At 38.4% G+C, this 144,179-nt stretch overlaps 3 protein-coding genes across 5 annotated transcripts; 1 reads left to right on the forward strand and 2 right to left on the reverse strand.

The window, feature by feature from the left end:
- The first annotated feature begins 22,397 nt into the window (after nt 1-22,397).
- CHORDC1 (cysteine and histidine rich domain containing 1) lies at nt 22,398-39,461 on the forward strand. Its single transcript, XM_027744605.2, has 11 exons — nt 22,398-22,533; nt 26,892-26,941; nt 28,932-28,988; nt 29,464-29,624; nt 30,203-30,303; nt 31,255-31,313; nt 32,320-32,390; nt 32,618-32,723; nt 33,555-33,674; nt 34,324-34,386; nt 34,921-39,461. The coding sequence occupies exons 1-11, from the start codon at nt 22,470-22,472 to the stop codon at nt 35,062-35,064; spliced, it is 996 nt and encodes a 331-aa protein (XP_027600406.1). The 5' UTR covers nt 22,398-22,469; the 3' UTR covers nt 35,065-39,461.
- A 7,226-nt stretch (nt 39,462-46,687) lies between these two features.
- On the reverse strand, nt 46,688-77,468 carry LOC114000333 (N-acetylated-alpha-linked acidic dipeptidase 2-like). Its single transcript, XM_027744604.2, has 19 exons — nt 77,346-77,468; nt 75,685-75,796; nt 72,600-72,786; nt 71,113-71,214; nt 70,155-70,280; nt 69,292-69,478; nt 68,085-68,178; nt 67,748-67,846; nt 65,981-66,066; nt 65,259-65,378; nt 64,761-64,843; nt 61,998-62,061; nt 59,292-59,359; nt 56,111-56,202; nt 54,609-54,699; nt 53,721-53,985; nt 50,470-50,551; nt 49,492-49,584; nt 46,688-47,919 (listed from the first exon to the last, which is right to left on the reverse strand). The coding sequence occupies exons 1-19, from the start codon at nt 77,431-77,433 to the stop codon at nt 47,730-47,732; spliced, it is 2,229 nt and encodes a 742-aa protein (XP_027600405.2). The 5' UTR covers nt 77,434-77,468; the 3' UTR covers nt 46,688-47,729.
- Nucleotides 77,469-78,872: 1,404 nt separating this feature from the next.
- LOC114000332 (putative N-acetylated-alpha-linked acidic dipeptidase) lies at nt 78,873-109,459 on the reverse strand. 3 transcript variants are annotated; one of them, XM_027744603.2, is made up of 19 exons: nt 109,312-109,459; nt 107,792-107,900; nt 104,590-104,776; nt 103,707-103,808; nt 101,694-101,819; nt 99,605-99,791; nt 98,465-98,558; nt 96,422-96,520; nt 93,513-93,598; nt 92,403-92,522; nt 90,948-91,030; nt 90,615-90,678; nt 89,757-89,824; nt 87,692-87,783; nt 86,778-86,868; nt 86,188-86,452; nt 85,307-85,388; nt 83,890-83,982; nt 78,873-82,871 (listed from the first exon to the last, which is right to left on the reverse strand). In XM_027744603.2, the coding sequence occupies exons 1-19, from the start codon at nt 109,427-109,429 to the stop codon at nt 82,682-82,684; spliced, it is 2,256 nt and encodes a 751-aa protein (XP_027600404.2). In that variant the 5' UTR covers nt 109,430-109,459; the 3' UTR covers nt 78,873-82,681. The 3 variants fall into 3 exon arrangements, with proteins under 3 accessions (XP_027600404.2, XP_039234531.1, XP_039234532.1); XM_039378597.1 differs by lacking the exons at nt 107,792-107,900; nt 109,312-109,459 and adding an exon at nt 105,196-107,096; XM_039378598.1 differs by lacking the exons at nt 107,792-107,900; nt 109,312-109,459 and having other exon boundaries at nt 104,675-104,732.
- Between the last annotated feature and the right edge of the window lie 34,720 nt (nt 109,460-144,179).

Here is a 144,179-nt window from a genome sequence, read left to right on the forward strand (position 1 = left end):
ATACCTTGGGAAATTCACTCTGGAACAAGGATTCACTCTGCAAACCCTATTATTCAAAGTAAGGCCTGAAAACCCTCTTTTTTTTTTTTCTCTGTGTGATCTTAGTAAGGAGAACACGAAATGAGAAGACCAGAGGTAGCTGTTTTCCTGAGAGTTACTGCCACCAGCACTGAGCTGAACACACAGGGGAAGGTGGGAGTGCTACAGCCCAGCAGCACGTACCTGCTCCCTGAACTCTGGGCTATCACATTGTCTGCATACAAGCCAGGATAGCTCCTTTGCATCTATTAGAGTTGCCGCAGGTCAGACCTATTCAAGGGCCTTAGCTTCCAACATGACCAACTCTCCTGGGCATCAAACTACTCTCCAAAAGAAACTAAATGAAAACAGCATGTCCCTGTTGGAGAAAAGATAGTTTCCATGACTTATTCTCACTGTCAGTAGAAAGTTAAAAGTGGCTAGTGTTAGTACATAAGTAGACTACCAGGGAGCTGTGCAATAAAGCAACTCGGACCTATTTACCAAGCAGGTTGGTTGATGTTAATGCCTGTGAGATCAGCGTGGAAACAGCCTTTGGGATATATAATGAACAATATTGTCAGAGCTGGAGTGCAAGGAACGCCAGATTGCACTGCTGACTGACAAAGAGAGAGACTAGCTTATCTACTATTAAGAAACAAATTTATAGTGTTATGAGGTTGCTATGTCTCTGTTTACCAGGAAATAATATATAGCTCATTTGTTGTGTAAACATTTCTTAGTCACTTGATCCTCCCCAAAAAAGCAGTTGGTGGTACTGCTATTGTATGGGAAGGCTTAGTTGCACAACAGTATTTGCTTGCTTTGGTACTGTGAAATGAAATGTTGAGCTAAACCACATTATGAGGAAAAGGAATAATAATTACTAACTAAACCATCAAATCGGTTTTCTAAAGTAAGGGAGTTTAATATTAAGGGGAAGAAACCTCCACCTCAGGGTTTTGTTACTGTTGATTGATTTTCAAGTGAAAAGGCACTCAGACCACTTTCAAACAACCTAATAGAGGTGCTGAACTTTGTCATCATAACTACTGAGGTGCCAAAGCTAAAAAAAAAATCATGTAGCATCCTAACAGGGGGTTAACCTATGTTATTGCCCATAACTTCCAGATCCACAGTGTCTTTGAGGCAAAGCACCCAATCCAAGACTTACCCTGCAACAGATCGCTTAGGCAACCTGGCAAGAGGCAAAGTACAACACCAAAACACTTTGTTAATATTTGGAGATAAGAAATTGTAATCACTACTGAGAAAATCCCTGTGAAAAGTGAAGTATGTGGTAAACACAGGCCCCGGCCCTTCCTACTGCCACCAAGTTGTAAGAGGTACAAAATCACTGATTTGAATGAATGAGAACCACATCCATGCATTGGAGTTAGAGTGCCTCCTTCTTCTATCACCTAATGCCTTTGTGTAAATCACTCTAGTGTCAATTCACATATGGAAATACCTTTTCTTTGGAGTGTCTACTTTCTTGAGCATTCAGAAGTCTTGACAATAACTTCAAACCATATCACATCTATCAGGAGTGAAAGTCTCCTCATTAACACTATGGAATAACTATCTTCAAGCACCCAAAAAAAATTCTTAAAAACCTCTTAAAGGGTGTGATAATAAGGTACTGGAAATATGTTGAGCAGGAGGTTGTAAACAGGTGACTTCTGAAACTTTGGAATCCTGGCAGCTAGTTTATAAGTATCTGTGCTAGCACGAGATGAATCACACCCTCACTATAGAAGGAGCCTGCAATTATTCATTCAGATTTGGTCTTCAAATTCATAGCTGCTTGAGTTAGGGCAAGGAAATTACCCCATTTCCAACCCTACCATTCAATTACTTCCATAGATTCAGGGTTTGGTGAAATGTTGCAGAGTAAGAGTTCCACTGCCATATTTTAAACGCCTGTTCATACTTTTAAACACTCATTTTAATGATGCTGGTAAAATCTGTTATTCTATGAATACAACCAGGAGAGCACCTTCAGTTATTTAAGTCATGCTGGCAGTATGTACGCAGCTTATATTGGCCTTTTGCAGAAAGAAGTCCCCCTTCTCCATTCCTGCATATTTTCCCAGCATTTCTGACAGGAAATCTGCAGCACAACAGCATCTAGGCATTTTCTATCTACATAATGGATTGTGACAACACAAGAATGCGATGAAGGAACAGATCCAGAGAGGTCCTGATAAAGCACCACCATGTGGATATTTATTCCGTTCTCTATCAATATTCACTGCAATCTAATTAGGAATGATAGGTGTTTGGAAGGGAAACTGTAATACAACTTCTACAAGAGATGTCTTGAAGTCAAGGAAGGTTTGTCTTTAGCATCAATTACATGTTCTGCTTGAGACTACTGGATATTTTCTGCCATATTCATTCTGGGGCAGTATCCATCACATATAAAATTCATATTTCATTAAGTATTGCACTATTCCAAATGTGCACTTCAGAGTTCTGATAATAGATGGGAGGTACTATAGGTTTAATAACATTGATTTGGCAAAGGTTATTTCAAAATTCAGGGCTTGATCTCACAACCAGTTGCTGTTGAGCCATTGGCTCTATTGCATCATGCACATACGGAGAGCGAGATCCGATCATCAGTGTGCAAAGTTTCAGCGTGGATTACAGTAGGATGGAGATCATTATGATAAGCAATATGAAAGCACAGCACTTATGACATGAGAGTATTGACATAAAGCAATAGAACCTGCAATCAGCATTCTCCAGTACAGCTACAACCACAGTTTTCAACTTTGTAATAATGCTGAACAGAGGCCTAAGTCAGCACAAAAAAAATTATCAATTTTAGTGCAAATTAGAACAACAGAGTCAACATGATGGAAAGCATTGTTGAGAATGTTAGATCAAGGGTTTCCTCCTTCCCAAATTTTGTTTCTCATTTTTTGTCAAGGCTTCTACTCAGCAAATGTGGCAAGTTCTTCTGTAAAGAGAGAGAAATGAAAAAATCTGGCAAACCTTCCTGACAAGGAAGTTAAACCATTTTCGTTTAGGTATAGTGTCTTTACATGACACTAGTTTGGAATGATGGGACATACAAGGAGCTGAGCCATAGCATATCCTCATCCTGTTACAGAAAGGCTGTAAGCCATCATCAAACCTATGTCATGCAATATTAGTAGCTCTTCCGACAAACTGAACTTCCCCCAGTAACTGACTAGTCCTTGCTAGGCTTCTCTCTCAAATACACTGTTCACACTGTCACCAGCATAGGTCATTGCACTTGAACACTGCTACTGCTGTCCATTGTCACTTCATATATGTTCATCCTGCAACAGAGTTCTGGGACTGAGCCTGCTTCCAGGAACTTTGTCTTATGAATAAGCTTAACTCTTACACATTTTCTTTCCATTTCAAATCGCACATGGTATAATTGCTCCTTTTGCTGTCAACTCCTATTTTGAAGGAGCACTTGTTTCTGATCCTTTCTCTTCTTTATCTGCTTTGAAAGAACCTATTATGAACAGAGGAAAGTCTCAAGGACTAATTGCAGTTCTGTGCAATGTTCTGATTCTTGTGTTGCTGTGCAACCAATTATTATTTAGCATCTGCAGTTTTAAGCCAGTAAATATTAACCACTGTGTCTGATCCTACACGTTTTTTCAAAGAATTCAAGTCTTTCCTGTAGGCAAGCTCTTCGAATATCACAAGAGCATAACTTGTTAAGGTCTTTTCTATAATTTAACATTAAAAAATAGAAAACAAAAAAAAGAAAGAATCAGGCTTAGTTTGTTAATATGTGCTACAGTCAGAAATTGAATGATGCTTCAGCACTTGCAGTGCAGCATTGGACAGTATACATTTGTAACCATCTTCACTGCATTGTGTTGAAATGTTTCCACTGAGCTTTTAATACACTGAGCTTTTAATAATAATTACTATTTCTTAACATCTGGATCAGATGTAACAGTAAATACACAGGTTGAAAAGTCCCTGAGGTTTGTGACTTTAAGGGAGCGGGAAAGGTGGCTTTCAGTAGAGGAATGAGACTTGAGTCATTCAGAGGGAATCCCATTCAGGACAAATAATTTACTTTTTCTTTTACCTTACTGAAACAGGGCTCAAAAAAACCCTGTTCAATATTTCAGTCCAATAATTTCAAAACCAGATGGAGCAGGATTCAAATACCTAAACTTAAGCATAGAGCACTATTTTGGATCCACTGTGATATTGAAACATCAGTACTGAGCTGTCAGCCATGTCATCAGGAAGTCCCACGCCACTCTGGCTGAATGTGAGTATTCCAGAGTGAGCACTTAAATTTAGTAGTCACATTTGCAATCCTTTGCCATAATGATTGAATATGAACTGCACAGAAATTACAGCTTATCCGCTCTGGTGACAGATAGGAATTGGTCATCTGGAAAAGCTGAAATCTGAGACTTTAAACTAGCAAGAGCAGCAGTAGATCAAAACTACAGTAGTCACCACTGAAAACCAAAATACTCAAGATACAGCAGCTACAACACAATTGCCACTGATAGTTGCAGTGGGTACTGATCTCTACCTGCTGAAGGAGCTAAACGGTTATCAATTCAGTAATCAGTAAGAAGCAAATCAAATACAAAATGCTGTCATGTGAAGAAGACATTTGATTGACTTCTAGCATGTGCCAGGTGAAAAACATGGATCAAATTCTCCCCTTGTATAAAAATGGATTTTTTCTCCACTCACTAAATGGAAATACATTTACTTAGATCCCAAAGGAAGTCACTCCCTCAATCCCACACATATGGAAAGGACACTTCAATTCAAATTCTTTATATTCCAGAAATATTTCCATCACTGATGTGATTCTTCTAGGGGCAGCAGGAAAATTTTATTTTGTTCACACTTGGTCACAATAATAGTTGTGGGGCCATTATTACACTACGTAGACATTTGGGGTGATATTTACTAAGTAAATGTAGATCTATATATTTGAACTACTCTCTATAGCCTTTCTTTATAATCAGAGAGGAAAAATAAACATTTTTAGTTGTTATTTTTCTTATGCTAGAGTAGGCATCTAAAATAGGCCAAAAAACCTGCACCTTCAAAGTGCCCATTTCTCTTCACCTGTAACATAGAACTTTGGGCAGCTCAGAAATAAATGTCAGCACTACAGATATTTAGTTAGATGAGATTAATTTGGTCCCAAGAATAAGAAGATATGCAGACGATGTTAACACTTCTTAATAGCAATTACCCATATTATAAGGTATACTCAGCTCTGGATTAAGCTTAATGTGCCTTTGTCCTCAAGTCCATAATTGTCCTGCTATTGCAACATTCCTTCTAATGGGAAGTAATACACCAGTGATGATAATACTGATACTTTAAATGATGACTTATGACAGGAGTTGGATATCAATTCTGTAATGCCCCTATTTTTCAGCATCATAGTTCATCATGAATGTCTACACTAAATATTAGAAGAACTTGTGTTGAGAATTGTAGTAGAGGTGCTTAAATTGGTATAAATAAAAATATACGTGTGGGAGCAATACAACGAATCATGCAGCAGAAGGAAGGCAAGAAGAATGATGCGTTGATGTCACTTTTAGATCAGGAGCTCATCAAGATTCCAGCACATCTCTATGTTTCTTCTCAGGATACCCAGACTGGGAAAGAAAAGACAGTGAGTAATTCCCAGTTTATATGGGGAACAAAAAAAGTATATCCAAAATCACCAACCTAAGTTTAACTCAGAAGACACAAAGAGAAACTGGCCTGTTTCTCTCGTCCTCTGTGCTATAGAATTATAGAATCATGAAGGTTGGAAAAGACCTCTAAGATCACTGAGTCCAACCATTAATCCAGCACTGCCAAGTCCACCACTAAACCACGTCTCCAATCACCACATCAACGCATTTTTTGAGCACTTCCAGAAACGGTGACTCTAGCACTTCCCTGGGCAGCCTGTTCCTATGCTTGACCACTCTTTCAGTGAAGAAATTTTTCCTAATATCGAATCTAAACCTCCCTTGTCACAATTCAGGCCATTTTCTCTTGTCCTATTGCTGGTTACCTGGAAGAGGAGAATAACACCACAGGGAATTTTGGTCTGCCTGCCTGAACATCAGCATCTTGGTGCTACAAGGGAAGACAGGCTATTTGAACATACACATTTTGGTATTGTATGCGCTTGTGGGAATGTGTGGATTACGGAATGCAATCAGCTCTGTTTTAAAATATAATCACCCTCCCCTTCCTAAAGTCTCCCACTGAGATCTATGCTGTAGCTACAATGCTGCGGCATTGTTTCTGACATCGTACTTCTCCGTCTTTGTCAAAAAACAGCTCCTTATTCGCCTAGATCCACTGTTTTCTTTCATGTCAGTAACTATATGAGGGCAGGAATTATTTGACAGTACTGTAACACTCAAGACTTCTTGAGTGTTACATCAGATTTTTGGAGGCATAGATAAGAAAATATTCCAGTCCTGTTTAACTTTGAATTTCAGACTAGCAGCATGACTAAACTCACAATTACATTATTTCACCTGGGTGCTACCCAAGAGAAAAATGGACAATGACAAAACCTATCCTAGAAAGCACTGAATTATGGGAGACAGGGTGTTTTACAACTGATTATGTCCCACAGCTTTGTGAATGAACAGGTTGAAATCTGGCACTTATTATAAGAAAGAAAAATTAATGCTTGGGTATATTACTTATTCAAAAGAAAAAGAGCCGAGCCTTTTGCTGGCATAAATTGCCACAGCTCTATTGATCTCAAACAAGAGCTTATTTGCATCAGATGAACATCCAAGCCATATTTTACAACATGCTCAATTTTGATTAATTGTTATTGCAGTCCTAAAAAGGATTTTTCATTCCCCAATTATTTTCTGCACTATACAAGAAAAGAAAACAAAAAGACCTGACACTGGATATACCAATAAATATTCTTTAGCCACAAGACAGTTAATAATTCTTTCCATAATTTAAAGAACATTAGACTTGATGTTCGCAGTTGACTTATCTTGAACAGTGAGCAACTACATCTCCTAAACTCATTCAGGTGGACTCAACAATGTTGTCTGCATTCAATTTTCTGTTGTTCCTTTCACTACTGTGTTAGGTTGTCAGGAATGCTTCCTGAACAGAAAACCCCAAATGGACACTCTAAATGTCTGAACAAAACTGGACACGGTTTTCCATATAACTGGTGTAGAGGTGGCTGTACAAGCCATCTGAAAAACCCTTACCTTCTTTGTTCAGAAGTACAGAAGTATTATTCATGCAGCAGCCTGGGTTTCCATTCTTCTGCCTTTAATTTACATATCATTACCACTCTTCCTTAGAAATAAAACCCTCCACATTATTCTGAGTACTGTGTTCCCATGTGATACATACCAGTTTTTTTCTTGATCTGCCAATGATTTTACAATTCATTCTCTTTCCTTCTGTATTAATATAGTAGTAACCTACTGGATGTTTGGGAAAGTCATGTCTGTAGGTCGTTAGTCTAGATGTGTGAGACAGGAAAAGGAAGGGGAAGGGAGAGAAAAAAGTAAGAAGGAAGTAAAAGAAAATTGAGAGGGAGAAGGGAGCAAGGGAGAGAGGAAAGAAAGGAAAATGGGCAGCTACCCTATGGCTAAAGGAATCAACATATCTGATAGTAGTGGGGAATTTTGTTGAGCAAATTGTAGGTCAAAGTACAAGTTAAGAGGTGTTTTCTTCAGTCAGATGTCCTCTATGGAAGCAGTTGTGCATAACAAGCATGTTTACATCTAAAATTTATTCTGTGATAAATCTGCCTTATTTGTGTATACTTAAGTTAGTTTTTTTCAGTGGCTTCATACTGAATACACTAACATCCTTAATCCCATTCAAACATGGTGTAATACACTTGAAATCCTCCTTCTTGATTTAAACCATGGCTAGGCTTCCATCAGTTAAAGCACATTTAAAATTATGTCATATGAGTGTGTTCTTGCTGTCTAGCATCAAGATCTCTTCTGAATTCATAGACCAAGCAGCCTTGGACTTAGATCTTCTGAAAAACATATCTATATAAAAAAAAACCAGTAGTTTTGGTAGTTCAGTAGTTTGGTAGAACAGTAGTTTGGTTCCTTGAGTAGGTAATCTGAACCTTTACTGAAAGGTGCTATAGAATTTGCTATAGGATTATAAAATGCTATACGATTTTAAAGTAGACTGGAAGATTCTTTATTAAGGAGTCTATACCATTTTACATTTTATGGCCATGACCCCTTTACAGTCATAAATCATGATTTGCTTCAGCAAGCTACTTATAAAATGTGCTGTGGCTCCACAATCAGACTCTATTGTCAATCACAAACATCTATAGATGTTTGTAAATTTGGTTCTGCCACCTTGAAAATATGACCAGCAAAATAGTCTATAGTGTGTATTATGGGAGCAATTGGTTGATCCCAACTGTTAAAGAAATGAAAATTTGTTCTTTCTTGAGGTTGTTCAAACCTAGCAACTATGGAAGAAAGATCAGTAAACAGATTTACTCCTGTGGGTTATTAGGAACCTCAGGAGGTCTCTAGTTCAACCTTCTGCAAAAGCAGGGCCAGGTCTGAGGTCACACCAAGTTGTATGGGGCTTTACCCAGTCCAAACCCGGAAACATCCAGACACAGAGGCTGCTCAACCTCTCTGTGCAGCCTGTGAATCTCTTGCTTCCACATATTCCCACTGTCCCTCATCCTCCAACCATGCATCATTTCCTTAGCTAAGGCTTTTCTTTCGGTTTGTGTGTTGTCATAGGTATGTCTTAATCCCTAAATTGGATTTATATTTGTGCACCTTGTAGAAAGTCCTGGTGATACTAATGAGATTATGCCCAAATGCAAAGACATCCATACCTGGGGCAGGACTGCAGACTCTGTAGACTTTGTAAGCAAAGGAGAAAAAGTATCAAGTTAAAAAAAAATATTTCAGAGAATTTCAACTTGCCATTTAAATAAACACATTTTCTGTAGATCTCACTTGCTGAGCAAAATCAAACCAACCAACCAAACAAAACCCAACCAACAAACCATTAAACCTCCCTTCCTTAGATATATATAATTTAACTAAACTGGGTATGTAAAAGAAACTGGAACAGTAGACAGACTTAAAACAGTTCAAGTCAAATCCTGAGGAGTTTTATATGATGCAGTAATGATCTACCCAGAATTATAAGAAATTTTCTACTCAGTATGTCAACTTTTCCCACATATTTAAAGGTAGAAATAGGCAAATAAATGAAGGCAAGATTGGAGACTGTGACACGAGAAATAGAGAAAACAGGACTCTAATATACTGTCAGATAAAAGGACCCTGAAGGGAGACGATAACACAGTTCAAATACCCTGAAGGAAGCAATATCAAGAAATGAAGAGAATTATTTGCAATATGCAGGAGAGCTAAACCAACTTGTGTTTAACAGGACCTGTAAATTAAAAAAAAAAACAAACCCAAACCTATTTCAGCAAGACAATATGAAACTTTTAGGAAAACACATGTATAACTGGGACTCCATCAGGGAGACTGCCACACTCTTCAAGTTTCTTAAGACCTTTGCTCCCTTGCTGGTCAGCCAGTTGGGCCCTGGCCCTGCAGTTGTCCCCTCTCTCAATGCAGTGCCCATCCACTACAGTCCCCTGCCACCCACGCTGATCACCTTGGTTGGCTGGAGCTCAGGTCAGCACAGTGCTCTTCTTTCCCTGGCAATGACAGGGTCAGTTAGTGCCCACCCAGGTCTCGCCTGTAACAGAAACACTTTGAAAGCATGAAGACTGTAAAGCATTTCCACATGAAGACTGGTCCAGAGACTCACCGTGATGGAACCCCATCGCACACTACCTGCTATGCTGCACTGGCCTTAGCAGGTAGCAGTGACCACCAGGAGTGGATCAGCAGACCAAAAGCCCTGTCATCAAAGGCTTTCATACGATCATCATCATAGGATGCCTGCCCCACACAATTTCAAGGGAGCTCTTTCAGATGACATATAGTCCTGTCTCCTGCATGCTCACTACAAAGTAAAATGGACCAGGTGTGCTCCTGGAGTACCTCTTCTATTCTGCTTTCATTTGAAATATTTTTATTTTAGGTACTCTCAGACCACTTTGAACCAAAGCAGAGAAAATGTGGATGGTGGGAGTTCACTTCAAAAGTGCACTCTTGATCCAAATTAAAATGCTACTGGAGATTAATCCAATCGCTCAGAGTTTCCAGACAATTGTCTTCTTAGTCCTCTTCAGCTGGGTCAGAAAAATCTGGGCTTTGTTCCCAGCATGAAGCTCTTCTGTTTCTGCATTTTTACTTTTGCATTCCTCACCCTCACACTTCCAGTTTCTCCAGGGAACATCATTTAGATCAATGATTTCAAAGTTTCTTACTTTGTAGAACCCTGATATATTTTTTTTTCATTGGAAATGGTAGTCCCTCTATATCACATTTAAATAATATGTTGCCTTTTTCTGATACCTTCTCCAAGACCAAGGACCCAAACGAAGCAGTCCAAATATCTCCAGAGATTCAGAGACCCCAGGAAGGCAACCATTGCTTTAGATTACACACAGAACAAAGGACCAGCCTACGACAGTAACACAGTACTTATGGTGCATGCCCTACTTCTGGAGAGGCAACGACTCTTCAAAAGCTCTACTGTTCCATTCCACTGCATCTCTCCCTTATGGTTCATGATTAAATCAGAGTAACCATACAAGGAAAAGAAAACTCCACATATGTTACAACTAGATGAAAAAAATGCCCTTTTGAGAACTCCGCATCACAGATCATCTTTGATTTTAAAGACATTTTATTAGTCCTGATGACTCCATGTAGGCCAGAATCTGTTGCAATAATATGGAAGATGACAGCATAACCAAAAAATAAAAGAAAATGAAGGCAGGCATTGTCTTCATTATTCTTTTATACTGCAATACCTTCTGCAGGATAAATCAAGTGGATTTTACAGGCTGTGTGTTACAGCACAGATTCATTTTTCATAGCTTTCATGCACATTTTTCTGCATTAAGCAAACAACTGCCAAATAAAGGCTAAACTGTGCTTTTGGAGTCAAGCCATCCCTCAAGCAGTTCTGCATGAATCACATTGTGTTTATTAGTAGTCTCAGACAAACAAGCAGTAGCCCTGACTAATGACAACAAACGTAATAAAATAGCTATGCCTCATTGCTTCTGGAAAAGAGGACAGAGGCAGCATAACCGCATTCCTGCTTGTTCTGATGTTACAAGTGATGTTTCCATCACTGCCAGACAGGACAGAAATCCTTTCCCAAATTATTTCTTAAGGAAGGAGGACCTGACCAAGAGCATGTAAATTAGGTATGACAGGTTACCTGGATTTAATTCCTTGCCTTGATAAAGACTTTCCACATGACTCAGACAAGTCATTCTTAATGTCTCTCTGTTCCCTAGCATTACGTATGAAAATAATTAGTTACTTCAGCGTGTATTAAGAGCACGTTCATTGCATACTACTAGAGACTATGGCAAGAAGAGTCAGATAGTCCATGATCTTTCTCATGAGGGATCAGTTTTGAGAGATGTTATATACAAGCACAATAATATTGTTATAATAAAAGATCCTGATTCATTATTGCAACTATCTTCCCAGGAATACATGGGAAAGATTATATCCCAGTAAAATTTCATAGTATTTTTCTCTAGAGGCCGAGAAATCACTGGAATTTTGAAATACAAGTGCCAGCATTCCGATCTCAAATCAAGACTGAACACAGAGGATTTAGAGCGGCAGCACCACCTGTCGGTGAATTCATCAACAGATTACCTAAAAAGCAAACAGAAAATTATCAAAGCAGACCATGAAATGAAATGCAAGACATAACCTGCAAACTATATCCTCCACTGTATCATCCTACTGCCAAGACCCAAGTGAAACTAGGGCATCCATATTATTAGCACCACAGAACTATTCCACACAAACCGTTCTTTTACTATAGACAATGTTTTCTTGAAGCAAGATTTCATATTTTTTACCCTTGGTAATTTTGCATCAGCAAAGGCTGCCTAATTTGTGCAGAAGACTCAGACTAAAATCAGGGTGGTTCTTCAAAATGAGTTTACACAGGAAAGAATGTTCCTGGAAGAGGCAAAGCCATCGTTAGTGGCAAACAGTTTATCAAGCTGTCAGCAATGTCAGTTCTGGCTGTGAAATCTGAAAGAGCAGCAAATGTAAGGTTAACAAGTGATTATTACTTCAGGAAGGATGGCATTCACATAACTGTGAAAACAGGGAAATCTCACAGTTCTTACTGATGAGATTGTTTTTCCAAGGTGAAATAGTAACACAAATTACCAGAAGATTGTAAGGAAAATACACATCTCATCACCTTAGGCTCAGAAACAGGCTGTAGCATGCAGATAAATATTTTGCTTGCTGCTATAGTTTTCTATGGGCATGTTAAGCAGGGATTATGGCACACTCTAATAAAGGCAAATGACATGAAAAGGAAACTGCCATCAACTGTAGATATCTGAGCAACAGTCTGGGGGAAAAGAAAACCAAACCAGACAATTTCGACAAATAAAATTAGGAAAATCTTTTGTCAATCTAGTATCACGTAATGTCACACTTTTTACATTAAGTGTGTCAGCCTTTCTAGACCAACAACCTATCCTCTGGCAGGTGCTGTTGTGCTCCAACCACGCAATGTAGTTTACATGTGCCCATTGCTCAGATGCATTTCTGCCACTACCTATTACCAGAGGACACTGTTCCTATTGAGGGCTTGCTCGATGGTGCTGAGACAATTTAAGGCAGACCTGGCGACCATATCACTTGTCGTCCAGCTGAGCATCCAATCATAAGACCTGTTCCAAAGCTTCTGTGGTCTGTAACTGACAGTATAAATTCAGTATGCAATGCACTTGCACCCACCAGGATCTGTTCTGCAATCACAAAAGTCTGAAGACAAGGATCTCCAGCTTTGCTTGCACAAAAAATAATTGATTTTTTTTTTTTGAGGCCTCTAATAACTAATTGCCTCCTCACATACTTTGTGAAATAATTCATTATTTTTATTACGGATTTAGGCTTAAACAGCTGGTCACAAGAATATTTGTATCCTGCTTTGGAGAATTCTGAGACCAGCCTGGTAGCTGAAATTACAAGTACCCTGGTTTTGCTGGTCCTACTTCTAATTACTCATAACTGACAACAAGATCAGTGTCAGCAGTTTCAGTGCTTAAGTTTCTCATACTGGTTACCTATGATCAATTGTAGAGTTTTCCTCCTTTTTAAAATTTCTCACTGACTGACACATGCATTTATTCACAGTTTAATAGACACAGGCTGTGGATTTCAATTCCATCAGTGTGACAGGATAAAGAGAAATACAAGCAGCGTGGAGGACAAGTGCCAGTTGGATCTCCTCATTCTTTACTTGGTCTCTCATTGCCAGCTATGGAAAATTTCAAAGTGGTCAACACATGGCACTTTACAGAATGTGATCTTTTCTGCTTTTTACTACAATAAGGTTTTCACTTCAGTTCTAGGAGAGTGACTCTCCAGAAGGTTTGTGCAATCCAGCCTCTTTGCAAATATGGCAGTGGTCATTGCTCTCCCGATGGAAGCATTACCTGCAAATAACTGCACTGACATTTTCTTCTTTGCCCTCTTCCTCTCCTGCCACAACCATATTAATGAGTCAGTAAGAGCAGGAAATAGAGACCAAGCTGTTTCAGATGACTAATAGAGTTCAGATAACCCAATTAATTTGGTGTCCAGCATAAGGCACCTTAAAAGAACCTAAATTTTTCAGCAAATAGTCATTCGACATTACATGAAGATAAAATAACATTCAATAATCTCAAAGGAGTTGTCAAGTACCAATTTAAAGTAAATTGGAAGATCTTTGGGTTTCATTAGGACTTCTCACAGGCTTGGAGATAAAGAAATCATATATTATTTCTAAAAGATTTGCTTGTGCTTATCTAGAATTACACTTTTGTACCCTCCACATTTGAAATTGCAGTCACTGTTCACGTCAGAACTGTGCTGAACTGAACTCCATATCTGCAAACCATTTTTTAATAATGTGGTCCTTTCCCCCCCCATTTTGCAACAAAACAGAAGGATAATGTATTTCTTTAACAGTACTGAAAAAATATCAGAGCACTCCACTAGGAGCACCTTTTCCTTCACCAGGTCTCTGATTTCATATAACTGTTTTGATTCCCCAAAATAAACATTTGTCTCCTTCTTTTCAGAAAAAACAGTTAAATACAGATAGAGAACTGATAAGCATTATGGCAATGATCTCTAAATACAATCTCAGAACATTTATTATTTATTACATAAATATTTTTATTTTCACTGAATAAGCCCACTTTGGGTTAACCCTCTCCTAGCTTCTGTCTCAACAGAAAACAGGGCTGTTGGCAAAACTACTACAAAGCTTTTCAAATGCCCAGGTGTTGTAATATAATTTACAATGTTACCTCTGGCATCTTTGCAACACCTACATAAAAGAAACCTTTCCTGTGAATATGCTTTCCCTGTGTACGTGCAAAATGGATGTCTGAACTTTTTGATTATCTCAATATTTTGGCATGTTTTTCACATAGTACATATACATTGGATCTTTAACATAGTTTGTATATCTGTATTTCTACATCTATATTATATATATATATCAATATTGATATTTATATCTACTCCTAATTTATATTTCCTGCCATCTTTTGGTGTGTTCTAAATGAGCTTATTCAGTATCTTCATCACTGTGATTGTTGTGGCTCCACTAGAAATTCCATACATACTGCCCTATACACCCAAACAATTTTATATTTATACTGTAAAGAACCAAAAATGGTGAGAGGATCACATATGAAATAATAGTATGTTGCCGTAATCTTGGGTAAATGCTTTTCTCTGTCAGAACTTCAATAAGAGCAGACTGAAAACTGCAGTCACTGTAAAAAGGTAATTTAAAAAAGACCGTCAGGTGCAAAATTGTAAGAGTGGCAGAGCTTGCTCTGTGCCTTTTCTCTTCTTTTTTTGCTTTCCTACGTAGCTCCAGCTCCAGTCTGCTTGCTTCTAAGTCAGGCAAGACTGATGCTCTCTTGAACTGCTGTTTCAGTTTACTGGTAGATAGATCAAGCACAGAATGCTTTATTTTCCAAGCTTATTTTATTGCAGTGACTCTTCCTAATATCATTCCAAAACCCTGCTCTCTCTGTTTCCAAACTATCTGCTAAGTTAAAAAAAAAAAAAAAAAAAAAAAAAAACAAAAACATCAAAACAAAAATCACAATCATAGTTACCATAGAAACTATCTCTAAGATACAGAACAATTTCTTAAAGAAGTCTGCAGAGGAGTACTGAATATCATGAGAGCTGTGACATAATGGTTAAGAAAAAAAGAAGGACAGACTGTGCTCCGGAGACTGAATTTCTCACAAGTTTCTCGCAGTGATAAAGAGTGTCTCTGCTGAAATAGGAATGGCTATGTGCACAGAGGGTCACACAAGTATCACAATTCCATCACAAAATAATAAAACAGAGTAATAAAACTTATCCCTTTTCATCTTCAAGTTGTTACACTTGTTAAAAGTATGACTGGGGTGCTGCATCAGTCCCAGCTGATGGATATCACGATATGCATTTGTGTTCATATCCGTGAAAGAATGACAGAGTTCCTCTGGATGGAAATAATGTGTTATCTGGGCTTCTCGTGGTACTGACATCTTCCAGTCTTGCGATACTATGAGAAAAATAAATCTCTTGTCATTTCAGCCCATAAATGACTTCCTTTGGCATTAAAAAGTCTGTAAAAAACATAATTACAATTGCAAAAAAAACAGAGACAAAACGCAAGTAACAGATCCCACATGCATTCCCAATGCATGACATCTCAGGCATAAGTGCAGACACTTTTCTACTCAAAGATGCTGCCAAATGAAAAAATGTCAATGCTATTTGTTCCTGCTACTAAAAAAAATATGTTTTCTGAACTGCATTTCCAAATCACTTTGTATTGAGAATGCCTTCTGGAACATAATTCAGAGCTGTTACAGGAGAATTCTGCTACCACCTTCTGGCTGACAGAAATTCTTAGCACTTATTCAACCAGCACACACAGAGTTCATAATGTGTTTGCTGTTTTTCAGTCTGCACTCTTCACATGTTACTGCTCCATTTTCTTTGGATTCTGTAATTCTTCTGAATTACACACAAAAAATTACACCTTCATTTTGTAAACCCTTCTGATAAAAAGAAAAAAATTGCAAAGGCTAAATCTTTAATTTTGTTTTTTTAAGGATTTGAAATTTATTGTTTTGCAATTAAGAAGATTTAAATTTATCATAATCAAAATTAAACTTTTTGACATAAAACTAAGTGGGCTTTTTCTACTTCATATTGCTCCCAAAAAAAGTGTTGTGATTCAATCCAATTTATTTAATTATAAACGAACAGAGAAATCCATTGTTTACATCATTATAACAATACTTCACAAAAGGTACAGTCTTGTATATCCTTTTGCACATATCTCCCGTTGCACACGTAATTTAGTCCCAGTAACTTCACAGCATCAGAAACAAATATGACAGTATGCTGGATGGCTGCTTTTACTTGAAAACAGTTGCTTGAAGAAAACTGAATGAAGAAAAGGGCATAACCGCATCATACTCTTGTTAGCCGTGTTATGACCTTTTCTACCGTTGCCACAATTTATTCTTAAAACTTCTATAGTTACCTAACAAAATCAGCACTTTCTTTTTTCGCTCTTAAGTAGCCAGACGACAGCTCCAGAAAAGCCCGAAGCTGTTAGATTCAAGTTTCAGAACCACTATGAAAACAAATGCGTATTTGTACATTTCAAATGCCCTTATTTTAAAAATATCTGAGAGACAGAAAAGCACCTTGAATAAATTTGGCAATACCGACCAAGTGAGAGTAATCACATGGGCAAAGTGTAGAGGAGGAAAGTAAAGGTCATCATTATTTCCCAGAAATAATAACTAGGCCACTTCTAATGTAAGCCCTTTCTGTTGCTGAAACAGGTGCTCAGAACTTCCCCTCACCATGCACAAAACCAGATTTAGTTGTGTTAGTCACCTCCAAGAGAAAAGAGGGAAAATAGACAAAAAGCTGGAGATAGAAGCTCAAACACTCCATGAAAACATCCACTAAGTTAAAGTGAACATGCTACTATACTGTAACTTTTAAGTATCTGATCTATATTTACAGATTCATAGAACCATTTAGGTTGGAAGGGACCTTAAAGATCACCTCATTCCAACTCCCCTGCCACAGGCAAGGATGCTATCCACTAGAGGTTGCTCAAACCCCCATCCAACCTGGACTTGAACACTTCCAGGAATGGGGCATCCACCCCTTCTCTGAGCAATCTGTTACAATGCCTCAGCACCCTCATAGTAAAGAATTTCTTCCTAATTTCTAATCTCAACCTGCCCTCTTTCAGTTTAAAGCCATTATTTCTTATCCTATCGCTACATGCCCTTGAGAAAAGTCCTTTTCCAGCTCTCTTGTAGCCTTTACATACTGGAAGGCTGCTCTAAGGTCTCCCTGGAACCTTCTCCTGGTTGAACAACCCCAGCTCCCTCAGCCTGTCTTCATAGGAGAGGTGTTCCAGCCCTCCGATTGTCTCCATGGCCTCCTCTGGACTTGCTCTAACAGGTCCATGTCTTTTCTGTGTTGGGGACCCCAGACCAGGGGGACACTGGACACAGTGCTCCAGGTGGGGTCTCATGAGAGCAGAGGGGCAGAATCACCTCCCTTGACCTGCTGGCCATGCTGCTTTGGATGCAGTCTGGGACATGGTTGGCCTTCTGGGCTGCAAGCGCACATTGACAGGTCATGTTGAGCTTCTCATCCATCAACACCCCCGAGTTCTTCTCCTCAGGACTGCTCTCAATCAATTCTTCATCCAGCCTGTACTTGTGCTTGGGATTGCCCTGATCCATGTGCAGGACCTTGCACTTGGTCTTGCTGAATTTCATGAGGTCCACACAGGTCCACCTCTCAAGGCTGTCAAGGTCCCTCTGGATGGCATATTTAGTTTTTGTTCTTCTCTAACTATTATTCCTGTAATCCCTCGACTTTGCTTGCAAATTGCTCTGGGTCGCAGCATTACTGTACTATATGCAGCCACATGAATTATCTGAGTGGTTTTTGTCATCTAAGGAGCTGTTTAAATTTTTTGAAATGTCTTAGATTTCATCATAGCATTTATGTTTAATTATTCACAGATTGTGTTGTATTTCAATCCTGTCTCAGCTGGAAGGATGAAAAAGGTCATAATAATACACGCATCACTGCAAGTTATGACAAAGTAGCACTCTACAGAATGGCTTACAGATTGCATGAAAGAGGTTTTACTCTCTGCAGCTAGGTCAAAGGCATAGAAGAATTTAAATGGGGAAGCATCAATGTATTATTTGGATTTAACCTGTATCTTATTGAGCTCAGTAACAAAATTTCCAGTCTCCTTAGCAGGATCTGAAAGCAGACTTTTGACAACTGCTTAAAAAATTTGTGACATTTTCTAGATATTGCAGGCACCTAGGTTACTTATAAAACTACACTTAAAAATTCTGCCTTAAATGAATTCCAACAATCATACAGTAAGCCTATACTAAAGCCTGATATCAAAGGAGGTGGTGAGCCTTAATGAAGCATCTACTCAAATTCAGGCTGTGCTTTAGCAGCAAGCACTCAGGTGGATTATTAGAAGCGGGTGCTGTTTAATCTCTCTTACCTCCTGGGAAAACCCAGCATTTAAAAAATGTTAGAACAGCAGTCACAGATGGGGAGAAAAGTGTTCTCTCTCAAAAAGCCAGTTGTTCTGCTGCTCCCTGAGATGGGACATTTTAAGATGTTCTGCCCATCAAATCTGAGCATATTCAGTTGAACAGGACAGTTTCTCGCAAACTCTGCAGGCTTTCAACTCTTAGCTTTACAGGGATTTACATTTGTATTTTAAACCTCTGCTAAGCCTCCTAAAGAAAGGATTTGCTTAATTATTTCACATTTTGATATTTCCAGATCTGAAACAGAGCGACCTGCCTTAACTCTCAATGAGTCCTCAGAATTCATTTAAATTTCAAGGACTCCCTGTCTATTCCAACGAAGTTGTGAAAGCCCAAAATACCCTTTACCTCTGACAAGAAGCCAAAACATTCTGGTGCAACAAGTGCCACCCACACAACAGCCCTAGCCTGGAGCTTGAGTTTTGAAAATCTTCTCCCCAGTCTCCATCAGATTTATTAAGAACTGGTTTAGTTTGGGGCTTTTTTTGCAACCCTGCATTTAGCAATTCTGCATGAACAGTGTCCTGATTTGCAGACAGATGAATGAAAAGCTCCTCACCAAACAAATTGGCAAACAAATCAGCAGATTCTGCATTTTGAGAAGTGAATTGAAACATGGGTTTTTTTGCAGTTTCCAGTTTTAGAGGGAAACTCTTCCATTTCAAATGCTTGGAGATATGCGTAAGTCCAGTTAACTCTGAGAGAGATGAGGTGACTTTTACTGGTTGAAATTCAGAGTGGCTTTGGGCAGAGGAAATCTTTGCACAGAATCCAGCTCCACGCAAAAAAAAAGAAAGAAAAAAAAAACAAACAAGAAAAGAAAAAGAGAATATAAATCCCTCTGCTATCAACCAGAAAATATATCCATCATGTCAGAACACATGCACATATAAAGTCCAGAGTAGCAGTACACTCTCCTGTATGTCCGTTCACTGTAGAACACTGCTTCCAAAATTGTTTGTGTAGAATCTCTGATGTGAGAAAAATAGAGCACATGTAAACAAAATAAAAGGTGTATGCTCACAAATCATTCACTATTTCTCAGATAAGATGTCTTAGAACACCTAATACAAGGTCCAGTTGCTAAAGACACCATAAGGGCTTCTCTAACACTCCGGAAGACTAACAACTGAAAATAAAGGACAAAACAAATGAAAAATTATCTAAGCATTTTTGATGTTTTAAGTTCTAGGGAACCAAAATTCAGTGATTAGACAATTATTCCTTATCACTCTGAATCTCAAATGAGAGGTTTCTGCAACACAATATACAGGAAAAAATGAGACAAGTCTATTATGCCCACAAGATGATTATCTAAATCTTATTTTAACAAGTTACTTTCCACATTTCCGAGACTGAGTTGAAAATCTCTTATGCCTTCCTATGAAGCACAGAAACTGCCGTTTTGAAGCTATGCAGACCTCTGCGAGGTGACTATTATGTACTGTCAATTTGTAGTGTTTTGTGCATATATGGGATTTCAAAAGAGTTGATTACAAACCACTATCTGCTTGTATACTGTTCTGAGAAAGAAAAAACTGATTTTATTTAACATTACACACAAAGACAACAGATACAGTCAGTAGCTTTCAGAGGTCTGATTATGTGTGTCTTAGATTAATAACAAACTGAGTTGTCAGATTAGTTTTAAATTTTCTTTAATCCAATATGCTGTAGAATTTTGAACTATGAAGCAAATACATTCTTGATAGATTTGAGTCTGAATGATCTAAAAGCATGTCTCCATATCAGTGAGACAGTAATTAGGTGTGGAATAGCACCACATCACAATTTTGGAAACTACCCGGATTTTTCTTCCCACAAGTCTTCTCTGAGTGTTTGAATCAAACTAAGGTCATAGGAATGCTACTGTTTAATCCAGTAAATACCATGCTGCTAAAATAATACTTTCTGAATTTTTCACAAATACTCTCAGAACAGAAATTAATGCTGCCTCTGCAGAAGCGTAATGTTTTTGCATTACACAAAGACAAAAAATGTTGGCTCCTTCTGAAACAGATGTAGGCTTGCTCAGTAGGGATGAAATGCAACCACAGTCAGAGAAACAGCACAAAACTTATTTTATGGATATAGATCACACTTTTATTCTCATGTGGTACTTTCACTTTTGGGGAACCAAAGAAAGTTCATGTTTTAAGAACAATTCCTGACCTTACGGTAATGGTGCACACACACCTACTTCAATTATGGAACATTTCATCAATCTTCTACTTATAATGTAAGGTATCTAACAAACAGAAATAACTTAAATGCTTTTTACATAGAAAGGGAAGCATTCTTACGTCTCCTCGTTCTTTCCAAACTCATATCACCACTTGTATTTATACACTAAAATGCTTCTGCTAACTAGCAAGAGAGGTGTGGGTTTTTTTTTTCTGCTTGAAACTAAGCAGTTTATCCTCCCAGTCTTACAACAGGTCTCAGTGGGAGCTGCAGATCAGAAGTGAACACTTGGTATTGGATGGCTCAAATGAATGTATATCTTTCTGTGAGACATAGATAAAGAAGCACATGGAGGGTATCACACAAAAACTTACAAGTTTCCAGAAGTCCATGGCTACATTGGAAGCAGTCTCCTGATCACCCTTTTTGCATCCTTAAACGCCGAATAGAAAAGCACTTTCTTGGAATCAATTCGCTCATTTTTTGAGCATGTGCTTCAGGATTTGTTGTATGTTGTATGAACAGCTACACAATTCTATTTTAAAAGCTGTGCAGTTGACATCTAATTAGGAGAAATCAATTTGTATTTGCATGTAGAAATGTAGCTAGCTACAATTATTCTATGCACAAGAGCATGTAGTGACAGGACAAGGGGGAAGGGCTTCAAACTGAAAGGTTTAGATTCCATATTAGGAAAAAAAAATTTACTGTAAGGGTGGTGAGGCAATGGAACAGGTTGTCCAGAGAAGCTGTGGATGTTCCATCCCTGGAAGTGTTTAAGGCCAGGCTGGATGGTGCTCTGAGCAACCCGGTCGAGTGGCAGGTGTCCCTCCCCATAGCAGGGCATTGGAACTGGATGATCTTTAAGCTCCCTTACAGCCCAAAGCATTCACTGTTTTTATAAACAACCTATTTTAATACTCCAGGTAAGCTGGCACACTATAGAGAATACATAAATTGGTCATCAGCACCCAGGAAGACCTAGGCTAACTTTCAGGGAACGAAGAGAACATAAAATAGTATTTTTCATAGTAGTTTCTGACTATTCTGTGCTTCTGTGTCAGAGGCAATCGTTCAATACACACACACACACAAGTACGTATTTTAAATCAATCTCACACGCATCATAGGCATTTAAGAAGTAAGCATTCGTCATTTCCTAAAGAAAAAGAAAAAGCCCGAGGCCGAGCACCCCCGCACCAACCCAGCCCAGCTCCGACCCCAAGCTCAGGCGCTCGGCCGGCGGGTCCGAGGGTTCCGGCAGCAGCGCCTGCGCAGCCGTGCCCGCCCGCCCCCTGCTTCCCCCGAAGCTTCGTGAAGATTCCGGAAGGCTCCGGCCGGCTCTTTCCTCCGAGGGAGCCGCCCCGCCCCCGGCGCTGCTCCTTCCTTCCTTCCTTCCGTCCGGCGCCCCACCGCGCTCCGCGTTCCCGAGCCGCGGGGCAGCGCTGCCGCCATGTCGCTGCTCTGCTACAACCGGGGCTGCGGGCAGCGCTTCGACCCGGAGAGCAACACGGAGGGTGAGAGCGGGGGGCGCGGGGCGCCTCCCTCGCTGACACTCGCTCAGCGCGGGGGTGCGAGGGGCGGCCTCTCGGAGGGGTCTGCGGGCGGGTCCGAGCGGTGCCCGCCGCGCTCGGTGTCCTGGCCGGCGGCGGGAGCGCCGTGGCGGTGCGGGGCTGTCACCGCACCCGCGGGGCAGGGCAGGGCAGGGCGAGCCGCGGCCGGCGGGGTGCGCGTCCCTCCTCCCCGCCCGCCTGGGCACGCTCGTGTTGTCATATGGGGCTTGCTGCCGCTTCAGGGGTCGGGGCTGGCCCGGCTCTGTACATCGCTGTCATATGGTCTAAAGGGAAAAGCTGGAGGGCCTGAGCAACAGAGACTTTTCTGCTGAGGACCTCTGTGGGTGTTGTATGCATAGCAGCCACCAGCGGCTTTTTTTTTTTTATTTATTATTATTATTATTTTTAATTCTAATGTGTGGACTTGCAACAGGTAATTAAATGTATCTTAATATGTATCTTAATGACACGTGTGCCTGCTTTGCCAAGTGCCCTGAGCGCCTGAGGTGCTTCCCTTGTGTATATTGGGAATGCAGTACCTGGTGAAACATCTTTAAAGCTCAGTCATTTGACGTTTCATAATTCCGCAGAGGCTGCAAAAGGGTGATCTGAGTTTTCAGTAGGCTTGCCCTAACCTGATTTGTAGAGTAACTCTGTTGACTGAATGCCCTCTTTGCATTAGTTTAATTTTTAGTGATCAACAGGATTAGAAGTAGACTAACGTGTTCTAGACTGTGCATTTTCCATGATTTAGAACCCTCAATAAAGTGTGTTTATTTTTCTGAGCTAAGTATTTCCAAAGAGTAGGGCAGCATACTGAGCAGGACTTGCTAATGTTAGTAACAACTAAAGCAGGCACAGTTATGGAATGCTTCCATTTAGTGATCTCTTCCACCACCATCCCTACACCCTTTACCCTAAAAGACAAAGCAGATAGGGGTATTTATAATAAAAAATTTTTTTGGGATTTCATCACATGTACTCGTTGTAAAAAGAACAGTTTTTTATGACGTATTCTTGTGTTTGTGATCAAGTGCTAACTGTGGTGCTTGGATTGGGGAAAACAGTTTCTTGAGATGAAGTTTGTTTTGATAAGTGACTAGAACAGTTACTGTGTCCTAGACTAAGCAATTCTAAAGGTAAACATAGTTATTCACAGATCACTTCAGAAAACCAAGCTTTATGTTTTCTGTAGCAGTAGAGTGATTATAACTTCTGTCATCCCTAAACTGCACCAAGGTCAACGGGATGATAGCTACTTAGACATCTAAATCCACATTTAACTGTGTAATGCAGTCAAGTTCAAATGTTTGGTTTTATTTCAGAACTGTGCTTGGCTTTACCTTTAAAGTTTTGTGGGGTTCAAAGTTAGTACATGTGTTAAACTAAAATACAGATCCCTTTAATGAGTTTTGCATTGACATGTTTAGGAAAAAAAATATATTATTAGGGAGTTTTCTTAAGTGAATAGGTAGAAACTGTGGGTCCAGAAGGCCCCAAAGGTGTTTTGGATCTTTCAGGGGGTTATGTCAATATTTGGCCTGTAGTACAGACATTCCCTTAGTGATGATTGATGTAAGAGGCCATTAATCTTCTCTTCAGAATCTGATGGCTGAAATAATACATTGATGTATTCTCTGTAGAAACTCTCATTGTTACCAAAAAGTGAGCAGGTGGCAACGGGCTGACATGAAGGACTGTATGCCTCTTAAAGAGAGGCAGAAAAAACAGCCAGAGGGAAAGGATTGAAGGTATGTTTGTGCAGTTGTGACTGAGCACATAATTATGAATTTGTCTGTGGTGTGCCTAGCAAGGTACAAATTTCATGTGTTTTAGGTACATTAACAGTATGGATTAACTAGTAGTAAAAGACTTGCACAGTATCTGACATAGAAGTTATGTTCTAACTGCAAAAGAGATAGTAGGTTTTTGATTTATTTTTTTTTAACCTATGAATGACCATATGAACATTTTTAATCTGTTTCAAGGGCAGATCATATTTTGTCATTAAAACAGTGGTATGAGGTAATACATGCACACTTTAGCATAGGTTTGAAAGCAATGCTACTTTATGACAGTTGAAGATGGTATGCAAAACCAGACTGAAATAGTGTATGTCACATGTGCTTGACTCGATTTCTTCACTGCAGTGTAACTTTTTTTGGTATAGGCTGTAATTTTGATTTTTCTTAGTGCAGTTTAATTTGGTCCATTGCCAGACCACAAGCACATGCTCTTTGCAAACTGTGTGTAGATAGATACATCATTTCATCCTCAAGAATTCAACAGGCTTTTATTGTAAATACCTCTTAAGTTTGGATGACCCATACAAATTTCTACTTTGACATTTAATAAAAGGACTAATAAAGTGCTTAAAGAAATAAGCAAGGATGTAGTGGTAAGATGATTGCAGTGCTTGCACAGTGGGATCAGTTTGGGTATGAAATAAGCATTAAAAAAGCCTCAAACAGGCAACAACAAAAACCTGAAAAACTGTGGTACTTGGGTGTCCAAAAATTATCTGAGGGTGAGAGAAAATGGCTTGCTTTGAAATAGTTTTGTTTTTCCTAGTTAAGGAAAGTTATTAATAACAGTGGAGAGCCAACTTGATTTTTTTTTTACTTTTTTTTCAGTGAAAAATGTAAAATAGAACATGCTTTTAACTTGTGTGGGTGACCATCGATGTATATCCTAATTTTCCAGTTTTCGCCACAGTCGGAGATGGGATCCTTCTATGAATGTAAACTTCACTCAGATAAGAGTTGTTGGACTCGCTGTGAGCGAAAATGAGTTGATGTTCTACTGTTATTCAATTACTGTATTGCTCCCTCTAGGACGGAGAATGGTCAGAATGCTTAGCGGAAAAATCCCAGTGCCTTTGTGTGAGGCATTGCAGAGCTCCTCGTCTTGGCATCTTCTGTTGTGGAGCATGCCTGGCCCTCATGAAATAGCAGCCAAGGGGGCTTTCATTTACTCCATGATGTACCTCCTGCAGAGCAGGCTCCAGGGAGCAAGGAAGAAGGATTGGCAGTGGTCATATGGACAGACACTTGTCTGCATCTGACTTGTGAGCTGAAGAAGAGCTGTCTCTGAGTTAATAGACCATAAAATGGTTTCAGTCTCTAAAACGGTTACAAGTGATTAACAGCAGCTCCATCATTGAAACCCACATGCTTGTGAGGAGTTGGAAATAGTCATTTAAGTCTTCTAAATCAGAAATAATCTTTGCTACAAACAGAGCTCATTTTTACTCTCATGATGTTTCTGATGACATACTGTCTTACTCTTGGAAAAGAATAGCACTCTTTATACAAAATAACCACATTTTTTTTAAATTTTCATGTGAGGTTAACCAGCATTAGCTTTTCACCCTGAAGCTGAAGGAATTGATAAAAGTTCATGGTACTTTATGGAGGCTTATCATAAAATTGTTTGTTTCACTTTTAATTTTAGCTGTTTCTAACAAATACAAAAAATTTTGGTTTAAGGGCTAGAAAACAGCTAGTGTTTCCGATTACTTTTAGAGTCAGGTCAATAAAATACTATGCGTGCAATAAATGTCAAAGAGAAGTTACATAATCAGAGCAATAATAGAAATACATAAGTAAAAAGGAACAGCTGTGTAATGTTGATAAACATCTATGAAGATCAACACTTTCATTAATGACGGTTGTGTTTCAGTGTAGTGTTTGTACAGAATCCATTAATAATTAATAGTATTGATGTGTCAAAATTGTGTACGTGGAAGGCTAGCCTTTGGGTTTAAGTCCTTAGGTGACCTAGGATACTAAAAACATTGAAAAAAGAACAAGCTAATCATCATGAATAAAATCATGAACTTAAGATTTGTGTTAAAAGAGAATTTTTGACAGAGTGCTTCTACATAGAAAGCTCTGATTGGGTGCAAGTAGATGTATTCGATGCTGTAAATCAGTATTTTCTGTCTGTTGGGTGGCCATAAGGTCACCTTTTTACTTCTGCTGAATTACCTGTAAAGACTGATTATTGGTGAAGGCCAGGGGTGGTCCACAGAAAGTTTTCTTGTTCCGTAGGGAACTAAAAGTTTGTCTTAGATACCTGCTTTCTAGTTGGTGATGTATAATACAGAAGAAACAAAGTCCTGATTATTTAGGTTTGCTTCATGCACTCAGGAAACTTGTTCTCTGGAGTCTGCATTTTCCTTAGTAATTACGTGCACTTGGGGAAGTTGGGCAGCTGATAGCATACACGAATTACAAGTGTGAAATTTTTGCTGGGTTTGTAATCAGATGAATAGAGATTCTTAGTATGCCTGAATATTAATAATAGTCTTTTTCTTGTAGATTCATGCACCTACCATCCAGGTGTGCCAGTCTTTCATGATGCTCTCAAAGTAAGTATGTAACTGTCCTTTTAAGTGTTACATTTATTTCTGTACGTCTAAAACAGTGTGCTGCTTTTCCTTTTTAACTCTGGGTCTTTCTGTGTTGAGAAACTGATGTTCAGCCTATCATGGTTGAGCAACCCCATGAAATTGGGAAAGCACACTTAAACCTGAAGAAGAAATTAAAAAGTCTACTCGTGGTCTAAATGTCATGCAAGTCTGTATGACATGTTTCCTGTTGATTAAGTTTAGGTCTCTTAACAGTTTAATTAGGTCCTCTGAATAGGTCTGTGGAGCCATTGAGAGGTGTCATACTCTCAGTTAATTAACCTGCTTGGAATTCAGACCAGCTGCTTGTGGTCTAATGTAGCTAAAGCTCTAATGTGTGCATGACATTTGTCTACCTTAAAAAACCGTCGTGTTCATTTAATCAGCCAGATGAGAATGTTGGTTGAGACTGGTTACCCATGCCTCTGATGCAGCTGTCTAGGATTCTTGGGCTACCTCTTCAATGCTGAAGGTACCTGTTACTGGTCTCCAGTGCTTAGGCCAGCTGGACAGCCCATATTTGGTTTTGTGCTAAACTGTTTTCCTACTTCAGGATCTACTGATTGCATCCAAAGTGAGACACAACTTCCAAAACAGTACTGGAAATCATTCTAAGAATTTAATTGTGTATAGTCAGAAATCTGGTGTCCAGAAGTGGATCCTGGCACTTTTTACTGTGTTAATACAGAGGTAGCCTAAGTGACCTTTCTTAGAACACTGAACTGCTGTTTAACTGAGCTTTGGAGCAAGGGTTTTCTTTTCTCGGTATTTAGGAACTGCTTCTGCTGGCAGTGCATCTCAGTCCACAATGTGATGTCTTTTGGCCTTGTGAAAGCTTCTGCATAGATGCTGGGCAGCGTGTTTTCTGCGAGCTATTGCTTATATTGCAGTACACGACTGCGGAATTGGCCACTGTGTGTCACTGGCAAATTGGGACAAATGCTTTGAGATTAAATATGATCCAATTACTTAGACTATGGCAATTTCTTTTTATAAAATTATAGTTGTGCTCATAGCACAGTACATAAATGTTCTACATAATTATAAAGACAGAAATTATACAGTTGCCTCAAAAGCTTATGTTTACTCCCTCTTTCTCTTACAGATGCACTGTTTATAAAACACTTTCCCCCTTCTCCTTATCCTATTTCTTGTCCTAATTAAAAATTTATCATAATTTCACGTGAGCATTTTTCCTCCTGCTATGAATTCTAGATAATCTAAGAGGGCAAGGTGAACCTTTTGTCTCCTCGACTGTGGAAATGGTTAATATTTTGAGGATATTTTAGAACCACCTACCTGAAACCCATCATGCCATACCACTTAAACTTTCAAAGTGGTGGTGCATTAGTCAAACTGCTGCCTTTAATAAGGTTCTTTGAGTTCTAAGATACATTATTCACAGTGGCAAGACAATTTTCTCTAAAATTGGATTTCTGGTTTATGTAATAAAAAGTGCTCTTGATTGATGTAGTTAGATGACAGTGCAATGCACATATCCAGCTTTGTTGGAAAATAAACAATTGAAAGATTTGACTAGGGCTCAAGGAAAGAAAAAAATCCCTGTCATTTTAGGAAGAGGGCCTTTACTTGTGCCACAGGTGAGCTTAGTCTCAGGTATAGTATTTCTTTGCTTACGTGTTACTTTATGAGATAAGTAACGTTTCTGTTTTCTGTTGTACAGGGTTAACACCTAACTTGTCATGGAAGTGTTGCCTCATGTTTACTGAACTTGATTAAGGCAACACAAGTGAACTAGAAGTTCCAGCTGTAACAGACTTTTCTGGCTTTTAAAAATGCAGATAATATTGTCCATTGAAGGGAAAAAAATAATCTCTGGTCGTGATGTGCCATATCTTGTAAAGTAATAAAATTAATATTTTTCTTTTTATAAGCTGTTATCAAGTATGGTAGTCATACTTGTTTTGTTTTTATTCCAAAATGTTTGTAGGGTTGGTCATGTTGTAAGAGAAGAACAACAGACTTTTCTGACTTCTTAAGCATTGTGGTATGTACTCATGATTATTTACAATTTGTATATGTGAAATGACAGTGATTAATATTAAATGGTACATGTGCTTACATGTTTTAAATTTGCTTACTTTTGTTAAAGCTGTCGTAGCTCTTACATGCACCATTTTTTTTTCATGTAATGCTGAAGTCGTCTCATTTTCAAGCTTTAGTGGTTATAATTATCTAAATAGGTTTTAATAGAACTACTTGCCAATAATGAAGGAGGGTCAATATTGTTGGCTGCTTTACTTGATTACAGAAAGTATGCATTTTTCTTTTAACTTATGTCCAAATGAGGATATTTTCAACTTTGACTCCAAGGGAAATCCCACAGCTAATGTTTGGAGTGGGCTAGAGGAGAAGATGGAGCTGAAGAAATAAGTCAAGAAAACTTGTTGCAGTTTTCATTAATTTTTAATTGTGCACACAAACTACACTACATCTGTATAATCATATACTTTCCACAATAGGGCTGTACAAAGGGTCTCCATAACAGTGAGAAACCTCCTGAACCTGTTAAACCAGAAGTCAAAACTACCTCTGAACGGAAGGAGCTATCTGAACTGAAACCCAGATTTCAAGAACACATAATTCAGGCACCAAAACCATTGGAAACAATTAAAAGGCCAAGGTACAGTGTATGAAACTAAGTTTTTCAAATTTGTGGTTAGTTGGGCAAGTTAAAGCTTGCTTGGTTATAGAGTGTTGCACATTTCGTGTAGTGTAAAAATCCCCAAATTAACCTTAAAAGAACTTGTGTGGTAGCAGTGATGATGTTATCTCAGACTTCAAAATGAGATAAAAGAATTCTGGTTATGACAAGGATCTCTCAGTGCTTATCTCCACAGGAATGAAAAATTGAAGTCTATAGCCTCATAGCTTAGAAAGTCATTGGTAGTTGTGTTTAGTGTTTTAAACAGTCATAAAAATAATTTTAGGGTGCTTGTATATAGATTCCTTAATATCTCTGATTTATTTCTATTATTGTAGAGTATTTAGGATTTCCTGATGAAAGCCAAGACTGCCTTCTAAATTTCTAGTCTGTTTTTCCATAAACAGTAAGGATTGGTATTTACAAATTATGTTTGTTTGTTGTTGTAAGGGAGGTATGAAAGGAAGAGCCGTGTAGCGAGATTAAAAGTTACTACTTTGTCTTTTTTAAATTCTTTTTTCATGAAGCTGACATAAATACATGGCCTTTTTTTTTAGCCCAGATGAACCAATGACAAATTTGCAGCTGAAAGTGTCAGCTTCCTTGAAGCAAGCTCTTGATAAACTGAAACTGTCATCAGAAAATGAAGGGAAAAAAGGTAAGGATAGAGGGAGGTTAAGGAGGTATATGATGCTAATTGTCACACAAATAAAGGAAATGCTGTTTTATGTTGTTTCTGAAGTGATAGTTTCATGTAATTATATTCTAGTTCTTAATAATGTGGAAAATAGCTTCCAGTCCAGGAAATGATGATCAAAATTTAAATATGAATGATGTGAGAGTTAGATGTCAGGAGCAGTATGTTGTCCTTAATGTTATTTAAACTGCGTGTTTTCTGAGATTTCCTGTTTAAAATAGACATACTGGGAACATCCATTTCTGAATAGATGACTGCCAGAGTTTCCAAAAAGTGAACTTCACTCCTACTATTGCAAACACAGTGTCATATAAAGTCTTTCATAAACTGGTGAAATTCGTCTGAAGACTAGTTGGTTCTCCCTTGTCTCTTTTTCCTCCTTTCTCTGCCCACAGTTTGTTTGGAATTTGGTTCCAGAACTACAATGCTGCTTAAGAAAAACTTTCTAATTTCAACCTACGTTAATGGTTATTTTATGCTCTTTTGTTCTTGTGCCAAACTAATATAGCTCTTTTTTCTCCATGGTATCCCAATTATTTCCTTGTGTGTATTTATAGACAGTAGTGGAAGACTTTTAGGTTCTTCATTTTACAAAACTGAACGAGATGAATGATTGTTTTCTTCCCCTGTGATTGTAATAATCCCCTTCATCATTTTTTTTTTTTGCCCCACTTAAAATGTGTAAAGGTATAGAACCTAGAATTATATGCATAGGTAATAGTGCTTTTGGAATGTTTGCATAACTTCTCTTTCTTTGTACCTCTCTGGCAGACTTCAGGGCCAGGCAGAAAATAGCTTGAGAGGGAGTTTTTTTCTGATATGCTCCTTGACTCATTTTAGTTCTTAATAAAAGCAAAGTGTTTAGTAGGTTATACGATTCAGTTGCTATTTTCTGTATTATTCTGTTTACAGAGGAAGATAGTGATGAAATCAAGATTGGGACGGCATGTAAAAATGCAGGCTGTTCAAAAGTAAGTGGTTCAATTCTACTCTTAAACCAAGCTGCTAAACTATAAAACAACCAGTTTTATTTTTTTGTGTTCTACGAGTTGATTTGGAAAAGGCACAAGGTCCATTGGGTTTAAAAAGTGAACATTGATAACACGCTTCAGTATGGACAAATGTGTGTTGTTTGCATTAAGCAATAATGTAAACAAAGGTAATATTTTTTAAGCCTGTCCCGAACTTTTAATTAGTAAACTTGCCAAATCCGTCGTACTAATGTGTTTCAACTTAAATATGATGTTAGTGAGAGGTAGCATACTGACAATGCTTGAGGGTCTGTGAGGATCTGTAGAAACATCTACAGATCTTATCAGTTAATGCTTCCTGCCAGAAGAATCAAAAAGTCAGTGTTTTAACACTTTAGCGCCACTATTAGTTGTTATATTACATAGTCATTTGAAGTGAAAGTTTTTTACACTTGACACCCTTTTGTTGTACAAAACGGGACAGTAGGGTTTAAATAGGTATTTCATTGATCACCTGACAGATCTTGGATTATCTACTGAAGATCTGGTGGGAGGAGAACTTACAGCAGTCTTTGGGTTAGGAAGAACTGATCTGATACTCACTGGCAAAATTGTATGTTGTTTATTTTACTTCATTTTGAGAATCCGTGTGTTTTATGAATGATAAATTTATTTACCAGTTAAGTTCTTGTTTGCTCTGAATATTCAGAGTATTTTTAACATGGGTATCTTTGAAGATCTAAAGTGACCTTTCTGAGCATAAATGGTGTCACCACTGATGTCAATGCAATTGCACTAATACAAAGTACAGCTTCCTAGCAGTGCCAGGGAACCTTCTGTGAATGAAAGTCAAATGGCTACTTTGAAAATGGCAATTAGATTTAGATTATTTACCAAAAAGCTTTGTAGTGCTTTGTTCAGTGTTTCTTTTGTATGTTGGTTTGGCTTTTTTCCTTTGGTCCAAATCCTGTAACAGTAACACACTTTAACTTACTTGTTTTACTAGACATACGAAGGACCACACAGCACAGAAGAAGTATGTATATACCATTCTGGTGTACCTATATTCCATGAAGGGTTAGTATTCAGTTAACTTCAGTTTTTTTAACTAGTTCATTATGTCTTCATGCTTTCTTTGTAGATGTTGCCTTGATTTATTTTATATTACCTGTTCAGTCAAAAATGGCCGTGCCTGAAGAGAGTATACTAAATTAACAGTAATATCGTGCAAAGGAAAGGTCTTAAGTATTCGTGGTAAATAATGTCCTAAATATTGTTTATTAATTACTTTGCAAACTCTCAAGGATGAAGTATTGGAGCTGTTGTAAAAGAAAAACTTCTGACTTCAATACATTTTTAGCTCAAGAAGGCTGTGCAAGAGGAGCACACATATGGACTAAAAAGGATGCGGTAAGAAGCACTGAGATTGCTCTCTGTAGCTGACTGTTCTGAATTTTGAATACTGAAACGTAGTGTGTAGCTTGCTTGAGTTATTACTGTAGTTGAGCTATTACAAATTACTACCTCTGAAATATTGTGGACAGCAGGATAACTGAGAAATGGAGTAGAAAGTAATCTGTGGGACAGGTATATTTGTAATAGCTACAACCTTTCTTTTTAGTGATGTGTAGTATTACTATTTCATGGTAAAAGTTTTTGGCAACCTCAGAAAAAAAGAGCAGTCTTTTCCATTCTGTTAATTAAGTAAGTCTGTAGTATTCTATATAGAATACATTCCATATGTATTATTTTTAAGATTGTTAAGATGTCTTTCCTCTCCCAGAGAGCATGAAGAGAGCAGCTGTGCATGTTGTGAGTAAAATAATTGTACTTTCAGTTCCATTCAGGGGTCGAGTTGTTGTTTAGGTAGGGATGGCAGGGCAGATAAGGTCAATGAGGTTCCATGGGTAAGGGGCATGGATGGAAGCGTCTCTTTCCATCTAATTTGGATTCTGTTTACACATCTGAAGATTTTTCTGGTCTTCATCTAATTAAGTGTCTTGATTTGGCTACTAGTATAACAAATACAGAGAGAGCATCTGTTTAGTTTGTAGGTATTTCACTGCAATGTTGGGAGCAAACTGAAGAATTACAAGATGAAAAATATTTCCATTCAAAGGTTAAAAAGATATATTTATTGGCTACTAAAAAAGTACTGGGCTTTTTTCCTGATTAATATTTTAAAAAATATTCCTGAATATAATGGTAAGTCTTTTTTTTCTCTACCTTTTTCTTATATAGGGTAAGAAAGTAGTTCCATGCAGGCATGATTGGCACCAGACTGGAGGAGAAGTGACTATTTCTGTGTATGCTAAAAACTCTGTTCCTGATCTGAGCTACGTAGAAGCAAATAGCACAATGGTGAGGATCTACCTTAAGATCAGCAACTTTAGGATAGGAAAATCTGCTCAGACTTTATTTTCAAGGCAGAGGTAGCACAAGAGTCTTTTTTGAGTAATGACTTTTTCTTGGCATTTTTGTTTGTTCAAGTATGTATAGCTTGCTTTTTTTTTCCCCTTCTATTTCGACATTTGCATTTTAATATGTGGCTTTTTAAAAGCTGCAATACAGTATGCCAAAAATGAAAAAACTCTTTAATTTTACTTCTGCAGTTAAAACCCAAACCTGATGAATTTGCATCACTGTATGTGTAAATAATTATGGATTAGTAGTTTAATTCTATTTGACTTAACGTAATTTAATATCATTCTTCATTGTATCCTGTTTCACAGCTAGTCATATTAAACAAGTGTTAAAATGCTTCTCTGATTTGTAAATCATGCACTGGGAGAAAATTATACAGCTACCAGTGGCCACTATTGACTATGTTAATGTATCAGAATCTTTTAAAATAAATACTTACTTCAGTTTCTGAGGGACAGTTCGATCACTTTGGTCATTGTGAGATCCAAGTCTTGACATGGTATATTTTGATTCAACATGCTTGAGTTGTCAAATGTTTTATTAACCTCATAAAATTTTCTAATTTTCTGTTGTTTTTCCTGTTAAGGTAAATATGCATATTGTATTCGAAGGAGAAAAGGAATTTCATCGCAGTGTGAAGTTATGGGGAGTAAGTATAGGAATAATTTATCTATTAAAAAAACAAACAATAAAGCACACACACACAAAAAAACAAAACAGAAAAAAAAAAAGACAAACCTTTAACAACTTCTCTATCAAAATGATTTGGCTTTCCTTATTACTCTGTTTATTGAAAGAAATTCAGTTGCATGTCATTCAGTAATTACATTTAAATCTGAACGTAATGCCCCAGGTGTGGCATCATAATCGATGCTGGCACAGAAGGTGACCTTCCGAGGTCCTTTCTGATTCCAACACCATTGCAGTCAGAAAACCTTTGACACTGTATAGTTGTGTGCTTACATGTATGTTAGCCAGTGTTAGATATGCAAGGGCAAGTGATTGTACCATTAACATTCCATAGCTTGGGATTGGGGAAGACCTGACTTTTCAAGATACCAGAGGGATCTCCATCTACCTAAGTGCTACTGAAATTTAGTGATGAGGTACTCCCTAACTTAATTCCCAGATATCAAGCAGTCTGTTTCTTAAATTGAAGAGTGAAATATATTTTCTGTTCTAGGTAATTGATGTAAAGAGGAGTTACGTGAACATGACAGCTACAAAGATTGAGCTCACTATGAGGAAAGCAGAGCCCCTGTTATGGGCAAGTCTTGAATTACCAGTATCTGACACACAACCAAAACAAGAGAGTTCGGATCAATAACGATTCCAAGAGACAAGTTATTTCCCATTATGAAGTGGTGACTTGCTACTGTAATCAAATATTTAACTTTTATATAGATTTTTTTTTTAAATGCTAGATCATATGTTCCCTTCTACAAAGAATTTTGACGCACAGTAAATAGGGGTGTAAACTTGAAGCGTAATAGCTATTTCTCCTCTTGCTCCCGTGAGTATATTTATGCTAGATGAAGTGTCTCCATGGGAATTTAGAGTAAAAGAGCTATTGCCCTTTGCTTGCAACCTTACCTACCATGCACTGACTCTCCCAGTAGATATCCCACTGACTATCCCAGTTCTCAGTTCACAGTGTGTGTGTTAGTTTTTCAGCTGATCGGTTTAGACTTGATGTACTCGGTAGCCCATGTTAACTTCAACACTGTTCATTCTGAAGCATACAGTAAGGCAGATACAAAAATCTGAGTTTGGATAGCATGCAGTTCTACATCTAGAATAAAAGGTTACAGAAACATAATATGAAATAACACTTATAGACTTGCGCTTTTGTCTTCTGAAACGAACATTTGTTTCAATGCCTGTTGGCTGTGGAGGGATGAAATAAATGATATTTGCTAAGGATTTCAGTACTTACTGACTTGCTGTCTTTGATGTATAAAAGCAGGAGATCAGGTTAAAATGAAAAAAAAAAGTTGGTCAGAAGGGATTTTTTTTTTTTTTTTTTTACTCCTTTGTTATTTGAAGGGTTAAATATAAAAGTGAATGGACAGTGAAATGGCTGGATAAATTAGCATTTCAGCTGTGAAGAGTACACAAACAGCAGACTATTGTAAAATTACCAAAGTGCTGTATATGTTTGACGATCTTTAGAATGTCTATTCTGTCCTATTCTACAGTTTTCAAAATCTCAAGACTTTCTTCAGAGTAGATGGGTATGTGTAGTTTGAAAAGCCAGGACACACTGTAGGTTTCTTGAGAAAATTATTTCCATATAGATAGATTTTAACTTTGAGTATGGTAATCTAAGAATTTCATTTATCTACAGGATATATCTTAGGAGAAACAACAAGCTTTAAAATGTCTGTCTCAAATTTTAATTGTACCTTTGAATTAAAATATTTTTTAAAAATATTATTTCCTTGAACAGACTGTAATTACAAATCAAGACCTTATTTTTGTTTTCAGTTCTTCATCAATAAAGATATGTGGCTGAAAACAGGATAGTTGTAAAGATGAGATTTTTATCCAAACAGCAACACACACAGTAATATTGCTTTCTCTTTCTGCTTGGAATATTTTCTTAATTTCAGCTTGCAGCTGAAATAAAAATAACGTTTTCCTATGTAAGTCATACCAAATGCAGATCATTATTTACTGTGCCAAATCTTATATATATATATATATATATATATAAACAAGCAGTCCTGTGGACTGTTAAAATGCATGGATGCTCATCTACCAGCCTTGGCAGATTTGGTATAATGCCAAGAGAAACACAGAACATAGTAAAGGCATTCTGAAGTGAAATATGGATTTCTAAGAATCTTGTTGTTTTGCAACGGGTACAATTTGACTTGAGCTCAGAGTTCTGTCTCTAACAATACTTGAAGTCCTACTTCATGATTAAAGTAGTAGGAAATACATTACCAAAGAAACCATCCCCAAACACCAAGAAAGTAACACCAGTGATGTATATATGAAATTTGTTTTGGTGCTTCTTTACCTTCATTTCAAGATACTTTTTCCTCATTTGCTTGAAGGGAGTGTGGTTACATACTCTCTTGGACCCCTATTAAAAATTCCAGCTCTAAGTTCTGCTGAATAGATTTTGTTAACTTTGATAATAGTTTTTTCCCCCCCTCTCTTTTTGTTTTCTTTTAATAAATTTTAAAATGTCAGGTACCATGAAGTGATAGGGTACAAGCTTACAAAAATGTGTGCCTGCCAAGTGTGATCCTCTGAAGATTAAACAGATATTCCCTGAGGTGTTCTGAACCAACAATTGAAGCACTTATTAGTATAATACTGAGAACAATCACTTGAGTGGATGAAAAATTCTAGTTAGCTGCAGCTACTAGCATGTCATATGTGTTTGTATGTGCAGAAGTCTGAACTTGGAAAACAAAATAAGTAGTGTTTAAATGCCAGGATAAAGTTCTTATTTAAGAAGCAAGTTCAAACGTGTCTATCCATATGGGTATATAAATAGCCTAAATATGTTGAAAAAATGTGGAAGACTTATTTTCACTTTATTTTCATCCTTACATGCAGTAGGTTTACATGTAGTTTTTAAAAAACTACAAGGGAAATGGAATTCCTTGGGAAAACAGAATTTCTGTTTTTAAATAAGTCATATTCTGCCCTAGTGTACTAAAACCTAAATGGAGAGAAATGTGGATGAATGGACTATCAGCTGTTAATACTGCAGGCTTTGGGACCCAGTAACTGTTACACCCTTTCAAACTACATTGTGCTGATAGATGAGTCACCTTGTCCATACGTAGGAGAAAGCTCCTGTAAACATGGTTCCTCAATTTTGCTTTTGCTTTTTATTCATTTCTTCTACTCTTCTCCTGTTGTTCGTACATTCAGCGCAAAACTCAAGATACTTCAAAAGTTTTATAATGACTTTTCCCATCAGTGGCAGTAAAACCACTTTTAAAATTTACCTGTTTAAAAAAGTAAGAAAACAAACAACCTGTAAAAACCGCAGCAGCTTTGATTGGGCAAGAAGGTATAGGTTTTACAATAATTACTTAGCTTTCTGTGGCCTGTGATGCTTTTCAGAATAAGAAGATAAACTTTCAGATGGTCTAGACTGCCATAAGTCTGTTTAACTGCAGTAATTCTTAGCAGTTTTTTAGAACCATATGTCTGCATCCATCATCAAGCTGCAAGAGCTGTTTTCACTGAATTTGGATGTTTTGAACAGTTGCTCAAAATAGGCTTGAACATACCAGTGGCTGATCTTGGTATTTCGTGCAATGACATCTTGACATGAATAGTGGTAGCTGACACTTAGATGGAATATTGTCTTGCCTGTAAATTTTATTAAAAAATGCGGAAAGAAGGTAAGGCCAGATGTGGTGTACTAAACCAGTCATGATACTTTCTTAAAAGCAAGATTTGCAAAGTAAGCAAAGTGATTTTTGATTGTAGGCTTTCACCTAATAATAATGAAACTAAATGGCAAACAAGTATGAACAGGAATACTTGGTGTTAAATTTATCCTTTTTTTACGTTTTCAGTTGTGCTGTATTTATCAGGTTGATTAACTTGATACAGTCTAGCTGTATTTTTATAATTAACAAGTCTTTGAAAGCTGTGTTTCAGTATGGGTTTACATGTTACACATTTACACAGCACGTTACATGTGTCAGAACTGACTGTCCAGGTGCATATAAAGCTTTACCTTCACAATCCCTTTTTAATATGAAAAATTGCATGGATGTACAAGTTTGTGACAGGAATCTTAATCATATCCCTCATGTATAAGCCCATTTTCCTACCTAAGATTACACATTTCCTACCTAACATTACATCCCAGGTAACAACTGATGGGATGAGAGGAAACGGCCTCAAGTTGCATCAGGGGAGGTTTAGATTAGATATTAGGAAAAACACTTTCCATGGAAAGGGTTGTCAAGCATTGGAACAGGCTGCCCAGGGAAGCAATGTAGTCACCATCCCTACAGCTGTTCAAAAAACATGTGGATATGGCATTTAAGGACGTGATTTTAGTGGTGAATATGGTGGTGGTGCTACCTTGGCAGTTGGTGATCTTAGAGGTTTTTCCAACCTTAACAATTCTATGATTCTGTGATCTTGTATCTGTAACAATATTTCTTGCAGGAACTGGAATTTATGTTTAATGTTAATATACTGTTAAGCCGTGGGCTGTTCAGCTACTCTGACTCTTAGGTCATACGTGGCACTGATATAACTTGACCAAAAAATCTTCAATTGGATAGTATTCTGGATCATGTACGTTATCAAGTCACCATTTCAGTAGTTTAGGAATTAGTTTTACTAGGAATTTTGCCTTGGAAAAAAAAAAATCTATGTATTCTACATAATGATGCATTTTTGGCTTGCATTCTTTAAACATGGCATGAGTACTGATTAAATACTGTACCTCTTAATCATTGATCTTTCCCAATTTGCTACTAAATTTTTTTATCTCTGTTCAGGAAGGAGATCCTTTTTAAAGTAATGAGTTATGTGTCTGGAACACTCTTTTAATGTGGTAATAATTTTACCATTATAAGTATCTTGAATTACGGTTGAAGGGAGGGAGATGGCTTTTTGCATGGCTGATTCTGCACATTAATAGAAATTATATGCAGAAATTAATATCATGTCTTCATGCTCTATTTTTTTTCTAAATGTATTCAATAAAATTCTTATTACATGCTGGTTGCATTTGGGGTGTTTTTCTGACTTCTTTTGTTATGGGAGAGAACTTCCCTTTGAATTTGCAATGTGGTTGTTGAAATAAAATGCAAGTGGGCATTTCCACATGTGAGTCTGTATAGGAGGGAAACTGCATGTCCAAGGGTTTTTCCCCACCCTGTAGTTTCTTTCTTTGCCTGTTGCTTTCTAAAGCAACAGCCCAGTCAGGAAACGTGAGTTTTGCAGAAATTTGAGTGTGGCTACTCGGGTAGGGGCCTGTCTCGTTCATGGTAATAGTTCAAGAATTTTGAGCTGTCATAAGCTTAGTGGAAGTGGAATAATTCCAAATACAATATTTGGGCTGTTTCTAACGTTGCTGAAGATATTCTCTCTTTGCTCTTTTTTTTTTTTCCTGGTTTCTTGGGAAAAGAAAGAAGATACATGTCAAAACCTCTGGCACTCCCACTATGTAGAGAAGTGTTGACTTCTTGAGGCCTGAAATTTTCTGTGGTAATAAATACTCAAGTTTTCTCAAAGTTTGGGTGGGTATTTTAAACAGAGTTAACCAAGGTGCTGTCACAGACATTGTAAGCTAATCCATGGTTATGGTGACAAATGAGTGTTCATCAAGCAAATTCAGTTTGTTTGAGATTGTGTTCAAAACGAAGGGTAGGTGTTGGGGAGGTAGCAGTAAGGAGGAGAGGTGGGCAGTGTGTGGTCCTTCTCTATTGACAGCACAGATTGCAAATCATGTTCCTAAAGTTACCATGTTTCTGTTAACTTCTCAACATTTCGTTTTCCTGACAGAATTACTGTACGTGCCCACTGTGTGTTTGTAGTTAGTCCTGTGAGCCCAAGAACGGTGGGGCTGTAGGAACAGGTAATCCTAATGTTTGTGAAATGGATCAGTCTGTTCAGCTTCACTGATCTACCTGTATGATGACTGATTCTGGCTATCCAGAAAGGGATCAGGTGTTTTTGCAGGCAGTGTGCTTGTGTATTAGAAGGAAGCATCGTCTTAAGATATTTTGGTTACCTACTGGAAACAAGTATTTCATAAATTAGTTCCTTCTTAAATTTTAATGGAAGCTGCATTGCAACAAAAACCATTCAAAGCTCTCTGGAGTCAGAGCTGTTGCCTTACAACCATCTATGAAATTTTTTTAGTACAGAAACTTTGTTCTCTGAAATGTGTTTTAAACTTAAGATAAATATTGATACTACAATATTACTGCTGAATGCCATGCTTGGAAGAAAACTAACCTAATGTGCTTCTGGCCTAATGTGCTTAACCTAATTTGTTCTTCCTTAACTGGAAATAAGGCTTGTGTTTAAGGAGCAGAGTTGATACTGTGTGCTTATCTGCCCCAAGGGACTTATTTCATTTTTTTCAAGGACATGCCTTGTAAGCAAGTTATATCATTGTATACATAAACATTAAACCAAATTTTAAATGTTCTGCCCATACTGAAAACGGTTAACATCTGGAATGTCTACTCATGAGCAAAACCTACAACAAAGAATCATTCTTTAAGAGTAGCTCTGTGAATTGGAAGCTTGTCAGTGCTTCTGTTACAAGTTTTACTTCAATGGATTTTATAAATTAAATGGACTGCTTGTGCTTTCCAAGAGCAGGTAACAACTGTGAAGAAAAGAAATCTGGTAAACTGACAGTTATTGAAATGTTGTTGAAAATAAGCTTTTAAGACAAGTGCTTTCACATGTTCATAGAAAAATGAAATAATTAATAGAAAATATGTCAAGATTAATACAAAGCAATAACTCCAATTGCAGAACTCCAGTGTTTCACAGTTTTCTCACATCTATTTGTAAGGGTTCACCTCCTTGTTGTGTGAGCAGAGTGGCATTGGTCAGCATTTTTTCTTTTGCTGTTATTTCTCCTCAGTGTTTCACTTTACAACACAGCCAATTAAAGTTGTTGCATTTGATATTGAACTAGTGTATAGATGCATGTTGCTTGGAAACTGTGGTGTGGTTGAGACTTGTGCAATGCAAAGTGGCCAAAAACTTCAACGTGGTTGAGTGGCAGTACCAAAATGCTGAGTGCATAATTCTTGAGCTAAAGCATGTGTAATTTTAATGAGCTTTTGCATTTCAGAGTTTTATTATATAATGCATATATATTTTACCTTAAACTGTCCCGTGGGGTACTTAAGTCAGCATAACTTTCCAGGTTATATTGCAACCTGCAGTGTTGTACATCCTCCTTTTCCGTTCATATACTGCAGGTGTTCTTCACTGAAATTTTAAGTATAGTTGTCTGCAAAATGAGCAGTAGCCATGAGAAAGCTGATGGATTTTGCCAGTGCTTCTTCATATTCTAGTAATTGTGTTTTAGTACAAAACTGAGTGTCATGCTGCCTGAAAGGCAGGTACCGAGTCTTGCATTTACACTTTGAATCCCATATGAATACCTAGTCCTTGGGCAAGTTACTTTTTATCAGACTGCAGACGACAAGAATATTTGAAAATCCAAACTCCAGACAGGCTGAATTAGGTGAGCAGGGGTGGTTTGAAAATGTAGAAAGAAAAGCTGGATCCATTTCATCCATTTCTCAGATTTGCCAGGACTAGACACCAAGTGTAAATATGACTATGGATAAGTAGCTTTCCTTAATGATTGTTCTTTCAAAAACTTGGGATTCCCCTCTGAGTAGTCCCTGAATACTGATCTCTGCTGACAGCTCAGTGAATACAGGATTCCCATGGCTGGTATCAGAGCACGAGTTTTGTTCCAGCTCTGCAGGGTCTGTCTCAGGAATGCCAGGCTTGCTCTGTCTGAACTTCTCTTCACCTGCCCAGAGCTTTGTTGTGGCTTGTTTGGCTGTTAAAAGTTTTCTCATGACCAGGTGGCTATTGCCTGACTTGTTTTACTTTTTTTCTCAATCTATAGCTGCATGGTGTACATAGATACTATAGATCCTATAACAAGCAGGTTTTCTGTGTAGAGCAACATATTTATGATTTTAGCGCCGTAAGGCAGATGAATACCAGTCTGATACAAGCGGGGCCTTGAAAACAGGCATGGGATGTGGTGTAGAGGACCAGAGACATGAGATGTTTAGAGAAGGGGCACATGATACTGGAGATCCTGAGAAGAAAAACAGCCCATAAATATTCTAACTGCTTTGTTACTGAACTACTTTGTCACTTTGTTCTTTTATTAATAATAGAGACTAATCATTCTTTGATCACTGTTAAGATTTCAAGCATACTAACAATGAACCTGGCTTTACTTATGAAGTGTGTTTCGTTCTGCCCATAAGATGACGTGCAGGATGCTTGTGTTTGATTCCTCTGCCGTGGCAGTGGGTGATGCTATCACTGCTGTCAATGCTCACACTCCTGCAACTGGAGGTGCCAGGATAATTTGGTATGTGTTGCAGGCTGACGGTAGCTTTAGTGCAGGTGTCTGGGCATGCAGGCTCAGGTGGAAAGAGTATGGAAACATGGCTTTGGAGACAGAGCTGAGGAAAGAAAAGCAGTGCTTTAGTAGGTGAGGGGGGAGGATGTTAGTTCCGGGAATGTCTGAAGGGATGAGTGATCTCAGAGAGAGCTAAATCCTCCAGTGCTCAGTGTTCGCAGCTGGCAATGTTTCCTCAGCCTGAAGTTCTGCTTCTTATGGGTTACATAAGAGTGTGGTGTCACAACAGTCACTGTGTCCAGCAGCTGTGACTTGGGTATCCTTCTAAAAATACAGCCAAGTTTGGAAGTAATGTGGATGGCAGCATCAGGAATACGTCAGCTGCACTCTCAGCAAACTAGCAAAGCACATCTGGGGAAGGTGCCATGTAAACATAGCAAGTCTGTTCTTATCCAATACTCTCCTGTGAAATGTTTTTCTATTATTACCTCTCCTGTTCTTTCCCTTAATAGCAGGTTGTAATGTGTTTGCAGTTTATTTGAACTAGGTTCAGCCCCTCCTCCATGAGGTGCCTAACAAAGCACTCTTCCTCCTCCTCCTCTTCCTCCTCCTTGATTCTTTGAGCTTCCCAAGCTGAAGAAGATGTTTAAAGGTGTAGGATCCATTCGGAGAAGCACTGTGTTGACAATGACAGGAGCTTCCTTGACTTCAGAGATTCTAACTGGCACAAGCTACTTTTAGTCTCAGTGGTGTAATGGGAACAATCTTTTACCTTAAAAAAGACTGCTTCCTGAATTCAGCTCCTACTGATTTCTCTAGGGGCACTTTCTGCGTAGCAGGTGTTGCTCAGTGAGGAATACAGCACTTTGGCTCAGAATAGTGTAGCAGAAACAAGAATTATGTATTTCATTTAATTAGTGTTGTCTTCTCTGCTCTGCCGTAGGGAAGTCCATGACATTCACCATCATTCAGCTTTTTTAATAGCACTCTTAACTGTACACTAAAATCTCATGAATGAAAATAGAGGAATTTAGAAGAAAAAAAAACAGGTCATGCTGAGTATATCCTATTCCTACCAGCTGCAGAGAGATCTCCAGCTCCGTTTGACACAGTGTCACCTGGAGATTCCAGCACCAAGTGTTATGGATTTCTTTCCAAAGGTAAACCAAAGGCATTTCAACCATAAGAGAATCTGAATTACTGGATCAAAGAAAGGTTTGGGTTGGAAGGGACCTTTAAAGGCCATCTAGTCCAACCCCACTGCCATTGGTAGGGACATCTTCAGCTAGATCAGATTCCTCAGAACCCTGTCCAACCTCACCCTGAATCTTTCTAGAGATGAGGCATCTACCATCAGTCTGGGCAACTTGTTCCAGTGTTTCTCCACCTGTGTGGTAAAAATACTCTTATTTACATCAAATCTAAATTGACCCTCCTCCAGTTTAAAACCATTACCTCCTTTACTATCACAACATGTCCTGCTGAAAAGTTTGTCTCCAAGATGAAATAAGCTTCCTGGCACTGTGCTTTTGAAACTGATTTTCTAAAGAGACGACTGACAACCCAAATACCCAAGTGATATTTGGTTCATCCAAGTTTAATTTTGCGAAATTGTTTTACAGCCTCAGTCACTTTGCAGGCTGAAGGGTCTGTTTCTCCCAACTGTAGGATCGACTGATTGCTTCACTCAGCAAGGCTGAGTGAACTGTGTAAATGGAATTAGGAAAGGACAGAGTAGGTGATTCAGTGTTATCCATTTTTAAGGAGAATCTAAAAAATCCCCTTCCCACACTTTGAAATTATGGGCAGGCAAAGCTACATGAATACAGCAGCCTTTGGGCTGAGGAACATCAGCAGTTGCTTTTTTGCTCATCTGTAGAACAGAAGATTCTGCTCACTGAGGAAGGAAAGGCAGTCGCAGTTCTGAGAAACTGATCCTTTTGATACTGAGAATATGGGATTTTCCTGGAAATCAATTAGTATAAGCCATTTTTTAGTGCTTTGGTTTCCTTATTTATGAGGGTTTGGATATCACTCTCCTTCAGTAGAACTTTGTAGACACTAATGGAAATAGATTTAAGCTGATTTGTATACTTAGGATGTAGCAGGTTGGGATGAATTGTACGTTCATACAGAGTTATCAGTTAAGTTGACAAGAGGAACAAAGCGATCGATGCCAGCTGTGCATTCAGCCTGTTGTGAACTGTAATTTATTCTTACAGCTTCCAACTGCACAGGGAAACAAGAGGAGATTATATATTCTTTTGCAGCAGCAAGGTAACGGTACAGAACTTCGAAGGCTAGCTGCCACTGAAAGAGTACGTTTACTGGTGAAACATTTGTTCACTAGTTTGTACTGTTAAAGGTATTTCCATAAATGAAGGAGGAGGCACACTTCGTCAGATATTTCCTTTTTGTGTGGAAATTCCTTGTTTGCCTTATCGTCTGATGATCCTACAGCAGCAAGCACTGACAGTTCCAAAATTGCTGCTGCTCATAAGGAAAAGGCACTAAAGGCTTTTTTCAACTATCTAGATATTCTAACCCTCTCTTGGGAGCACATTCTATTACTGCCCATTGCAGTTAAGGTAAAGTTATGATGGAGCAGGAAGAGTGCACGATTTGAAAAAAGGGGAAAAAAACCCCAGTGCAATTATTACTAGTCACCATTTGCAAGATATCACATCCTTAAGCAATAACTTCAGCTACAGATGTGGAGATGAACTTAGTAACTATGAGTATCCCCAGTTAGGTAGAAATAAAGAGAACAACAAAAATGTAGTCACTGTTCATAGAATCATAGAATAGTTTGGGTTGAAAGGGACTTTAAATATCATCTAGTTCCAACCCCACTGCCATAGGCAAGGACACCTAGACCAGGTTGCTGAAAGCCCCATCCAACCTGGCCTTGAACATTTCCAACTTCTCTGGGTATCCTGTTCCAATGACTCACTACACTCACAATAATTTCTTCTACTCTAAACCTACCCTGTTCCAGTTTGAAGCCATTCCTCCTTGTCCTATCACTACACGCCCCTGTAAACAGTCCCTCTCCAGCTTTCTTGTAGACTCTTTATATACTGTGTATATATACTGTATATACTGTAAGGCCGTAATAAGGTCTCTCGAGAGCCTTTCCTTCCCCAAGCTGAGCAACCCCAGCTCTCTCAGCCTTTTCTCACAGGAGAGGTGCTCCAGCCCTCTGATCATTTTTGTGGCCTCCCCTGTACTTGCTCCAAACAGGCCGGCATCCCTATTATCTTGGAGACCCCAGAGCTGAATGCAGTTCTCCAGGTGAGGCCTCACCAAAGTAGAGAAGAGGGGGAGAATCGTCTCCTTGTTCTGGTGTCCCCAGCATCTACTACTCATTCTCTTAGGTGTGTGCTGACAAGGTCACTTAAGCACTCTGTTTTTGAACAGAAGAGGTAAAGCATGGACTGTGGAAGTGTAATTTCCTCCTCATGTGCCTGAGGCTTGATTTGTGAAAAGCAGTTGAACAGTACATTATGAGAACAACATCCAAAGTACACAATCCCATGTCTTTTAGAGAGGCTTACTGGAAGTGATGCCAGTGAAAGCCTCTCTTCTTGATGGAATATATCCTGCAAAACAACTTCCCGAAGGACTGAAGTATAGTAATTTCTGGTTCCCTTGTTTGAATTCAAGGCATCTGACATGAGAACAACTCCTCTGTCCTGTTTCTCTAATTCTGTCCCTTTTAGTACCACATCTGTTCTATTCTCCATAAAACAAAAAGGATTTTATTCCCACAACCCGGTGCAATTTATGGTCGTGAGAAAAACTGTAGTATATTTTACATTAAAGAAGAAATTGGTTAGTGTCAGCTCCCACAAACTGGAATGTGATCAAATAAAATTGTAGCATTTTTATTAGTTGTAAAGCATGTAGATGAGAATTATATCAAAGGGCAAATGAAGCAAGAATCCTTTTTTTTTTTACAAATTTAACAGTTTTGTACAATTACCGTCCTCATGCATTTCAGTTTATCTTTGAATGTAGAATCTTTCTTCTAGTCTTATTTGAACACAGAATAATCTCAAACCCCGTGCCAATAGTGACAATTTCTTCCAGCTCTTTCAGCTGGACAAAGATATCTGCATGAAAAAGATCTCCTGGGAAAAAGTAGGAACAAAAGCTGCCATGGGTTTGGGACTAGTGAAAGTGCCAAAAAGAGCAGGGATGACAGTTTTTGGTTATCCCCCAAAATCTTTATTTTCCAGAGTGCAAATAAAGGAGGAAGATACATAGTGGCTTTCAGAGGGATGGGCATTTACGCCCCTAAGAACATGCTTTGGATTTCATCAGAGGGAAGGCCACTATTTTATTTTTTTCAGGAAAAGAGAGAGCAAAGCAGTGCAAGGAGCATTCACCAGTCTTGCACAATATATTCTAAAACACAGGAATGCCTTTAATGTCTTATATTATAAAAGTAATTATCAGAACAGGAAAGATACACAGGCTGAAAAGTGTTATATTTTTTCTCTCAAAATGTGTGCTGTTGATCACTGCTATGGACAAAAGTTACAGGTAGCTTGGCAAATAACTGGTTGTGTAATTATACTTCCAAAACAACAGGTTCTCAAAATTGGCACATCTTTCAGAAAACTCTAATTGGGAACTGATTGTTCCTGCTCCCCACCCTCCCCACTCTCCCCACATCCAAATTTGCTTCCATCTGGGGCTGCAGTTCTGTCAGTGTCAGAGATGCAGTAATTTCTAGCTCAGGAGTTTTTTGACACACAAAGCTCCTGCTTACCCTGCCAGCACATTTGCATGCATTTGGAAGGTTGGAAACTCAGATACGGCAGGCATTCAGAAGAGACTGGGTCACTGCAGTAGCCTGACTACTCTGCATGTCAGACTTTTATGTGTGGGTTTTCAAAGCCATCATGCTATGCTACTTCCTTCAGTGTTTCTGCTGCTGCCTGTACAGTGAAGGCTGCAATGGAAATTTGCCTCTTCACTTCTTCCCAGGCTTCACGTTGATCAGCTTTGATTTGAATATCAAACATGGCATCATAGATCCCTGGGAAGGATTCTCCTGCATACTTGTTGTGACTGCTTGGAGCAAAAATGACATGTCTGTGGGGAAAGAAGAAAAATATAAGTATACTTAATAAGACTGACTATTAATGGGAGGGGATGTTCATTGTAGGGAACATCTGTGAATCCCAGGAAGATCCGAGCTTACTAAATACACAGGAAAGCTAGCTGGACATATCTTTAAAAGGACAAGAGCCAGCCCCAAGGGCAACATCTATGTGAAAGGGCACAGATTTAGGTCAGGTAGCCTTCTTGGGAAGAAATGACGCATTTGTCTAATTAGAAACAAAACCATGTTACACTTTTTGAAAATGGGAGCTCAACAAACCTGTTGAACTAATTTGGCAGTCTGAAAAAGGGAATAAAACTAGTTATAGGCGTATCATAAGAAATGGAACAGAAACCTCAAAAATAACTAAGTAGCTGCATGATGGTCAGCAGATCTGGGAAAGGAATGTAAAAAGAGGGTAAAAAAACCCTATGGGTGAATTAGGAATCTTCAGAGATCAGAAGTGACCATATTGGATCAGAACTGCACAAAAAGTATTAATTTTATTTGTTCATGCAGGATTTTTTTCCTAAATAATGGATAGCTGCGTATCTTCTCTTAGATTGGTTTGATTTTAAAAACGAAATATCAAAGCACATTTGCAGCATGTGAAGGTGTCCTCCCAAATCAAAATAAACATTAAAACTATAAAAATAAAGGCAAGAAATTAAAAAAGTAAAAAAAAAAAAATCCAGACAGCTCTAAATGGTACCTAACACCCAACAAGAACTGTAGAAAGCAGCAATTTGATTCTTCCCAAAGTGTGAATGACAGTTTATCCTAGGAGGATAGAAGTGTGATTCTCAGTTCTACCTGCCTGAGGGACTTCTGGCTTGACATGAAAGACATCAATCAGTGAGTCAGATATATCCTGTCATTAGGAAAAGGGGGATACTGAGAGCAAAGTGAGGTAGTCACACACCTGACACTGGAAGCTGGCTTCTTGTCAGGTATTACTAATAAAAGCACTGAGTTTCTAGAAAGAATATAGTAGTTAATGATTTAAGCTATTCCACCTATAGAAGCAGCTAAACCTGGGACAGAAGGGACTCTGCAGCACAGCTCATGGGCCTTTATCCATCCTGTGCTGAAAGGTCCCTCCCTCTTCAAGCTCTCTCTTCTCTACTTCTCTCTTCAACTGACCCTCACTACTCATCTGTTCTCACCCTTATCTCCCTTTTACTCTACCCTCATTTCTCCTTTTTTTTGATTCTCCACTCAATCCTCATTTTGTGCAGGTTCAAAAGAGCAAGCGGTAACAGCAGTAGTACTTCACACCTGCTAGTAGAAGTCACAGAGTATGATGGTGGTGTGGTTTCACCACAGCTAATAAAAGCAGAGGGCCAGACCCAAGGAGAGGAATTTGGCACCACAAGACCGGTGTAGCCAAGGAATTCTCCTTGGGGATTATAAGCAAAATCCACTGCTCACTGGATTGTACCTAAAGCAATGTGTTGAGCTGTAATTCCTATATGAGACCTATACAGAAATTTAACTGGTGGGGGGTTCACCTGCAAAAATACAGTGCCTTAGACAGTGGGTTGAGAAATTACTTGCCTCACCTGTAAAACCTCCTTCCTGGCAAGCCCAGAGGATCAATGAAAGCTCTTTCTATCAACATCAACTGGTCATTCATGATTCTCACTGCGACTGGACTGTGGAAGATGGAGACAGAGACATTTCACACAGTGGGGAAACATGACTTCCCAGTTTCGTTTAAACACTTTTCTTCTTTTTTGGACGGAAATAAAAAAGACAAATATGGTCTACAGTTTTCAAAAAAAGATGAGGTTTTGCAAATGGAGATATTCAATACATGTTTTATTAATGCATTGAAATTTCTATGTTAGAAAACAACAAGATTTCACACTACGCAAAATAAAATGGGAAAGTCTCGGGTGTCAGATACTTGCTTAGTGTTAAATGGCATGAGAAAGATCTCAACAGAGAGCAGAGGAAGGCTGAGATTTAGGTCAAGGTGAAGATAGCTAGATTTTGATGCCCACCCATAAGTCAAGTGTCCATACTCCTAGTAACATAGTAAGGATGGGATTCAGTTGCCTAAACACAACTAACTGGTATCATACTAGGTGCCTAGGAGCACCTGGCCTCCACTCTCAGAAAGCACAGGAGTCCCGTAGGGCCCTTAGGTTTGCAAGCATCCTACAGATATCTCTGAAGCATCATCCTCTCTCCTTGAAGTGTGCTGAATGTACAAATTCTGGTATCACCTACAACACTCAAGTGTAGGTGTCTAAATACAGAGCTCAGCAGTGAAAGTTAAAGTTGGACTATCTGCCTTTCCATGTATTACAACAATTTTGATGTCAATCTGACACCTGTAATAAGCTCTACAGCTGATACTATTCATCACTGCTAATTTATCTTAGCCTGAATCAGAGTTCAAGGGCTCTGTAGAGAGACTCCTTGTGTTGTCACTTGAAAGAAAGAACAGCCACCCTTGGTACCTAAGATAGATGTACATATATGCATACACACACAAACACACACATATATATAAAACTTTTTTTCATACTTACTCTTTCTTGTCCACTTGTTCAAGTCTCCTGTGAAATTCATCAGCAGCCTTTGAGAAGTTCACCACAGAAGAAAAAAGAGGATCTAGAAAAGGAAAGACTTTGTGAACAACTTTAGAATATTTACTGAGCCCAATCTACCTTTGAGTTGCCCAGTGGGAGAAACTGGGCAATTTGTCTTGCTGATATAATAGCATTAATTTTTTTGTCTTTCCATAAATGATTAGTTTCCCTAGTGCAGACTTTAAAGAGCTGCACTACTAGCAGTAATAGACAAATATCTTGTGCAATGAGACCAACAGTAAAGCAGAATGCATGGTAAAGTTTTCACAAGTTTTCACATATTCCCTCTACCTGGCAAAGAAAAACTGGCTGGCATTACAAACTGGGAGATCTGCAGTCTCCTTTTTAACAAAAGGATGCCCTGTAGTGTTTAGGTATAAAATGCCTGACTTTCATGAAAAATATCAGCTGTTCCAGAAGGCTGTGAAGAACAGCAGGATTTCGCTCTAGGAGCATGATGTCCTATTCATAGCATAACAGAAGAGTGTGGTATGTGTATTGAACAGCATTAGGTGAGGCACAAAAGACACAGCTGTCTTGGAAGACAGTGATACACACAGTAGATTAAAGTAGCCGAGTCCTGTGGTTGCTCCATGCTGGAATTACAGCGTAGGAGGTGTCTCTGCCACAACCCCACATGCTGTCCTGCAGTGCTGCCGCGGGACTTTACTTGCTGTGCCTGGCTATGTGCAGTCATAGCTGCAGCTGTGGCAGTACTGCCCTGTCCCTGGCAGTACGTCCAAGCCATGTGGAGTAACTTAGCCAAAGAAGCAGAGGTCTTCCTGTTAATGGCAGTAGTAGCTGTGATGATTTTCTTGTGGTAGGCTCTGTTTAATACAGACCTGTGAAAATTATCAATTTATACAAGTAATTTTTGTAGAATAAGTAACAGGGGGATATTATGAGGAGAACTTCTGGCCCCACCAAAACTCAACTCAATTACAAAGAAGGAAATTTTATACCTTGTACATTTTGCCCACAAGTTTTAGAAAATTAGATAAACCAGAGCATCCTCTCTTTGATTATACAGGAAAATAGGACATAAGATTAGATCATCTCCTAAATTCAGTCCTCTGCTGGCAACTATTATCCCTTCACCGTTTATAAATTCAACACCCAATTTCATGTGACATGCTTTCTGTTCCCAGGACTCCTATTGAAAGCTTTTCTTCAGTCTCATTTGCTCTTCTGTTTCTAGCAAACTTATTTATTCATCATGAGCCTACACTTTCTTCTTCTTGTATTAATATTGTTGTTTAGTTTATGCAATTAGAGACACAGATTTTATGTATGCAATTTGTTTGTGGGCTGCAGCATGGAGAGACCCATATCACCTTGAGAGGGTGAGAATTCACACTTGTCCACAACTGTGGCAATAGCTATAAGTTTGCCAGAGGACAGAGGACAGAGTTCTGCCCTGCTGACATCATGGTTATATCGCAGCAACAGATTATATTTCAGAAGCAGTAGGAGGGGATTTAAGAGGGAAAAAAAAAAAGAGAGGTCATCTGAAAATATGTAAGAAACTTTGTGTTCATGTTCGCTAGCTATTCAGTGTTGTCAGTATTGGTTATCTTAGAAAATATCACATTTCTTTTTCCCCCAAACTTTATTTCCTGATAGCATATTACTACAAGCACATATTTTATGAGAAAAGTTTCTAGCCTTCATTGTTGCAGAGGAACAGCTGAAATGTGAATCCAAAGGCAAATAAAGCCCTTAATCTATTATTTTAAAGGACAATTATGTGATTTATTCTGGTTTAATTAACAATTTTCTGACATTCAGTGTTGTCAATAAGCAATTCTATGACAATGTTGAGTGAAATGAATTTTAATTTTCACAGTACTGTAAAAGCTACCTATGCATTTTAATGCACTCTGATGCAATAGAACAAACAAAAAATTAGAAATTATAGTTTCATTCAAGAAATAAATTAAAACTCAACAAGCATGAGAGAAGAGACATGAAAATAATGAAAAGACTGAAAAACATGCCTTGCAAAGAAATGGTCAAAATTACACATTGATAAAGCTGTTAAGGAGATGTTTAGTGGTATTTGTGTAAAAAAAAAAAAAAAAAGAAAAAAGCTAAAAAAATATTGCCTCTACATTCTAGGAACAAGAATAGATACATTGGTTAGAAGGTAGTTTGGTCAACTTCTAATATGAAATAGAGAAAAAAACAATGAAAATAAATTATTTCACAAAAATTTTAGTAGATGTTCTATTACTACAAAAAAAATTTTCAGATATGCTGAAATATGCTGCAGTGAACACTAGACAATATTGAAATAAATCCCTGTGTTATGCAGAATCTCAGACTAGATGATCCATCACACAAGGCTTTCTCTGTATCCAGAGGCCTTTTTACAAAAAGGGGTGTCTTTTAAAAACAGTCAAGAATTTTTCACCTAAACCATTACATCAAGTTTTAAATATCATTTTTAATTATCCCCAAAGGTGGATTCAATTTGAGTTACTTCTAATGCATAGTCCAAAAGAGGACTGCATCTCCAAAAAGCTAATATATGTCTCTAAATTATTGGTCCATCAGATGGCAAGTGAATTAGGACTGACTGAAAAATCTCCTTAGTACAGAAACACAAGAAGTTAACAAGGCAAGAAGGAGAAAAGAAGAAAGAGAGAGAGAGAGACAGAAAACTACTGTGGAAGCCATCATAGCCTGGGACCCAGAGCACTCTGCTGCTTCAGACCTGTTTTATATGCTGCAGAGAAATGTGTTCAAGTGCTTAGCAAATGGATGTATTGATGCAGGAGAGCTAGTGAAATGCTTCTGTGGCCTAAAACTGGTAGCCATGCACTGAGGCAGATGGTAAACAAGTTCCCTGGAGGTCAGATGAAGTCTTTGACGCAGGAGGAGCAGGCACCTGTGTCTCTCAACTTCCAAGAAATCACCATAAGCATTTAATTTGTCTTCTTTTTTAAGCAAGAAAGTGAAAAGCAGGCTGAGATATCTCTCTATTCTGCATCTGAGGTCCCTGACTGCCCATGAGCACCTTAATAATACCTATATTTAATAATATGCATGAAATTAGAGGCTCTTTCTTATGATAGCAAAATTCAAACAGGAAAATAAGGAATTCATTTGCAGAGCTGTAACAGATATGACATGCCCCTGCATGATTCTAATTAACATACATAAGAGGCAGTCTTGTGGCTATTACTCACCAAATGACACTTTGTAAAGTTTCAGCTTTTCTTCATGCTTCTTGGCCAATTTATACATTCTGTTGCTATATCCTTTTAAGGCTTCTCCATAATCTCTACAGTCGAATGGAATGACCTGGGAATCTGCCAGTTCATAAACCAGTTTTCCTCGTAGCTGGGCAATTGTTAGCTGTTTCTTGAAAGTGGGGTCGTAAAATTTTTCCACTAGTTCAAATGTCTCATACCCAGTGTGATAAACAGGATAATTGCTGAATTTGTCTGCTTTCTGGAAAAGATCAAGGAAATTTGTCAGTGCTCTGTATTCTGACTGCAGTTAAGAGATGTATTGATCACTTAATGACTACGATGTTTCATACAGTGTCCAAAACAAAAACCCTATTTGCCACACAATACAATTTTCTATTCTTCATTTTTATTTGGTCATCTTAAGAAACTAAACCAGTCTTCCTTCTCTCTACCTACACAGACCTGTCTTCAGTTCCGTTGCACAGAGATTGCCTTCACCAAGAGTGAAAACAGTTTTGGGTTTTGGATAGCAAAAGTCCTCAATCACAGCCCCTTTTTACCTTGCATAGCTATTTCTGAACACAATCATGGAAGACTTGTATATTAAAAAGTTTACTAATAGCACGGTGAAATGAACTGTATACCTTCAATCAAATTCTATAAATACCTTTCTGTGAACTTGACATCCTATAGAATATACAACATCATTGTAACATGTTTTCTTCTACAGACATTTAGGTTTCTTGCTAAATTAAGAAATGGCACTGATATACAGTCCAGTCAAAGATGCTTTGAAGCTTGTTTATTAATTCTGAATAAATGCTTGTTACAGGATGACTGCTCAGCACTATCAAAAATTTTCAAGCAATCTGGCAGACTTACCCTATTTTTGGTGTAACGAGCTCTGCCTGATGCAATTCCCAGTCGCTGAAAGTAAGCTTCAAAATCACTGCCTGACCCCAGTTTATTTATTCTACATGTAGAAAAGACAACATCTTAGTGAAAGCATTTACTGAACAGTAGCAGTAATTTATGCAAAATGCAGATTTTTCAGAGAAATTGAGGTCTGTTCTTCTGGAGGGCACATCAGGGACACTGGTAAGATCAGAGACTAGATGAGTGGCAAGCTTAATTACTTAACTGATTTTATTCCAACATGCTGATTCAGTATTCAACACTGCTAGGAAGATCTTTTGAAGGTAGAAATCCTGATTATGACACTGACCACATTTCAAAAAACAAACAAACAAACAAACAAACAAACCCCACACACATTATGCACGGGAGACATAAAATTGTATCAGACGTGTCTCTGCCACCTTAAAACATCAATCAACTATTTCCAAACTAATATGAATTGGGCAGAAATATGTGTAAAGACAGATGTGTTTATGTGCTTGGCACATTCCGCAGGAGAATCCAAGACTGATAAATTAATTTCCACTGCAGAAAGTGATCGGAATTGGTACCTACGGGTCACTACTGCCATCTGGTGGGGAGATGTGGCATGACAGGGACAGAAAATGGCAGTAAAGACGCCTAATATTCCAAGGATCTTCACATATTTACGTTTGATATTAAGTTTTAGGTTTATATGTCTAGCCTGGTGAATAATTTGTGTTTCTCAGCTAAAAAAAGAAGTTTCTTCTGCTCCAGATGGAGTTCTTCTGTTAGTATAAACTTCTGCAAGGAACTAACTGTATCAACTGAGAAAGATCAGATCTGGTAGCTTTTTCAAAAGGAAGAAATCTCAATGAGTCTCATGAATCCAGAAACTCATCTTAGCAGGGCCAGAAACATGCAGGATATTTTGGTCAAATCAGACAGAGGGGCAATTCTGTTTACCTTATGTGAGTAATGCTGCACTGTGAAAAAGATTTAGCCCTCTGAGTCACAGGCTGAAAGACTGATGAGGACTTTTAGTACTTTCAAATATGAAGTTTTAATACCCTCATATATAGATTTGTAATTTAATACATTTATATCCCCTGTGTAAACAAAGAGTAATTATCAGAAGTTTTTTAATGGTCGCTTTTCAATTACTGCTCTAGGCAGCTTCTTTCAACTGAGCATTTGCTTATCCTAACAATTTTATCTCATCTAGTTGGTGACTAAACTATTTTTGAACTCTTTCCCCACCCTGCTTTTTTTGATTGCTTTCCAAATTGCTTTTCTACTAATTAAAAGTATGAGATTTCATAATGTTATCATAATTTTTTTTAAAAACTTATTTTACCATAAAAGATATTGCTAAAATTCACCTTACGCTAAAAGGTTTTGTACTGCTGTCATAAATAGCACATCTCAAAAAATTCTGAAGAGTAGACATGCTATGATATGATAAAATATTGGGAGAAAAAAACCCCAACAAATTAAAATCTTACCTTGGATAGCTATTATTTTCAGTTCCAGGGTCTTTCTCAAGCCAGCTCTCATAAAGAGACTTATTTGCATAACCCTCATCAGGGCTTAAAATCTGGAGAGGAAAATATTGTAGTCTCATTGGAAGTACCTCTAACTCAATTCATTGTCAAAGGAGCCCTTTACAGCCACCTGCATCATTCTTTACCGACAGTATTACTGCATGCAGGGAAGTACACGTACACTGTTTACATTTGTGACACATATTTATGGATCCCAACCACAAAAAGCATCTCACAGGCACTTGGAACCAACCACAGGCAGTAGGGAAAAGCAGGTTAAAGGATACTAGCTAGAGCTTATCTGCTACTGGAAGACGTGGATTCTAGGACTTCTTACCACCTTATAGCACTGTGTATGTACACACACAACAGCATATATAATACTATGAGACTCTTCCAGCAGCCAGGATGCCCCAGCTGCTCTCCTTTCTGCAGGCAAGGGGAGATGACAGCCATAACCCCGTGGAGGTTTGCCCTGCACAGCAGCAATATTCTCTCAACAAGGCTAAACCTAAAATTTGATTGATTTTTCTATAGGAAAGTTACAAAAGAATTGTGCTAGAAGGAAGGGTTCAAACCAGTCATATTACAGCAGTGCCAAGGGGACTCAACCAAGACTGGAGAATCATTGTGTAAAACATTGTATGTACAAATGCAGGTCTCACCCTTACCTTCAAAAAACCAAAAAGCTCTGTAACCAGGATGGAAAAGGTAAATATTAGTGCAGTCATCATGCTGCCAGGAAAACTATGAAAGTGTGTAAAATTAGTTGACCAAAGCTCTTACAAAATCTGAGGCAGAGGTAAAAATAAACCAAGACTCCAGCCTTGGTCTCCATCTACGCTTAAACAACCTTTAATAGACATGGTCCTTTAAATATAAGGTTGCTTATGATGTATAGAGGATTGGGATTTTTTTTCCAAAATCCAAAGCATAAATGTTCATAGCTAGATACATGGCCCCACCATATTATTGAGACTTAAATTCTGCATTGAAAAACATACAGACTCCAACTTGAAAATCCAAACAGTTCTGACCTCTGAGATGTTGTCAGCAGCTAGCAGAAAAATAACAACTTTGTGAAATAACTGCTTGGCTGCCATCATTTTCAGGGCACTTTGGTTAAGTCCTAGGGCTAAAATGAAAACAGCACATTAATAAGTGCAAGCTGAACTCTGACATATGGGAGCAAAAGCACTCCATGCTCTGTCAAAGATATTATTCTGACGCATCTGGTCATGTAAAAACCTTTGCCCAGCTTCTTCATACAACACTGAGAGCATAGTAAAACATACTATTTGCCCTGACTTAGATCCAAATCTAGAATCAGCATAAGCTTCCTGCTACCTCAAGGAAGATGCAGAGTTCTTTAAGTATAACTGAAACAGTGATGATCAGAACAGGGGAATTGAAATTGAGCTATTGCAGACACTGTCTGGTGATGACCAAATGTCTAAACCCTAGCAGTGGAGCAAGGCCAAAAAAGACAGTCAATGGCTAAATGTACTACCTGTTTGCAGAGGACCACAGTTAAATGCAGAACTCCTTGAAAGAGAACACTTCATGTGTACACTACATTTCTTTTTGGTGAGAATTGGCTCACTAAAAAATAAGAAGATCAAAGAGATCTTTGGATTTTGGACTGTTTAATATGAACAGAAATAACTTTCCTTTGGACATGCATAATCAGATGTCAGGTTGTCAGGTTTTGTATTGTTTACATCATGCTTCTACAGTTAAAAGTTAACATAATACGGAATAGGAATTTTTTTTTAAGTCAGTCTTAAGTAATTTGCATGGTACTTTAATGGAAATTTTCTACTCAAACCAGCAATAGTTGAATAGCTGACTTAAGATCAAGAATGAGGTACTATTTTTAGTCCAGAGCACCTTTTTTAACTTTGTTTATCTTTTGCAGGAAAATGTCTTCCTGGGTAAGTGGCTTGCTGCAGACAGAAAGTAAATTATTTTATCCAGGGCCTGCAGCACTAAGGACATGAACATTTTTATATACAAAAGAGAATGCCCTTCAGTGTGCAAAGTGTCAGAGCTAACATCTGAATAAACATCGCTTCTTCCCCTGCAAGTATGAAAGAAAAGGTTAAGATAGAAAGAATTTATAAGAAAATAAAATGTAGAAAAGAAAAGAAAATCATAGAATGGCATAGATAAACCTCCCCTGATCCAAACCATGCCATTTCAAGTTTTAAAAGAGTAACGCTTTTGCAAATAACTCAGGATGAATGCATCTAGTGGTATGGGAGACTGGTAGCTGGAATCATCCTACCAAGTGCAATCACAGTGCAGATTTTTATACTGGACCAAGCCACCTGAGTTCCCTTCATATCAGGGGAAAAAATAGTTTGAGTTCTGTACATCCAAAGGTGGAAAACCACATTTGGTCAAATGAATCTCATCCTAAAGGCACTTATTTCTACCCCGTGCCTTTAAAGGGAGCCTATGTTGCTTAAGTCAGTCAGAGATGTGTTCTGTTAACTGAGATGAATGTAGATCTGAGGATAGTGGCAATGACTCATGCTAGGTGCCTCATCTGGTGAACTCCTCATACAGACAAGGAAGTTCCATACTTTAAAGGATCACAACCTTTCAGCCTGATGAGAATTTATTCTGAGAGCTGAAAGTAAAGAAGACATGGTTAGACCACTTGTAATCATGCAAATATACACGTCTGGCCTGTTACAAACCCTTCTCAATCCTTCAATTTTTATTACATATTTCAAAGGCTCAGTGAGATATGAAGGAGATTTGGGGGAACAGACACAGAGAGAAAATGGTAGCTAGCCAATATGAAAATTATTTCCTTCAGTGCTTATCACTTTAGAGAACTGATCTTGCCCAATGTTTTATCATCTTGTTTTTATTATGATTGTTTTTACTATATATTGAAATTAAGATTCCACTTATGTCAGTGACACATTTCAACCTTTAAGAATACTGAGGAACTGTGAGCATGCACTATTTACTGCTGATGGGATGTTTTGCTATTGATTTTGGTGGGATCAAGATTCTTCTGGCACAGCAATAAAATAAATCCAATATTATTAGATAATTCTATTTTATCCAATAAACTTACAGTTTTACATTCTTAGAAAGTCAGAAATAGTAGACACTGATTCTGTACCTCTTTTGTCAGATTATACACCAGTTTGTAGAGAAGAGGGGTGCAGTCAACTCTTAATGTGTAGTTCCCTGAAAATAAAACAAAGACACGGAAGTTTTCCCTTCAGGTACCAGTGGCATTATCTTCTTAATTGATTAAACCCTGCAGTCCTTTCTTAGATAAACTTATGGATTCCAAGGCAAGAATTTAGATCTTGCCTCAGAATATATACAGAAATAGATTACTTGGTCACACCGTATGAGCTCCTGCCACTGCCTAACAATGATGGATTGGTTATAGTACATACACAGGAACATAATTAAGCCTTCCCATAGTTCTAAAACATGCCTAACTCTCCCTCATTAGCTACAAGCCCTTGTCACTCATATGCTTCCTGAAGCTTGTGTTAAACAGAAGGCAAAAAATAAGATGTTAGAAATAAAGCTAGTGCTTTCAGGAAGTGTGCAAGAGGAAAGACATTTGCTACAAGAAGTTTTAAGAAATCTTTCAATTCAGCTACTTTTCTTACCACAGACAGTACTTTTTCAATGCTTTTGCAGACTCTATCTACAAGACAGGTAGAGAGTTGCAAGATATCTGGCATTTTATATTTCAGAACTAAGTCTGGCCCAAATAGTAGGCAAAAAAGATGCAGAGCAATGTTTTCTTCTGTCTCCTAAACCTCCCCTTTTACCATCACGTGGTGGCATCTACCCTTTACCCCCATCAGGTTTCCATGCTGGCTACTTACCATTGAGCTCGGTAAGTACCGCATAGCAAAGTTCTCAGCTACAGCAGCAACAGTCCCATCAAAAGGAACTATGGCCATTTTTGGGATAGGCAGAAGTCTAAAGCAGTCTTCTCTATAGACTGCAACCACCCAAGAGTAGTGAACAAACACCTCTGCCCTCAAATACAGACAACAAAGAAGGGAACAGGGATGAAAAGGCTGCAACATAAAAAAAACCACAAGCTCTCAGACAACAGTTATTAAGTTATTGTTATTGTTAGTAATTAGTTGTCAGTTATTAGGTTTTGATATGGCTTTAGATCTTGGGTCACACTTTGCATAGTGTGTACTTACATATCATGTTCTAGGACCAGACTGACAATTACAAAAAAGTCCATGATGATAGAAAAAATACAAGATAATGTTAATGATGTTTCCAAAAGGAGTCTGTATTTGAGAGCTGTAAATTCAAGTCATGAAACTGTTCAAAATTATGAACCCCTCTCCTTCTTTTCATTGCTATAAGACAATAAAGAGAAATAATTTGCTGTCCAAAATGTGGTATAAGTGCTGTGGAAAACATTTGATGATAAACAAAATAATCATCAGAGTACATGAATGCTATGACTTTACAGTAGATTTTACTGCTCGGTCAGGTGAAAGATATCCAAGATACTTAAACCAGTGTACTTAACATGGTGTTCTTTTCCTTATTACATATTTCTTTTCCAGTTGTTTTACTTTCATATTTTCTTTAATGCATAAAGCAAGAGACATGTTTGAATAATCAAGATTTAGAAGAAAATTGTTAAGGCAGCAGTATGTTGGCTGCAAACCAACTAAAAAAATATGTGTTACAATCCATGCTGAGAATCTGAAGCAGTTGTAAAGCTATTATTTCATTTGTGAGATCTTCTAGGCGTGAAATTCTGCTCTACTTTTTACACAGCCTGTAGGCTGCATAAATGAAGGAACAGCTCTAACCCTCCTTATTCCTCAGCTCCAGCTGAGCCTTTAGAAACTGGGTTTGGCTTTTCTTTCTTTCCAATCCTTTTTTGATGGACAAAATTTTCAGCTGACAGAAATAAAAAGAGTTCTTAAATATGCCTGTTGATAACCATTTTAGTCACACACAGGAAGCCCAAATAAGTTGGGTTTGACATGAGAACATTAATGCCTTGAATAACTTGATGTTATGATGCAGAGCAGCTTCACAGGACTCTTCTAACTATTCTTTCAGCACAGACAACAGTAAAAGAGGTCCTTCGGTAATAAAGCCCAGGATTTTGTCATTTAGGTTGTAGTGTAGAGCTCCCCAAAAAGGCCAGTTTGTAAGTAGCATTCCTGAAAGACAGATTCTTGCAGTCTGAAGATCATAGTAAATGGGATAATGGTGGATAAGGTTTTTTGTGAAACACTCTTCAGTGCCTATTTTTGAAGAAGAGCTCCGCTATAATATATATGTAACTCCCTGATCACAGCAATGAACAAAGATAACCACACTGGCCTGAAACACTAAATTATCTCCCACCTCCATCAAGCGTAAACCTAAGGTCTCGATACAAATTGTCTTATAAACACAATAAATTAGTGTCTGAAAATATTATGATTCCACAGGGAAAGGAGTTGGAGCTGTGACCAGAACAAGGAGCAGACTGTCATATATCAAAACCATGACTGTAAATTAAAGCTAATGCAGTTAAGAGAGAGTTTAATATACAGAACACTCAGTTAGCACAGAACACAACACTCAGCCAGAGGAGACATTCTGGACACATGGACTGCAGCTCAAGGATGGTACTATTTGCAAAAGAAAGCAACACGAGAATTTAAATTGTTCTCTCTTTTCTCCACTAAATTCTGTATTTACTACACTTATTCTGAACATCGCTACACCTATCTTATGTTTTCCAGCTCTGAATGCAATAAATAATACAGAGAAAACTAATAAAAATTATGCTTTGGAAGTAAGGTAAATTTAAAAATAAAAGACCCACCTTCTATAGAAGAATCTGTGTTGATGTAAGCAACTGCCCGTTCCTGAAGGACTTTGGCATTTTCCTGGGGTTGTAAATGTGTAATTGTTACTTTCAATTAGTGACATTTAGTGAAGAGCAAGTTAAGTGCACTATTTCTTAAAGCATTGCCTTTAGAACTCAGTCAGGATAAATACTACTATGTACCTTACTAATTATATTGTTTGAAGATGGGTAAGTGATCTTGGCATATGAAATTCACTCGTACTTTCTGTGACTTAATTTGTTCTGGAAAATATCCACAAAATGAAGGTTCTGCCTGCTGCATCACACAGGAGCAAGATGGAACAAGAAAATTATTGAACAGAATTGTAACACGATAAAATAAGGCTGTACATGCTTTTTAACTCTGCACTTCGGGACTTTTTTGAACGTGCAACATGTCACTGAGAGATCAGCCAGAATTCTTCCATGCTTTTAATTCCTAGTTATTCATGTGTGCTCCCAGCACTAAATGCAATTTTAACACTGATGAACTGAGCACTGCTGTCATTTCTACACTATTCCATTTCAAAAAGGGATGAGTCAAAGCACTAAAATACCTTATTAAAATGAAGATGACTATTTTGAGTCCACAAAGAATTGCTTTCATGCGAAATATATACACACATCTTGTTTAATTTTTTGCAAACTGGTAATTATGTTTGAATTGATATTCTAATCAGTATTTTATTAAGTCTTGGCTTTGTGACAGATATTTTAATTAGGTTAGTAATTGTTACTCGATTCATTCAATTTGTAACCCAAATAATCATTTGTAAGTCACGTGAACTAAAAATTGATTTGGTAATTGATAAATAGATAATGACATTAATATCTTTAAAAAAACATAGAGGAGATCCCACAAAAGAGTACGAAGGGAGGGAGTGAGCCTGTACATGCATACATGAGGTCTTGCAAGTCATATTAGCAGCATAAAGAAATTCCTTCATTTATGAGCAGTGGAGATTGTCTGTATAACAAAAGGATGTTGCCACAGTTGCAATTTTTCTCTTACACAGAAGGCAGTGAATACCATGGGTTAATTTTCCTCAAGATTTAATACATGACAGATCTGGCAGCTGCAGACAATTAGAATGTAAGCTGTGAGGAATGTCTCTAGAGAAACTGAATCTAATTTAGTTGTAAAAAACTAGTAATGCACATCACCAAGATAAAGTAAGGAAACAATAATATCAAAACACTGAGGTTCAAATATGAACTGTGCTTATGGTTTTCTAACCTTGTACAGCTGTTGTTTCATGAAATAATGAGTGATACATTACTAGACACCAAATTATTAAGCAAAAAAATTACAGAACAGTAGTAGCAATATTTAACAAATTGAACATAACTCCTAATTTATTCATTACTTACTCAAGAGAAATTGATCTTTTAAGTACCATTTTTTCATATTTCTCAGAGTTAAAACAATTATGTGGGGTTTTTTCTTGACAACATCTAAATATGCACATAGATATGTAGACAAAGAAACAATAAATACAGTTTCATATGCAGGTGGGATAATACTTCAATGCCAACTCTTTAAAATCTCTCAGTAAATGATTTAAAATAGCTGAAATTATTCTTTCTTCATCTAATGTCCCATAAACCAACAGTAAGATGCAGAGACTGTTACAGCTGGAAATCAAACAGTTTATGGGAGAAAGAATTAGTTCAAATTCATAGGAATAGAAAACTTAGCTTTGCTCACAGTATGATGGAATCCCTTTGCTGTTTGAGAGCATATTTCTGGGTTTGTTCCCTCCTCTGATGCGTGCCATTTTGCAGTATAATTTTGTGGTTTACTGAAATACATGACAATAAACTAAACTAAAAAGATTAAAATGTTTTATTTTATAGATTTTGAAAGCTCTATCCACATATACAATTATTACCTTGTAAATAAATTTCTAATAGAAGAAAAAAACACATTTCTCTTAAACTGTTCAGTACTAATAAATGGAAATAGTTCAGCAGAAATATGTTTTATTAAGCAATTTTCTGCCTGCTCTATTTCCAACTTGGATTTTACAGACAAAGCAATGACAACTCTTGTAAGACCTGTATTTCTTATTGGGTTTTAACAAATCCACTTACAAGGTTAAGAATTTAACATGCCCAACAGGAAAAAGAAGAGAAAAATAGTCTGAACCTCACTTCTGAATTTCCCAACATCCTTCTATGAGGCAGGAATATAGCCAGGGATCCATCTACAGAATTAATAAACTGTTCTGCTCCTGAGACTCTACAATGCTGGAATTAACAGGAATTTTGAAATATTCACTTACAGATTACCTATCCTTTATTTGCCCAGGAGGACTGATTTCCATACAAAGGGCTTGGGGTGCTTATGGATCATAAGTTCATGATCTGGACTTAATTTTATAAAAACTAAGGAATTTCTCAAATAGAGAGTTAGAGAACAGACCAATTTGGGTTATATAAAATGCTGTAATTCTGTTAAATGAAGGAGTAGATTTCCACATAGAGACCACTGAGGGACATTAACTTGGAATCAAAGTAGATTTTTAAGTCTTAGAAGAGTTAGTACACATAAATTGTAAGAAGGTAAGTAAGTAATTGATATAAATACATGAGTGCCTTACAGCACCCAAAGAAGCCTGCTGTGCTCCAGTTTTACCATGAAGCACTTGACTGCAGTCTAGGAATAGATGCTGGGTACTGCAGCTGCCTGCAATACCCTTTCAAGTTTTACTTTACTTTACACTATTTTTTATTTACCTCAGCCCACTCTGTGGAACCCAATAATCCAAATTCTTCTGCATCCCAGCTTGCAAAAATAATAGTTCGCTTAGGTCTCCAACCTGCAATCACATAGTTAAACTTGAAAATTCAAGTTAAAATTTGAAAGTCTAGTAAAAGATCACCACAGTTAATTGAAATTCCTTTTAAAAATATCACTTAACTGATATAACAGTAAAAAAAATCCTCTCTTAGTTCCTTAGAGGAACATATTATTGCAGAGGCATTTCTTCTTAATGCAATATTTTTATTCTACACAACTAAGAGGGGACTATTACATTGATGAGGAAATAAATTCAGCCAACTAAGATGCAATGCTACATATGCACCTCTTCAACAAATTTCCATATTTCATAATTAGAAATAAAACTTTCTCTAGAAGTGAAAAGTTAAATAACTACAACAATTTACAGGAACAGTGTTCCTCAAAGCTTCTGTTTTCTATATCCATCATTTTATGTCTGTAATAATTGTTACCTTCCATCTTCATTTTACCAAAACTTCGTACAATTTCTTGCAGAACAGCTGCACCCGTAGTTGGATCAATACCACCAAATACCCAAGAGTCTCTGTGACCACCTAAAATAATATATCTGTCTGGAAACAAGCATATGATATCAATTCATAATTAAAAATTCACTTGGGTTATCTTTGGTGTTTCCTTTGATTGCATCCCTACTTGTATCAAACAAAATATGAAGTTCAATACCAGTGTTACAATTTTATTTCTTAGGTAATCTGCAGTCACTTACTCTACTGAAATATACAACTGAAGACAAGAAATATTTAATAGATATTTTTCCACCTAAAGGTCTTTCATGTATATGACATATGATATATAGTAGAATCTTAAGGTCCCAAATCATCACTAGTTTTCTGTACTTTGCATTGTGTTTATTTTTGCAAAGGCAAAATGTATGAATGATGTAAGGAGAAGCCTACTGTAAAATGACAGGCATTATAAAAAAATTCTCTGACATCTATCTTTCTGGTACTCCCATTCAAATATATTCTTGGAAATGCCAATGATAAACAGTGTAAAGGGAGGGAGAGAGCAACTATGAAGGATTACTTAGATTCCATATTATCTAGCCATCTAAAAAACTTTCTTACAACAAAAAGTTTCTTACAACATGAGAACAATTTCATCAAACACAAAATAAAGAAAGAATTAAAATCATGAAGCACCCAATGCTCACCTGGTTCCATGGCTCCTCTGAGGATGCCAATGACATTGTAAATTCGTGTTATTTTATTGCTTGTATGAACATGCATTCTGACTTTTCTGAAATGAAAGGCAGTATGGAGTAACCATTTCTGACTGAGAAGCCAATAAAAATTCAATGCTAATAACATATAAGCCAAAGAGTTTGTGCTTCTGTTCTGCTTTGTGTATTCAGCACTAGTCTGATGTGTGTTCATTTGTCTCAGTGTGCCATTTTTTATTTCAGCTTAACCTGCTGTGCTGACAGCAGAAACAACCCTATGAAGTGGGCCAATCTATAAATTTGTAAATATTTACAGAATTTATTGAATTTTTATTTGTGGGAATCAATTAGACAATTTGGTACTAGAGGAGTAAACTGAAAAACATGCACAGTAATTAAAAATACATTTATTTTATATTTTGATCAAAATTATAGTTGTGGATATACATATTTTTATAAAGAATACACTTTGGTTTTCTAGTACAATTCCATTAATAAGATAGAATGTGGGGAAAAGGTCATTAGGAATATTCATCCAGGAGTAAATTGAAATCTCTGTTTAGGACAGCAGATCTAAGTGATCAAGATTTGTCAGTTGTAGAATTGTAGAATCGTTTGGGTTTGCAGGGACCTTAAAGATCATCTAGTTCCAGCCTCCTAGCTGTGGACAGAGAACCTTCCAACTAGAGACAGGGAACCTACTAGAAGTACAGTTTACTTTTTCCCTGCCCCCTCAGTAAAAACTCTTCACCTCTGCCCCCTCCTCCCCAGTAAATTCCACTTGTGAAATTTTATAAAAGCAAAGGAAATGTATGTTTTAGAAGAGATAAAAATAATGTAATATTCAGCCCTCTTAATTCATAGAAGAAACAAAGCACCAAACAATGCTTTTTTTGGGTCTGGCAAAACCTCCAGAGTTTCACATTTGAAGTTATCTTTTCAGTAGCAAATCTGCATAGCTGTCAAAATCAAAACGTACTTCAGGACAGCCACTGGATCTTTGCCCAGGAAATAACTGACACTAGTGCTTTGAACATGCATATACTTGCACACTTTCCATGTGCAAGTGACTTTTCCCAGACTCAAAAGGTTCATTTTGATATGGAGCTACTCTGAGAAAGGACTATGTAGGATTAGACCATATTTACTAAAAATGTGACCCTCACAAGTAGGACGATGTTAAGAAGTGCATTCAAAAATATTTCACGTGTATGAGTTTTGTGGATGAATCAGATTGTTTTCTCATTGCTGCTCTTCAAGATATTCCAAACAGCACATAATTATGTCAAATATGCTTTCTTATTTATTTATTCCTATTTTATTTATTTTCAACTAGTATTAAAGCAGAGCAGGAAAGAATAATGGCAAATGCAGTCTACAAAATTACATATTCAGACATACTCTTGTTTTTCAGGAGATTTGGTAGTGATAATGACTGTTCAGTGTGATCCACTACCAATCCTAATAGAATGATACCTCATGTAAACTGAAATTATTTTTTGTGTAGAAAAGTATAGAAAAGTGATCTTTTGCTTTATTACAAATTATTGCCAAATGCCATTGTCATGTGTCTTGGTCTGCTAACTTATCATCATTTATTATCTAATTTTTTTCAAATTCTAAAATTTATCATCAAGTGCAGCCCACTCTGAAGGAAGTAAATTTCTCCAGAATATCTCTAGATGTATTGTTTCACAGTTTTTCTCTTGTAGGGATTTTTTTTCAATATTGTATAAACAGGTAAGTGTTCAAATAGACCTTGTAGAAGAGTTGCCTGTGAATCCTGGCCCTATGTTATAAGACACATTGAGACTTCCCTTCCAGCTGCTGTCTGGAGCTGCAGGTCCTCCCATTGCACTGTAAAGTGAAAACCAAGACAAATGCAGTTGAACAGTAGGGTAAAATCTTAAATTCCCTTAATAATTATTGCAGTAAACCCAAGGTGGGTTTACAAAATTCTGAAAAGCATTATTGCAGAAACAGGTTGTTTTGAATTTTCCACATTTCCTGAAAAACACATTTACTAAAAAAAGTAGTATGAATGCAAATAACAGCAGAGATTTTACCAGAGTGAGGAGAACTGATGTACACTCACCTCAATAATAGTTCTGCATCATGATATCCAATGGGGTGAACCGGGATTCTGGGAATCCCTACACCTTCATTAACTTTATACCTGAAAGTGTACTCTGAGAAACCAGAACAAAATGTCAAGTTTATAGTGTTCTTAGCAACTTTAACCAAACTGTAAACACTTTTGAACAGTGCAGCCACACAGCAGCCACGAGCATTCATCATTCTTTTCAATTCTTTCATAATTTCTCAGACATTACTTCTAGGAAACCAAACTGAAAGGGCAGAACCACAAACCCAGTGATGCACCTGCACAATTGCGCAAAAAAATCTCCACATTTAGATTTGTTGTCCATCCATATTATTACGTCTCCTCAAAGCTGGCTAAGGGAAAACCAAGCTGGTGTGTGAGGTGAAGATGGCACTTGTGCAACTGTTTAGCAAGCTGCAGAAGACATCCCCAGATACGCTTGCCTATGGTGAAGACAGGCAATGTCTCTCTGAGTCTGGCGGGAGAGGCACACACAATCTATCCTGTTTTTTCAGCAGGTTGTCTTATGCACCCAACAGTGTTCACACAAGCTTTCCAGAAGCCCCCCTGTATACCCATCCCATCAGCAGACCGCACTGGTAGGCATCTCAGTTCAGAAGAAGTTTTGGGATGCCAACAAGGACAAGACAAGCATATGGTGCCAATATTTGAAAGACTCCAGGCAACTGTTACTTTTACTATTAGAATTTTACTCCCTGTAAGGAGGATTTTAAACTGCTTTTCTGCTTGGAATTTATGATCAGCAAGAAAACATACCTCCAAGCAAAGTTATTAGTCCTCTTTGATGGTAGAGTATAATCTAGTTTAAACTGGTCATCCTGAGAAACACAGATATTTAAAAATGACTAGAAATTCTCAGTCGTTTCCTGCTGCTTCATAGTCTGTAAACCTGCACATCCTGCCTTTCTAAGATAATTATAAGCCTGGGATAAACAAAGAGATTTTCCTGAAGTTTTTTCCTAAAAGCTTTCCTTCCCCACCTAGGTCAAAAGCAACCAATTAGAATGGTACACAGGCAGAATTTAGTCTGCAATAGGAAAATTAACTACTGCTAAAAATAATTTCTAGTAGCTTTTTTCTCTTCATCTCTACTAAAAATAAATGAATTTCTAGTGCCGTACTTTCGACACCAGTTTATAAAGTACTTGATGGCCCAGGTTACGGAAGTTTCACTCACCTTTGGCAGGATAACCTGGTGTCAGAGGGTCCCCAGCTCCATTCAGGTTTAATACATTCCCACGCTGAACTCCCCCACCTGGAAGGTTCCAGCCACCTGGATAAGCATCTGTTCCTGGGGCACAGTAGTCAGCAGGGTCTGAATAAAGTATGATCCCTTGGGCTCCTGCTAATATGGCATTTTTAACCTGTGAAATTATTTACTTTTAAGAAATGTCTCCTTTATTTTTTTTTCTTTTTGGTCAATGCAGTGATAAATCTGAATGTTGCAATTTGCTTCCATGCAGACATAGTTTTAGAAGTTGTGTGTGTAGTAGAGTGAAAATGACCCTAGATTCAGCAGAAGTACAAACCACAGTGAAACACACTGTTCATTATTTGTGTTATACATTTAGTCATAGCTCAAGGCTATGAAATAAAGTACAGGATGTAAAACTGAGGCACAAAAACTGACCACTAACCTTACTGCCCCACTGTCACCCGTTTTGTCAGAGTTGTTCTCTAAAGTCAGAAGATATAATTATTCACTCTCTGTGCATCAGACTCCTTGTCAAATAATTGCTATTTCAAAATACTACAATTCTACGGATGAAAAGTATCAAAAGTCTTGGCTCTACAAACTACTCAGTTCCTTAAACTAATCTTTTGCAAGAACTGCCTAGACAGTTTGCAGTCATCTCAGTCTCAGGAGTTTAATACATTCACATGGCTTTACTGTTTTGGAAGTTAGACTGCAGTCACAGTGGGTGCATTGCAGGCTTCCTTCTGCTCATATATTCCAACTAAGAGCCCTCACTAACTCCCTCCAGCTCTGTCATGAACAGTGCCTGACCCACAGAGGAAAAATTAAAACACAACACTTACTTTGTTTCCTCTGAAGATCTTCCCGTATCTGGCAATGACAATCTTTCCTGTACAGTTAATTCCCATTTCACGCTCCAGCTTAAAAAAATCTTCCGTACGGCCATAATTCACATAGACCAGATCTGCCTGCACAGAAAAGAAAAGCAGTGTCATGGCAACTGGTCAATCAACAGACAAACTACCCACTACCAAAAATACACTGTTTCATTCACTATGTATGATATAGTGTTGGGCTTTTTTTTGCATTTCTGCAAATTAGATCCAGTGCCCATAAAAACAATAGCAAAAGTTATCTATAATATTCTATATGAAACTTTGGCTTAAATGGCTGACTTTTGTATATTATCCTGCCCTTAACAACAGTCTTAAAATCTGAGGCTGGAAAATAAACCAACATACTTTGTTAAATTGACAAACTTCTCTGGCCATGACAAATACTGGTATACCTTGCATACATAAACACACACAATTACATAATTTCATTCATTTATGCAATACAATGTTGTCCCTGACTGTTCCATAATGGATTAGCAGATTAAGTGAGGGGCTTTTGTGGCCTTTAAAGGCATTCATTTAATCCAAAGTGTCTTCCAACTTGATTTATATATTGCCAATTCTACTTGAGCCTTAAGCAGGTTCTCTCCATATGATTGAATAATGTGGAGCAATCTGAGATATATCCAAAATTTTTCATCAAGATAAAAACTTTTATTATGTGATTCAAAGTTCTAGCAATTTGAGAAAGCTTTGTTTTTTTGGTTACAAAAGACTTCTAACCTTTGCACAATATGTGGCCTAGCCGTGCTTAAGTGCTCCCTAATTAACACAAATGATTAATTAAAACTACTACAACAAATATTTTGAGAAATTGGAGCAATTTGTCCCAGTAAGGCAGGGATAAGGATATTCACAAAATATGACTTCAGCTAATAGCACTCTTACATAATTTTTTTCTTACCTCTGGCACTCCTTGTGCTGAAAAAGCATTATATGGTGGTAGTATACCAGTAACATTTTCATACCCCTGAGCAGGTGGTTCAAACAATGACGTATTGAAAACCTACCAATAAATAACAGAAGTCTTTGGTCAAATACTCCAGGCAAAAATTTGCCCACTAAGGAAATGCTAAGTGTGTAAACTATACGCTGGTTTCCATAAATCACTAGCAAAAAATACAATTCTAACTAGCATGCGTACGTTCAAACAAAAACACAGCTAGAGATCCAGAGCTGAACTTTTATAACAGAATGCAGATATGAATAGCAAAGAGACTGATCACTTGTCAGAAGATGCCCATCAGTCACTGCCTGAACCTAAGCAAAGAAGTAGCTGGAAACTGCCAAGAGGTTGTGACAGTAAAAAGGCACCCAGTTCATCCATGCCATCCCAGGTATTTTTTGTGATTACTCCCACTTTTATTATTATTATTCTCTTCAGCTCTTTGCTAGTTATGTTCCAGTTAAATGTGCTGCTTTTTATCACTATCTATTGTAACACTCGTGTTAAGGTTCACGTCCACTTTTTGTCATCTTATGAGATTATGAGATACTGTTACAGAGTTTCTTGAAAAATTTCTTCATTCTTTCACCTCTAAGCTCATGTCATCCTGAGCAAGTATTCCTTAGTTTCCACCATGTCTCTTCATCCCCACCTTTGTGCTATGATGCTTCTCTAGCAGTCCCATCTCCCCTCCCTACTCAGGCTCCTTGTCAGATTTTACATCTGCTTCTTTATTTCTCTGGGTGTTCAAAAGGGAGATATCTACAGACTGACTAGTTCATTAGTACTTCTTCTAACACTAACTTAGAAGACACCATAGGGAGACAGTGGGATCAGGTTCAGAGCAAGGAAAACTAGGTAGCACTTCATACAATCAATAGTATCTCTAACTCCTTACCTCAGCATGTTGTGGAAGCAAAAACTGTGCAGGGTTTGGACAGGTACTTGGAAAAGAGACCTAACAAGGGTCACTGACTGGATAAATACTTGGAAAAGAGGCCTAATGAGGATTCTTTAGGAGACTAATTACAGCACATTCAGAGAACGTCTGAGCTGAAAACATTAGACACTGGAAGAATTGCATACCTGAAATATATTTCTTTGTTTTAAGCAGCTTCGTGCGTCCACTTAAACCTGTTTATGGAAACAGGATATTGGCCTAGATGTATCCTCAAGCTAAACCCTTCTAACACCTTATGGTCTACTGGTGTTAATTGCAGCCTCTCCACAGGTCCTCTCTCCTCTGTACGAGGCACTGAGATTACAGCCACTCTGCCGTGTTACTGCACAGCCTGGAAAACCATTTCTAAATATGAGTAGCCTTTGCACTGGACTTTTTATTGTAATATAAAGCACAAGCTGAGCTGAATGGGTGGGTAAAGAGAGAAAGAACTGTTTTTTAAAGGAGTCTTACATAAATACAGTTTTGTCATTAAAAAGATCACCTCATTCCCTTGATCATCAATTACTGAGATGTAGTTTGGCTGCTTTTCATTTGGGTATGAAAGAAGCACGTCATAATGAACAAGTTCAGTTGAATCCAATCCAAATTCCTTCCACTGGCCTTGAATTTGTTCGGCAAGAATAAGATTCTGTTCAGTTCCTGCGACATGAGGCAACCTAGTAAATGAGCTAGAACAAAACAGAAAACTGCCAGTAAGCTGGAAATTCAGAGAGACACAATAGTGAACTAGGATCAGTGCATATAAAACTAATCCTCAAGCCACATTGGACTGTAAGGTCTCAAGGTTAGAGCTAAAAACATGATTGTTTTTCAGAGTTTGCATCAGGACAAGTACAAAATGTAGTCAGAGCAGAGGATCTCTCCTGAGGCCTTAAGTTAAGTCAGTTGATCTTCTCTTTGCATAACAGAATTAGCCACATGTACACACAAGCAATGAAAATCAGTATCGAAGACATTCAGCAAAAGAATATGAGCAGTATACGAGGAGCAGAAATAAATATAGCAAAACTAGACATTCAGAAAGGAGCCTTCCAGATAATTTTGGTATCTGATGATCTATTTGTACACTATTGGCATAATGTGTCCTGATGTCCTAATAAGTTTAACTTGAAAATCATTATATCAAATTATCTGCACAGATTTGCTTTATTTTTTTAATCAAAAGCCTGAATAATAAAATCCTTCTTAATAACACTTACTTTCATGTCAGATATAATTCATAACAGTGATAAACAGTCAGAAATAGTATCCAGCCCCTCTGGGCTACCCTACAGAAATCTGTCTGTAATTTGTTTGGTCCACTGTACAAGTAAGTTGTGATGAAAGCTCATCAGTGAGTCAGGTACTCAGCATGAGCTTCCAATTCCCAACACACTACTTGTCAATGGCTGCCCCACAGATGTCAGATACCACCAATTACCATTAACTCATGGTAGCAAATACCATGATTAGTATCACTTCAACTTGTCATTTCAGACTGTTTTCAACCCATGTAGGAGCGTGTTCTTCGGCGTGTACTTCCTCAGCTTCCCAAGGAGAATGCTGTGGGAGATGATGTTCAAAACCTTCCTTACAGAAGGCAATCATGCTGATGATACATACAAAAGGTAAATAAATGCTGACTGTTCCTAACCATCTTTCTGTTCCCCATGTGTTTGGAAATTCCAGAAGGATGTTCAGTCACCCTTCCAGGGATTGAAGCTAACCAGCCCACAGTCTCTCCATGTTGTCCTCACTTAAAGATGGGCACAACATCAGCCATTTTCAGCCACCTGGGACCTCTTTCAATCATCAGAACTTCTCACCTACAGCAATATAACATCAAGGTCCTTCACATGAATCCCACCTGGCCCCTAGATTTGAATACATCTAGATTCTCTAAGTAGACCACATCTCTCTGCTGCTGTCTTTCCCTCTCTTTAAACTGGATGTGTATGCACCAAGGTTTGTAAGCAACCTTTGACAAAACTTGTTGCCTGTTTTCTTCTTGCACTTTAATTCTCTCAAGTATTTTAAGCACCATTTAAACCCATAAGTGGTCTAAATACTACATATGGTATCACGGAAAATATACTGAACAACACATGATGCTTTTGTTTCAATTTTTCTAAACAGTTTAATCCTTTTCAGAGCTATGATACAATGCTAAGACTAAAGTGTACGTTTTATGAGATTCATAGTTTATTTTCCCCACTTTATAAAAGCAGATTTAGTAGTCTGAAAAACTAAGAATATGGATCAAAATTCCCAAGTTCACTTTTTTTAATACTTTTTGGTAAAATTTTTGGATAGTGCATTAATACAATTTTTCTGCAGTTCCTTATTTTTATTTGAATTTAGGCAATAAACCTCAACCCAACCAGTATGAAGCACTTGGCCCATCATCAAAGCAAGCAGACACATGAGATACCATTAATATCCTGTGGCCAAGAGACTTCAGCATAATTGCAGAGCTATTTCATGCTTTCATCAATCTCTGTGTTGCCTAGACTCTCACTCAAACATAATTTTCAGGAACTCTCCAGTCTACTGAAAGCAATGAATACAAAATAAGATAAGGCCTATAGACTTGAAAAGCTAATTGATGTTAGAAATTAAACCTTTTGGGTTTAGGATCAAACTTGTCAGTAATCCTTTCATGTTCATGATGCAGCTGCTGACCTACATGCTGAATACCAACATTTTACTAACCAGAGTTATTTACTTTTCATGTGAATATATTTGTTCCTCTGTAGAAGATATAAATATACACAATAATGATTTTTTTTAAATTTTCAATGGAATGCACAGCAAAACAAAAGGATAGTTTTATATCCTTAGCATTTTAGATGCTTTGAAAGAACTGCATGGATGCACTAGGATGCAAAAAAAGTATATTTACTAACAATTACATCATACAAGACTTAACCAACCATACACACACACACTGACCATGGATAGAAGATGGGGGATAATGGGGTGTCCAAGCACCCAGCTAAGAGCATGTTATCTAATATGGCCACACTAAAGGAATTATCAGTTGTAAGTATACATGCAACTCAGTGCCATGCAAATTTGTACCATTAACTTTTAATATATTAATTTTCTACTTAGACTAGCTGCTCAAAGTGAAAGTTTTAGGAGACACTGAACAGACGATCAATCAAATGTAATTCATAGTAATCAACATATCCCAAATAGAGTAAAATCGTCTCGCTCTGAGAGAAAGCAAAGTTATTTGATGTAAAAGCTTCAGTCACTTGCAAGGAAAAAACAGACACACTCCATTAAATCAAGAAGACGAAAAATCATAATAAAAAAGACTGGTAAGCACTGGCAGTAACACAGCTTGGGTGAAGTAGACTTGACAGTACAAGCACTCCAAAAACTTAACTTCAAAAATGGGGAGAAGAGGAACAGCAGAGTTGTGAGCCTCTCCCTTCTCCTTCCCTCAGACATTCTGTATAAACTAAATATTTCCAAAGCATTTTAACAGCTCTGCTTTCATTGGCCCTTCCTTGGAGCTTATGTTATCACTTTTTTGTGACTGATAAAATTGTTCAAAAAACAAGATACACACAGCTTACCGAAGGAAGTGCTTGATATTCTCTGCTTTCATTTCAGCCGCAAGTTTCTGTCTCACATTTTGGTAGACAACGGAAGAGTTGAGGGTTTTTCCACACAGTTTTGTCAACCATCCTGAAACACATTTGAAAAGCTTCCTACTTAGAAAGAACGCCAGTCCTCACATGTATGAGCCTTTGAGCAACACGAAGTATTGAACTGTTAAAACCACATGGATGAACAGGGCTTAGAGTACCCTCTGTCAGTGTCTGCCAGCTCAGAGAAGTAAAGCAGAAAAGTAAAATATATTTCATTTTTTGAATTGCCTAAAACATTACAAAAGACTACAGCCTAAATCGCTGGTAAATCCCCTTTACTTGCCTTTTTAAGACAGACTCATCTCTCATTAATTTTAACCATAGTTTAAATTCTCAATTAACTGTTTGCAGTGTGAGGTTTGAACTCCTGATACTCGTGATGAAATTCTCTTATTTAATTTATTCACATATCTTAAAATACATGTGTAGGCATATTTAAAGTGAAGATCTAGGACTCAACAGACACACTGCTAGCATTATAATAGTTACAGACTTGGGGTCAGACTATTTATTAACTAAAGGAATAAAGTTAACTGTGATCCAGTCAGTTTAAGAATGTTAAATATTTATTCAGTAGCCATAAATGGTTGTAGGAGAAGGTATATAAACTGTATTAATTTGTCTTAAGAAGAAAACAACAAAACAAACAACAAAACAAAACAAAATCCTTTTATTATTATAGGTAGACAATCCAAAAATGGGAAAATTTTCATAAGAAAGACAAATACATGTGATGTCACATGCACAATATATGTGACCCCTTAGACTTAAATGCAATTGAAGTAACACTCTGAACATAACAGTGATACTGGATTAAACCAAAGGTCCATCTTGCCCAGTATCCTGTTTTGGAGCATGGTCAAAATATTATGTTCAGGGAAATGTAGAAGAGTAGCACAAGCACCAGAAATTTGCAGCTCAGGGATCTCCTAAATCAAAATAATGTTTTCTATATTTAATAGACCTCATGGATTTTTCTTTCATGCTTCAGCCTTAAGTGTGTGCTACAATACAAGTTTAAAAAGGACATGCAATTTTATATTTAAAATCAAATGCTGAAAGTGACTTCAGAAAAAAATCTCATGTTCTAGTAAAGTTCATTGTGCACAATGAAAAACTTCAGTAACTCCATTCTTGGCTGTCAGTCAAATTCCTCCTCCTCTACATTCTACCCTTAGTTTCTAAAATAGCAACTGAATCGGAGCATTTAAATAGATCTTTAGTAAAAAATCAGGAAATACAATTAAAAAGAAATGGAGATCTGACAACCACTGAAGTCTCGAACTCTTCTATTAATCTTTCCTCTTTCAACGCCTGGCTGCCCATTTCGTAAGCTGTCAGTTCACCAGGGCTCGCCGTGAGCTGAAGCACGCAGCCGTTCTATTCCTCACTCCCTAAAGACCAAAACTGCTAGAGCGAGCAACTTCTTAGAAAAGCAGTGGGATGAGTACTTTATAATGTACCTAAAAAGCAGTATAATCTCCCTGATGATAAGTGAATCACAACAGGGGTTGCACTTAAGTATGTGCAGGGGGCAAAACCTGGTTCAAAAGCTGGGGCAAAAGCCCCTGGTTCTCCGTACTCACCTGTAAGAAAGCCCAGCAAGAAACAGCCAAGCAGCCCAGGACAGAGGAGCCATGTGCAGAGGGTGGTCTTGCTCCTGCTCCTGGCCATAGGAGTATCACTGGCTGGTAGCTTGGCAGGCTGTGAGGAGGGCAGGCAAGCAGCTGCCTTCCTTCTCCTCTGTCCCCTCCTCCTCTTTCCGTCTGCAGCCCCAGGGCTGTCCCTGGCTTCTGTGTTTCTCAGCTCTCATGCTGCCTAATCAGCCTTAACCCAGGATGATGATATGATTTTCTGAGAGCAATAAAACACTTCCATTTCTGAGTCTCACCCCAATAAACAGCTCCAGTCTATTTCTGTGACAGATATGTATCTAGGCTGTGCACCAAGCAGTTTACAAGTACTATTTAAAAGGCTAGTTTCTATTAATTATCAGGAGTTCCTGGTTTTGAAAGTTCTTGGTTTAGGCTTGATCACAATCTGTTCTAGTGGAAGTGGCCAAGAGATGAAAATAAGGGAAAACTTGTTTCTTCTTTACCAATGAAGCACTGAATTGCTTCCTTTAGTAATCCATAGTAACATTAATCCTTGGCAAGTGATGAATACTTAGAGCAGCTAAGAAAACAATTTAGATTACCCAGTGAGGACACTTCCAGGCATCATCCAATTTGGAACTGTGAAAAGTTGCAAAATTATTCTCTATATTCTCTAGCTTTTTACACTTAAGACTTCAGGGTTCTTAAGATCAAGTTTTCTTAGTCTAATTCAGTCAAATCCACTAGTATCTCATGGGAAAGGTCACAACTTCAGCCCAGGGAATAGTCAAAAAAATATGTTCATATACTCATTATATTTTTGCACAAACTTACTCTGACCCTGCACATCACCACCTGCTGGTGAGTTCCTGCATGGCTATATGGAAGCCAAGACTGATCTTTCTGGAACTGAGGACCTGCCCATTTGAGACCAGTTATATGGCTGAAGGTAGGAAATCTTTTCTGGGAGCCTGGAATGCTTCAAGTTCAAGTCCAAAGTAGGTACATTGTGTGAAAGAAATATCAGTACTCTGAGTATCAAAACTCAAACACATAAGGTTGAGCTGAAAATATTCAGAAAAAGCTGAAAAGGCTAGTTAATATCCTAATTGCTTCACTACGGCTTTCCAGAAAATAAGGACTTGGGTATTCTGCACCAGTGATAGCCACCATTTCAAGCACAGGCTGGATGTCTTTGTTCAAATTATAGGCACGTCCAGTTTTGTGATTTTTTTCCCTGTCATTTCCCAACTGCTCATAAGCCATCACAAATTCTGAACAGCAATGACATTTCACACCAGCATCTCAGTTGGCATATATAAACCAGATGGAATTCCACCTACAGAACTCATAAAGAATGAGCATATTGATGTATTATTAGCATTTATATAGCACCGCAGGTGTAGGACTGGCACATAATAGACAGTAAAATGACAAGGGCTTTTGGAAATTGATACAAAACTTAGACCTCACATGATAACATCAGTAGAGGAAGAAGGTAAGAATAGCAACAGTGAGAATGTTTGAAATGTATTTATTTCTATGCCTACATCTTTTTAAAGTGACAAGGGCATTAGCAATGCTGAGGTTGAATAACAGCAGCAACAAGGTGGCTTCTACCACTTAAAATACAGTCCTAATATTAGTCATTAGTTGTGATATGTTCTTACATGCCATAGATTGGCCACAGGTGGAGTATATTATGTTACAATTAAATGCAATATAACATACAGTGTAAATCTGTCTTCAACCACATACCCTCCACAAAGGACAGGGACAGGAAATAAGATGACAAAGGTCATGGGTTGAAATAAAGACAAGGACATTGCTTGTCAATTACCATTATAAGCAAACCAGATTCCATTTAGGGATAAATAATTTCATTTACTACAAATTAAAGTAGACTTGGATAGTGAGAAACAAAGACAAAAATTAAAACAACATCTTCTCCCCCACTGCATCCATTTTTTTAGCTTAACCTTCACTCCCAACTCCTCTATGCCAGAGTTGCCATATATGACTGTCATGTGAAAAGGGGAGATTTCCTTGTCCCTTGCTGTGGGGAGTTTTCCTTGATTCTCAGTGTTTTATTCATCTGTCAGTTCCCCAGGAAAGCTGAGACCCTTGTGCTCAACTAGTCTGTCAGCATCCCATCATGGGGACCCTTCACTGAACAGTCCTGCTGGATTGGAGGGCAGTTTGACTGACTTATTCAGGGAAATACACCAACAGCATAAGGGAGACCCCTCAGCAGGTCTTCCCACCTTATTCAAGTGTGTTACCCACTGCTGGCAGCTGCCAGCACCCGTGAAGGACTCACGCTGATGGGTTACGGAATTACGCTCTTTATTAATACAAAATTGTGACAGGTTATGGTTCGAAGACTGACGGTGATATTACCTGAGTGCAAGAATGTATTCAAAGCAATACACAGACAAGGCTTAATCCCAAATAAAAGTATTCAGTGCACATAGAGTGTGGTTCTTACCCAATAGGTGTCCCTATGGCAGAGAAAACAGGTTCGCACATCGACTGATCCCAGCAGTTACAATGGAGTCTTCCCTAACTTTTTGCTCACACTGAGAGTGAAAACAAGCCTCATGTTCAGCTGAAGCTATCAGAACTTGCAGGTAGCTACACGTGTTCTACTTAGTCAAAATACATAAATCCCTAGTAAAATAGAAAAGTTCAAAGAATGGCAAGGATACGCATGCCAGATGCAAAACTACCATGCATGTGTGTGTTGAATACATAATTATGCTATGCAGCCAATTACTAAAGCCAGTAATAGTGCATAAAAACACATAACACACAGGAAAAATGCCAGGGCTTGTAAACTGTAGGTTGTAACTGCTCAGCAACTGCGCCCTAAAGCTTAACATTTGCAGAAAGAAAGACGTGCTACTTGATTGCGTTGCCTGACCTATTGTTCAACTAAAGGTTGAACTTGTGGCTTGAGAATTCAAAGGGCCCTGGTTTGTGGGAAAGGCAGCCCTGGCAGGAAAAATGGCAACAGGGGAATGCTCAACTGCTATTTCAAATCAGTAGTTTCCTTCTGACTCTGCCAGTTGCACAGACCCCTGAACTCTCTCACGGCCTCTGCAGTCTTCCTATCAGTTTAAAATGGTAGTAGATGTTGATGCTTTGAGTCAGAGTCTTTGTTATCTTGAACTTCATGAGTCCATTATCAGATTCCAGCTAAAATAAAATTTACATTGCTGGCAGCTGACAAGTCCAGATTGCAAACTTTGACTCTTTCTTCTACAAGAGGAATTCAGAAATCATTCAGTGAGGTAAACAGACTTTCCAGCTAAAGTAACATTGACATTGCTGGTTTCATGAAAGCAAGGATTCATTTTAATACAAAAAGGTATAATTTCTCCCTTTTACACACATGAGTATGTTTTAATTTCATTTGATTTGCATACTTAGTGCACAGGATGATCATTGTATGGAGTTATTTGGAAAACCTGAACAGTATCCAATTTGTGATCATATGATAGCAATACTTTCTTAAAAAAAAACACTGCTCCTTTTTCACTTCACTTCTTCCAGATTCTTTAATTTAATTGATCTCACACTCAGGGATCGAGTTAGGTAACAGCTATGCCCCTGAGATATCTTGGCAGATCTAACAAAAAATACATTGGCTTAAAAAGGAGCTATTCCTGTATCTGGCCTGTCCTTACTAAACTCCTTCAAAGCATACACTTCCATGCTCATGTGGCTAGTTCAGATGGTTTTTTGAGCTCCAAGAATCAAAGTGCAGCTAAAAAGTTTGCAAGAACTTATTAACACTGCTTTTAATGCATATTACTTATTATTTAACCATTATTCTCCACTTGTCTGCTTTGAATGCATATTATTTATTTAACCATTGTTCTCCACTTGTCTGGCAGGAACTAGATGTCTCTATTTGTCGACAAATGTCAGTTGGTCTGATTTTGTTCATAAATATGAAATATGACCCTTACTTCTTTGTATTATCCCAGTAACTGAGTCATGTGAAATTACATTTCTCAGTGCATATGCAACTACTCTTTCATTTTATGCTTTCTGCTTAGAAGCCATAATCCTAGTGACATACATAGGAAAAGGACAGCTGCATATGCATCCATGCATATATTTTGACATATGGCTTGCATAGCTGACTAAAAATCAGGTAGCTTCAGTAATTAGCTACATAGGCTTTGGCATTTGCTGTCCAGTTATGACACCAAATATTTTTGCCTTGAATAGCCTTTGACAAATGGAGCTCCAGTGGCTATATCTAGACTCCATAGAAGACTGACAGAAAGAAATTATTTAGGGAGTAGAATGTTTTTATCACACAAAATATTAGCTGTGCAAGAGGTTAATAATCCTCCAGGGCAGAATGTCAGATGAAGGGATTTGATTTTCTGAGTCTTCTCTGTCCGATCTCAGTTGCCTCACTGTGATCTTTCAAGCAGTCCATCATAAGAGTAAGCAGCACACCAAAATCAGAAATAGAGACTTTACAAAATGGCAATAATTTTGTATCCTTTCAAACTAAGGACATGATGAATTTTTTTTGCTTCTAATTGTCTTCATACAAAAAACAACTTTATATGGACAAGGCATAGCAAAGGTAGATTTTGGATAAAAGAAGGTCGTCTTCTCAAAAGACATTTTGTATGATGACTATATGTCTGCCTTGTTTTTACTCTAGTGACTAGAAAGCTTCTTGCTTAAATTTATTTGCAAACAGCTTCAAGGTTCAGCATGTGAGAAGAAGAATGTCATGGATGAGTATTCTGGGCTGGCTGCCCAAAACTTGTTATGATCGTTATACATCCCACAAATGGTATGTCACAGTTTTCCCATTTTCATACATGAGTCTTTGTGTAAAAGGAGGGCTGAAATGTCTGTCTTGGAGTAGAATGATACAATCCCAAGGTAAATAATAAAAAGTCAACAACAAAATTATAAACTGATAGAAACATGAAATTAATTCTGTTTTCCTGATGCACTATGAAGACTGCTATAATAATCAAGCTAGCAAAATTCAAAGCTATGAAAATAAATCCAGTGGTTAGCAATTCTTAAAATACAAAGCTGAGAGAAAACCTGAAACTTTTTCACTCTCACTTCAGAAGGTATCTAAATCCTGAGCTCTCGGAATGGAGTACATTACCTTGTTAACATTGCTAAATGTATTCCACTTGGGTATATTATTTGCAAAGAACAAGATTTTTTTTATTTTGTGTTCTTCGTAATAATCCTCCTAGTGTTTTTCAATGATCCATTTTTAAAACTTCTTGCAAAATTCTGTATTTTGTCTTCACTGATGATTACGTTGTTGATATTTAAGCTACTTCTTTCAGTGTTTCTGCTGCTGCCTGTACAGTGAAGGCTGCAATGGAAATTTGCCTCTTCACTTCTTCCCAGGCTTCACGTTGATCAGCTTTGTTTTCGATATCAAACATGGCATCATAGATTCCTGGGAAAGATTCTCCTGCATACTTATTGTGGCTGCTTGGAGCAAAGATAACATGTCTGCAGGGAAGATGACGGGGAAAAATAGCAATATTCTGCATTAGAAAAATAAAACATACAATTTTCTGGATAAAACTAGTCTGTTTCTATACCATCTGTTAAACTCTTGACACTTAGGATGTAAATAAATAAGATTATTGCAACAATAGTAGCTATAGTCTATGAAGCAAGAAACTAACATAAGCTACATTATGCCATGTGAATTCCAGAACTTTATAGCTACTTGAGATAAAATTGAGTCAAATATTTTCCTTTCCCTCATTTTAGATGAAATTAAAAGATTAAAAAAAAGCCAGCTGATTTTCTCAAAGATATACACAGTCTCCAACAGATACAGGTATGCTTTGAGATAGGAAAGCCAATGCTTTGACTGTTCTCAACATATTTTTAATCATAAACTATGAGAGGTACAAGGATTGTAGATCTTAATTTCTCCTTCTGCAATTAGTTTTTAGTGGAATTTTTTAGTGGAAAGATTACTGTTCTGAATTATGCAGACTGGTAAAAGGATCAAAAACCTAGATTGATTTGACTGCCTCTCAGATAAGATTTACTTCTCGAACTGGATGAGAGGACCACTGAATTCCCTTCACTGCTGTTGTAGTGCTGCCCTCCACACTGCATTTGCTAGCATGACTGTTCTCTTATAATTGATCAAATTGCAGTACTTGAATTATAAAGTATTTCACTTTCAAATAATAACAACTTCCTATAGACTCTTTACCACTAAAATTACTTGAAATGAGTCCAGGGCTTAACTTTAGATCTGTTTAGAAGCCAGTGAAATCAATAGAAATGATCTGAATAGATTTCCAACAAGACTCTTCCTCATTCTGTATAATGTATCTCACTGAAGTTTTCCCCAGTATTGTTTTCCCTTTTAAACCTTATTTGTTCTGTTTAATCTACTTTTACTGTGTTGAATAAAATCATTATAACTCTATTTAGAGACCTGTGAATCTTAACAGAATTCTTATAGGGTATTCCAGGAGGAAAGTGAAAAGTAACCATTTCTCACCTATAAAACGGCCTTCCAGGTAATCCAAGGGGATCGATAAAAGCCCTTTCCAGAAACATGAGCTGATCATTTAGTGATCTGACAGCAAGTAGGCTAAAAAGAAAAAAGGAATATGTTAGCTACAGACTGTTTGACTTGCTTTTAGTCCTGTGCCCCAGCATTCACATCTCTGGATTTATGAAGGACAGTGTTCTATACTAACAGTGTTTCTACACTAACACTCTCCAGAGAATTATGTCTTCGATTTTAGGCAACAGATCCACGATGTTGAACTGAAGAGTAGCCCAAAAAAGCCCATGTCAGCTAACCTGCAAAGAAGCATTATGCTGATCTATTGTGAGACAGTTTGGTTCACAACCTGAAAGTCTCTTAAAGTTGTTTTTAAAGGCCAAGTAATAATGTCAAAGAAGACAATTTCAGGTATTTTCTCTCATGTTGCATCTTACTCCTTTATCTCCTTTCCATAAGGATACTTAAGCAGACCGTTCTCTTCTTTTGTACAAAAGTTTTCTAAAGACCCTATTTCCTACAAAGCCAGCCAGCCACAAATTACTTCAATAAAATCTCATTTGTTGTAAAATCACAACATCTGAAAAAAAGTAACCTTGTGATGTTAGAACCAACTCTTGAGTTATCCAAGAATTGTGGTTTTTTGATGGTAGATTTTAAATTCCCTAGAGCAGAGACCATCTGTGTGTGTGTACTTTGAATAGCTCTGAGCATACTACTGATGCTTAACAAATAAAATAATCATGAAGAAGATTATACGGAAAATATGTGGGCTCGGTAGTTTACATTGAACTTAATGTAGAGCTTTGAAGGCATTCATCAATAAAAAATGGTAAAATTTATACCACCATAAGCCTGGAGTAACTCTACAACCATCAATAAATTTTTTTCAAGTTTACAGTGGCGCAAACAGAAACTAAAACTGGTTAGTTGAATTAAAACTTAGATTTAGGCCACCCACCAATAAAACCATTTTGAAAATGTCACATACATGTCACATGTCATAAATGTCATCTTTTACATAAGAAATTATTGTTAACTCATCTTGAAAAGTGCTGCCATTAAAAAGATGGCTTTTATTCTCAGTTAGTGTTCCATAAGGGTAAGCATATGGCTAGATGAGATCCTTCCCAAGAATTGTAACATACACATATGTATATACAAAATGAAGCTTGGTTTGTCATTCTGGGCATGGCCTACAAGGAATAAATTACAAATTAAGTCAAATGCAAATTAAGCCTTTTGGCATAGGTGGTACATAAAACTTCTTGATAGCTCATCGAAAAGCTTGCCCCAAATACAGCTTCTTTTTTATCTTTTTTCCATTAAGTGGTACCAAGTGACTGTGCCTCTGAGCTCAGAGGACTACATGCAGCATTTGACTGGAAAAAAAAGGAGTTAAACTTACTTATTGATATCTATTTGTTGCAGTCTCTCATGAAAGCTAGCAGCAACTTCTGTAAAATTCTTCACAGCTGAAAAGAGAGCATCTGGAGGGAGCAGGAAGGAAGTAATTACCTTCATATTCTGAAGACATAATTTAACAAATAACATTCTACAAATTAAAGCTTTATCTTTCACTGTAATCATGATCTATTAAGTGTCGGTGAAGGAAAATCAGATGACCCCATATTCCTACATTAAAAAATATGTAATTCTGTGTTAAAACCTGCCTTAGAGACAGTAGAAATTAGCACTTTTGTGACTATTGTTTATTATTTGCTACTTGAAGAATATAAAGAAATATCAAAAACTGGATTGTGGACTGCCAGAACCAGACTGTTCATAAGTCTGAGATTTTATAAACCCCAACAACCTGTGTTTTACTGTTATGTCCCTCCATACAGACAGAGTATATGTGTGGGTGTGTGTGCGTGTGCATGCACGTAGCTGATATTGGTCATTAGCAGCTAAATCCTAAAGTGAATACAATATAATGCTGTCAATAAAACAGAGGCTTCTGAGGCAGAGAATTATCCAGCACTAGAAGCTGCAAAGCAGTATGATTATTTTTAAGGAACCAAGACAATGATACATTGTTGTCAACATTGGTGGATCATACACAGGTCAAAGCACATGCAACTGTAAGCGTTAGCTCTATTGGGCAGTGGCATATTCTCTACACAGGCATACTAGTGACAAAATATTCACATTTCAAATTCTTGGAGGGTGTGGCTCTTGTTTTATTTACTGTTCATACAGCACAAAGTAAATACCAGGCCATGACTAAGACATACATTACTATACTAGCATTAATGGAGGAGGAGCGTGATGAAAGACTGTACGTACCAAAGGATACGTTGTATGTTGCCAGTTCATCTTCATGATTCCTTGACAAATTATAGATGATGTGAGCATAGTTGCTCACAGCTGACGCATAATCTCTGCAGTCAAAAGGAAGCACAACAGAGTTGGCCAATTCAAACACCAGCCCTCCCCGTACCTGAGCTACTGTCAGATGATTTTTGAAAGTGGGATCATAGAACTGCTCCACAATTTCATAGGTTTCATAGACACTGTGGTAAACTGGATAGCTGTTATATTTTTCTATGTTCTGAAACAAAAATACCAAAACAAAACAAAACTATTATTCAGTGATGGATACTTCAGTGTGGCTTGTAAACATTTGCTGTGGGATTCAAGGCACAGTAAAGTTAAATTCTTAAAGTCAAGTTTGTCTGACTGATACCAAATTGAACATTCTTATTTATTACATATTTGTATTGAGGTAGCACATAGAGTTCTAGTAATTAGATACCATTCTGACACACTAAACTGAACTAGTCCAAAAAGCTGGCAGTTTAAATGGTTATTTATATAACAGGTGATGTTCTTGAGGCAGTTACTGGGGAGACTAAATTACAAAGACACAGACTTACCCAATTTTTACTGTAACGTGCTCTGCCTGAAGCGATGCCAAGACGTTGAAAAAAGACTTCAAAGTCATTGCCAGAACCCAGTTTATTTATTCTTTTAACATGAAAGAGGAAAATAACTTGAGTGACAATACTTAAAGTATAATTTTCGTTTGCTTCCAAGTACCGTGTCAATTACTTATTCAGCAGTCGGTCACTATACACTACACAGTCTTTTCCTAGTATGCTCCTTTTGTCACTACACATGAATTGTCTCTGACCCCCACATTACATGCATCACATCGTTGCATTCTTGGAATAGCAAAGTAATCATTCTCAGGGTCAGAAATATCCAGCTCTCAGAAGGAGAATTTCACTCACTGTCTTTTATCACTGACAAGAATCAATGACCTTCCTCCTGCTGAACTTCCACTATCCCAAGCTCTCAACTGAGAGAAATCACAGAAGTATCAGCATGGCTTCATAGAATAAAATCAGTCATTGAGATTCCATAGACACCCCCTGGTAAATTTGAAGGACAGTGTTGTAAAATCCTGCCTGACGTGCCCCCCAGCCTCCCAAATTCAGAGGCCTTCCAGGAGACTGGAAGCAAATGCAAGGGAAAGCTGCTGAGTTAGCATCTTGTGTGCCTGCCACTGGCTTGTGCATACTGCTCTTATTTGTCTAAATTTCTATAAACTACAAGAACACTTTTCATATATAAAGCCTTCTGTTCATCGACAAAGGCAGGTTTGCAACACTATTGTACAATAGCATACCTAGCAATACCAATCAATAAAACTCTGAAATTCATACCAGCTCAGAAACACACCATTTCTTTTAAGCACTCAGCTTTTCAAATGGGTATTTCTTTAAAACCCACATTATACAAGTTATAATAACGTTTGGTATATAATTTATGTTCTTTTGTCACTGACCTGGGGACCTCTTTATATTCTCTTGATGGATTTTTTTTATACCAGCTCTCATAAAGAGATTTTCCTTCAAAACCCTCATCAGGACTTGGTATCTAGAAAAAGACAAAGGGTGCAATTTTAAATGTTACCAAGCAACAAATCAACAACCTGTCCTCACACAAAAGACTTTGGGCAATGACTAAGTCACAGCCTTAAGTCCCTCAACCTTTCTTCATTTCCATTTTAACACTTCAGACGCATAGCATTTTCCAGAGGAATAATTTATTTTCTAAAACATAAGTAATTTTAGATGAAAGAAAACACAAGGAAAGGAAAACATTTCAGGTCAATATTTACATTCTGATGTTTCTTTATGAGATTTTCAGCTATTTAATTTAAATATTCAACAAAACAATCCCTCACAGAACAAAACTTCTGGCTTTACTTGGGAAAGAAATTTCAATTTTGTCTTACTTTAATTCAAAACTGTTTCTACTTCATTTTAGTTCACAAAAACTATGTTTATGAATGCAGAAGCAACCTTAGAAGGGCAAAGTGCACAGTACCTGGTGTTTATGTCATCATAGCTGCTAGAGAGGTATATAAATCACAATTATCCTAAAGTTCATTCCTATCACTCTGACTACTTTGAAGGTAACTGAGCATCATCTTTCCTTTATATCAGTGTAATACTGAGGTTTTATTATCTTGAATCTATTAAAGATTATTAATATCTCTTCTACTATTAATATATATATAACTACCTAAAAATAGGAACCAAATTAAAACTAATATATTTGGAGTTGTGTCCATTAAGCTAATTGTTTGTATAACAGTTATAAGACTTTTTACCAGATTGACTTTGGATGGGATCACATGGGACATGTTTCCTGATCAGCATTCTCTTCAGACATCAGTTACCAACAAGCTGTGGTTATATGCATTCATCAACCTCTGTTGTTGCTTCCCAGTTTGAGGAAGGGTTACGCAATGCAACCATTTTCACTGCTATTTAGGTCAACATTCTAATGATGGCTCTTGCTGTCCAAACTGAGACCCTACTGACCTGATTTTCTGACAGTTCTGAAGACTTGCATTTAGCACAGGTTACCATGGGAACTGCAGGTGATCAGCTCTTCTGTAGTTTATGACAGAAATACCTTTATCTGGGCACTTGATTTTTACAGTTACATTTTAGTTGTTGTACTTTAATTGCCAGAAAATTATTATAATGATTTACTACCTTTTATTTACTTTTGTACCAGTCTAATGCCAGTTTCAAGAGACAACAAATTATCAACGCTAGAAAAGCCAGATGACTAAATATATACAGCAGACAAAGACAGATAAAGTAGATTTATAGAATATATATAGTAGATGAATGTATATTATATATGCATTTAAACACACAAAAAGACCAATTAAATGTTCATTGTTTAATATAGTTGAACAGGAAAAACACCCCAGAAACAAAATGACAGCTTCTAAGACCCACTCCCAAAGCAAGGAACATCTTACATGTAAGATGGTGAGGCTATTTCCTAGAGAGAAAGGTCCCTACCTATTAAGAGAAAGGTCCCTACCTCTTAATTTTATATGCCACACAAATATGTGTGAGACCATCATGGTCAGTGCCAGTGAATAACTAACAGGGTACACTGAAGCTGAGCACACTGACCAAACCTGCATGTCATATCAAAAACAATACAGTAGTAGGACTAATTTCTTCCCCTGCCTAAAGGGAGTCAGTCTCCCATTACCATGAGCACTCTAGTAGTTGATCTGGGCAGCCAGGTTTGTGCTTATTTCTGTCCTCTGGTTCACAGCATTCTTTCATTCTTTTGTTCATAGAAGGAATGCTTTCACAGAAGTGGCAAAATCCCTTAATCCCAAATAGCTAATAATTTAAAGATATAAGCTTGAAATCCCCTTGGCCCTTCTGGGAAAAAGCTCCAATTACTTAGCTATTGACCTAAAAGGGATACTGCAGCCAGAAAAGAAATATCTGACACCACATTTCATAGACAGAGCTCCATCAACTGAGTGAGCACTGAACATACTGGCTAAAAATTTCAAGTGATATTACCTCTTTAGTCAGACTGTACACCAGACTGTACATCAGTGGTGTGCAATCCACTCGCAGTGTGTAGTTTCCTGAAAAAAAAGGAAAAACTATTTATTTGAAGAAGGAAAGAAGGAACTTCCACTCAGTTGAAACCTCATGCCATTATTTGTTAATAAGTAAGGGACTGGAGAGCTACACTATTAATGAGGAGCAAGCTGAGAATCATAGAATCAAAGAATCAACTAGGTTGGAAAAGACCTCCGAGATCATCAAGTCCAACGCTTGATCCAACACCACCGTGGTTACTAGACCATGGCATTAAGTGCCACATGCAGTTGCATCTTAAAAACCTCCAGGGACGGAGAATCCACCACTTCCCTGGGCAGCCCATTCCAATGTCTGATTACTCCCTCTGTAAAAATTTTTTTCCTAATATTCAATCTAAACCTCCCCTGGCCCAGCTTAAGACCATGCCCCTTGTCCTACTGCTGGTTGCCTGGGAGAAGAGTCTTCCTGTGATCTTGTCAGTGCATTTGTATTGGTTTTGATGAATTTCAGCCCAGCTTTCGAAGAAATTCTTCAGAGCTTTTCTTTTGTCCCTGTGATTACTATGCACGTTATAAGAGGAGAAGCTGACTCTGAAGAGTTGCCATAGAACTCGGGGCCACAACACTTTTCGTCCCTCCCTATGACTTCCCAAGGGAAAAAACAGGAATATTTGAAGGATACTTTATGATCCCAGGTGACAGTTTCTCCCCATATCCACTTCTGAATTAATGCAACAAAATGATCACATTGAAGGTCTAATGAATCTCCAGGCAAAATCCCTCCCGGTCATACCATCACTATTTCTGTAAAACACAAGTCTAAACCATGTACCTTCAACTGAAGAATCTGCATTGATATAAGCCACTCCTCGTGCTTGTAATACTTTGGCATTTTCCTATGAGAAAGAAAAAAGGAAGAAAATGCTAACAAACTTTTTTCCCGCAGAACTCTTTTCCCACTCACAAAACAAACAGCTTTTTCATAGAAAGACATCATATACTACATGGAGCAGTACATATACATTCAAAAGGAAACTAAAGAAAGAAAGAGAGAATGTGTGTGCAAGGAAAAGAGGGAGAAGGAGGAAAGAAGTGCTGCTTTCTAGTACAGATTTCTCAAAGAGCAGACATCATGCACATTTCTTTTTGAACACTACTGGTTTACCTCAGCCCACTCTGTTGATCCTAACAAGCCAAATTCCTCTGCATCCCAGCTTGCAAATACCACTGTTCTCCTTGGTCTCCATCCTGCACAATGAAAGACCATGAAAACTATATTACCAAAACAAAGGCTGTTTTTCGCATGATAACTAATGTGAAAACAAATGCCAGTTTGGGGGGTCTCATCTTGTATCATGATCTGTGGGGAAAGAGACATGTTTAAGGAATTTTAACACCAACTTCAGTAACCTAACATAATAATGATTCGTTATTGTAGCAATCTCACCTCTACTTCAATATTGTGCCAAATGATGTATTCTTTCTTGTCTCTCAGTTTAATTTCAAGAAAATTTTCTAAAATTTAAAACTCTGACCAAGGAAAAATAATGTACTGTGCACAAATTCTTGAAAGATTTTCTACTCTTTTTGCTCTGTTCAGTTTAGTATATATTGTATACCAGTGTCTACTTTGACAGAAAAGTGGCATGTTTTCATATCTATTACTGAATTTCTTTGACTTGTCTTCCAAATGCCAGATTTTAAAACCTAAGGAATTCCCTGTAACTTTGAAAGATCACCTTCAAAAGAAAGATCTTTCACTTGAAGTTCTGCATCTGATTTAAATTCAGGACAAATAGAATAGGCTCTATTGCCCCGCCTCTGTATCTCAGCCCAAAGTTTTCTTTGAAGCTACTGGAAACTTTTCATCTTTTATTTCCTTTCTTTTTTAATTTTTAATTTTTTTTCCAGTTTGAATTCCAAAGACAGCTTCCCCTGATATCTAATAACCAGGAGAAATGGAACGAAAACTAAATGTCAATAAGCTTTAAGTGTAATGTGTAGGCAATGAACGCTTCTCTAGCATGGTATTCGCATTGTCAGAGTTTCTTTCCATGGGATGTCAGATAAGGAGACAGCATTTGCTCTGACAGGAGCAGAAACTTGGTGCAGTTGACATTTGTTCCTATTCTAACGCAACTGAGCATGAGGTATTTTTAACCATTACCTCCTACTACGTTTGCACAGCTCATTCTCTGTATTAGACAGACATCCTTCATTTATTCTTGAGTCTGTCTGCAGGCCACAGTTAAGTGCTGAGAAAGCTCTCAGTGTTGCCTTCATGAAGCCTTTATCAGTCCATAACTCTATCAGTTTTATAAGACCATTGAAACATCCAGTCTGACCATCCCCAAATACACAGTAATCAATTGTACCTGAACATCATGTTTATTTCAGCATTTCCCATTTTGTGTTTTGTTTCCCTCTGGGTGTACTTTCTCTTGAGCAGAAGTACCTCTCACATAACAAAGTTGTAACTGGAATTAGATAACATCTACAGAGCAGCATGGTTTATTCTAGACATCAGTGAGATAGACGTGTTTAATTTTAAGTATATGTTTAAATCTCCGTGAAATCAATAGGCACTGCTGAGAGCAGTTACTTTGATGAGCTTTATTACCTTCCTTTTTCAGTTTTCCAAAGCTCCTCACAATCTCATGAACCACAGCTGCCCCACTCTGAGGATCAATGCCACCAAATACCCATGAGTCACGGTGGCCTCCCAGGATGACATATCTGTCTGGAGAAATTATTTTGGAGGTTTACTTAAGAAAACTTTTTTCTTGCCATAGAGCTGTTAATTTGAAGTAATTCTTTTCCATATATGTATCAGGCAACAGAGATTAATAATTTGTAATATACATGACAGAAAGACAAAACACATTTTAAATCTCCAAAGACATTTTTCTGTATTTGTCAGTCAATGCTAGAGAATTTGTCAAGCAGAATAACTGAATCCCACAAGACTAAAACCTCTTAAATTCCATAGCATTACTTCTATTATTAGAAATACTGCAGCTTCTCTCTAAAGATAGAAGCATCTTTCTGCATTTTACAGTAGCATGTTTCATGGTAAAGCTGATCCACTAAGTACAGCACACAAATTCACAACATTAGGGTGTGCTGAATGCAGTGTTTCTCTGAATTTATATAATCAATCATAAAAAGCGTTGTTCAAATCATGAGAGAGATGTGATTATTAAGATCAAAGTCAGAATAGATCTCTGTGCGACTATAATATGGTTAACAGTTGTGTTTCAGGCACAAGGTGAGTGCTGCAGTTACAAGATAAATGCTGTTATCATCATCCTAGGGATATCTATCTATCTGGGGGTTTTTTTGAGTATAAAATCACACTGGTTACAAGAGACTATAGGACAGACAAAAAGTCAATAGTGGTGGATATAGTCTCTTCAGATGGAACGCAAAATCCGTTCCTGTGTTTAGTAGGGAAGAATATCCACTTAAGAATATTCTTCCAATTGCAAAGTTATTTGCCTGAAGACAAATATTTTCCATATCGGACTCTTCCTTGAAAATCAGCATTCACAGTGAAAGTGCTGACATACCTTGAACCATATGAAAGCTGATGCAATAGACATTTCAACACCAATGACCATGTAGTGCAATATTTCAGAGAAAACTATATTCTTCACATCCCCCTTGTAACTGTGAAGTGTATCTAGAGGTCACTTCTCATTCACATTATGCTGAAGACAAATGATTTTACCTGGTTCCACAGTGCCTCTGATAGTACCAATCACATTGTAAATCCTTCTTACTTCGTTATTGTTATGAATGTGCATTTTCACCTTTCTAGTGTATTGGGAAGAAAATACAAAGAGAAAAATCCACCAGATTAGCCAATAAAACATCTTGACACCTTTCAAAAGTATAAATATGAATGATAAGGAAAGCATTTTGACCAACTTTAACCTCTATTAAAATAAGGTAGGTCTGAAAATATTTCAGTGGAGTTTTTTTTCTGGATTTATACCTGTGCAAATGAGAAGAGCATTCAGCCCTTGATAGCTATGTAACATTTCTAATGTCAATAAGATTTATACAGACAAGCAGGATCAGAACTCCAAATTCAGAGATTTTTTGCTAGCAGTTAATTTTTAAATTTAGAAGAGTGAAAGAAAAATGAAAACCATCTAATGTTGAAAAGGTAAACAGTTCTAGTATTCTAGAGATTGGTGCAAATCAGAACTGACTGACTCCATGGCTGGGTTTAACCCCAGCCAGCAACCAAGCCCCGCATAGCTGCTTGTTGCCACCAGCAGGATCAGGGAGAGAATTGGAAGGGTAAAAGCCAGAAAACTCGGGGGTTGAGATAAAGACAGTTTAATAGGGAAAGCAAAAGCCATGCACACAAGCAAAGCAAAACAAGAAATCAATTCACTGCTTCCCAGAGGCAGGCAGGTGTTCAGCCATCCCCATGACAGCATGGCCCCATCGTGTGTAGCAGTTACTTGGGAAGACAAATGCCATCACTCCAAATGTCCCTCCCCCTTCCTCCTTCTTCCCCCCACTTTATATACTGAGCATGATGTCATACGGTGTTGTCATGGTTTGAGATGGCCTCCCTGGGAGTCAGGGGCTCAGAGGTGACTGGGTGCCAGGGCAGTGTTCCCTGGAGAGCCAATCACCACTCGTCTTGTTCGCTTCTGCTCAAAATCATACATACACAGCACGGGAAGCTGTTGGCATATCTCTCTGTTGGTGCGTGTAGGTGTAGAAGGCCAGGAGGTGGCTGGGCTCCTTCTTCCCCCTCTGGGGGAGGCAGGGGAGCCCTGCAGCCCCCCAACTCTGCCTAGGCCAGAGTTAGAGACAGCATTGGAGTGAGTGAGTGTTTGTGAGGGACTCACAAAACAACTGGTAAGCGAGGAGAGAGAGGCAGGTCTTGCGGCCAGGCCCTCTTCTTCCCCCCCTTTGCAGCCAGGCTGCAGAAGGGGGCTGGTTTTCTCTCTCACTGTTTAAGTGGGAGTGGAGCAAGGCTTAGTATTGAAGCTGAGCCAAGAGACAGGCCGGAGGAGGCTCGATTGCCAGAAGAAAGAGTTGTGATTCATTGTAACATGTTGGAAGAACTTCAGGCAAGAATTGGAGATGGGCCAAAGAGCTCAGGAGTTGCCCTGCTGAGGTTTTGACTGGGGGCAGCCGAAAACTGACTCAGAGGACACTTGATAAGCTGAACTACACTGCAGCAGCCTACAAACAGAGGTATGAGACTGAGAGAGATCACACAACAGAAATGACACAGGACCGAGGAGAAAGGACTCAGAGCTACCTTCTTGAACTTCGTAAGAAGAAGGGACTTCGGCAAACAGCTGAAGGTTGGTTGGGGGAGAGTGTTCAGGGGCCCCGAACACTCCCACGAGAGAGAGACTGTGTTACATATCAGCCTTGAAAGGCTTTTCCTGGACTAGAGTAAAAGGGAGAAGCTTCGAAGGGACTGATAAAAGCGTAATATATATATATATATATATATATATATAGTTGCCTTTAGTTTGTATAGTATTTATTTGTGTAAAATAAATGTATATACTTCCCCCTTCCCCGATAAAAGCCTCTGGCCTGAAAGTTTTCGGTGTTGGGATAAATTGTGGGAAGAGGTGGGGGGAAGCCTGGAAATTGGATTCTGGATTTCTAATGTGGCTCAAACTGCCACAGGCGTGGAATATCCCTTTGGTCAGTTGGGGTCACTTGTTCCGGCTGTGTCTCCTCTCAATTTCCCCTGCACCCCCAATCTCCTCAACGGTGTGGCAGTACAGAAAGCAGAAGAGGTCTTGGTTCTGTGCAAGCACTACTCAGCAATGACAAAAACATCTCTATTATCAACCTTGTGTTCATAACAAATCCAAAATATAGCCTCACACCAACCACTGTGAAGAAAATTAACTCTACCCCAGTCAAAACCACCACACTTCAGCACAGTCAATACTGCTGTGGCACCTCAGGCAGCAGAAAATCAGACAACCAGAGTTGCACCAAGAGACTTAATCTACAACATCAAGAGCTGTTTACCTGTAACACAGCTGGAGGTGCAACAACTCAGCCTAAAGAGTTCATATGAAGTTCAGTATGAACAATAGTCATATGAAGTTTGTATGGAGTCAAACACTTTATAACAAGTCAGTACATTGTACTCAGACAATATAGAAACACCTGGACTTTAGTCCTAAACTGTAATTACTAATTTAGTTTAAAAACAATCTGAAGCAATAAAAATGATGTTGCAATTTAAGCTCTTCTTCTGGAAAACCTAACTTGTAGGTTAATACTGTTTTATATAAGTCAATAGATAAGAGCAGAAGCTAGACTCATGTGAATTTAAAAAAGACAACAAAAGTTCTCAAAAAAAAAAATCAGTCTTAACAAATAGTTTGTCAAAGGCTAGATGCTTTTCAAAGGAAACTGATTCAAGACTAGCTGGAAACCAAAGCAAGTAGGTCATATCCATCCAGTCAAGATGTAAATGTACTGAAGGTTTGCACTGACAGTATTTCAGCCAAAGAAATTGTCAAAATCAAGGGAATGATGCAAATAAACCCAATACTCCATCTTTGGTCAAATTCTATTGCTCTACCTGTCTTTTCTCTGATCCCAAGTATACTTTACTTAGGAAACAAAACTGACCTTGTAGAATAACTTGTTGTGAAACCAGGACCAACATTGTAAGATACATTCAAATTTCCTTTCCAGCTACTATCAGGTGGTGCATGTCCTCCCATATTACTATTATGAAAAAAAAATAATCATTATAAGTTACAGAAATCTTACAACAGCACCAAACACAAATGAAGAAACAGAAATCACACTTTGTTAGGTCCCATCCACACAAAAACCACAGTGCATACAAACTGCGTCTTTGGTCCCTGGAACATTCTAGTATCTTGAACTGCATTTGCATTTGAATTAGCAGAGAGCAACTTGGGTCATTCTAACAATTTAACAGCATAGACAGTTGTCTTCCAGTGCCTACCCCTGGACACTGCTTAATCCGGTAGCATAGACAGAGTTGACGTGTGTCAAAGATGGCTAACATTGAAGAAATGTGATCTTGTTCCATTGTCAAAGGCAATGTTTTCCCTGTTAACACAACCGGGAATGCAGTAATTCGGTGGATCGCAATCACCCAGACTTATTCACCTAAAGGACTTATATTTTTGACATGAACTTGTGAGAAACAAAGAAAATATTAAAAAGTATGATGGATGTTCTGTTCTTAGAAAGTAAAATATATTTATTGTAAATGAAAGCATATCTTTTACTGTAAATGCGTGCTTCAGTCAAGCTTTATTCCATAGAACACTACAGCATGTCTTCAAGTCCTCAGGAAATTTTTTATATAAAAATATGATAGCAGAAATAACAAGAAGTTATGATGTCTCAAGACAAATGTAAAAAAAGTATTTTTAAAAGATTTAGATTTCATTAATAATTATTAAAAATAAGTTCCAGAATTATTTACAATTTATTGAAGAGAAATATCTAGCTACATCATATTTATACATATTAATCTGCTCTTCCACTACTAGTTGTCAGTGGATAAAGGAGGGTTTTTAACCTATGCCTTTCTCATTATGAGCAGTTATCTTAATAACAGTGATAACAGAAATGTTTTAAAGAAAAGAGCATTTGGAAATATATTAGTCCCTAGAAGTTTGGAAGGAAACAGGAAAAACATTAGGACAGTGTTAATGAACATCAGGTATCCAAAACCACCAAAGACAGTAAAATTCTGCCTCCTATAAAAATAAATAGCTTCAATACTTCAGGAGAAATCTGCATAGAGAACCAAGACAGATATTTTTTTTCTGACTCGGTACTCAAACAGGTATCAAACTGAGCAGAATGACTGCTCATGTGATGTAAAACTCCTATGCAAACACATACCCAAGATTATATTCACTTATTGCCCTAAACACTTATCCATCATACTGTTGCCAACCCTGACATTTCCTGCTTTGCAACTGTACAGTTGACATAGATGATTACTGCTACATTTTCTAGGGGAATGATACACTTTCCATCTCAATCACATCTTAGGGGTTTTTTACTGAACTTACTTGGTTTGTTGAAATAATTATGGATTTTAATGCTGTCCACTAGCAAGCTGGTAGCCTGTCTCCATGCCATTTGCCTACTTAGTAAGAAAACTTACATGCAGATGTCTATTAAATCCCCTATGAAACTCCTGAGTTTCCTCAGTGTGCTTATATTAGTTCACCACCATCATATTTAAACAACATAACACACGTGATGAGAGAAAGCATACACTTTCATTTAATGGAGGACAGTACAGATACTGTCCCATCAAACATTCATGGCAAGTACTTCCCTGGACAAATGAATTACTTAATTTGTGATCTTTTTCACATGACAGGTCAGCCTCGAAAATTTTTACCTTTATTCAAACTGAGAGGCACTTTATAACTCCAGTATACTTGACTGACCATAATAAATTACAAATGGCCCTTTCCAGATCACTCTGCATATATCTCATATGTAGCAATAAATAACACATTTACCTCCTACAGAGAACTTAATAAGAAACAAAACATATTTCAACAGCTACAGGAGGAGCACAGTACAAAAGTCTTTCCTCTCTTTTCGACTACTCCCATAACTTTCAAAATACAGTCTTCTTAAAATTGTTCATGTCACCCATGCACTTACCGCAGTAATGACTCTGCATCGTAATAGCCAATAGGATGAACTGGAATTTTTGGGAGACCTACACCACTGATTTTGTCTAATCGGTAGGTGTATTCTGAAAGCAAAAGACAAATATTTTCATATTTACAACTCTCAGAAGGAATCTGTACAGTTCATAGCACCATCCTAACACTGGAGTCGGGGATAATCTTTTCACTTTCCTGGATATAGGACTGCCATTAATTGCATGTTTTCAGAGAGATACTAATGAAGGTTTTCCCATAGTGTTAATTTTTTGTGTTGAAACCCTTTTGCACAGAAGTTCAGACTAAGCTAAAGATAAAGAAAAAGAGTAAAGAGGGAGTCCTTAGTCTGATGCTTGGAACATTCTGCTGGAAACTAAAACAAATTTGCCAGTTGATAACAAGATGCAGATAAAATCATATACACTGGACTACTAAATATTCTGGTTTGCTGTTTTTGTGAACAAAATGAAATCTAGGTTTTATTCTGACAAAGCTCAAATAGAAATCATAGTATTTTACAAATGAGAAACTTAATTTTTACAATGTGGACAAAAGCATGGAAAAGAATAGTTTCCTCTTTAATACAACATTCACAGGGACCCTTTTTGAGGGAAGAAAACAGGGATTCATCTATAAGATCACTGACTCTAGCATGAGGAACGAGGAATCTTCCCCATGGTCTGCTCTACTGTGCTGCTCTTGTGAACATGTATCCCCTTCCAGCTCAAGTTCTGCTGGCTAGAGGCAACATTGCCCATCATTTAAGGACCCCTTTTCCTGAGGTGACTGCCTCTCTTAGATATGCTGTCTCAAGTGCTGGTATGAACGGTTCTTAATGAATTTTAGTCAAAATGGTCTGGTTTAGGTGATAAATGAAAAAACTTAGGCACAGCTCAAGCAGCTAAGGAGGCATAAGATGAAGGTAATGAATATAGGTGAGCACTCTATGGTTTCGCTTAACGTTCCCTCACTTCCTCTCATGCACCACTTACAGAGATGGCCTACTGACATGTAACCCAAACAAAGCAACAAAGACTAAGAAAAAGAGTGTTTTGTTACAAGGGAAAGAACATCCCCACCCCCTGCCCTTTCCTGATATCAGACCTCAGAGCATGCCTTCTCTAGAGTCACTGACCTTTTGCAGGATAACCTGGTGTCAGAGGATCCCCTGCCCCATTCAGGTTTAATACATTGCCACGCTGGGCTCCTCCACCTGGAAGATTCCAGCCATTTGGATAGGGGTCTACTCCTGGGGCACAGTAGTCAGCCGGGTCAGAGTACAGAATAATTCCCATGGCACCTGCCAATTCAGCATTCTTCACCTGCAAAGCACATCTCTGGTCCCTATCCAGTCCTTTATAGCTTGACCACAGAGTTCAAGGGGTAAAAGAAAGTATTATAAATTACAGTGATTTTTCCTCAGGGTCTTTTACAGTGCTTGGCTTAAGTAAAGTCTCATGCCATAAAATTTCCTAAAAAATATATATGCAGCTATCAGGTTCCATATGAAAGTAAGAGGTTTGCTGTTGCTTTGACTTTTAGTTAGGAGATAACATCAGTGACATAGAAAACATCCTTTACAGTATTGCTACATAACCTGAGTTTGCATTCTGTCATCCAGGCCAATACAATCAACTGACTATTGAAATGTACACATCATGGATGGGAAAAACTGTATCACATCTATACAACCATATCTTTCAGTTAGGCTTCTATTTATCTTATTTACCTAAATGATCTTCTGAACGTATCTCAGGCTTCAGACTATAGAGGAAGATTGCTATTGGAGAGCTTAAAACTGTCTTTGGTTGTGAACAAGACTAACTCCAGAGTGCATAGTTTATTATGGAAAAAGAACTGACCTGCACGCTGTTTTAAAAGAGTTCTCGTGTGACTTTATTATTGTATAATATATGTCATTCTGACATCCCAATCTGGTTTCCTACTAGATATGACAGTGATGGATAGTGACTGAGTGACAACTAATCTTCAACAGTTTTAAATTTGGGTATTTAATTCAGAAACACCACAGTTTTCTTTTTTTCCCTTTTTTTATTTTAAGGTAATACAGTACTTGCCTTCATCATCTATCTTATTCTTGCACACCATTAGGAAGTTGAGAAATGACAGTATGGTTCTCCAGATTTTATACAGGCTATCAAATTCTCCAGTATATAAACAATCATAAGAAATACTACTGCAAGAATGAACATATCCGTTTGTGTCAGCGAGGGCATATAATTTCCAAACCACAGGAAAACTGCCCCTCTAGATATTAGTAACTCTGAGGTATTTGTGTTTCATTTTAAGAAAAGATTCATAGGTAGTAATATCTTCATTTTTTAGGTGTTTTTCATTCAGATATTACTTTTAGGCATGGTAAACAATTTAGTGAAAATATTATCTGACCCAGAATATGAGTTATATGTCACTTTTCACTGGTGAAAATGGTATGTACGTAAACCAGTGAGTTATCTACTTAGAAGCTTCACACAAGATTAGTCAACAGCATATAATAAGAAGTGGCATTCCAGTGAGGAGATTCAGTGTTTGATATCCTTAGGTAACTGACAAATTTAAACTATAGTCCTGTTCAAATTAGGGTCAAACTAATTGTTGTACAAGAAACAAATACACATAAAATAGACTCTCTTTTTACATCCCTGTTGAGGAAAAAACTTGAGTGTATGCCTTAAGTATGCAAAGGATTATGTCCTTTACTATCAGGTCATGGAAATCTGCAGAAAACTGTAGTTTAAAAATATTTCTATGACAGGGATATTGAATAACCAAATACACAATTTAAAATAGCCTCCATATAGTTATAGTCTCTGCCCAGTGTACAGAAACCATTATAAAGAAATACAACATAGACATTTTAGAGGACAGTTGAACCAATAGGGAAGAACGGCCTGGTTCAGAATTCAAGTGTATTACAATGTATACAATGTATAACAATGTTAGTGATATTTTGGAACAATTTATAGAATGCAAAGCCATATAAAAATATGAAACACTTTCCAACTTATTTACTTTTATCCTAGAAATGTATTACACACATATGAAATACATATTTGCTATCTTTTACTAAAACATCATCTTTGAACACAGCTCTATGAAAACTCAGTTACACTAAAATCTACAGAACTCTTTAGGTAAGTGTTTCAGTCTCTTGAAAACAAGCGAAGGGCAGCACAAGTAACACTTTTATATACAGGAATTACCTTATTTCCTCTGAAGATCTTCCCATATCTGGCAATAACAATCTTTCCTGTACAGTTAATTCCCATTACACGTTCTAACTTAAAGAAGTCCTCGGTGCGGCCATAATTCACGTACACTAACTCACCCTGAAAGACAAAGGCAGAATTTGAAATAATACTGTCAAAGAGCATGTCAAAAGGAGGATGTGATCTTGTAAGATTATAAATTTGGAACAATGATCTCCAGGACTGGCTCTAGCATGAATTCTTTGATCGTGAGGCAACTAGGTAGGCAAGTGACTTTTAATAGACTCCTACCATCCAAAGCTGCCAGACTTTGTGCACAACTGAGAATGTTCACATATGACTTCTGCTTAAATGCTCAAAGTGAGGCATTTACTTCTCTTCACAGTCTGTTTAAAACTGGAGTCAGTCTTGGATAGCTGGAGGTATTTTGGACACAGACACCACAGTAAAGATCAATTTTATTTTATGCAATAGAGTTCACAGATTAGTTTTAGTTTTTAGTAGAATGGGTTTTAACATAAAATAGAGAAACCGTCCTGGAAAAACTCAGAAGAGTCATGGATCTGCCGAGTGTTCCCACTGCAGAGCTCCCTCCTGTGCTGTTCATAGTACAGATGCAGACAACAGCTCACTGGAGAATGCTATTCCTAACAGTGCTAGCTAAGTATCTGAACCTTTGTCAAACTATTACGTAATAAAGTGAACATAAGCATCATATTTTGAAAAGACAACCTGTCTTTAGGTATTGTTTTCATCAGAAACAAAGTTCATATATTTAATTCAAATAAAATCATTTTCTAAAGAAGGAAGCTGAAGCTTTCTAAACTTTTTTTTTATCATTTCCCATATCTAATCACTTACTAGCTCTCCACAAACTAAATAAAGCAGTGAGGTTATTCTATCTTTCTTCAGGGATATGTTATGATAAAAGGTCAAAGCCTATGAATTTTATCTTACATTATGTTCTGAAATTCCCATTGCAATTCTTGAAACACTCATTGCTCCTATATCCTAGGGTACAGATTATCTGCCTGGTTCTCCAGCATCCTTTGAGTATCTGAGGCAAATGAATACAGGATACTTTTTGTTTTCTGAACTTGGACAGCTTATTAGCAAACTTCAGAAAGTACACGACTGATATATACTGGGTTGTGTGAGTAGAAGCATTAGCAGGTTTCCAAGTCAAATTGAACTTTAAAGCAGAAACTGGAGCGGATGACCTCAGAGAGCTCTGCCAACCTAAATTATTCTATTTTCAGACAGGAAAAATATTAAGAACAACAACAAAAAATTCTAATCTTACAAAATATTAATTGAAATACCCTAATGATCATAGGCCAGAAAATTCCTATTACACAGGCCAGCTTTATGAAAGAAAGTCCATCAGCTGGTACCACCGGTACAAGAAAATAGGATTAGCATTAAATTCAGATCACAGCAACACTTTTATAGCCAGAAAAGCTAGTAAAAGCCTTTCTCAAGCATTCTCAACACTGCGCAGCTATACCTGTCAGTGTAAGTCTTGGGCAAGCAGCATTTTGAAATGGAGGTTTGGCTCATTGCCTGTGTAAATATAACAGTCTATTTGTTTACCGAGATGGAAAATAATGCATAGTTACAGAAATGCTTGGGGAAGCTTATAGCAGCTGATATTAAATATTTATTATCATATTTTTAAGGAAAAGGAAAAATAAAATTCAGTTCTGATACAAACTAGAGAAAAAAATTAAACATATGTATGACCGCCTAATTTGAACATTGCTCCATTGCAATAATCCCAAAAACATCAGAGCTAGGTCATATTTCCTACTGGTGATAAGTCAGATTTTTAACTAAAGCCTAAGGAATTTCACACTATTCTGTGTTGCTCTCTGCTATTCTGTGCTATGCTACTCTTTTCTATTTCTATTATTTCTAATTCTGTCTCTGATTCTTTTTCTATTTCTCTTCCCACTTCTATTTCTCTTTCAGCTTCTACTTTTGTTTCTTTCACTCTTCTACTGTTACCTCAGGCATTCCTTGGGCTGAAAACGCACTGTAGGGTGGCACCACATCTCTAACAGCTTCATATCCTGGAGGAGGAGGCTCAGATAATGATGTGTTGAAAATCTAATGGGAAAGAAGAAAAGGAATAACATAAACCAGGTGATATGGAAAAAAAAGAAAAATTCAGACACATTTCACGAGAACTTGCAGTTTAAAGGACTCTGATTTTAGAGCTCTACATGAGGAGTGGCCAAAACTTTAGCAAGCACTGGGCAGCCTTTTCAGTAGGCAAGTTCAAGGTGTGATCTTACAAATCGCATCCGCATTCTTCACACAGAGTCCTGCGTAAATGAACACAGGGTCCCTTAAAGTGGTTTCAGTACAGCAGATAAAAACAAGTTAGATCACAGTGGTAAAAATGCTTGCATTCTGCTCATCCCTGGAGCTTTTACATGCACTCGAGCTATTCTGTAATGAAATCATGTCTCTTGTGATAGTACATTTTGAGGCCTAAACGCTAATCTTCCAGAAACTGAATTTAGCACAATCATCAATACTGTATAATGAATCAATGCAAAGAACGGTGCTGACCATGGTTTCTCTCCTCTTTCCTAAATAACAGAGAAATTTTAAAACGATTGACTCACATGAAATAGTTCTCTTACACAATTCACGTTTAATCAATATATGTCAGTGTGCTATATGAATCAGAGTAAATATTAGTATTCCACATACATTGTGAAACAAAGATGCTAACTATAAAAGCAAACTGGAACCCCCAGTTTCCATGTGCTTTGTATCAGGCCCAATAGTAACTGAACAGAGGACAGCTTTCCCTCACAGTCTTCCCAGGTGTATGACGGTGATTTTGTTCCCCGGTTGGAAAAACTGGTGTTTTCTGTACCTCATTTCCATGCTCATCAATTATTGAGATGTAGTTGGGCTTAGTGTCATCAGGGTAAGAGAGTAAGACATCATAATGAACTAACTGAACAGAATCCAAACCAAACGTCTTCCACTCAGCTTGGACTTGCTGTGCCAGATGCATATTCTCCTTTGTTCCTGCTAGGTGAGGATGCTGTGTAAAATTGCTAGAGAAAAAGAAAGAAATGATCAGGTCAGGCACTGCAGCTTATAATCAGAACTCCTCTTAGCCTAGCTGGAAATAAACCCTCAAGAGATGATCAGATATACCCAGGCTAAATAAGGACCAAGGCTTCTCTGTATCTACACTTCTGCCTTTATAATACATAAATTGAGGTAAAGGGTTTCAGGCTGTCCAAAGCTAGCACAGGTATTTGTATCTTCCTTGCAGCATGGTTTAGCAAGAATGGTGTGATGGCACCAGATACAGGGTCTTGTCCTTTCTTTACTCCTTGTCTTCTGAGTAACATTAGGCCTGTGCACTCCTATACACAGTAAGACTTTCATCGTGAAGTGATAAAAGAAATAAGTATAATTATCTTTGTGCATTCAACCTAGAAATGTGCATAATTACTCTGATCCTTACCTGCAATTAACTGGATATTCTCCTTGGATACCACTATTTTAATTAATTTTGGAACAAATACTGATTTGTCTGAAAGTTCACTCTGAGTTTGCCATGTTGGCAAGTAAGAGAGACTGACTTCTGATTGCTGTAAACAACTATAAACAAGGAACAGAAAAACTCAACAGTTTGTGACTTAAAAGTCAGGCAGCATGAATAACAAACAGTGAAAGAGACATAAATAGTGAACAGCCCATTGTCTGAAAAAAAAAAAAAATTGTTCAGACCACTGAGAAGGCCCAGTGGTGAAGTGAGCTAAAAAAACCATCAGCTGAATGAGGTTGACATCATGATTTCCTCCTTCTGTCATATGACCATGCCATTAACACGCCATAGATGCTTGTGTGGCACCAGCTGGTGCTGGGGTATGAGATTAGGAAAACCTTAAATTCTTGAGTTCCACTGAGAACAAAGCCATCAAAGAAAGCACTTTGAAAGAACAATACACAGAGCAATAGAATAGCATAGCATAGCATAGCATAGCATAGCATAGCATAGAATAGAATAGAATAGAATAGAATAGAATAGAATAGAATAGAATAGAATAGAATAGAATAGGTTTGGTTGTAAGGAATCTACAACAATTATTTAGGTCCAATTGCCTGATCAATTCAGAGCTGATCAAGTTAATGCATGTGTTAAGGTCCAACAGGCTTGGAGCATCTCTAGGAAGCTTCTTTCAAGGTTTGACCACCCTCTCAGTAAAAAAAAATCTTCCTCATGTCAAGTCTCAACCTCCTCTCGTGCAGCTTTGAATGATTTCTTTATGTCCTATCACTGGATACCAGGGAAAAGAGACCAGCACCTCTCTCTCCACTTCCCCTCCTCAGGAAACTGTAAGGAGCAATGAGGTTGCCACTCAGCCTGTTTTTCCCCAAACTAGACAAACCCAAAGTCCTCAGCAGCCAAATGCTGCTAGATAAAACCATGTTCGTCTGATAATGTCAACATCTAGTACTAACACTGTCCTAAAAGTTACTGTTAGAGTGACAGCACCGTTTTCTGGATGACATACTGAACCAAGAGCATGGTTAAGTGTTATTTTTAGTGCCAATGGCGGTTTTCTGTAAGAGTTACAAATGCTTAAGTCTCACATTTTCATGAAAATTTGAAAATATCCTCCTGTATTACACTCCCATTTAACTGAATATTGTGTTTTTCTTCATTTCCTCTTCTAAGCTGTTAAAATACCTGTACTGGTAGTTCTGAGTAGTGACTAAACATCTGCCATATATTACTGCAGAACTGGCCACATGACAGTAAATGAGGCACAATGTTTTCTGTTTGCATAGAGGCAGGGAGTTTAGAGGGAAGAAAGAGGTCCTTTCACAGAGCTGTTTAACAACACCTACTTTGCAGGAGCCAAAATGCAGATTAAGACTCTTAAAACTCCTAAGTCTTCAATTTTAAATGTTTATGTTATAGTCATGGTATGACTGTTACGTAGTAAAGAAAACATACTTTCCAGCTAATTTATTTGCAATAGTTCGTGACAAATGCACTTCAAATTAAATCAGTGGGATTGCCACAATCGTACCAATCAAAAATGGGGTTTTAGTAATATAGTTTTGTACAACTTTAAGCTATGTAATCAGGATGGGAATTTGAGGCAAATCCAAATGTATTGATTACTCATACAATAATTGATGCTCTTTCTTTACACAGAAAGTAAATTTCTATCAAGAAACTACGACTTCTGGTCTATTACTGACTGGAATAAATACAAGCTTTTAACAAATACTACACTCTCCTAAGAGAAAAATAACCCATTTACAAGATTTCTAAAAGTACATCAGCTTACTTGCAGTTAAAGCTTCCAAGTCACTGAAATTGAGAAATTAATTACAGTAACTAAATTTTAATAGATTTTAAAGTATCTAAATTGTCATGTTCCATTGTTTTGAATTGTTTGAAGCATGACCAGCAGGTCGAGAGAGGAGATTCTGTCCCTCCATTCCGCTCTCACGAGACCCCCCACCTGAAGTGTTGTGCTCAGCTCTGAGGCCCCAACATAAGGACATGGATCTGTTGGAGCAAGTCCAGAGGAGGCCACAAAGATGATCAGAGGGGTGTAGCACCTCTCCTAAGGAGACGGGTTTAAAGACTTGGGGTTGTTCAGCCTGGAGAAGAGGAGGCTCTGGGAAGACCTTAAAGCACCTTCCAGTACCTAAAGGGGGCTTACAGGAAGCCTGGAGAGAGATACTTTAAAAGGGCACGCAGTAATAAGACAAGGGAGAATGGTTTTAGACTGAAAGAGAGGAGATTTAGATTAGATGTTAGGAAGAAATTCACTACTGTGAAGGGGGTGAGGCACTGGCAGAGGTTGTCCAGAGAAATTGTGGACTCCCAATCCTTGGAAGTGTTCAAGGCCAGGCTGGATGGGGCTTTGAGCAATCTGCTCTAGTGGAAGGTGTCCCTGCCTATGGCAGGGGTGTTGGAACTAGATGGTCTTTAAGGTCCCTTCCAGCACAACCCAAACTGTGATTCTATGACCCTTGGGCTGTTTCCAGCTTGAATTTTTTTCCTTGTCTGAACTGACTAGTCTAAAACTGCTTACTGAAGAAATTGCTTGATGTTTTCAGCTTTCATTTCAGCCATAAATGCTGTCTTCATGTCCTCATGAGTACTCAGAGATGTCTTCTTTTCTATAGGTTTTGCAAACCAGCCTGTACAACACAGCAAAATACAAGAGCAAAAACATGAGAGCAATATTCCCATGACACACAGCATTCCTCTTTGGTCTCCCCATAAGCTTTTCACTGTGCATTTTCCAACTGTTTTTACTTCAGCACATACAAGCAGCCACAACCTAATGCAGGCTGCACAGTGATGGCAGTGTCAGTCCCACAAATGGTAAGAGAACTTATTTCCATGGGTAGATGTTGAGGGATATAAAATACTATACTGTATTTACTTATCACAGCTATTTTCCTGTAGGTGCTAAGGACACTTACCTATCTTCCTTGAGTACCAGAACATCATGCTGTCAGTCATACCAGTTACCTCAGTAATAAGGCAGCAGCTTTACAAAAATGCATAGAAACACAGACACTCTTTGTAAGGAACAGATGTCTCGTAACTCCTTTCTCACTCTCTGGTCTGTCTGGCTCTTATTTTGGAATCTTTCCCTTACTGTGCAGGCATTAGCAGAGTAAGTGATGAGAAGAACACCTGGCTAGGAAGATAAGTGTTTCTGACATCTGTTTTTAAGTCAGACTGGACATGTTCAGTGTAAATGCAGCAGCAGCTATATGGGTAGTGTGAATGAGAGAGCTGATGTGTTCAAGCAGGTAACAAACTGGTACCAGTGAGGCACTGGTCACTGGCACAGTGAAAGGTTCTTTCTACATGAAAGAGCAATTCAGTCAATTCAAGCTTCCCAATGGCACCAACCCCAAGTACATACCAAATGGCAGTGCAAAATACAAGTGGCTCTTTTGTTTTCCTTCCTCCCTCAAGTTGATCCTATTTCATCTGTGAAACTAAAAGGAAGGTAGGGAGGGGAAATCTCTTGCAGCAGCAACCCACAAGCATGCCTGTTTAGGACGAGGAGGAGGTGGGACATCAAATTAAAGACTCTTTCTCCCCTCCTGTCAGCGCACCTCCAGCCCCGTGTTTATCTTCCTGCCGTTCTAGCTGGGGCTGCTGCGGTTTCAGGGCAGCGGGATCGAGGGGTCTGTCTTTTAAGGTGCTCTCCTCACAAACCCAGCGCCTCCTCTCTTGCCACAGCATGACTACTTTAATAAAAAGTAAATAGAAAACCAAAGTGAAAGAGACAAAGACCCTCCTGGGGCAGAGCTGGAAATCCCAGAGGGGTTCGGTGACTGCACCTGGCCCGTCTGAAGAGAGGATCGGAGAGAGGCAGGGAAGTAGGCAGAGAGGGCGGATGGTGTCGGCCGGCTGAGCACGGACTCACCTCAGGCACCCTTGGCACAAATTCCCGGGCGCTGGCAACCCGCCCGCTCCTCCCCGCCCCCGGCCCTTCCTGGCCCGTCTCCGAGTCACCTGCCCCGGCTGGACGGGCCGGGGCCGGCCGGAAGAGCCCTCAACGCTAGGGAGGGTTAGTCTGCACTGTACCGATGAGGAACCCGAGGAGGAAGAGCCCCGCTGCTGCTCCCAGGATGGCAGCCCAGAAGCGGCCGCTGGCTGCCCTGGGTCCGGCCGGCTCCGAGACGAGGCCGAGCGATGTCCACATCGCTGCCGGCCCGGCCCGTCCACGCCGCTCCGGCAGCGCCTCCGCCGCCGCCCGCAGTGCCCTCCGAGCCTCCCGCCTCCGCCCGGCCCCCGCACACACCCCCGGAGGGCTCCACTCTCCCCGCCCCGCCCGGGGACAAGGCCCCCCCGCCATCCTGCCCGGGCTCCGGCGACCGGAGCTGCTGATCGGGAGCTGGGCTGCGCGCTTGCTGAGGTCTGCCGGTCGGTCCAGGCGTGCCCATCTCTGCCAGTCTCCTCACATATCCTGCCACCCCGTATTTCACAGAATCCGTTAGGTTGGAAAAGACCTCTGAGATCATCAAGTCCAACCTATGACCGAACACCACCTTGCCAACTAGACCATGGCACTAAGCGCCACGTCCAGTCCAGTCTTTCCTTAAACACCTTCATGGATGGTGACTTCTCCTCCTCCCTGGGCAGCCCATTCCAATATCTAGTCACCATTTTCATGAAAGACATTTTTCTTAATGTCCAACTGAATCTCCCCTGGCACAGTTTGAGACTCTGTCCTCTTGTCCTGTCGCTAGTTCCCTGGGAGAAGAGGTCACCCCTCACCTGGGTACAACCTCCCTTCAGGTAGTTTTAGAGTGATAAAGTCACTCATGAGTCTTCTCCAGGCAAAACACCCCCAGCTCCTTCAACTGCTTTTAATGGCATTCCAGACCCTTCACCAGTTTTGTTGTCCTTCTCTGGACCCACTCCAGCACCTCAATGTCCTTCCTGAATTGAGGGGCCCAGAACTGGACACAGGACTTAAGATGTGGCCTCACCACTGCCGAGTACAAGGGGAGAACCATTTCCCTAGTCCTGCTGGCCGCCCTGTTTCTGACACATGGCAGGATGCCATTGGCCTTCTTGGCCACCTGGGCACACAGTTCTTTTGACTTGCAACAAAGTGCAGCAAGGACATAGAGCGATGACTTCCACACCTGGTTTGCCATGGATTTCTCACTGTGCTCTGCCATGCCATCCTCCACAGACCACATACTGGACAACACACCAGGCAACACCAACAGGGCAAACCTGAGGGCAAAAAAAAGTAAAAGCCATTATTTTAACAGATATATTTTAAGAAATATTGTACTCCAGTACTCAACACACTTTCAGACTATAAAGACTCTTCAGAGAGATGTGTGCCCCTGTGGAGATAGGTTGAGTATCGTGCATCTTCATGCTCTGTGTTTCCTTCCATTTTATGGAAACACAGCCCCAAGAAGAGTGTGTGCACTCAGTTGCCAGTTTGAGGACAAGCCTGAAACTTTGTACACACTTGACTGTTTTTCCACCTCTTAAAATCTCTTCTGTATGATTTTGGAAAAAATCCCCATTCAATTCAGTTATCGCATTTGGGATAAGACTGTACCTTTAGGGCCATGAACAGAGAGGAACTTTGCTGGCAGAGGTGACCTCACAGGCTCTACATGAATTTTCATCCTCAGAACCTTTGCTCAGGTGCCAGCTGTAGTTATATTGTGCTCATGTCCACATATAGTACAGGCAACCTGTTCTCAACAGCTGATGCAGGGACTGTGCACTCTATAGGACTGCTCCTATTGAACCACACTATGTGCTGACGCAGATAAAAACTGAATCTAGGATGGATTACAGACCTTGAACTTTATCTGGCCTCATTTGCAGAGCCTATTGCACTAGGAAATCTTGGTACAAGAACACTAGATAGACCCTGTGGATAGCAGAAGTGTTGGTTTCAAAGAGCAATACACTAATGACACAGCAGTAGTGTGCTTTGAAAATTTATGTGAAAAAAAATTACCAAAGAGAAAGTAAAGAAAAAAAGCCTGTGTTTGTGTTATTAGTCCTGTCTCCTACTTTATACTATTCTACACAGTCTGGTGTTATTGTGCAACAACCCTGCTTATAATGATCCTTACCCCACCGTCTGCTTTCCTTTCCTATCCTATACCTAAAGGTGCATAATGTGCCTGTGTTTGCTTCTCCTCCACTACTCACTGATGGATACTGAAAACAAGGCAGTGTTAAGTAGGATGAAGAATGGACATGTCTTCTGGTATTCTTAAAAAGATTAATATGGCCAGGGCACCTTTGGGCATGAGAAACTTGGAAGAGCTTGTGGAATAGTTAATTTCTGTTTGGTGCACTTGGAAATTAGGTTAATGAAGCACCATGGGACTAGGCACTGAGCAAAAATATATCCCTCAAATAATATTCCAGAGGGATTTAATCGATCCCAGTGGTTTATGACCACAGTTACTCAAGTAGAAGAAGAAGGGAGCAGTGAGTAACTTGAGGTGGGAATATCATCAAAAGTTTGGTGCTGTTCAGTACTTTAATACTAATTGACCTGCCCACACCACTTAGAAGCTCTGAGTTACTGCTTTTACATCTTCTAGTGTGCCTGCAGCTTGGGCAGCACATTATGAACCTTAAGTATACAATAGCAGCAGCCAAAGGGCATAGAAAAGATTTATTCAAGAACAAATTGCAGTTATGATAAATGCATAAAATATTATGCTTGTTCCTGTACAGAATCATGTAAATAACTTTGCAAGCAAAGCCATTTCACTAAACCAAAAGTAGAAAAAAGTAACACTCCTCCTGTTTCTGTGTCTCAGTGAAAAATCTTCTACTAATCAAAGTACTAAAAATTATTTTTTCTTATCTCTGAGATGCAAGAAATGTGTGATAAAGAATTCAATTAATTCACCTGAAGAAACAAACTTGCTGGGTTTTGTGATGCAAATTCTAGGAAATGTTTTGGTTAAGATTATCACATATATGTATCATTTATCATTACACTGTTTTCCTTTGGTCCAACTGCAATCAGTGGTAGGATCTGTGTTTACAAAGTGTTGAGGAACCTATTTGTATATTAAGGTGCTGTTCAAACACAGATACAATAAGTTCAACTTTTCTGCTACTTTCTTTCTATATACCTGCAGGATAACTGTTTTATTCTTTGCTAACCCTTCAACATGTCAAAATATTGTCACATTAATTTACTGAAAATAAGACTTGAAAATATTTGTGGGGAGGCTTCTTGTTATAACTACTAAATGCATGCTGTGAGTTTACTTAGGTTTGGGACTTGGAAAAAGGTGAGGCAAAATTGTCTCAGTGATGGTTTTTGCAGTAGCCTTTCATTCCCTTGAGTCACAAAGCTAGTTTGACAGATAATTGGGACAGAAGCTCCCAGATTCTTTTGTTTAGGGCATAAAGTGAAGAAGGTGGAACTGGTTATATCACTTAAAACCTACTGGAGGAACAACCAATTTAGCATGGAGATAACTCTACTGTAGTGTCTGAGGATAGATTTTATCATGTGTAAAATAAAGGTGTGTTTTCATACAGCTGACAATCTTTGTTACAGTTCTAACTGTGAGAGAGTGGATGAAAGGGAGATGCATAAATGTGTGGAGTTCTGCTGTGGAATTATGTGTCAGGAGGTAGGTAAGGGGACAGCATGGGGGTCATCTGCTACTGACTGCTTCATCAAGATAAGAAAATGGATCAAACCTTCTTTGAACAACTAGAAGTTGTTTCATAATTACAGGTCCTTCAGCATGGGAGTGCTAGAACAGGCTGCCGAAAGATGTGGCATAAAAATTCTCCAAACACCCTCTGCAATCTGATCTAACTTGGGTGTTAGATCTGTTGGGAGCAGGATTTGGTCTGAATTGACCCCCTAGGGTCCATTCTAATGTTTTCCTATGATTTTGTGATTTTAATAGAGAACTGTTTGTGGATTAGTATGTACTCTGCTTTGTAAATGTTAAAGTCTGTGGTTCTCTGTTAAAAATTTGAGATACAGATAGTAAAATAAAAAGACTTGCCTAGCTCCCAAGTGTTCTTCTGTAGGATTAAATAATTTATTAAAAAAAAAAGTAAAGAAATTAATGAGTTCCAAGTATCTATTATGCTATAGAAATGCTCGCTAATGAATTTCTAGGTGTTTTGGATAGAAGTTATTTTTATATACTTCATGAGCAAATTAAATTAGGTATATTGTTGAAAAATGTCAATAGAAGAGTATGAAATGAAACCTAGTAGACTTTTCACCTAGAAAACTTTTCATACACTTTACTCTAGCTTCATATTTTCAAACAATTCAAAATACCAGCTTCACACTTTTTATTCATATAAGGCATGCAAATAATAACTAGGTTTATAACTCATGTCTTCCTCTCCCCTTTGCATTGTATTTGCCTTAAAAATTAAATAGATAAAACTTTTACAGTGCCTAGAAACCATGATGCTTTTGATTTCCACAAGTCACTACAGTGCTTCTTAAACATCCCATTCTGCAAGGTGCCACATAGGGCTATGTACCAGAAACAAAATGTGAGTTTTCTTAATATTTTTCTCATCATAAATGTCTGTATGAAGAAGTCTCTGGATCCCTTTCCCCACCCACGACGTGGGGGAGCCCAGCTCTAGTTCCTTCTCCATCTGAAGAACCATTCCGACGTCTTGTGGGACGGGGAAGGGGGACTCCAATGACAGGGTTTTTCAGGCCCCGAGCCTGGAGGGGAGAGGTGCCCTCCCCTCCCCCCAGCACCCACGTGGCTCCATGGCAGGCACAGAGACAGCACACCGGGCGTGGAGAGGAGGCAAGAGAGAGTTTATTGTTGGGAAGGGGTTTATAAGGCTTTTAGGAGGGTCAAAGGGGAACCAATCACAAGTTCAGGGTCACACAGAAAAAACCATCAGGTAAAGGGTCAACAGCCAATAGGAAGGGGTTAACAAAGGACCAATGGGACACCTCAGGACACCTTTCCCAGGACATTCCTGCATAGGAGATAACAGTTGCTGTGGGGGGTGTTGGGAAGAAGAAACACGTGTTTGCAAAGGGACCACAAAGAGCCATTTTAAGACATGTTTAAACAAGTTTCTCACCAGATTCACTGCTACAGAAGTCAGAATGCTGTCGCTGTGCCTACTTGAAGCACTAACCAACAATAGAATCACGGGATCATAAAATCACAGAATATTCTGAGTTGAAAGGGGCGCAGAAGAATCATTGAGTCCAGCTCCTGGCACTACACAGAACCATCCCCAAGAGTCACACCATATGCCTGAGAGTATCATCCAAATGCCTCTTGAACTCTGGTAGGCTTGGTGCTGTGACCACTTCCCTGGGAAGCCTGTTCCAGTGCCCAGCCACTCTCTGGGTGAGAAACCTCTTTCTAATATCCAACCTAAACCTCTCCTAACACAACTTCAGCCCGTTTCTTCAGATTCTGTCACTGTTCACCACAGAGAAGAGATCAATGCCTCTTCCCCTCATGAAGAAGTTGTAGACTGCAATGAGGTCTCCCTTCAGTCTCCTCCAGTCTGAACAGACCAAGTGACCTCAGTCACTCCTCATACAGCTTCCCCTCAAGGCCCTTCACCATCTTTGTTGCCCTTCTTTGGACACTCTTCAATAGCTTGATATCTTTCTTACATTATGGTACTGCATATGTTTGTGTGCCAAAACTGCACACAATATTCAAGGTGATGCTGCACCAGTGCAGAGCAGAGTGGGACAATCACCTCCCTTAACCAGCTGGCAATGCTTTGCCTGATGCCCCCCAGGACATGGTTGGCCCTCCTGGCTGCCAGGGCACTGCTGACTCATATTCAACTTGCCATCGAGCAGGATCCCCAAGTCCCATTCTGTGGCACTGCTTTCCAGCACCTCATTCCCCAGTTTGTATATACATCCAGGGTTGCCTCATCCCAGGTGCAGAATCCTGCACTTTGCCTTGTTGAATTTTATATGGCTGGTGATTTCCCAGTCCTCTAATTTGTCAAAGTCTCTCTGCAGGGCCCCCCTGCCTTTGAAGGAGTCAACAGGTCCAGTTTTGTGTTGTCTGCAAACTTGCTCAGTAACCCTTCCCATCTTGTATCCAAGTAATTTATGAAGATGTTGAAGAGCACAGGACCTCAGATGGAGCCCTGTGGAACCCCACTAGTGACAGGTAGCCAGTCTGATGTCACACCATTCACTATCACTCTCTGTGCTCAACCTGTGAGCCAACTGCTCACCCCCCACGCAATGTGTTTATCCCAGCTGTGTGCTGGACATTTTGTCCAGGAGGATCCTGTGAGAGACAGTATTGAAAGCTTTACTGAAATCCAAAAATATTGCATCAACTGGCTTCCCTTGCTTAACTAGTTAGGTTACTCTGTCATAAAAGGAAACCAGGTTTGATAAGCAGGATTTTCCTCTCATGAAGCCGTGCTGGCTGTGACCAATGACTGCGTTGTCTTTCAGGTGTTTTTCAATAGTTCCCAGAATAATCTCCATAATTTTACCAGGCACTGAAGTGAGACTGACAGGCCTCTAGTTTCTGGGGTTCTCCTTCTTGCTCTTCCTGAAAACTGGGACAATGTTCACCAGTTCCAGTCAGCTGGGACCTCTCCGGATTCCCAAGACTGCTCAAAAATCATTGAAAGAGACTGTGCGATGACATCAGCCAGCTCCTTGAGGATTCTAGGATGAATCCCTTCAGGCCCCATAGACTTGCAGGGATCCAGCTGGAGCAGCAGATCCTGCACAATTTCAGGGTTAACTGGGAGTTGATAATTCTTGCAGTTATTGTCCTCCAGTCATCTGTGTTGAAGATAGAGGCAAAGACAGTGTTAAACACCTCTGTCTTGTCTCTGTCCCTGTTTGTGAGGTCACCACCATCATCCAATGACATTTCTATACTGCCTATTGCCATTAATGTATTTGAAAAAAACTGTTTTTATTTGCCCTCACATTATAGAATATTTTGGGTGGGAAGGGATCTTTAAAGGCCAGTTAGTCCTATCCCCCTGCCATGGGCAGGGACATCTTCAACTAGATCAGGTTGCTCAGAGCCCCATCCAGCCTGGTCTCGAATGTTTCCAGGGATGGGGCATCCACCACATCTCTGGGTAGTGTATTTACCTGTGTCTGTATTTACCGCCCTCATTGTAAAAAAATTCTTCCTGATGTCTAGTCTGAATCTACTCTAGTTTCAAATCCTTACCTCTTGTCCTATCAGAATAGACCCTACTAAAAAGTTTGTCCTTATCTTTCCTATAAGGCTCCTTTAAGTACTGAAGTACATATGGAAATTCCCTCAAATGTTAGAGCATAATTGATATCAAAATATGTGCCTCCCTGAGTAAGCAATAAACTGCAGTTTAACCATGTTGCAGCTGCCTTAAGATGAACATCCTGACCATTTTTGCTTTCCTCAAACCTGCATTGGAGTGCTCTGAAGGCTACTAATATTTTAGCTTTTGCATGTTACAGAAGCAAAGGATAAGAGGGTTTTTTTTGTGCTTTCTTGCACAGACTTAAATTGTATTGGCTGTTAAATACCCCTCTTTATTTACAGTGAATCACAGTTAGCCAATATATATTCTTGGAATTTTATAGAATAGTGGTATTGCTGTAATTATCACTGTTGTATGAGTTTTGGAAATTTGTCTGCTCCTAGCTGCTTATTCTTTAAGATCTTCTATTGCAGCTGGAAGAGATTTAGTATGTAGTCAGAAGCAGGGAACCATTTCAATTCTGTTGGTGAACATAGTGGATTTAACTTGTACAAACAAGTTAAAAATAGGCACCACTGTAATGAACATTTGTGTTTGTTGTGTGATTGCGTGGTAATGTAAAATATGAAGCTTATTTTTTTAATAGTTTCCTGTTGTGAATTTCATTTTCTAAGAAATGAGAGGCTAATAATTCCCAGTGGGATTTTTGTGGTCAGATGTAAGATATAAGTATTTGCTCAAGAAATTTACAATGTCTATTTCAATTTTTGTCCTATTCAGGATAATTCTGTGGTTGAAGATTTCATGTTCTTTTATTTCTTTTTATTTCTTTTACTATACAGAGAATTTGGAATATTTGGCCTTGGACAGCTGCATTTCTCCTGGATAGTTTGAAACACTTTATGCATGGTATTTCTTTTAATCCTCAGAGAGTCTGAAGTGCAGAGTCTTTCTGACTTATCTGAGGTCATTGTAGTAGACAGGAAGTTCTCTGACTTCTCAGCCCTGTGTCCTGGCCACAGGACAACAGTATTCCAGAGGCAGCCTGTAGTATTCCTTAAGTCTACACTCATGTTTCAGATGATGAGTTAACTAGTTCTTAGTATTTACAACTGCTGCTATTGCAAAGGCAAGTTGTTTTGACAAAGATAGTTATGCACTGTGTGCATGTAGAAAAATTAAAGACTGCCAGGGAAAGTTCCACTTACTGTACCATGATTTCCACTGTCAGTAAAAATTGAGGAGGATTTCCTCGCCCCCCTCTGTACATTTCAAGCATTTTCTTTCCTTGAAGAATATCCCAGTGGCCTGGGAACTGTCCCCCAAACAGACACCTAAATACTTAGCTGATTTTCAGTACTGCATGCAAATCATTAGTGTTGGCCTGAAGCACAACAGTCTTACTCTCTAGTCTCTTTAAAAAGAGACCGCACTGGTGTGAAATTGGAATGATACACCAATAAATCAGACTCCTGAACTTTGAGGGATCACCACGCAGAGGACAAATTGAAGTGCACTCAACCTCCTGATAAAAAAAGCAATTGGAAGAGCAATAAAAGGATATAGAGTTGTAGTAAAAAATTGTGAGCAAAGGACAGAGTTCAGATTAAAGACAGAAGCTGAAGAAAGGCGAGGCAAGAAATAAACAACTCTTTAAAATAACTCTTGTGAAACTCCTGCAGTGTAAGGGGAAAAATGCTTTCTATTGCCCTGACCTCTGAAGAGAAATCATCAGTTCTCTGAAACTCTGTGAGAAAAGGAAGTGCTAACATCTGTTTTTCCATGTTCAGTCAGTGAATTTTATATTGTTTGAAGAAAGAAATTCACTTCAAGAATTCAGTCACGTTGGATGTCCTATACAGCAATGTAAGGAAACTCTTCTTCCACTGAGCCTTTTTATGTTGAAAATGCATCATTCTAGTGGAGCTTGAAGCAAACACTAAATTAAATTGACTGAAACGAGAGTCTGGCAGCTTGCAGGATGAAGGAAATTGGTTCTGTGAGGTATACTTCTTCCCTCAGTTGCTACAAGATTACTTACTTCAGCTATAAATGCCTTTTCTTCTTCTCTTGTTAGGAGATAACTTAATAATTCCAATGTTTTGGTGGTTCAGCTAAAACTACATCTACCTCTCAATCTTCAAGTATGAGGTAAATGAAAATAGTGACTCTGAGGAGACCTGCCGTGTCTACCTTTTTGTTTCTTTGTGTGTGAATGACAGACTCAAGAGGGCAGCTCCCATTCATGTCTTGGTCCATTTTCATTGCTGAATATCATTATCATGAAGAAAGATCTCTTCATGCATGTGAAAAGTACAAACCAAGCACATTCCCTGCAACTCCATAGTGGAAGACTGACGTGAAAAGATACATGGCAGTAGGTACGTGGGGGGATCAGTTCAGTATGTCCTGTTTGAAGCATACTGGTGACATAGGATAACTGTCAAAGTTTTTAGTGTTACAGAATTAAACACATACCTTCTTGCCCTTCAGCAGCTGCTGATGGCCAGTGAACTTGATGCAGACTTAAGAGTTTTTTTGCTAAAAGACTACTAAAACACACAAGCTGATAAGAACTTACTAGATCTTTCTTGGATGCTCTGAAGACACTGCTAAGGTTGGGTGCATTGAGCATCCAAATCTATAAATGTGATCGTCTGAATAAAATTACATTAGTTTTCTGTAGAACATACATGAGATTTCATATGCTATATTATTAATTTGTGTTAGAGGGGCACCTACAGACTCAGATGGGACTGTTGCTACACATATGTAGGGATGCCTGTGAAATACGGCTCTTCAACCATGCATGTTTGACTGAAGGTTTTACATGAGTATTTTACCAAAATGTGTAATCATTTCCCCCTTACCTGAAGAGTTTAAATAAAGGCAGTCTGACTTAATATAGTATTTCATTGAGTCCTTGGAGAAATTGTGTTCTACATTCTGAACACCAGGGTGAATTGTTTAGACAGTCCTATAGAAGGAGGGGTCAAAAATGAAATATTGCCAATAGCAACTTGTTCTCCTTTTGGAGCAACCCAAAGTTATTTGAAAAGACAGCACAGAAATAGGGAAGCTGGAGACAATAAATGATATTTTGAAAAAGTAAAGGGAACAGCCTTAAATTGCAAGGGGTTTGATGGGAAAATAAAAGTGAACAATCTATCCTACATAAACTTTGTAGAATTGCATCCTGACTAGCATCAAAGCTCAGTCATTAGCCTTCCTCACAATGTGCATACCATCAGTCCCTCTTCTGGTGCTCTTGACCTTCTCAGTATCAGGCTCCTGGACATCATAAGCAATCAACACCATCTGTTGTTTACTGACAATATTGTCTAGATTCCTTAGGATCTGGTGATGTGCTGGTAGAGGGGTGGTGGGGGAAGCAATGCCTGAAGGGTTGGTGTTCTGCTATACAAATTATAAGGACCACATGAGAATCTCTTGCTCTTCTACATGAAGTTGCTTTTCAGAGCTTTTTAGAGCAAGTCTGCAGAGCATAAGTTGAGGGAGAGTGAGAGAAAACACAATAATTGATGATTTCTGGAAGTAAAAGGTAAAAGAGAGGAATCAAATTTCTGAGAATTTACACATATAAGTAATGAATCTTGGAATATCTTCTACGTGTTATCAACTCTGAAATAAAAGGAACTGTGATAATACATGCACATTCTTTTAAAATGCTGTTAAAAAAGCAGGATTGAGAGATGGAAATATTCCTTTAATTTCCTGTACTTTTTAAATTTACCCACCAGATGGCAACCCCAGACTGCCCACTGGTTGGAGCATGCTCGCCTCCTATTTATATAACTTCTATGACCCGAGACTATAGTCTGACAGAGCTGCTTTGCTTTCAAGGAAATCAACAAAAAGAAATGTAACTGTAAATTGAACATCGCAGGGTTGGTTCTTCTGATTTCCACTTATAATTGATTTGTATAAGTGCAGCCACAGTATTTACAATTTGGGAAAGTGAGGAATCTGGTCTACTGAATTCATGTGTGCAAAGATGTGCCTATGTAATGCACTTAAATTCTCAGAATAAATTCATTCTTTGAGGGTTACATCATCCTCACAGCTCTTTTTCTGGTCTGATTAGGTATGGTAAGGTCCTCAACTTGTGGAAAGGGACAATGATACACATTCAATCAAGTTATACTAGCCTAAGCTAGTGAAAACAATAGCCCTGGTTTGACAGCATCTGGTGTCATGCAGCCTACTGACTGCACTGACACTTGATAAATCTCATACATTCAGTGAGAGACTGTTCAACTTTTTTCACCCCCATTCATTCTTTCCTTCCTTCTTATGCCTTCTTTCATGACCTGTCATGCCTACTGTGCTGGAGACATGGAAGTACTGTAGCTTACTTGGAGTATTCCTCCTGTGAGGAACCTGCTATGATGCCATTTCCTTCTTTCAGCACAGTCTTACACTCCTGTATACCAGTGCTAAGGAATATCTTAGTTCTTCCACTCTGACATCACCAGTAACATGGAAGTTGAAGTCTGACTTAAGTACTTTGAAAACAGATGCTTAAATTTTTCAGTCAGAGATGATTGTCAGCATGTTGCAGAGATGGAGTTCTGCTAGACTGGACCATGTGCAAATTTGTCATGAGATGGGACCTTGTTAGAAGTTTTACAGTCTAAATAGCGTGGGAGAGTTATCACCACAATGTGTAGGGAAATGACCAAGATCACAGAGTTTATCAAGACAGAAGCGAGAGAGATCCTAGGTATTCTGGGTTACTAGCACCATAGCATTCACTGAACAAGCAATATCACTTAAGCCTATTTTTTTCCTGATCTCTCAGAACTGCTTTCAATTTTGGTGTAGTGGCTACTTAATTTAGAAATTACTGCCCAAAGAGGACAAAAGAATAGCAACAGAGGAAACTGATTTTTCCTGTGAACTGACAGATGTGTTCTTTGTATTTGGCTTTTATTTGCCTATGTGGTGAGAGTTTTTCTGAGCTGGTAAGGTTTGGGGAACATAGAAAACCCAAGCATTTTACTACTCTTGCTGATAACTGGAGTGGGCAGCCTGGGAGGGACCATGCGTAGCAGAGATGAGCACTACACAAAATGAGGCCCAGTAAAAAAATGACATTTGCTTATTTTCAGAGAAAATCTTGTTGTATTAGTGTAGTTTCTCTGGATTTCCTGGATGCAAGGAAGGACAGCAAATGGCTCTCTCTACCTAATTATACATTGACCAACCTTAATGATATCAATCTAAAAGGATTCTGGAATTTTTATTTGTTTTTTTGAACCCCTTTTTTCCTTAAAAACAAAAGAAGAGGCCAGGCCTCAAATGATATTTAAATCCAAAAGAAAGTGTTGCATGGCTGAGTGGATGACAAGAAATTATGTTAGAACTTTCCCCAAACTGCTTTTTAGTCTAGAGTGGTGCAGGGTAGGAGGTGTGTGTTTTTCATCTGTAGAAAATAAAAAATGAAACTCTTTGCATGGTTGGGATGTGATAATGACTGGGGAATCTTGCACTTGTGTAGGCTGCGAAAGTAAGAAGCCAAGTAGCATAATTTTCCTTTCTTCAGTCACCACGTGATGTGAATGAACAAAGGGAGGGTTTCCTCCCTGCTGCGGAACTATTTTTCTATAGATAAACCTAATCACTCTCCAGCACGACATCCTGGTCACCAGCAAGCTCCTGGCTCAGTAGGCTCTAGTACAACTCTGAGGTTACTCCAGGCTGATGGAAATCAAGGCATGTACAAGCTCAAATGGAAAATTTTATTAGAGTACTGAGATCAAAATGTTTCATAGCAGGACAGTGTGCTGTTTAACAGGATCCTGTTGGATTGTAAATCTGTAGCTGAAGTGCAGTGCTACAGGCTCTTTTCTTGCTCTATTGATCTGAAAGAAAGCTGTAGCATGGTGGTGGGATGCAATTCAAGTCGGCTAGTTGCAGCCAACATATTAAATCAGTTAGCAGGAAGGAAGCTATGATGATCTAAATTGATGCACTTCGATGTACCTAGGAAGGAGCACAAAGTGAGAACCACTTGTGTGGGTCCCTTGTGCTTATGCCCTCTCTCTTTCACACTGGCTGAAGGAGGAGGCAAGACGCTGAAGCAGGCTACACTCTTGGTTCTGTGAGCAGCTATTCCAGTTTTCTTATCATTGGTTTTGATCTCAGGACTGGTCTTCAAAAGGAAGATGGCTATGAAGTTGATTTCCAATTAGCTGTTTGTCTCAGTTCTATCTTAAACCATTTCCTACACATTTGGAAGGCTGAACAGATGAGAAATCACAGACCCACTTCTTTACTTCCCACATATATCATTTGCTGGTACCTTTTCTGAAAGGCTTTACCATTGACTGCTTCCTGACCTACTTTCACATGTGTAGACTGGGAAGGATTTCAGCAGTTACTGTTCATTCTCTTCTGGAAAGTAAAGTTGACAATACTATTTTTATTTTCATCTTAGGAAAAAAAGAATGTTACTCATGTCCTAAGTCAATGTCATAATTTGTCTTCAGTTTAGGTAATGTGAAAGAACATGTCTGTTAGAGTTTTTGTTTTGACTATTAACTGTCAGTTGTTCACTAAAACGAAAAGTGCTGCAACCTTATATCTTCAGGATGTTTTGCGTCTAACATGGATACCCCAAACTGTTGGTGCTTTTCTGTTTCCAGTCTCGAAGATCAGGTGATGGGTCTTGAATAGGTAAGCTACTATTCATTTCTGTTAGAGCTTTGGAGACTTCCCAATGTCTTAATCAACCAAACAAACAAAAAACCCCAACAAACCAAAAACAAAAAGGCAATTTCACACAGCTGAAAGTATAAAACTGATCCTTGCTGCTGTGAAACAATATCATGATTCATAACAAAAAAATTAGTTTTATTCAACTTAGTATTGCACTACAATAGTGATAAAATCTACCCTCCTAGTATATAACTTGTATAATATATAGATCTCTAATAGCTGCTGTATTATAGACTTCTTCACTTTCAGTACACAGATACACAGGAAAAACCAAACATATTATATTGCTGTTACTTAAGAACAACACAGACTACAGGGCAGTGCAGGAACTGTAAATTACTTGCCAGAGTCCTCTCTACTAAAAATTCAGAGTTGTATTATTTTTTAAAATGCATTTGAAATTGTGCTGTCTATGGAATATTTACATTATGAAAGATCCTTGAAATTTCCAAATGCTTTGGCTGGGGGGGGGGGGAGAGATGTTTTTTCTGGTAGATAAAGTGCCCTTGCAAACTTCTTTATCTGGTATTGTACTGGGCTGTTGGGATGCTTCATCATTTTGTGAATTGAGTCATCAGTAAGGATGATGTTATGGTGCTTCACCAACCAGTCACTTTAAACAGGAAAAATGTTTTTGAAGCTCAATGTGACTATTAGTTCTTGTCTTGATCTTACAGTTTCAGGAACTGATTGTGCAAGAGACTCTACTCTTGGATCTTTTTGACATGTTCATGCTGCATGGCAACAAAAGAGCTTGGTTGTTATTTTTACCAGATGTCATACATGAGGAAATTCCATCTTGCATATTTGGGTTTTTTTTAGAATAGAAACATCTTGAACTTTTGTTATTATTACAGAAGTTATCTGCTTATATTCCAGTGAGCAATGCTCCTGAGATCACATGAAAATACCTCTGCCTTTACAGCCCTGTCAACTGTATCTGTTACAATATAGATGTTATGTCTTTGCCTGCTTCTCATATGCCACACTGGAATGCATGTTGGAGGAGAGTGTTATCTAACAACTGCAATAGAAACCAGTGTTAAGACTTTGAAAAAGTCCAGTTACTGCAGTATTTCAATTTGAGGGAAAGTAAAAGACCTTATCTTGCTGTTGTTCCTTTGATTTTGCAGACAGGCATTTGAATCTGCTTTTGGAAAATCATTCTCTCTGAGGTGTGTGAAGGTTTGCATCTGAAAACCTGAGATCTGTGGTTCTGACTTGTTATGTCAACTGAAAAATAGTTATTTTCAGGACTGTTATTTTCAGGACTCATTCTTCTTTAAAATAAAACACACTCAATTTTATTCACGTTTCATTTTCATTCACATAAACATATAAAACAGTCTTCAAATAAAAATATTATAATGAAACAGGTTTTGTTTTCTCCCTCATTTGTACTCTTACTACTATGTAGAAGACAGTAGAGCAAAGAGAAAAAGTGATCAAGCTAGAAAAGAAAGACTGCTTGGAATAAAGGGAGGAGGCAGAAAATGAGATGGACATAGCTGAAAGGGTTGAAAGCTTTTGAACAGACTAGATCAACAAGAGATTGGCTATTCCACTGTCTTAAATTTCACCCCAAAACAATTTGAAGGGTAGTTTTGTTAAAGGACTGTAGCATTTTCTTCATGTAATATCTCAAAGAAAGCATTTAAATGTTCGTGACCAATAGTCTGTGCCCTATTCTGTATGTCCCTGTTGAGTACCTGACATAGATCTAAATACTCATGATACTCCGAAACCCTAAACAGACCAAAGGTCTGGAGGATGTGAATGGTGCTATGAAGTTAAGAGATCAGCACTGTCATGACATTAAATCAAGGGATGCTGGGCTGTTGTGAGTATCTGTTTTCTAGCTAATGCATGTGCTTGCTTTCTAACATACCACAGGGTACTGTGACCCGTAGACTCCTCTGTGTATGAAATAAAAGACAATTAAACAGAAGGCGAAGGAGTCTCAAAGAAGAATATCACCCACTATGCTGTGATGTTTCATCTTTTCCTTCTACTACACAGGCCACTCTACCCCATCTCCATCACTGCCTCAGACAAAAAAGCTTCCCCTAGCTGCATCGTATTTACTCACTTTCTACCCATCATTCAGCAATATACATCAATATGACTTGTCTCTGCAGGTTGCTGACAGCTACTCAGACATCAATTTATTTTATAAATGAGGTCCCATTCTCTTTTAGGTCAGCAAATCTACTTTGGTTGTTGCAATTGCTTTCCATTGCTCTGTGATCCTGTAAACATCACTATCATAAAACTTTATATCAGGAGGATGAGAAATCAATCCCTTCCTAGCCAAAAATTTGTGCCATAATATTTATAAGCTTTGAATAGTCTTACTCATTTTTCAAATTATTCAGGGAAAAAAACAGCAGTATTTGACTTTTAATTCTCTATATACTCATGTGCTTTCCTTATCCTCATAGTGTGACCTCTTTTTAGTTAAAAATAAGACTAAAGCCATGAGACTCTTTACTTTTTCTCCTTAGAGGAATTTTCAGTTTTGTATCCTATTCACTGGACCATTAGGGCAGCAATACTACTCCTGAATGTAATCTTTCTTCACACAATGTCTAGCAGTAATGTAGCATTGTTTCATTAAAACATTTTTCTTTTCTTTTTTTTTTTTTTTTTTTTTTTGCTTGCATTCTTTTTTTTTTTTTTTTTTTTTTTTTTTGCTTGCATTCTTATCTGTATCTGGTCCTTTATGTTTAATAGAAAACTATTAAATGATAAGCCTCTCCTCAAAACTGCTACTCAGTATGTCTTTGTCGTGGTTTGAACCTTGTTTTCCCCCAGAGGCTAAGAAAAGTGGTAGACCCCAAGGGGTGGAAACCCCTGGAAGTTTTGAAGTTCTGCCCAATGGGCGCTCCTGCAAAAATGTCAACATTCCACAAGCTCACCGGAAGAGAAGAGTTGTAGTTTTGGTTGTTGAGGAGAGGTGACCATGTTGTAGAGCCACGAGGAAGGGGCTCTGAGCCCCTTGGGGCCTCTGGCCCCCTCCCAGCCCCGGTTGGGGGGATTGTAGAGACTTGGAACAGTGTTAGACTGGACTAAGTGTCTGTAGTATGCCGGGACATGTTTTCTCCATGGGCACAGAGCAGCAGCCGACACTGACCAGAGAAAAGGTGGCAGAGAGCCAGAGATAAGACCTGAACTGGAGGAGCAGCAGAAGCAACATGCAGCACTGCAGAGGAGACTCCTGGAAGGAGAGTCGAGGAAAGGAGAGCCAGCAGCTGAGAGCTACAGAGTTCTTGGGGGTAAGACTGATACCAGATCCCCAAAACTCCCTTGAGACCCCTCTTGGAGAAGAGGGACATGGACTCCTATTTTGGAGAGCAGTTTTGGACATGCAGCACCGGAGAGAGAGAGGAGCTGAGAAGCTCAGAGCGTCCTGGAGCTGGACCGGGACGGCCAGATGGAATGCGGGGGGAGTTGACCTTGGCTCCCCCCCCTTGCACTGCTGCCACGGTGGCAGCCTGAGAGACAGGGCACAGAGGCCCTGCAAGAGATACCAGACCGTCACGAAGACCCCCCTGTGTCTTCGTGATATGACTGTGGTGATACGACCTTGTCTGGGGTTACGAAGCCCACGGAAGACCCCTTTGCCTGTGTCAAGGGGGCCGAGGGAGCTTGGATACCTCCCTCGTGAGTGCTGGCAGAAATCCAGCTATCAGCTGCTGCATGTGGAGAGGACAGACAGATCGCTGCGTTAGAAGATGCTGCTGCTTAAGGACTGGAAGGGATCTGTCCTTCTTTCCCTCCTGGACTTTTATTTGGAGGGGAGAAGAGATCTGATCCATTGTAAATACATATGTCATGGTAGAGATAGTTTGTGATCATGTGTATAATGTGATATGGTATTTATTTGTACAGTCATTGTAATATTTCCCTTTCCCCCACTTTGAGTCTGGTGTGTTTTGTCTGGAAAAACCCATCTCACATTAGGTTGAGATGTGGGAGGGGGAATGGAGCTAGGGGATTGGATTTTGGGGCTATCTCAAACCATGACAGTCTTCCATAGAAAATTTCTGCTGATCTTTGGACGTATATTCTGATGTCATGCTTTCAGAAGACCTTTTGTGATTATTTCCAGAGTAGTGATATTTGGACAAAACCCTTTCGAATTGAAATATTTTCAAGTAATGATGTGAAGACAGATGATGATTAGTTTCAAAATCATATACCATTTATTTGAGATGAGTTACTTGCATGGTTAGATGTCTTTCTTGTTTCATTTTGTTTAAATAGTATTTACAGACTTGAGTCCTGCTTTTATTAAAGTCAGTGACAAATCTCAAACTGTATTGAAAATAAAGCTACACCTCTTTGTTTAGCACTTATTTTAAGGTAGCCGCAAAAACCCTCAGAAAATATGAAGAAATCTTAAGATGGTGTGGTTTCATGTCACAGTATTAGTTCAAGTTTTAAATTTGTTAATATACATCACATGCATATGTTTTCCTGGGTGATTTTTAAATAATAATGGCTAAGCTGTTTGTTTCATTTAGAATGCAACTTCCTGAACAGTTCTTGTACCCTGCAAATTGCAGTTCTGTGTTAGGATGAGAGCCAAAAAGTGAAACTACTAAGGAACAAATGAGCAATTCATTTGTAACAGCAGTACTGCTTCAAATGTAGAAATGCATAATATGAGTGAAATCACTGCTCTCAACAGAGAAACTGGAATTTTTTTTGTGGGATTAGAGTTCTATATTAGGAAATTCATGTTTTCCTGTAAATCGTGGTCTGGGTTATCCTTCCCATTATTAGGGTTCACTAGGATTTTTTTTTCAAGTTAGATAAAAGTTTGGTCAGATTTGAAAGCCTTTTTGAAAAGCAGGACTAATGGCCTTTATTCTCCAAGATTAATGTGTGTGCCTCATGAGGAGTTTAAATTTGAAGACTCTGTCACAAAGCCTCCATTATGATTAAAGCTGCCACTAACTGAAAGCCAGGTCAGTCTGAAAAAGATTTTCAAATATAGTATTTCATGCTGCCAACAGCCTTTACTCTCAGGACATTTATACTTGTCATTACAGTAGCTGTCTGAAATGAATAGCAGTAGCGATATCAGTCCCTTGTGAACTTTGAAAAGATGTGGTATATCCCTCTCTTTAGAGAGGGTAGCAGAAGTGGAAAGAAATTATTATTGGACTGAGTTAGTTTTTTAATTAACATTTTTTCTTCTCTGGGCAGTCAGGCACACTGACTGGTAAGAAATTAGGGACAGTAAAGTGCCAATGTTGTCCTGCATAATGAAAAACCCTTTTTCTTGCCAAAAGAGGGGTGAAAAACACCCATGAGCTTCTCTAAGAGGGCTAGCCTCTGGATTTACCTGTTGTTTATATTTCTACTTCCTTCTGTTATTTTCCTTTTTTCTTTTGTCTTGGGTATCACACTAAGCAGCTGCCTTTTTATGCCTCTCTCAAAGTAATTTCTCTTCACTATTCTGCCCAATTTCCTTAAAAATTAAAGAGAAATGAAGGGTTGACTCAGTGCTTGAATCTTAGGCTGTTTCAACCAGCATCTTCATTCTGTAGGTTTTCACTTTGAGTGGTCTAATTAAATGTATTATTTTTTGTTTGCAACTTTTTAAAGCCTGCCTTGGTATCAGATGGTTGGGTTACATTTCTGTGACCTTAATCAACTACCATCATCTGTCCTCATGCATCTCGAGGGTTCAGCTATGCACATTGTCTCAACAGTGCCAAGAGACAATAAATGATGATGATTTTGTTCATGAGAGACCAAGCATCTGAAATCTGTTTTCACTCACAGTTTGAAATGGGCGCAGTCCTTTCTGCAGCAATGTCTGTCGCTGAAGGGCATGTCCAGAACTTTACTGCCAACTTATTTGAAGTAAACTGCATAATTTGAAGCAGGAATCCTGAGGCCTGGCCATCTCTTCCTGAGCTTAAAATGAGTGTAAGGGAAAGGCTTCAAAATAAGAAGAGTCTCTGTTGCACGTTTGATGGATGGCATCAGGCAGAGTGGATACAAAAACAGTGCCAAAATGAAGCAATAAGCTTATAGAAGTGCAGAGAGCAGAACTGATGATGAACTTCAATAAACCCAAGACAGAGACGCTTATTGGACTTGAGTGTCAGCGTGTGATACGCTGTGTGCTCTTTCTGTTTCCAGAATGCCAAGGATGCTATCTCGGTCTGTCTGCTTGTGGGAAAGATAATCCATCATTGACACAGCCCTTTCCTTCCTCTCAACATGGCAAAAGCAGCAGGTATCATACACTTGATGCATATATATCCAGCTGAATCTGTTGCTGCAACAACAAACTGGTGGTGGGGCCAACATTGTCAGAGAGGATTATGGGGCTTTAGGAGCCTCATGCAGAAATCTTGCATCCACAGAAAGTCACCAGACTTGCTGCACATTCACTGTCCCCTTAGATCTTTCATAGTTGCTCTTAGGGCTATTTTGCACTGAATCCCTTTCATATGATGGGTCTAAGACTGACACGATCTGCAATTGAAAACAGCACTGACAAACTTCCTAACTCTTATAATCCAAAGCATCCAGGCTGACTGAAAAAGCTCACTCAAGCTCCACCTAAGCATCAAGAAACAGTATCAAAGTAAGTTGAGAATAGGAGGAAAATCTGGGAAGTCTCCATCAAAACTGCTGGGATCAGCCAAATGGGCTGAACCAGTCTTCTCGCCCTATAGGGACACCTACTGAGTAAGAACCATACTCCACATTCACTAAATTTTGCTATTAGGATTAGAGCTTGCTGGTTGCTTTAAATAAGGTTTTACAGTCAGATACAATCACCAGCAACCCTTCAACCTCATTAACCTGTCACAATTTGTATTAATAAAGAGTGTTATTCCATAAACTGTTAGAGTGAGTCCTTTACAAATACTAGCAGCTGCCAGCAGAGAATAGCACATTCAAATAAAGTGAGAAGACCCGCTGACGGGTCTCCCTTATGCTGTTGGCTTCCCCCTCCCCCAAAAAGGGCAGTCAAATCACTCCCTGATCCAGTGGGACTGTTTGGTGAAGGGTCCCCATAACGGAATGCTGATAGACTGGTCGGACACAAGGGTTTCAGCTTTCCCAGGGCACTGACAGACAAATAAATCACTGAGGGTCTAGGAAATCTCCCCCTTTTCACCTGACAGCTGTCTTTATCTTAACCCATGAGTTTTCTCACTTTGACTCTTCTTATTTTCTCCTCCATGTCACTGAAGGCAAGTGAGTGAGCAGCTGTGTGGGGCTGAGTTTCTGATTGGGGTTTAACCACAACAGTGGCTGATTGTACTTTACAGTCATAATTCAAGGGTCTAGAGCAAATTGTCATGTTAATGAAATAAATCACCAAGTGAACTAGAAAAATATAATATTATTGCAGCCTTGCTCTTTTCCCAGAGCTGATTCTGATGAATCTTGGCAGCTTGAGATTTCCATATCAGAATAGTCCATAAACAGTTATTTAGTTTTCTATCAGTATTCTCTCTCTTAAGACTTTCAGTAGAGATATATTTGAATCTCGTGCAGCAAAAAATCTGGCAAGCAAGATAAGAAATAAAACAGGCATAATCAAAATTCTGTGGCCTGGCACTAACAGAGTGCTAAAATCTACTTATCACACAACCCCTCCTAGATTTTTTATCTGTGTAGCAGAATATAGTCATTAGCTGCAACTCTATAGCTATCTTCTTCTATCCAGTCAATGGAAATGTCTGGAAAGAATAAATGACATATATTGAAGAGGCTGCAATCGCATTTCAGAGCCATAGAAAAATCCATGACTTAAACATCAAACAATGAATCTTCAACTGAAATACTTCTTTGCGTTATCTGAAAATTTTAAAGTTGGAAGTACATCAAAAGTCATAGAGAGATATCTAAGTGCCTTCTGAAGTGGATTGGGCTGCCAGAAAAAGTTCTCTGAACCTGACTTAAAGGGAGGACTTGATCATAGAAAACAGAGTGCAAAGAAGCACAGATAAAGGACAGCATACATGAATCAGATGTACATGAGATAATAAAGTAGGTGTACATGGAATTGATTTTATTTCTGAAAGGTACCTATCCAATAAATTCCTGAAATCTTACACGGTGGAGGTTCCACCAACTTTGATTGACAGCTTATTCCTGTTCTTTGTGGTCCCTATTATGAGAAAGCTTTTATTTTCCAATGCTGGTCAGTGCTGTTAGTAGAGCTAACAATAGCTCTACTTCTATAAACACTAATATTGGTCTTATGGTAGGCACAGAGAGGTGTTTATCCCTTTATCATTCCGTGTCTACCTCTTAAATATTTGCAAAGATAATCCGCCTCATTAGTCCTCCTTCTCTTAAAAAAAAAAATCTATTTTTTTCTTTCTTCTAGTAAATGTTAGTTGTCTTTTACTAGCCCTTTTCTCTGAACCTTTTCCATCTATCCACATCCTTTCTAGATTGCCATGTGGAAAATTCAGTGACTTTGCATACCAGACATGTAAGGAAGTGTCCTGGAAGAGATACAGGTGATAGATGATAGTCTTTACTTCAAGAATGGAATGTTCCCAGATTCATGTATAAGAAAAACCGAAATGCGGGCATAGGTGAAACTGTGCTTACTCAGTCAAACCAACTGTCACTGAACTTCATCAAAAAGTGATACTCCAGATAAGGCTGACAGGCATTCCCAGATGATGCATCAATTGCATTATGAATTTAGTATATTCGGAGTCAGGTTCTGCTGCACCTCACCCTTGTGAAGCTGTGTCTTCTGTGCTTTAGAAGGCATGAAGTAGCTGTCATTTCTTTTGAGCAGGCTGTTAGCATCAACTACCTGTATTATTGCCCTTTGGTAGCCATTCTAACAGACAGATATCCCAGGTGGAATGATTGGTGATATGCCAATTTTATCTTTGGGTCCCTTACATTCATTGCTTTCCTCACATTCGATATTTTGCGTGAAATACAACACCCATTTTGAGTTCAACAGCATGGGGTTCTGTTGAAAAGTGAAAGCTTTGTCTGGTGCCTCCTAGAAAGACCTGGCATTTGCTTGTAATTTTATGGGGAAAAAAAGATTTCTCACTACGGTGTTGTGCTTCAGAAATATCTTTCGATCAATAAAAAAAGCTTAATTGAAAATACATAGGAGTTGGAACTGCATCTATTAAGTTTTCTGCATTAGAGTATTTTGCTGCATAAACAGATTAAAGACACACATTACTAAATAATTTCTTCCCATGTAAAATTGCTATAGAAGACAGTTCAACATGTATTTTGTCCTAAAAAGAAGATGGTGTAATGGCATTTAGTAGTTAGCATAACCTCTGTGAAGAATATTTGGTGAGCATGATGCACATCGAGGTGAAAAAAGGAAAGGTTAGAACTGAGGTTGGAAGACTGAATCACTCTAAATGTAGAAATATGAAGAATGAGTTAGAAGGCTGCTGGGAAGATGTTTTCTGTAGGTCAGGAAACTGTATTCTTTTGTCTTTATCTCTTGTATTCAAGAGGGTTTGGATGCTTATAAACCACCAGCAGCATCAAAACATATGTTGTCATCTAGCTTTTTCAGAATTTCTGATTCTACCTGATTTAGAAAAAACCAATTTAGCTTTTTTTTTCTGGCCAGGATAGTAACCTGAAGAACCAAGAAGATATACTGTGAGCTAGTACCCACCTATAATAATGTGGAACAAATACAATCCAAATATCCTTGTATTTTTATTATCATAAAGAAGAGGGGGAAGAGGCATATAGTTGAATACTTTTCTTTAGAACAATAAATGCAAAATTACTGGGTAGGTTGAAATGCACTGTTTCAATATTCTTTTCTGTAATGGTATGAAATCTTACAGAGATGGTCATTTGACCAGAGGTCAGAATGTCCCAGTTTACATAAAAATGCCTAAAGACAGATTATTTTCTTAGTTCAGCACTGTAGCACAAATAAATGACAAGGTCTGAAGGCATATCTAAATGGACAAACTAAGTCACCTGAGCCTAATAAAGCTGAAGAAATTAGTCTCAGATTGGTCTAGAAATGGTCTAGAAATTATGCAGGTCCTGGGCATGCAGTAGAAAGTCAAGTAACTAAAATGTGCCAAAGTATAAATATTGAGGAAAGAATCAGCTGTCTCTGAGCTGATGGAGGACCTGTTGAGATCTGTGCCACAAGTATACCAAGGGTTGCAAAGCTAAACTGACAATGAAAGAATTTATGAATGTTCAGGTGGACTTGAAATCTAAAGAATGCCAAGAATGTGAGCCAGCGATGTGGATGTGCCCTTGTGGCAAAGAACACTGATGGTATTAGACAAAGTATTGCCAGCAGTCTGGGGTAGGTGATTCTTCCTCTTTATTCACAGCACTAGTGAGGCTGCACCTGGAGTACTATGTTCAGTGCTGGACTCCTCAGTAAAAGAGAGACACAGACAGACTGGATAGAGTCCAGTAAAAGGCTGTGAAAATTATGAAGGGACTGAAGCATCTCTCCTATGAGTCAGTAGGAAGAAGGAAAATACTTTTGCTAACAAAGAGATTTAAGGCTGCATGATGCACAGCTTTCCATAAGATTACAGTATCAGAATTTCACAGTTCTCTTATCAAAAGGAAGTTTAGACATTTGCAGGCTTTTTTTTCTTTCTGGTAGTTTTGTTGTTATACCTACAGTGGTGCATGGACTAGGCAAATCACTGCAGCAGTAGACATGATGCTATATAGCATTTTCAGATTTGGGGTCTGTGCCCACTGTTTTTATTCTAGTCTATTTGTGTTTTAAAACATTTTCATGTTAGGTGGTGCAAGTGCTATTAATCTGGGAGGTAAGTCTTGATGCAGGAATATAAATTATTAAACAAACTACTTCCAACATTGAAAGTCTAAATTCCTGTGAGAGGGATAATTGAACCAGACTGACGAACTCCTAGAGAGGACTAACAATTAGAAATAAACTCTTCAGTCACCGATTGTGTGGGAACAGCCTTGTGAGTGAGGTCCTGTAGCAAAGCCTTAGAATTTTGCAGGGTGATTTGCCAAATGAAGAAACTATAATGCTCCTCTTACAGAGAAAAGCAAGTGTAGGCACAAATGTGGTAATTCTCATGCCTTCTTTAAAGCTTAAGAAGAGAAAGGAATTCATTGCTCAAGCACATGAGCATACTCAGTATGAGATTTGTCTCTTGTTTTTTATCCATACTTTGTCGAGGTGATTGCAAGGCTTCCAGAATAGACTGCAGTGATAAAAGTTTTGCACAGGTAAAAATACATGCATATCCCAAGTCTGCTATAATGTAGTTGCTTCTATACCACTGTTTGTGGAACTTTATTTGCCAAAAGAAGCTCATATAATGATTTTGCATTTTTTCATAACAGTTTAGGTTTTCTAACCTTAAAATACATTTATTTATGTTTCTACCTGCCTCTTACCTGCCTCCAACAACTTTTTTTCTGTTCACCTGTTTGTTTATGTTCTTTTTATGTTGCTCACATCCCTGCCTTATTTCTCCTCCTTCTTTATATTCTGCTTGCATCTTGTGATATCCCTGGAATCCAGGGAAAACCGATCAGCATTCACAGTCACCCCTAAACCAGTCTGTTAGAAAGCATATTGATGAAGAACAGCTGATGAATTCCCAGCACTAGGTGTTCTGTCCGACTGCTAACAGTTAAATGAGAACTGTGCTAAAGTATATTGCTCAGTCATCATGATCTAACAACATCTGGTGCCCTCTGTCTCAGTAGCATTACATTCAATTCTATGCATTGTATTGTAAAGGGGCTTTATTTATTTTGTATCAGGTTGTTGGGAAAAATAGCTGCTTTTGTCAGTAAATCAGTCTACTACTAGCTGTTGAAAGAAAATGACTAGAAATAAATGAGTTGTTTTGCTGCTTTTTAAATTCCCAACTTTCAGATAATCCAGAAATTTCAGTGGCTGTTTTCTGTCTAACCACAGTATTTCCTCTGCGCAACCCCAACCCAAACAAACAAAAAAACCCCCAAACCCCATTCCTCACAAACAAACAAACAAAACTAAACAAAAAACCAACCAACCAAACAAACAACAAAACAAAACAAACGAGACACGAATTTTTTTTCTTTAATTTTATTACTTCTGGAAATACAGTCAAAGTTGTTAATCTCTTGACTGTGAAATTTCATAGTGCAGGAATTGAGAAAGTTGTGGTTTTGGAAGATCAGATAGCCGAATGACAAGCTAGGACAAAATTTATCTGCAGTGCAGTATTTTGATAGAGTGATATGATACTGGTTTGTCCTACACAATATTATGAAAGGTAAAACAGCATTGCTATTAAATCCATGCTTGACTGGGATATGCGCAGGTGATTTTGATTGCTGGCAATCTGAGACACCTCAGAATTCCAATGATGCAGAATGGAGGATGAAGTTCCCCAGATCAGTCCTCAGCATGGTGTTTACTCAAATATGAACTTTGTTAATCAGTTAATTTCTTCGTAGCTCCCTAGATCCCATAGCTGATGTTCTCTCTTGTACCATTAAAGAAGGGATCTATCTTACTATCACTGGTGTGGCTGGTACATCAGATCCAGGCAGTACAATGTCTTCTTGGTCTGCACATCAGTGGGGAGAGCAGAGGGAGCTTCAGGGCTGTAGAATTGTTACTGTGGAGCTGTCTGGGTCCTAATGGAATGTGCATTCCTACAGGTGTGAGAAAAAAAGCTGCCGTGAGGTCTCATATAAGACATTATGGTCTCAACAATAAGCTATTTCTGCTGAGAATGACCACAACTAAAACATCTCTATTGCAGGCAATCTAAAAAAAACCACCCAAACCCATATGACCCTACATTGTCCTTTCTTTGATTACATCTGAAAAAAAATCTAAAATTAATTCTACTTCTGCATACAAGGGGCCAGATTGATTTTTTTAATTAAATATATGTGGCTCATCCAGAACCAATTTTTTTCTCTTTCATGCCTTCTCTTTTGTTTACCATGATGTAAAGGGTTTATCCAGAGATCCAGAGATACAGATCCAGAGATTTGATGGGAACAAAATGAAATTCAATTCTTACTTGTTCATCTGGGGACTGACTCTGGTTTAATTTGATTTGCCCAGTAATATTCTAGATTAATATAACACAAAGTACTTGTATGAAGGGATATGCTGCTTCTTGCTACTGAAATAGCATTTTAGTAGTCTAGTATCACCTTACTGTGATATCCTTTTATTTCTTTTAATAAGTCTGTTCAAATACACAGAACTACTAAGGGTACCATAGTCTGTCAACTAAGCACAGCCAAAATAATCCACTGAAACCATGGGCTGGAAGTCAAATTCTGTAACTGGTTACATTGGTACAATAACAGAGATAAACTTTCCATTAAGTGCAGTGAGAGTTGGATCCATGAGAGTGGATCTGAACCAGTTGCAGCTTGGGGGCTGTGACAATTGCTTGGCAATATGAGTCATATTATCCTCTTTTGCTGGCAAAAATCTGATGTAAATATAAGCTTCACTTGGCCAGCAAGCTGGTCACCGTTGACACAAACTTCTCCTTGTTGGTCATCTGGGTTAACAGCAAAAGACATCCTCAGCCCATTCCTGTTCCTCATTGTGCATCTGTTTAAGAACTTTGTGTTGATACTGTCCTTCTATTAGCCCAGTCTGTAATGGTGTGGTTAAAACAACTCTGATAGGTGGTTGTTGTTCTTCAGTTCAAACACAAAATACAATAGACCTCTACGTAATTAAGCCTTTCAGCTCTGCGGTGAATATTGACTGTAGAGCAGTACTTGACACTGATGGTTCATATACAGAACCTTATACGAGATGTGTCAGTTTTGCCTCATTTAAGGTACTCTCAGGGCAATATTGCAGGTTTTTTTGCTGTCAAAGCTCTTACAGACATCTTCACAGTAACTTGATGCACTTACTGCAAATGAATTCACAATCAACACGACAAAAACATATGCTTTTCTTCTCTGCTTCCTAGAATTGGTATCAATTAGATCACAAGCTTTTTTCACAGGATGAGAGAGAGAGGAATTTGGATGTCTACAGTGTTGAATGCCTGTTGTTAATAGTGTTAGAAAGAGCTGAGGTATCTAGACACATATCTTATTTACCAGCATTGACCTGAACAAAAGAGCAGGCTTTAATTCTTAAAAAAAATAGACAAATGGCACACTGAAACAATGTGATAGAAAAATTTCTGAGCTGTTGTTTGGTAGTTTTTAGACAAAGAACTTGGTTTAAGTTGAGACCTACTCTGCAACAATGCTCTCCAATGAATAAAATATGTGTCCTCACTTAGGTACTTTTTTCTAACATCTCGAGTTGTCTTGGTGTGGTTAGGGTAATAGATGGGATGTTCTCTGTTAGTGGCAGTGTGACTGAGTCCTGTACTCTGTTTCCAGGCTGAGTTTTACATTCTGTGATAAAGTATCCTGTCGATCAGACTGTCCCTCAGACAGGACCAGAGATGACATTTATTCCAGATAAACTGCCAAGTTCTTAAGCTAGATGTTATGTAGAAAATCTCTGTTATATCCTGCTCTCCCCAGAAAGCAGCTTCACAGGAAGCATAAAGATGTGTTAGTATTGAGCACTGTTAAATCCTCACATAGAGATGGACCTTGGGAGAAATTTGACAGTGTTTCCTTTTTTCTGCATTCTACCCTATGCACTTCACTTTGTAGCAGAGAGGGGTTGGGCAACTTATATGTGAGAATATGAATATGAGCACTATTGATCTTTGGAACAGGTGAATTGCAATGCTGTAGGTAGCGCTTTTTCTGTCTCGAGTGAGATCAGCTGTGGATAAACATTCCTTTGTTTTGAAGCTGTTTTTAGCACTGGTTCCTGTGTACTTCAATTGCCTTGAAGAAAGTTGCTCTACTGAGTTGGGATACTTGTGTTTATCTGGTCACAACGGAATACTAGGAGGAGAGCTGGCCTGTGAATTTTGCTGAGAGAAATGGATGTGCATATCTAAAGGCATCCATCGTGAGACGGTTTTGATCCCTTTCCTCTAGGTTCACTTTTATGTTCTTAGTTCATTCCCAAGACTGCGTTTGTTCAATTTGTGCTTGATTTCTGTCTTATCTTTTCTTTTGATATTATCATGTTCTTTGATAAGGATAAGCCACTCATCTGTCATTCACATGATAGTATTCCTTCTAATTTTTTTGTATTCCAGCAAGATAGTATTTATCCCCAAGAAGCTGCTAGTGACTGTAACTAGATTTTTTTTTTCAATTTTCTTCTAACATTGCCCTACTTTTTTCTAATATTAGACTTTATGCTTCATTGGATTAGATTACTATTATTGATTTTTCTTCTTTGTTTTCCAGAGGTTTTAATGATTCTAAGGACGCATGCTTTCTCACTGACTCTTCTGACCAGGTGCTATATTTCTTTCTCTTTAAAAACTCAGCTGTTGTGTTCTTCTTTAATTTCTTTATTGTCTCCACAGTGAAGAATAGTCTAGATACATTTCCTCATTATTGGCCTATCTGCTTTATAAAGCAAGGGATTTATTCTAATTAATCCTTGTTCCTAACTAATTATTCATAATTTCCTTGTATTTCTTCAGGACAACCAAATCTCCTGTATCGTCCTAAAATATTTTTCCTGTGTAGGTTTGCTATTTCAGTGGCAAGGAAAGTTGCAGGACAGAAAACAATACTTTATAGTTCTCTGATGGTCTGATGAGATTTGGATTTCTTGTGCATAAAATATTGCTGCAGTCATTAGTTCATTTTTACTTTGCTTTTCTTCTTGATTTGGTGATGTACTTGGTGATTTAGAGTAAGATAATGGATACTCAAGTTTGAAAAAAAATCAGTGCACAATAAAAAAATCTTAATGCTGTTTTAGCACATTGTTTCTTCTGCCTTAACTCTCTTCTTCAGGGAGCAATGCTAAGAGCTGATTTGAGATGCTACAGTCTCTCTGAGCTGAAGCAAACATATGTTAATAGTGGAGACATGAACTAGATTGTGTAACAGCAGGGGCTGATGTGAATCAGTAGTTCCTTAACTTTCTGCATTGTGTAGATGTTTCCGAGGGGAAAGCACACAGACAATCATGGAATACTCTTGTTCATCAGAAGTTGAGGATGCATTCCCTGCATGTCTGTTCTGGACACGTGTATGCTTTGAAATTCAGGCAGCAGTTTGGGGCTATCTCTGCTTTGATTCCTGTGTATGTTTGAGTTACTGAAGTAGAAGTGAAAGACTTTCAAGGTCTGTAGGTGTGATTTGGAAGTTCTCTTACTGATAAATTTGATACCTTGCTCTTGAAAGCAGCTGCTTACAGTGAAACTTTTTTTTTTTTTGACTTTTGCTTTTGAAGTACAGCTCTAAAGTTTCGTCCTCAAACATTGTCAGAAAACTAGTTGTTAAGAAACTGCATGAGGATGGAATCAAACCCTTCCAGGTGTCCGAGAGTGAAGTTAGTGTTATCGTTAGTATTACTAACTTAAACTTTGGTGTCTGCCCGAGTGGCCTTCTGAGAAGAGGTATTTCCCCTTGTCATCATTAGAAATTAGTCACTTGCTGTTGATATACAATGGGGTAAGGTTTGTTGGGATCTCTTTGCTCTTTTTGACAGTAAAGGTAATAAAAGAGTAAAAAGAGAAAGAGACAGAAACATTTATTGTCTGAAACCAGTACTTTTCTGAAATACTAGCTTCAATAAAACTGTCTTTTCTCATTTCCAGAATTCAATTTAAATAATAATGCTATGGATAAAGTTGTTCATCTGGAGATTAGAAAAGTTGCCTGAGATGTGGGGAAATTCAGGACCATACAAGTGCACTGATTGATTTAAAATATTTCCCATCTCCAAATTCAGTACATTTCTTTCTTGGAAGTGCTTCCTAATTGAAAACACTGGTCTTCTTTGTATGACACTTTTTAATTTCAGCTTCCAAAGAACTTCATAATGCCAGACAACTTTTGCAATTCCCGTTGTTTTGGGAGAGACAATTGAAACACCAAGAAGTCAGCATGCTTTGCTACACTAGTACAGGACATAGGACTATAGCCAATGTCTCTTAGATATCTGCTCATCTCCCTAAATACCTTCAATTTTCTCAGTTATTTCTATACACAGTAATATCAACAGGCTCTTCAGCTGGAAATCATCTCATTTATTTAGTGATATTATTTACAAACAGGTATTTTACTAAGGCATATCTTGCTTTGGGAGGTTTCTATTACCTCTTATGGCAAGAAGGATGCTAGATTTGAAGATAAAATGCACGTATGGAAGGCAAGGTCCTTGGGATCTAGTTCTGACTGTTTTGTCTGAATGGTTATTCCTGTGTCTTGGTTTCAACAGTTCTGATGAATAAACTGTAAACAAGGTCTGGCTCTATCAGTGCTTTGGGATTGAAAACAAAATAACTGTATAATGTGAAAAACTGTTCTCGCAAAGAAATTACTACGACAGAGCAAACAGTGCCAGATTTCTGTTCCTAGACTTGTTGTGAGACATTGGGAAACTCAGATGTAATCACTGCCCTGCCTCAAAGGGGTAACTGAGAGGATAAATATATTAAGACTTAAATGACCTGTGATGGTAGAAATGCTTGGCCATGGAAAGTCTACATGGAATTTGATACTAACCATTTGTCAGCTGTTGAATTTGAATAAACAAATATAATTTTGCTCAGTGTAAAATTCCCAATTCTATTGTAGCTTTCCCTTAAAAAGAAAAAAAGTGACTGTACTCCATGTTTCTAGATTAAATTTCAAAAGTGTGTTCAAAATAGCTTAGATGTTTCAATATAAAAATATTCCTTTTTTAATTATTTTTTTCTCCCATTACATTCTTTGGAGCTGACTTATAGAGGTATTTTAATGCTTGAGTTTGGCAATCGCCTACTAGCGAAATTGTCGTCCAAAGGTAAAATAAAAATATTATTATAACCCTTAAACTAGGAAAAGAACATTTTATACAACAAAACAAGGTTAAAACTGGTTTCTTGCTAAATAGGATAGAAAGAGTTGGATGTCAGTAATTTCTGAAATTTCTTGGCAGAGTTTGAAATCGCTTTTTGCCATGGTCATAAGTTAACTACTGTGGAATTAGTCTCTGGTGCAAACCCAGACTATTTCAAGATGTGGTAAAAGAGTGAGAATTAGTTTTCTTTACTTTATTTATCTCAGCAGTTCCCTGGTCTGAAACATATTCCGAGGATGGTTTTTTGATTTAAATATTTACTTATTAATGTGTTTAGCTTAACAAGAAAAACTGGATAATTACTGAATTTCTGGATGCTAGTTTTAGCTCTGAAGTTCAGGTTATAGCATATCTTCCTGAAGGTCAGAGTTCCTCTTGTGGGGGTTTATTTTGGTATTTAGGATATATAAACTCCTCTTTGACTGGGTGATAATCTTGGAGAAATGATGCATGGGAAAGGGAGGGGCAGGCACTGATCTCTTCTCTCTGGTCACCAGTGACAGAACCCAAGGGAATGGCCTGAAGTTGTGTCAGGGGAGTTTTAGAAAAGGGTTCTTCCTCCAGAGGGTGGCTGGGCACTGGAATAGGCTCCCCAGGGAAGTGGTCACAGCATTAAGCCTCTCAGGCGCATGATGTGACTCTTAGGAATGATCCTGTGCAGAGTTAAGGGTTGGACTCAATGATTCCTGTGGGTCCATTCCAACTCAGAGTATTCTGGGGTTCTGTGAAACTACCTGGACGTGAAAGTAGACAAGACATGGCAGAGTTCCCAGATTCCTTCTCTAGCAGCCACACTTCCAGGTGCTAGATGTTCTTCTGATGTTCAGGTTTTGTATGAAGTACCTCATCACTTTCAGAGCTGTCACCTTTCTCCAGAGGAGTAGCAGATCCCAGGGGTGACTGTGCTTAGGACAGAATTTAAGTGAAAGTAAAGTTAGTATAAAGGAGAACTAAAGGGAACGGTGAACTTTCTTTTCGCTCTAAGACAGCTAGACTGGAGTCTCTGAAGGATTACTGATTTCATAGAATCATAGAATCATAGAATCGATTGGGTTGGAAAAGACCTCCGAGATCATCGAGTCCAACCCTTGGTCCAAATCCAGTCCATTTACTAGATCATGGCACTCAGTGCCACGTCCAATCTGCATTTAAAAATCTCCAGGGATGGTGAATCCACCACCTCCCTGGGCAGCCCATTCCAATGCCTGATCACTCTCTCTGTAAAGAATTTTTTCCTGATATCCAACTTAAATTTCCCCTGGCGGAGCTTAAGCCCGTGCCCCCTTGTCCTATTGCTGAGTGCCTGAGAGAAGAGACCAACCCCCACCTGGCTAGAACTTCCCTTCAGGTAGTTATAGACGGCGATGAGGTCACCTCTGAGCCTCCTCTTCTCCAGGCTAAACAACCCCAGCTCCCTCAGCCTCTCCCCATCGGACTTATGCTCCAGTCCCTTCACCAGCCTTGTTGCTCTTCTCTGGACCCGCTCCAGCACCTCAATATCCTTCCTGAACTGAGGGGCCCAGAACTGAACACAATACTCAAGGTGTGGCCTCACCAACGCAGAGTACAGGGGAAGGATCACTTCCCTGGTCCTGCTGGCCACGATATTTTTGATACAGGACAAGATCCCATTGGCCTTCTTGGCCACCTGGGCACATTGTTGGCTCATGTTGAGCTTCCTGTCAATTAGTACCCCCAGGTCCCTTTCTGCCTGGCTGCTTTTCAGCCACTCTGTGCCCAGCCTGTAGCGCTGCAGGGGGTTGTTGTGGCCAAAGTGCAGGACCCGGCACTTGGCTTTATTGAACTTCATCCCATTGGAATCAGCCCATGCAATGAATGCTAATTAAAAGAAATGGAGCCTATAGTTTTCCTCCAACTTTCTGTTTTGTGAAGACACCTATGGATTACACACCTCATAAAATACTTGAATGTGAGCGATGATACTTTTGTACAAGTACACGAACAGAATATGATTCCAAGTTGCAGCTCCCTAGTGTTGCTGTAGTCCAAAGCAATTCAGAAAAATCTGGACTTGCATTCTTAACTCCCATGTGTTTTCAAATGAAATGGCAAAGGGCTGGAATCTGTTAAATGTAATTCACCACTTGGCTCGTGTGCTTGGGACAAAAAAAATACCCTTGGCTGTGCACGGCATATTACTCCAAAGAATACCTCCCAAACCCAGAACAATGAGGGAGGTGATGGTTCAAAACAGTGAGATGAGATGAGATGAGATGAGACGAGACGAGACGAGACGAGACGAGATGAGATGAGATGAGATGAGATGAGATGAGATGAGATGAGATGATGAGATGAAGGGGCTCTTTACCAGAAGAACTACCCACTTTCCAAGTCATACTTGGTTACTGGAAAAAGGCTGTCTGTGAAATTATTTTTTAAATTTCTGCTAAGGGAATCTGGGTTTGTCTCCAGCTGTGTGTTGTTCTCACTTTCCAAAGCTGAAAGTCTTTTCCTTTGATGATAGAACTTATTTTGATATAACTGATGTATCTTGTAACTGATGGGTTACTCACATCAGTTTGAGAGAAGAAAGCTACTACTTGAACTAATATAAACCTGTGTTCATGGATTCACAGAACTGGGATCATTACTAGCTTTCTGAAACCCATGAAGTAGAAAGGTGATCTGTGGATCTGCTGCAAAATCAACATTGTGAATCAGAACTAGATAGCTTAGGGCTCTATGAAATAGTGGTCAGCTGCTGTCTCAAAATTTGGCTATTGTATACATTAAACAATTTCTAGAAGTATTTTAGAAGAATGTAAGCAAGTTTCCTACATTATTTTTGTTTCTTTAGAACAATTAAATGAAAGTAAATCTCTGAGTCATGGTTCATACTGATATGTTTAGAAATCTATTTCTCAGATGAAAGAAATAATGAAGCCTTTGCACACCATTTAGCTAAAAAAAAAGGGAGGTAACTTCTCTTTATAGCGCATACAGAATCGTGTTTCAGGGTAACAGACTCGAGGAAGAACCAACTAACAACTGTGTACTGAAAGTAGCTGAGACTGTGGAGCTTGGACACCTGGAAGAC

Source organism: Pipra filicauda, unplaced genomic scaffold, assembly GCF_003945595.2.
Source record: "Pipra filicauda isolate LSUMZ 115617 unplaced genomic scaffold, ASM394559v2 scaffold141_size4267151_pilon, whole genome shotgun sequence".
Taxonomy (NCBI): Eukaryota; Metazoa; Chordata; class Aves; order Passeriformes; family Pipridae; genus Pipra; species Pipra filicauda.

What these genes read in the sequence shown, in the direction of transcription:
- CHORDC1 (XM_027744605.2), top strand. Translation starts at nt 22,470, where the DNA reads ATGTCGCTGCTCTGCTACAACCGGGGCTGCGGGCAGCGCTTCGACCCG. An exon ending in TCTTTCATGATGCTCTCAAA is followed by an intron (nt 26,942 to 28,931) that starts GTAAGTATGTAA and finishes AAATGTTTGTAG; the next exon opens with GGTTGGTCATGTTGTAAGAG. An exon ending in GTACCTATATTCCATGAAGG is followed by an intron (nt 32,391 to 32,617) that starts GTTAGTATTCAG and finishes CAAACTCTCAAG; the next exon opens with GATGAAGTATTGGAGCTGTT.
- LOC114000333 (XM_027744604.2), bottom strand. Translation starts at nt 77,433, where the DNA reads ATGGCCAGGAGCAGGAGCAAGACCACCCTCTGCACATGGCTCCTCTGT. An exon ending in CACAGATTCTTCTATAGAAG is followed by an intron (nt 59,360 to 61,997) that starts GTGGGTCTTTTA and finishes TTTTATTTTCAG; the next exon opens with GGAACTACACATTAAGAGTT. An exon ending in GAACAAGTGGACAAGAAAGA is followed by an intron (nt 49,585 to 50,469) that starts GTAAGTATGAAA and finishes CATCTTCCACAG; the next exon opens with TCCAGTCGCAGTGAGAATCA.
- LOC114000332 (XM_027744603.2), bottom strand. Translation starts at nt 109,429, where the DNA reads ATGTGGACATCGCTCGGCCTCGTCTCGGAGCCGGCCGGACCCAGGGCA. An exon ending in ACAACAAGTTATTCTACAAG is followed by an intron (nt 93,599 to 96,421) that starts GTCAGTTTTGTT and finishes CCAATACACTAG; the next exon opens with AAAGGTGAAAATGCACATTC. An exon ending in CCTGGAAGGCCGTTTTATAG is followed by an intron (nt 82,872 to 83,889) that starts GTGAGAAATGGT and finishes TCTTCCCTGCAG; the next exon opens with ACATGTTATCTTTGCTCCAA.